The sequence below is a fragment of the Spinacia oleracea genome, chromosome 3 (genome assembly GCF_020520425.1).
Source record: "Spinacia oleracea cultivar Varoflay chromosome 3, BTI_SOV_V1, whole genome shotgun sequence".
Taxonomy (NCBI): domain Eukaryota; kingdom Viridiplantae; phylum Streptophyta; class Magnoliopsida; order Caryophyllales; family Amaranthaceae; genus Spinacia; species Spinacia oleracea.
The window spans coordinates 5,503,474-5,646,917 of record NC_079489.1 but is presented as its reverse complement, the minus strand read 5'-3'; the positions used below and the strand labels follow the sequence as shown (position 1 = coordinate 5,646,917).

General features: G+C 36.3%; 11 protein-coding genes across 26 annotated transcripts in view; 5 read left to right on the top strand and 6 right to left on the bottom strand.

The window, feature by feature from the left end:
- The window catches only part of LOC110783113 (CLP protease regulatory subunit CLPX1, mitochondrial), a 10,486-nt gene extending 6,800 nt beyond the window's left edge, over positions 1–3,686 (bottom strand). The window contains exons 1-3 of the mRNA XM_021987412.2: positions 2,692–3,686; positions 2,193–2,251; positions 1,419–1,516 (exon numbers count right to left, since the gene is read on the bottom strand). Coding sequence (XP_021843104.1) covers positions 1,419–1,516; positions 2,193–2,251; positions 2,692–3,237 — 703 coding nt within the window. The 5' untranslated portion in view covers positions 3,238–3,686. The remainder of the gene's footprint in view (positions 1–1,418; positions 1,517–2,192; positions 2,252–2,691) is intronic.
- Positions 3,687–13,821: 10,135 nt separating this feature from the next.
- On the top strand, positions 13,822–16,072 carry LOC110783112 (ribosomal protein S14, mitochondrial). Its single transcript, XM_021987411.2, has 2 exons — positions 13,822–14,053; positions 15,565–16,072. Exons 1-2 carry the CDS (start codon positions 13,948–13,950, stop codon positions 15,891–15,893), a joined length of 435 nt encoding a protein of 144 aa, XP_021843103.1. The 5' UTR covers positions 13,822–13,947; the 3' UTR covers positions 15,894–16,072.
- A 16,664-nt stretch (positions 16,073–32,736) lies between these two features.
- LOC110783111 (uncharacterized) lies at positions 32,737–42,343 on the bottom strand. Of its 2 annotated transcripts, XM_021987410.2 has the most exons (12): positions 39,838–42,319; positions 38,883–39,007; positions 38,581–38,680; positions 38,366–38,498; positions 38,124–38,187; positions 36,460–37,210; positions 35,534–35,863; positions 34,579–35,379; positions 34,378–34,450; positions 34,211–34,296; positions 33,817–33,936; positions 32,737–33,098 (listed from the first exon to the last, which is right to left on the bottom strand). In XM_021987410.2, the coding sequence occupies exons 1-12, from the start codon at positions 42,094–42,096 to the stop codon at positions 33,027–33,029; spliced, it is 4,914 nt and encodes a 1,637-aa protein (XP_021843102.1). In that variant the 5' UTR covers positions 42,097–42,319; the 3' UTR covers positions 32,737–33,026. The 2 variants fall into 2 exon arrangements, 1 of the variants encoding a protein (XP_021843102.1); XR_002532022.2 differs by lacking the exons at positions 32,737–33,098; positions 33,817–33,936 and having other exon boundaries at positions 34,575–35,379; positions 39,838–42,343.
- A 2,664-nt stretch (positions 42,344–45,007) lies between these two features.
- On the bottom strand, positions 45,008–51,693 carry LOC110783109 (protein DEFECTIVE IN MERISTEM SILENCING 3). Its single transcript, XM_021987407.2, has 8 exons — positions 51,535–51,693; positions 49,545–49,688; positions 49,263–49,377; positions 48,342–48,579; positions 47,936–48,127; positions 47,542–47,862; positions 45,672–45,897; positions 45,008–45,578 (listed from the first exon to the last, which is right to left on the bottom strand). The coding sequence occupies exons 1-8, from the start codon at positions 51,553–51,555 to the stop codon at positions 45,294–45,296; spliced, it is 1,542 nt and encodes a 513-aa protein (XP_021843099.1). The 5' UTR covers positions 51,556–51,693; the 3' UTR covers positions 45,008–45,293.
- Positions 51,694–52,693: 1,000 nt separating this feature from the next.
- LOC110783057 (structural maintenance of chromosomes flexible hinge domain-containing protein GMI1) lies at positions 52,694–66,409 on the bottom strand. 4 transcript variants are annotated; one of them, XM_056838440.1, is made up of 39 exons: positions 65,949–66,409; positions 64,987–65,019; positions 64,793–64,879; positions 64,608–64,663; positions 64,032–64,115; positions 63,802–63,874; positions 63,351–63,406; positions 63,160–63,259; positions 62,976–63,044; positions 62,180–62,263; positions 61,817–61,867; positions 61,315–61,450; positions 61,059–61,120; positions 60,857–60,985; positions 60,395–60,485; positions 60,256–60,290; positions 60,087–60,162; positions 59,827–60,006; positions 59,545–59,703; positions 59,437–59,458; positions 59,254–59,368; positions 59,036–59,152; positions 58,373–58,681; positions 58,179–58,291; positions 57,790–57,967; positions 57,613–57,721; positions 57,410–57,507; positions 56,670–56,768; positions 56,126–56,192; positions 55,785–55,867; positions 55,417–55,701; positions 55,076–55,336; positions 54,879–54,998; positions 54,645–54,767; positions 54,343–54,457; positions 54,043–54,262; positions 53,789–53,956; positions 53,233–53,559; positions 52,694–53,134 (listed from the first exon to the last, which is right to left on the bottom strand). In XM_056838440.1, exons 1-39 carry the CDS (start codon positions 66,297–66,299, stop codon positions 52,852–52,854), a joined length of 5,124 nt encoding a protein of 1,707 aa, XP_056694418.1. In that variant the 5' UTR covers positions 66,300–66,409; the 3' UTR covers positions 52,694–52,851. The 4 variants fall into 4 exon arrangements, with proteins under 4 accessions (XP_056694418.1, XP_056694419.1, XP_056694420.1 ...); XM_056838441.1 differs by having other exon boundaries at positions 53,239–53,559; XM_056838442.1 differs by having other exon boundaries at positions 54,645–54,752.
- Positions 66,410–74,236: 7,827 nt separating this feature from the next.
- LOC130470645 (F-box/kelch-repeat protein At3g23880-like) lies at positions 74,237–76,788 on the top strand. The gene is made up of 2 exons (XM_056841149.1): positions 74,237–75,709; positions 76,505–76,788. Exon 1 carries the CDS (start codon positions 74,307–74,309, stop codon positions 75,027–75,029), a length of 723 nt encoding a protein of 240 aa, XP_056697127.1. The 5' UTR covers positions 74,237–74,306; the 3' UTR covers positions 75,030–75,709; positions 76,505–76,788.
- A 3,585-nt stretch (positions 76,789–80,373) lies between these two features.
- Positions 80,374–82,212, top strand: LOC110783056 (F-box/kelch-repeat protein At3g23880-like). The gene is made up of 2 exons (XM_021987351.2): positions 80,374–81,592; positions 81,811–82,212. Exons 1-2 carry the CDS (start codon positions 80,507–80,509, stop codon positions 81,847–81,849), a joined length of 1,125 nt encoding a protein of 374 aa, XP_021843043.2. The 5' UTR covers positions 80,374–80,506; the 3' UTR covers positions 81,850–82,212.
- A 2,204-nt stretch (positions 82,213–84,416) lies between these two features.
- Positions 84,417–90,367, bottom strand: LOC110783027 (uncharacterized). 6 transcript variants are annotated; one of them, XM_056838438.1, is made up of 10 exons: positions 90,182–90,367; positions 89,957–90,016; positions 88,791–88,975; positions 88,598–88,706; positions 88,378–88,476; positions 87,787–87,870; positions 87,004–87,089; positions 86,751–86,888; positions 86,476–86,640; positions 84,417–86,373 (listed from the first exon to the last, which is right to left on the bottom strand). In XM_056838438.1, the coding sequence occupies exon 10, from the start codon at positions 85,654–85,656 to the stop codon at positions 84,601–84,603; it is 1,056 nt and encodes a 351-aa protein (XP_056694416.1). In that variant the 5' UTR covers positions 85,657–86,373; positions 86,476–86,640; positions 86,751–86,888; positions 87,004–87,089; positions 87,787–87,870; positions 88,378–88,476; positions 88,598–88,706; positions 88,791–88,975; positions 89,957–90,016; positions 90,182–90,367; the 3' UTR covers positions 84,417–84,600. The 6 variants fall into 6 exon arrangements, with proteins under 6 accessions (XP_056694416.1, XP_056694417.1, XP_056694415.1 ...); XM_056838439.1 differs by having other exon boundaries at positions 84,417–85,637; positions 86,079–86,373; positions 86,476–86,792; XM_056838437.1 differs by having other exon boundaries at positions 86,751–86,792.
- Positions 90,368–102,273: 11,906 nt separating this feature from the next.
- Positions 102,274–111,679, top strand: LOC110783108 (uncharacterized). Of its 2 annotated transcripts, XM_021987406.2 has the most exons (6): positions 103,062–103,154; positions 105,639–105,691; positions 106,236–106,430; positions 106,939–106,968; positions 108,275–109,372; positions 110,766–111,679. In XM_021987406.2, exons 2-6 carry the CDS (start codon positions 105,653–105,655, stop codon positions 111,315–111,317), a joined length of 1,914 nt encoding a protein of 637 aa, XP_021843098.1. In that variant the 5' UTR covers positions 103,062–103,154; positions 105,639–105,652; the 3' UTR covers positions 111,318–111,679. The 2 variants fall into 2 exon arrangements, with proteins under 2 accessions (XP_021843097.1, XP_021843098.1); XM_021987405.2 differs by lacking the exon at positions 105,639–105,691 and having other exon boundaries at positions 102,274–103,154.
- A 6,099-nt stretch (positions 111,680–117,778) lies between these two features.
- Positions 117,779–121,634, top strand: LOC110783106 (phosphatidylinositol 4-kinase gamma 3). Of its 2 annotated transcripts, none has more exons than XM_021987404.2 (3): positions 117,779–118,039; positions 118,783–120,206; positions 120,925–121,634. In XM_021987404.2, exons 2-3 carry the CDS (start codon positions 118,824–118,826, stop codon positions 121,309–121,311), a joined length of 1,770 nt encoding a protein of 589 aa, XP_021843096.2. In that variant the 5' UTR covers positions 117,779–118,039; positions 118,783–118,823; the 3' UTR covers positions 121,312–121,634. The 2 variants fall into 2 exon arrangements, with proteins under 2 accessions (XP_021843096.2, XP_056694405.1); XM_056838427.1 differs by having other exon boundaries at positions 118,613–120,206.
- Positions 121,635–122,099: 465 nt separating this feature from the next.
- Positions 122,100–126,210, bottom strand: LOC110783055 (MADS-box protein FBP24). Of its 5 annotated transcripts, none has more exons than XM_056838430.1 (8): positions 126,009–126,210; positions 125,247–125,457; positions 123,488–123,554; positions 123,204–123,368; positions 122,953–122,994; positions 122,779–122,820; positions 122,452–122,668; positions 122,100–122,362 (listed from the first exon to the last, which is right to left on the bottom strand). In XM_056838430.1, exons 2-8 carry the CDS (start codon positions 125,429–125,431, stop codon positions 122,340–122,342), a joined length of 741 nt encoding a protein of 246 aa, XP_056694408.1. In that variant the 5' UTR covers positions 125,432–125,457; positions 126,009–126,210; the 3' UTR covers positions 122,100–122,339. The 5 variants fall into 5 exon arrangements, with proteins under 5 accessions (XP_056694408.1, XP_056694406.1, XP_056694407.1 ...); XM_056838428.1 differs by lacking the exon at positions 126,009–126,210 and adding an exon at positions 125,877–125,993; XM_056838429.1 differs by lacking the exon at positions 126,009–126,210 and adding an exon at positions 125,877–125,993 and having other exon boundaries at positions 122,100–122,344.
- Positions 126,211–143,444: the final 17,234 nt, after the last annotated feature.

Sequence of the window (143,444 nt, the reverse complement as noted above, 5' to 3'; positions counted from 1 at the left end):
AAATTATCCCTGACCTGATCACTTCATTCTCAATCCTGTCCTGTTTGGTCACACATCAAATGAGACACTCTAATTGATAAAAAAATCTAATAGACTGGAAAATCAGACTTGCAGAAATGAGGAAGCATAAGAGAATTGGGGTAAATTGACTGCTGATTGTAATTAAATGCAATTATATATCAAACTGAGCATACAATCCCAATCCTTGAAGTGACTGGGCACTCCCAAAGTAAAATATAAAAAAATGACTCTTAAGTGTCAACAATTTTCTACATGGTTTCTCTCTCAGTGATCTCCTCTTTACATAGCATTTAATAAGTCTAACAACTGACTTCCTTCTTCTTCCAGCTTATTCTAACAACAAATTATGCATTGCCTACACTGCCTAAGTTAGTTTATAACACTCATCACAATCATCGTTGTTTAAAATATTAATGGGTCAACAGCCTTGATGGCTTGATAGCCATTGTGTAGAATTATTCCTTCAATAGAAATTTTCTTATCCCTCAAAAAGCTTTGAGGCACGTAGGAACTCTATTAAAGTTTGAACTGTTCCGCATTTACCCTAGGAAAAAGAAACAATATCTCATCAACCTCTCTTCCTTCAATAATCAACCCTAGGTATTATCTTTGGTATATCATCAATGTACAGATCAAGGTTTCCCTAATACCACGTTCCAAGTACTATTGTAGACTTTCAGTTATACTCAATTTGAAACCATTTGACTATCGCATGGTATCTCTCCAAAGTTCAAAGTTCCAACTAGTTATTCCCATAATGTATCTACACCTGACATAATTAAGACAGCTTGACTCCCTCATATGCAGATAACCAAAAATATACGTAAAAGTAATTTTCCATATGCAACATAACACCTCTACTTTCCAGGTCAACTAAAACATGGTTGACGTCTACATAATACACTTCTAAACTTCTTGGAAAATGTAGCATACAACATAGGCCTCTGGGCATAAAACCTAAAAGTTACTCAGAGCAATATATATTTTCTCATTCTCTTCTCAAATATTCTCTAAATGTACTGGGCATGAGTGAATTTATACCCCAATAGCTACTGCAACTCTAAATGTCCAACTGAATAGAGGATTACATAAACTGGAGTATGGCAATGGAGCAATCACCACACATTTAACCTAGGAAACAAAACGCTGCACAAGAATTTATTCTATACCAGGATGTGAAAGAGGCTATAATAGTTCTATCAACATATACAGCTTGTTGCCAGCATGCACAGCCCAAAGCATATGCAACAACGAAAGATTAAAGTAACCATTTGACCATAGGAGTTTAACCAACCAACCAACCATAAAAAGGGGGAGGGGTGTATTTCATCTTAAGTATCAATACAAATAATTGAGAACATGCTGAAGAATAGTCATCAAGTGTGATAACAGATTACCTGACCCTGTAGGACCCATTACAAGAATGTTGCTTTTTTCGAGCTCCACAACTTCTTCATTGGGATCTGATTTTCCATTAGCTGACTCCCCTGATTGCCTAGCTTTCCACATTCATCAAGAAGTTAGCTAAATTTTCAGCAAGCTATTCACACATACAATAAACTGTATCGTATATTGATGTCCGGACATCATATTACATTTTGATATATATACTCCATAAATATATTCACATTGCAACAAAATGTAACAACTACAACTTTACCCAACAAAATTTATCAAACTGATAACCTAGTGAAAGCGTGGGACAGTAATAACTTGAATGCTTTGTCTAACTCAAAACATCAGGGTTTGTGACCACAGTTAATGCAGATTTCCACATCCCCAGTAGAAAATCAGAAAAACTTTCTGTGTGGTAGAATTGAATAAAGCTTCAAAACAACCAAAATTTTATTAGCATTGATCTAACTTTTCTTGTGATGGGATTCAAAAAGAAAAAAAACTATACAACAGCCATAACCATTTGTCTACAACTTGTTGAGTATGAGAAACCTCTAGCAATATCTGCAAGTCCGAACCTTATAATCAATTTATTGTCTTATTAGAGGAATAGAAGCCATATAAAAGTTTGATCCGAGTGCATACTTAAAAATAAACATAACATGATTCATATCATACAGTTAAGCTCGCAAGATGAATCCTTCTGATTGCATCCTAATTAGTAAATGCTCCATTTTCCATCAAAGAAACAGATAATTGTAATAGAAATCACCAACCTTTGCAAGACTTCGTAATATATTCTCTTATAGTGATTGTAAACAGCAACGGAGAGCACCTGCGCGAACAAGATGATGGTATATTCAGTTAAAGTTCGCACATGACATGAAACCATTAGTCAGTAACAAAAGTACCGCAGTGACAATATATCCTCTTTGTGTATGATATTACGAAGTATGAATAAATCTGAAAAAGTATCCACATATCAGCAGCTATTATTACTTCTTAGCTCAATAAGAACTGAGAATGACCATATTGATCTTAACTATCCAAAAACTGATTAATTGAATACAAACACAACCGTCATCCCAAGAGATCACCCATGATCTTAATCATTCAAACTCAATTAGCAACAAATACCAGTAATTTGAACACACTACCATAGTCATAATTAGCAATCTTCAAATTTCAACACAAAGCACATACATATATAACATTGATTGTAATCTAATTGAAGCAAATTTGTATTGAAATTGGCCTAAAAAGAGAAGGAAATACCTTCTTAGCTTTCTCTTGCCCAATCACAAACTTATCAAGCCCTTTGCAAATCTCCTTTGGAGTAGGAAACCCACTACCCAAATTTGATCCACCCCAACACTCATCCTTTGAATTGGATCCAAACCCATCACCCCCACCTGCACCTGCATTCGACCCACCACCATTTCCACCCCCTCTTCCACCTCCACCACCACCTCCACCGCCACGAGCCCGAACAACAACCCCATCGGAAGGAGGCTGCCACACCTCCGGGGGATCCCCAGAACACCTCAAAGCACTAGAATCATAATTCAATTTCCTCTTATGATGATTAAAACCCACAAATTTACTTCCTCTATCAATGAATTCACCACGAAGTGAAACAGGTGACATGAAATGAAAAGGTGTGTTTATGAAGCTATCTTCGTGTCTGCTACCTTTATGACCAGTATAAGAGCTTGACGTACGACCCACTTGCATCTTATTCTTCACAAAGTATCTGAATTGGTAAGCGGTTAAGATTGCTGTTTCTCTGGTTGATTTCGATCTTAGGGCTGCAGCTGCCATGTCGGGATTTTATTGGGAAAAAAAAATCAAAGAACAGGGGAAATGAAATTGAGAGATGAGGGAAATTCGAGAAATTAAGACATGGGTTTTGAAGATTTGAGGATGAATCGAAATGGGTTTGTCTTAATTTCCGCAGAAATGGATGAAAAACACAGATTGTTCAGGAGAAAAAGATAAATAGAGAGATAAAATAAGGAGAAACTGAGACTGTGTAAATAGATGTGAAATTAAAATGAGTAATTATTAGATTTTTTATTTTATTTTATTTTCTGGGGAAAATCAAAATACTGTAATTTATGATGAAAATGATGATGTGAATGTGATAGAGTAGATGTATACATGCACACAAAGAAGATGAAGACAGGGAACAAACAAGCTAAAATAGAGATGATACGGTGTCGTTTTTGGTGGGATTTGGAGAATTCAAGAATCTTGCCTTTGCTTCATGGATTGTAAACGAATTCTTTCATCATTTTACCATATTTAGTTATTGGACAGAGTTTTTGTGGAATGGAAAGTTCTGAAATTTTTATTTTCCTATGCAAAACAAAGCGCAAAAACTGTCAAAAAGTTTGTCATTTCTTTTGGTACTAGTATTTCTCTATGGAGGGCGTCAAAATCGCAGTCAGGCATGTATTATGAAATACATGCCATGGGCTTGTTTGTAATTTCCCAGCCATTTTGAAATGGTTGAATAGTCAACCCCGTTTGCCAACTTAGATCTCGTTACTGCCAATTTTGTAATATGAATACCATTTTAAAATATTTAGCACCATTTTTGTAATATTAATACCACTTTATAAAATTTAGTACAAAACGAGTACCATTTAAGGAAAATGAATTTCATTTAGAAAAAGTTTAGTACCATTTTTGTAATACCAATACCATTTTTCTAATGAATTGCCAACTCAGCAATGCCAAGTCAGCACCCCGTTTTACAAGTGTACAATACCGTTTTACATTTCCCCCCAAAAATATTTACCATTTAGATTTACCTTTTTATTTGGAGTTGGCATGTTTTTGCAAATACATGCCTGGCATGTATTTGGACTTCCTCTTCTCTATGTAGGTTACAAAATTGGTAATTCAATCTACAAATATTGTTTCTAACACTTGTTTCTATTACCATATTGATATGGGATTTTCATAATGATATTAGTTAATATTACTAATCAATCTTGTGACATGTTAAAGATTCTCAGGGATTTCAATAAGGTTTTAATTGGCAACCTATTTCAAGCACCAGCGTTATAAATAGAATTCAAGGTCATATAGTTGACTAAAATTGAGTGCTACTTTGAGTACCATAAAAAGTTTTAAAATTCCATTAAAAATATATCTTTAAATTATTTAAAAATTTATTTATAAGATTCAACTCCTATGGTTAAAAAATGGTGACCATAATACAACCTTTTTCCAACTAAGTACTATTGTTCGTCAATGGCGCAACAAAATCGTGGCAATCAAAGGCGATGACGGAAATTGGATACATGACAAGGAAGCTGTAAAAGAGCACATGGTGAGTTACTTCTCGAAACTTTTCAGTGAGGAAGAAGATGATGGGCGCTACAACATTCCTGTGGATGTATTTCCGGAATTACTCCAGAAAGATTGGAATGCATTAAGTCTCCCTTTTACAAAAGCTGAAATTGACTATGTTGTTAAGAACATGGGATCACTGAGAGCACCAGGCCCAGATGGTTTTCAAGCCATTTTCTTCCAAAAAAATTGGGAATTAATAAAAAACAATGTGTACCAAACAGTGCTCCAAGCTCTCGAAGGTAAAGGGATTCCAGCTAAACTTAACGAAACCCACATTGTTTTATTACCCAAAACTGTTCATCCAGAAGAAGCACACCAATTCAGACCCATTGGCCTCTGTAACGTTGTTTACAAGATAATCACCAAGGCTGTGGTGAATCGTCTAAAACCCCACCTGCCGTTACTCATCTCCAACACTCAAGGAAGCTTTGTTCCTGGTAGACAGATCACGGACAATATCGTAATTGTCCAGGAAGTCATTCACACTATGAAACGCAAACAAGGTACGAAAGGTCTCATGGCTTTGAAAATAGACTTTGAAAAGGCATACGACCGTCTTAGGTGGTCGTTCATCAGAGACACATTACTTCAAATGAACCTCAATCTACTGTTAATTAATGTCATTATGCATTGTGTGAGTACGGCCTCTCTCAAAGTTTTGTGGAATGGTGAACCGTCATCGAGCTTCAAGCCTAGTAGGGGGGTACGTCAAGGCGATCCATTATCTCCATACCTTTTTGTCATGTGTATGGAGAGGTTGTATCAAACTATTGAGCATGCCATAGCTATGAAACGCTGGAAACCGATTCGTGCGAGTCGGGATGGTCCTCTCTTGTCTAACTTATTTTTTGCAGACGATATAATTTTATTCTCTGAAGCGAGTGTTGACCAAGCCACGGTCATCCAAGATTGTTTGAGCAGATTCTGTAAAGCTTCGGGCCAAAAAATAAGTTTACTAAAATCAAGAGTATATTTTTCTAAAAATGTCTCCCCTGACATGCAGTTAGAAATCTGTAACACCTTGAACATGGAAGCTACGGATGATTTGGGACTATATTTAGGTATGCCAACTTTGACAAGTCGGGTTACAAGGCAAACTTTCAGTCATCTTTGCGAGAAGTTGGATCGTAGACTTGCGGGGTGGAAATCTAAATACTTATCTCTAGCAGGAAGGATCACTTTGGCCAACTCCACAGCCTCTACTTTAGCTTGTTACTCGATGCAGTCCGCTAAAATACCCAAAACTATTTGTGATGATCTTGACAAAAAGGTGAGAAGATTCATTTGGGGTGGCAACGAAGATAAGAGGGCAATCCATCTCATATCATGGGATAAATTGCAGCAACCCAAACAACAGGGAGGTATAGGCGTACGTTTTGCAAGGCAATCAAATGCAGCTTTTCTCACAAAACTTGGTTGGAGAGTTCTTACGGATCCGGATGCATTGTGGTCTCGTGTGCTTCGATACAAGTATTGTAAGGGGCGATGTGACGTGGACATGTTTGAACCCAAGACCGGGATGTCAAATGTGTGGAGTGGGATAACGGAAAATGCTCGATTTCTTTGCGAAGGAATGCGTGTTGCAGTTGGCAATGGTGCAAAAACTCTGTTTTGGGACCATAAATGGGTCTCTCAGGTACCATTACGTGACTTAATTACTGACCCTATACCAATGGAACTTACGGGGGCCACGGTAGAGGAGATGTGGGAAGTTGGGCATGGTTGGAAATGGGACATATTCAGCCCATATCTTCAACAAGACACACTAAAGCTTATCCAAGCTCATGAGCTTACTTGTGACCCAGAATTAGGTGGCTTACTCTACTGGAATGACTCACCAAAGGGGAAGTTTACGATAAAATCAGTCATGAGAATCATTCGTAATGAAAGCAATGAACTTAATGATCACATTTGGGATCTCATTTGGAAAGCTCCAGTGCAACATCGTACACGAGCCTTCATGTGGCTAGCTTGCCACGACAGATTAATGAGCAACGACAACCGGCACAAAAGACACCTTACAGACTCGCCACAATGTTACATATGTGGGGAGGAGATTGAGAATACGCTGCATATACTTAGAGATTGCGCGGCTGCGCGTAGCATATGGCGTAAGATTGAAGGCCCTGCAGCCACCCCCAGTTTCTTTCAAGGCGACATTAGGCACTGGTTTATCAGCAATTTGGAATACAATGATCAATCTGGGAACAATATTTGGAACACATACTTTTGTGTAACAATCTGGTGGATATGGCGTTGGCGGAATTGTTACATGTTTGGTCGTCATGATGATATACCCTTAGATATTGGAGCATACCTCCAAGTTCGGTTTGATGAAACGCGACGAAGCATATACGAAGACCATGAAGTAGATAGCAATAGTAATGGCAGGAAGAGAGAGGTGTTTTTCACATGGAAGGCTCCTCCTAATGGATGGTATGCATTGAACTCAGACGGAGCTGCAAAGGGTTCACCTGGTTTGGCCGATGGAGGTGCGATCATTAGGGATCATAGAGGATTATTGGTTTCTGCTGTCCTAGCAAACTTTGGCAGCTGCAACTCTTTCTGGGCTGAAGTTATGGCACTGACTGCAGGACTTGAACTAGCAAGAGACCTCGAAATTCGCAAGATCTTAATCCAACTTGACAATCTAGCATGTGTACAAGCCATCAAAAGTGTGGAAGCAGGAAGCGGTGAGTGTGCTCACCTAATCAATTTTTGTCGCTCTATGATCAACTTGGAGGATTGGGAAGTGTCTGTGATTCATGTATTTCGGGAAGGGAACCGCGCAGCGGACTGGCTCGCCAACCAAGGAGTGACTCAACCTCGCAGGACCGTCATCTTGGAGGAAATCCCCATAGCTCTCAGTAGGATCCTAGAGGAGGACATTAGGGGTGTGGCAATGCCTCGTCTCATTCCTCCATAATTAGCTTAGTTTGTTTCTGGTAGATGTAGTTTTATTTCTGTAATTTTCTTCTTTTTCGGAATTTTTTCCTCCAAAGCATCAAAAAAAAAAAAAAAAAAAAACTCCTAAACAATTAATTCTACCAAACAACTCATTCAATATCATTTCAGTTTCAACACCTTATCAGTTCCATGTACTATCTTCATGTTAGCTAACTTGTCATTTTCATAGTTATTTTAGTTATTAATATTAATTATCGAACACAACCTAACTTTAATATCGAAAATATTCTACAATCTTATTGTTTTCGTACTTCCATATTATATGATTCGATTACCAACACAAATTGGAGAAGTGGTAGATTCACGAGAACTTTAAGTTGTTTTTAGATAGCATAATAAGAATTATGAAATCCGATTTTAAGCTTTTAGAATAGTTCGGATGAAGAAGCTCTTGAACAATCTTCAAATATTGATCGTTTGTTGTTACTTCGAATACTTAACTAGTTAACTCTAACAACCCTAAAATTGAAAATAAAATACCTCTTACATGACCGTAAATAAATCATTTTTCAATATTGTATCATTAACTTGATTATGTGGTAATGGTAGTTTTTGATAGTGAAGGTAATCAATTGGTACAAGTTAGTATATCAATATAGTGACACTTAGGGTGAGTGTGGGCCTTGTGGCTTGGTGATGACACTTATTTTGTAGTGGCATGGTAACTGATTTAGTGATATCCATGGTAATTAGGTGATGCAAAGTCAAGTATCTTATCGCAAGTCATTTATTATTGTTTGTTGGTATTTTCTTTTACCGTAGGTATTTTTCTTTAAATGGCCACATTATGTAGTTCTTTTCCTTCAAGCACAAAATATATATTTTTTTTTAGCATATTCGACTTATTTTTAATATATTTATAATTATATTGATCTCAGTCGAATATTTTTAAAATTTCCCAAAATGTGTATGTGTCACTTGGGAATTGCAAATCTTTTTGGCCTAACGACCCAAAAATGACATTGTCGATCAATTCAGATATGGGATAGAGAAGTACAACAACAACAATAATAATAATAATCTAACACCAAAAAATATTAAGCTTATGTCAAAAAAAAAAAAAAAAAAAAAAAAAAAACACCAAAAAATATAAATAAATAAATAATAATAATATAAAAAATATACTAGAAAGTAAATAATGCACCGGTATTATACCAAGACCAGATCCAACATAATGATTAACAAATAACAAAGCATGGATATAGTATTTTAATAGACGTATTAAACTAAAATTAACTACTCCATAATTTTGTTTGATTATATATTGGATTCATTGCGTGAGAAGAACGTATAGGTTTTAAAGAAATGAAGATAAATAAATTGACCCGACTAAATTCATGTGCAGCTGTGCTTTGTCCATTAATCCATTATAGAATAAGTAGTTTATAAGGTATTACCTCCGTTGCAGAAAGATCTTTACAGTTTCTATTTTACCAATACTCCGTATAAGACAAAAATAAGAAAGTTGGTTGAATATAATAAAATATGGATAAAGTAAAAGAAATGTGTAAAAATGTGGGTGGATGTAAGAAAAAAATGAATAAAGTAAGTGAGTAGAAAATGGTAAATATTATGGGGTAAGAAGGATAAGGTAGTAAATTTTCATGTCCAAAAATAGAATAAAGCAAAGTATAAAGAACATTATGAAATAGAGTAAAACGGAAAGCGTAAAGATCTTTTTGAAACGGGTGTAGGAGTAATTTACAATGTTTTTCTAAATGTAGTAACTAGTAAGTGTTAAAGTGCCTAATTTGCTCTTATTTTAAGTCCATTTGTTTGTCTCATGTGAAAATGGATGGCAATACTATAGCCCATCATCTTGCTAAGCTAATTCCTTTTAGTTTAGAATAATTTTGGATGAATCATTGCCCCGTGAAAGTCATAGACACTTTATCCCTCGATTAATAAACTAGCTTAAATTCCCCCTTAAAAAAAATCCCTAATTTGCTAAATAATTAGTCACAAATTTTCCATATCTATACTAATTTAATTTACTAATATATGAAAAAAAGTGTTCTCAATCTAACTCACCTGCCATAATGGCGCGCTTCCTAACCCATTCAATGAGCACAACATATTATTTAAACGTTTGCAAACATGACCATTATAAAACTCAACATACAACCTCCATTATTTTACATTTTTACACAATGAGGATTTATTTAGTACATATTTCACATATAAGGTCACAATTACTTTTACATACTATACGGAGCTTTGTCCGATGCTAAAAACTAATTCTAATCTCTATTATATAAGTCAACTCATGAAGACTGGGGTTGGCATGAGTGGTTAAGGAGCTCTTATTCATTAATTAAAGTCTCGGATTTGAGTCTTGGGTATGGAAAAAACCTCAACTGGAAGAGATGTTGCCTATGGACGTACCTATACAAACTCCCACTAGAGATTAATTCACCCGTCGAAGGCGGTGGAAACTCGTCGTAGTAGAACAAAAAAAAATGAAGACTTTAATGCCTACATAAAATGTAAATAATACCGTTATTTAAATTTTAAATTGTTAGAAAACATTTATAAAGTGTTGTAACATTCCTTGTATGGTATATAAAACCAAAACTTTGAAAAATTCACACAAATCGTAAACATATAGTTCTAGTTAGACCTGGTAAATGGGTCGTTTGGATCGGATTCGGGTCGGGTCCATTCGGGTTGGGTCATTTCGGGTTATTTTTCCTTGGGTCGGTTACGGGTATGGGTCTGGTCTTGCTAGTGCCAATGGGATATCCGGTAAGGTAGGTATCGGAACTGAAGGGTGCTTTGCTTGCAAATCAGCAAGAGTAGCATCATTGTAAGAGGCATCTTTGTAGCTTGTTAAGCTTGTATCTCGGCTCCCCTCCAACTTCTTGTAGTTCACTTGATCTTTGTAGCTTGTTAAGCTTGTAACGTTTTGGTGTTTTCCCATAATAATAATAATAATAATAAATAATAATAACATGAAAAGCTAAAAAAAAACTTGTAGTTTATACTAATTGGTAAATTTGAGTTGCTCTTCGGATCGGATCGGTTTCAGATTTTCGGTTCGGATCGGTTCGGGTTGATTTAGATTTTACAGTTATTTTCGGTTCGGGTTAATTCGGTTTCGGGTGAAGATCGGTTCAGGTCGTTCGGATATCGGGTCATTTCGGGTTAAATCGCTTATGGGTCGGTTTCGGTTTTGGGCCGGGTCTATTCGGTTTTCGGGTTAATTTCGGGTCGTCGATTCTGATCAATTTCGGGTTACAGATCGGATCAATCGGGTCGGTTTTTCGGCTCCGGGTCAGTTTTGCCAGGATTTTTGGCTGCATACCTATGCATGCAGAGCTGGGTGCATATGAACTTTTATCGACATCGTGAAATAGTTAAAATTGAACATGATGAAAAAATAAATGAACATGAAAAAAATATCTTTCTTCATACTTCTCTTTAGAGAAATAATAATTTAGATTAATTTAGTAATATTAATTAACATATCAGAAAATTTAGTACGTCCGCACAAGTTTAATCACTATACGGTACATTTCGATAGAAAATTATCATTCGAAAAATAAATAAAAAATATAAACATTGATGAATCTTTTTCTTCTTCTATGTTCCTCTTTCCTCTATGCTTCTTTATCTCTCCCCTGCAACTTTTTCTCCATCTTAATAGTTCTTATTTGTCCCTTCTCGTCGATAAATTTTCTACCACCAATTGCAAACGGATTGAGTTCACCAACTTCTCCTCCACTTCTTCTTCGACTCTGTCTTTTTTCCTCCTTGTTAAATTCTGAAAATTGAACATTGAACCTTTTTTTAATTTAAAAAGAAATTGACAGGATATCAAACATAGTATGAACATTAAATTTCTAAAACTGAATATTGAGTTTTAAAAATTGAACATAACAAAGAATAATAGGTGAATTTTTTTAGAAACTAAAAAAAATCACCTATTATTGATTTAAACACATTTACTCCAAAAATCGAGTATTAAATATTTTAACAGTAATTTAAATTTACAAACCCATAAATTGAACATATTATTTATGAACACGAGACATAAGAAACTGAACATCACACAAAATTATTGAACATATATTAGTTTTATAAGTTGAGTTTAGTTGAACATGATTTTATATAAGTTGAACATAAGACTTTAGAAACTGAACATCACACAAAAGTATTAAACATATATTAGTTTTATAAGTTAAATTTAGTTGAACATGATTTTGTTTAGTTGAACATGATTTTATATAAGTTGAACATAAGACTTTAGAAACTGAACATCACACAAAAGTATTAAACATATATTAGTTTTATAAGTTAAATTTAGTTGAACATGATTTTGTTTATTTGAACATGATTTTATATAAGTTGAACATAAGACTTTAGAAACTGAACATCACACAAAAGTATTAAACATATATTAGTTTTATAAGTTAAATTTAGTTGAACATGATTTTGTATAAGTTGAACATAAGACTTGAGAAACCGAACATCACAAAAAAGTCTTGAACATATATTAGTTTAATAAGTTAAACGTGATTCTTTATAGGTTGAACAAGAGAGTTGAAAAACTGAACATCACTCAAAATCAAGACGAACAAAGTAGAAAATTATCATTTTTAAGAGAAGAAAATATATGTTCAACAATATTATCAGTGTAAAATAGATGAAGCTAATAATAATTACTATGCTTAAAATTAATCCATATCACAGCCAAAAATTTAGCAATGCAACTTAAGTTAACATTTCACAATTACACAAATTATATAATTAGATAGATGTTTTTAGTGCAAAACATAATTGATAGATAATCACATCATATATTGTACTAGTAAACTGATTTCAATTAACAAAAACTACAACATAAGCAAATTTCTCTCAATCAAAAAACAAATATCGTTCAAAAAATAAAACTAATTAACATCACACAAAAGTGTTAAATTTAGTTGAACATGATTTTGTGTAAATTGAACATGATTCTTTATAAGTTGAACACGAGAGTTGAGAAACTGAACACCACAGAAAAGTATTGAACATATATTAGTTTTATAAGTTAAATTTAGTTGAATATGATTTTGTGTAAAGTTGAACATGATTCTTTATAAGTTGAACACGGGAGTTGAAAAACTGAACATCACAAAAACATGTTATTATTTGAGAACATCACTTTTATAAGTTGAATGTGATAAATTATAAACTGAACATAACAAATTCAGAATTAATATTTAACAATAATTATCACAAGTATAACCACAAAAAATACAGAAATCAATCAACAAAAATAAAAGGAAATGAAAGAGAACAATAGAAATTCCATACCACACCAATCAATAGCTTTCTTCAAAACATTATTGGCACCATGAGCACACTCACCTCGTTCAGAATCGAAGTATTAGGGCCACCTCTCTTCGTCTTCGCGCAATACGTCCCTGCTTCATCCTCAACTCCTCTTATCTCTATCTTGCTGAAGAAGCTTGATCAATCTCTAGTTGACCTAAATTCCGACTCACAGTTCGAATATCAACAAGCAAATCCCCAAATTTCTTGTTCTCTTTCTTCTCAACGTAAACCCTAACTGCCGGAATATGCTATTCCAGCATTTGTTTCAAGTCGAAGACCGCGCAATCTTCATCAATCTTCGCTCGATTTGACGAAGAACAGTAATAGATCGGCGAAGAAAGACGTACATTATTTTCCGACGGCATATCAAGGCAGCGGTGGCAGAGAAATCGGAGGAGTTAGCGATGGAAGCAAAGAATGAGCGCAGCATATCGACGACGGCGAAAGGTGGAGGGGAGAGAGAAGGAGTGACATCAATGGAGGAAAGAGAGTGGGAGGTTTTGATGATAGATAAAATGGTTAGAGAATATGGGCAGAGGTTAGAGGAGAGAGAAAATGGGTATGTGATATAAAATAGGGGCGTGGTTTCTTATTGTTGAAACACAGTCGTTTAATTGCATATGCATATATAGATAGGTGCATACCTATCTATATATTAATAATTAGGTCTAGTTCTAGTACAAATTTTAGAGGTCCCGCTCAAAGACATAGAACGAACGAGGCCAAAAAAGTTAGCCCAAATTCCATTTCCATACCTTTACGAATAAAGCCCAAATAAACAAACAAACAAACCTCTTTGAAGTTCCTCTTTCCCAAAAGAATTTCAAGAATTTCACTAGAAATTCAGATCCCAACCCCCCCGGAAATTTAAACTGATAGAAAATGTTCAAGCTGATCGGAAATTTTCTGGGCAAAGTTCCACTTACGCAATCAGCTCCGCAATCTAATTTTATCTCCCCACTTGTTCATGAATTCCAATGCACTAGAGGTAACTTTATTATGTATTTTGATGAAAGTTGTTGATTTTCCCTCTTCTTTCTTGTCATTTGGGCACTTCATTACATTACGTTTCGTCAATTTCCGATAACAATGGTAAATTCCGAGAATTAATTTGAATGAGGGTTTATTGGATTGTGGGTTTGCATCACTTCTTTTGTGTTGCCCACCAACTGTTTGTTAAAATGCAGATATAAGTTAGTATACAGTAAATGAGAACCTAGCGCAAAAAGATTTGCTGAAGTGCTCACAATATGATTCTGTAGCTAGGTAGTTTAATTTGTTTGTGTTTAATCATTGATTTGTATTTGGGGTGCTTTTGTACTATGTTAATTCCCCTCTTTTTCATCTGATTTGTTTAGCTTTGAATAGTGTCTGATTATGAATGGAAAACTTATTTGATTACCCATGAGAGCTATTAGAATTTGTATGCTGACGAATTGGTGAAAGGCGCATACTTTTTTTGGGGTGGGGGTGTTTTGTTGTGAAGTGTGTGTGTTCAAAGAACTTGGTAGGATGTCTTGAATGATTTTAGGGTTTTTGTATGGATGTTTGATTGGGAAATGGGATAATTGTGGTTCACTGTTCTGTTCTTTATTGCGTATTGGAGTACAATATTGCCAGTTGATTGAGATGGGGGTGAGGACAATATGCTCTGTGAAGTTTAGTGTTTGAAGATTTGGAGCTTGTGTTCTAGTCTAGGGCTAGATTTTTGGGCGAGGTGGCAGCTCAGTGAATGTGTAAGCAAGATAAACTTGGCATTTTAGGTGGGGTGGGGGGAGGGGGGTTGAAAGGATTTCGGGATAGCCAGTCGCATATTGTTCCTTGTTTTTGTTTATAGTTGTTCTTATTGAAGAAGAGAATTTAGTCCATGGGTGGCTTCACATAATTGTTTTCTAAAATATGTTTGCTGAAATGCTTGAAATAGAAGCGGATGGAAGAATGTCAAGTATTGATTCAAAAACGATTTGTAGCTGTTCGCCTGGTCATTGCTTTTGTGGATAGCGTGCTGTGTCTTACTGTTTGGATCATATAGCAAGTGCTAAAACCAAAATGTCTGCAGTACCTATGTATGATTCTTTGCTGAAATTCAGCTTCTTTGGTGATTTCTGAATGCTTACCACTACCCTATCCACTTCCTTTAAAAAAACTGAGTATATTGGAAGAAGTTCCTCTTTAGTGTCAATTATAATTTTTAATCGGAGTTAAGAGTTCAGACTTCAGAGTTCAGTTTTGGAACAACATTTTGTTATTGGCTATTTAATTGATTGTTGAATGATAATTATCAGTCTCCCTAGTACTCTTTAATATTACAACTTCTAAGCAGAGTTCAGAATTCGGCTTTGGTGTTTTGCTTGGAGAAAGAGACACTTTGTTTAAATATTCCATTCAATACCTTGTTTAATGGTTTGCTTATTACTGAACATGATCGATGATGTTGATTTAAGGGGAAGATGTCCTCTTGATAATTGGTATGTACTAAGAATAACTTTTTTGTTGTAGGGTTTTCTACTGGAATAGGCGCTTATGTTGGAGATAAACGAAACATACTAGACTACCAGCGTAGGCAGCTAGCATCCAAATACGAGCTGAGGCGAAAGTTATACAAAGCACTGTGCAGAGATCCCGAACTTCCTCCAAACATGAAAGAGAAGTTCCGGTACAAGCTGTCAAAACTGCCAAGAAACAGTGCCTTCAACCGACTGAGGAACCGCTGTATCTTCACAGGTCGTTCTCGTGCTGTGTATGAGAAATTCAGGATGTCCCGTATTGTGTTCCGTGAGTTGGCATCTCAGGGCCAATTGCAGGGTGTTAAGAAATCATCCTGGTAATCACCATATGTTCTGATCAAACAGTTACTGGGAAAATTCTGCTTTGAAATTTCTATAATCAGCAGAGTACAATTGCTCATGTCTTCTTTTTTCTTCTTTTCATCTTCATTACGATAGCTTTGTGCTTCGGGTAAATGGTTTATTTTGTTGCTCAGTTGATTAGTTAAACTTATACTTCATGTTTCGTTGTCCTAGTGAAACAAACAGGATCTTGGACAACGACCTTCGATTTCAATTGATGTAATGCGAAATGCACGATTCTTTATGATGAAAACAGTAAAAATTACGGCAACATTATCAAACGTTGACACCTTCGAAAGATGGCGCACCCCAAAACCAATGTTTCCGTGAGTTCAACCATAGCACAAAATGGAAACTGGGCAATGGAAACTGGGCAATGGGAAAAGGATAAACATAGTTCAGGATAAGTGGCTCCCATACAACTCTATTGGGTTTAAGCACTCAACCTCGCAGGAAAATCAAAGTACTCTTCAAAAGGTTGAGCACTTACTGGACATCACCAAAAGAAACTGGAATCAGTCACTAGTTTGGAGACACTTTCCCAGTGAGGATGCCTTTAAAATTCTGCAAACTTATATCCCTGAGGTACTAGTGGATGATGAACAAGTCCGGAGCTTTACCACTATTAGGTTAGGTTATGAACAATTTAATTTATGCGGAAAAATCACAAATCGCCAGAATTCAAATTAATTATCACGTAATTAATTAGCATAATTTAGTATACATATTATGTGATGCGCGCCTTCCCTACCTGTTTCAACCAACTAGGATATCTATACACTCGGGAACTCACTTCATGTGATAGGCAAGAATATTGATTCTATTAATTTGAAGTTTTGTGTAATGTATAAATTTATGATCATGGATCATATATTTATAGGGGAATAGGTGGTTGTATCCTAATAGGATTGGATTTACCGAAACCTTAGAATTAGGATTCTAGTTAATCTCAAATAATCAGTCTTTAGGAAAATCCAAACACTTAAGTATAATGGTCCTAAACCTCTAAGTTACGTAGGGTAAGGAAAACAAATAATGTATGGCCTAAGTTACTTAGCAAGTAAACTTGGCGTCCAAGTTGTTAGAGCTGCCATGCGGGTTGCAGCCTTGGCGCGCAAGACTGGCCTTGCTGCCATGCTGCCACGCAGGCTGCTGCCTTGGCACGCAAGGTTGGCCTTGCTGCCATGCTGCCTTGCCTTGCCGCCCACGCTGCCATGGTTGGCTGGCCACGCTGGGCGCTGGGACTGGCGCTGGGCCTCGTGCCTAGCGCTGGCTTGCCGTGCCTCGTGGCTTGCTTGTCGATCGATGGGCTGGCTCGCTTGCCGACCTGTAACTCGCCGTGCTTCCGAATCGTTTTCCGATTCCGGAATTTATTTCCGATTCGTGCAATATTTACTTTTCCGATAATATTTCAGATTTCGACAATATTTCCGTTTCCGGCAATATTTCCGATTCCGACAATATTTTTATTTTTGTTAATATTTTTCGAAACGAACCATATTTCCGTTTTCGACAATATCTTCATTTCCGACAAATATTGTCTTTTGATGGTTTTAGCTCCCACTGGAACCAAGATCCATCATTTCTGAATATTATAATTAGAGTATTTACTGAATATTATATTCACCTAAATACTTGATCCATTCACGTACTATCTGTGTGACCCTACGGGTTTAGTCAAGATTAAGCTGTGGTATTAATATTATTAATTCCACTTGAACTGAAGTGACCTCTAGCTAGGCATTCAGATCACTTGATCTCACTGAATTATTAACTTGTTTAATTAATACTGAACCACATTTATTAGAGTTAGCACTAAATGCAAACTTGGACCAAGTACATTATTTCTTTCAACCACATCAGGAAAACACTCGGTTAAATCTGGGTATGCTTTCCTTGTTAGCAACAACAATGATCATTTGGCCATTAAGGACGACTCTAGGTGAAGGAAATAATGCCCTTGGTCCAAGTATGCATTCTATGTTAAGTCTAATAAATGCGGTTCAGTATTAATTAACAAGTTAATAAATTCAGTGAGATCAAGTGAGCTGAATGCCTAGCTAGAGGCCGCTTCAGTTCAAGTGGAATTAATGATATTAATCCACAACTTACTCTTGACTGAACCCGTAGGGTCACACAAATAGTACGTAAACGGATCAAGTATTTAATGGCATTAAATACTCCATCTATGAATATTCGGAACCGACGGATCTTGGTTTCAGTGGGAGCTAAGATCGTCACAGGCAAGGAATGAATACTCCGGAAACGATGATATTGCCGGAAACGGAAATATGGATCGTATCGGAAATATAAATATTATCCAAGTCGTAGATGTTGCCGGAAACGGAAACATGGTACGTGTCGGAAAATATTATCGGAAATGGAAATATTGCCAGAATCGGAAATATTGCCGGAAACGGAAATATTGTCAGAATCGGAAATATTACCGGAATCGGAAAATAATTCCGGAAACGGAAATATTAAATATTTGTTCGAAACGGAAATTAATTCCGGAATCGGAAATATTAAATATTGTTCGTATCGGAAATAAATTCCGGAATCGGAAAATTTAATCGGAAGCGCATCGTACGAATAAGCATCGGACGAGGCCTGCCGGACGAGGCCCAGCACGAAGCCAGGCCATCGCCCAGCAAGCCAAGCGCGCCGCACAAACAGCCACGCCAGGCCCAGCGCAAGGCCAGGCCCAGCAGGCTGCGCGCAGCGCGCACAGCGCGCACAGCGCGCAGCGCGCACAGCGCGCACAGCACGCGCAGCGCGCAGCGCGCGCGGGCGCTGAGTGGGCTGCTGCTCGCGCGCACGCATGGGGGCCATCGTGGCTGCCGTGCGTGTGTGTGCAAGTGTTTGTGTTCGTGCACGTTTCCTAAAACATGCAGAGTTCGGTTAATGATTAAATTCCTAATTCTATTTGATAAATTAATTAAATTAGAGTTCTTGTAGGATTCTAGGTTTGATTAATTTGTATCTGAATAGGATTTCGATTCCCTTTCCATACCGCTATAAATATGAGGCTAGGGCTCACAATTTATAACATAAGTTTAAAAGTATTCAAAAGTGAGTTTTTTGAGAGAAAATTAAAACACACATCTTGCTCCAAAAGTGCCGAAATTTTCTAGTACCTTAAGGGCGATTCTAGTTGGTCAATCTTAAGGCGGATCCGGACGTGCTGTGGACTATCTACGGAGGGACGACACTTGGAGTCCTAAAGACTTGTTCTTGTTCGGTTCGGGCGCAGCTAGGGAAGGCACGCAACAAAGAGTATGCATCTAATCTATGCTAAATGATTATGTGTAAATAATATGTTTTCCTGGGTTTATGGTTTTTCCGCATGATTTATGAATTGTCATATGTATCATAACCTAACAGTGGTATCACGAGCCCCTTATTATTTTCATAATCTAAATTGCATGAACATGGTTAAATATTACAAATTTGCAAGAATTAAAAGGGGTGATTAATTTTCGTAATTGTTAATTAATTGCAAATTGCGTTTATTTAATTATACGTACGCAGTTTTTCGGCAGTTTCTTCGTTACTCATCCGAATTGAGTGATTTTTGTGTCAATTCCGCATGTAAAAGGCATTCTAAAATTTTGACAAAAATAGTATTTTTCTGCCGAACCCAGAATTCTCAAATTCGAAGCCTAACTATGACTTTTCGAAGGTTTTAGTTTTTCGAATGCAAAATTTCGTAAATTTAAGATGTTAAATTAAATATTTGCGATTCTTGTTGATAAATCTTGAATTTTTGATTGACCTACTGCATATGTTTAACAAGTTTGAATGCCTAGTCTTGTTAATTATGCAATCTAATTTGTAATTATGATTAATTTGTTGAAAATTAGAATAATTTAGAATTAATTTGATTTTCATAATTAATTGTAATTTAATTAGAAACCTATGATTAAAAACCACCATAAAAATTGTAAATTTACGATAAATTTTAAATTTTTATGACCTAGACTTGAATCCATAACAATCGGAAATCAATTGGATAATAAATTTTCGATTTTTTCGCCCTAAAATTATGAAATTAATATTATTTATTAATTTGTCATTAATTTTAAATATAAATTTTAAATTTTTATGCGATTCGTTCATAAAACTTGCACGCACGAAGCAATGGACGCTTCGTGTTACCCTTAAGGGGTGTTGTATAATGCGGGCATGCGACGACGAGCAAGGGAGCTCGTCGCCCGTGCGGCACGAATGCAATGAGCAAGGGCGTAGTGCACGAGCACAAGGCAGCAGCCCTGCCTTGTGTCGTGTGCCACGAGCAATGGACGAATGGGCATGGGCGAAGGGCGAGCCAAGGCAGTCGCGTGTGGGCAGCAAGCGAGCTGCGCCACAACGCGCGCTGCCTCGCACAAGAGCGCGCAGCCTCGCGCGCAGCGAGCGCAAGCTCGCGTGCCACGAGCGCTGCGCCCAGCATTACTCGCGCGCACAGCGAGCGATGTCGCCCGCCCAGCGAGCGATGTCGCGCGCCCAGCGAGCGATGGCTCGCGCGCCCAGCGAGCGATGGCTCGCGCGCCCAGCGAGCGATGTCGCGCGCCCAGCGAGCGATGTCGCGCGCGCACTGCGAGCAATAGCTCGCGTGCGATGAGCGCTGGCGCGCGCAGCGAGCACCAATGCGTGCGGAGGCTTGCGATAGGGATGCAGCAGCTATGCGACGAGCGCATGGGCTGTGCGCACATGGCCAGCAATGGCTGTGTGCGTGCGGCCCATGGGCGTGCAATGCGTAGGTTGTTTGCGTTACGATTAGATCGTTTTGAATGTTTAATTTGAAAATTTCAGTTCACGTAATTTTAATTAATTTTAAAATTAATAATTTAAATTATTTTCTTGGATTTTAATTTTGAATATTATAATTATAATAAATGTTATTTATTCTAATTATTTTACTAAAATTAATATCATGAATTAATTTAAATGCGACTGAAATTAAATTAAACTTTTTGGATTCAACTATAAATTTATATGAGCTTTAAATTTTAATTAAATTTGTATGTTTCCGGTTAGACTAGAAATACATTTTTATGTTTAAAATTGGTAAAGCATATGAATTTATTGGTTTAAGTGGGAGCGCTTTTTAGTCATAAACTCTTGATTAGGTCTACAAATCCTTAAGGTTAAAACAACTTGATTAGAATTAATAAGGACTGAATAATTGGTAGATTATTGGTGCCCTTGATTAATTGCTGCAAATGTTTACGTGATGCATAATGTGTTTTACTAACCAGCTATGTGGGCCATTCATGATAATGAATGGGTGAATGGTATATATTGTATATGTACTGTTTTGCAGGTTATGAAGTGACTAGTATGGCCCAAATAGGATAGATAATATGGTCTGCGTACCATTAATTTGAATGTAATTGGTCTAAAGTACCAAAGTTATTTTTCAATTCAAATATGGTCTGCGAACCATCAAATAGTTGTAATTAGTTATAGCTTATCCTATTTGAAGAAAATGGTGCCTCCCACGGAGATTTTCAAGACGGACTTTGAAGTCAAAGCTTCAAGATGAAGTCGGGCCATACTAGATCACAAATATCTTATGCATGTTTTAAGTTATTTATTGTTTTAAATATGTCTTAAAATGCATGAGATCAAAAGCTTGATTATGTTGCATGATTAAGGATTTTAGTTCACTTAAAATCTAACCAACATAGTAAGAGCCTTAAGTTCCAAACTTAAAAATTGAGTTAAAAGGTGCCATGCCAAAATATACACTTGCTTGGATATCCTTTACATCAATCTAGTAATAGTTTTCGCTCAGCGAGGTGTTACTTATTGGTCCTAAAGGGGCAAGGTACACAAATAATTGTGAGTACATGTTAGTTTTGGTGAAACTCAACGATATAAGTAAGGAGTCCTTTTATGTCGTGGCAAATTCGATAGGTTTACCTAATAAGTTCTTAGACGTACCTATCAACCAAGAATAGTTTCTAGACTATTAGCAAAAGGTTTTTGCTTACCTAAGATGTTCTAGGATTAAGTCGACAAACTGTGCTTAGTTCTTCAATGATTTTAGGATCTTGGAATCATTTTATTCACACCTGCCGGAACACATAAATTGAATAAAATGCTTAATAAACATTGAATTATGCATGTATGCTAGAATTTAAGTTTATTAAGAGAAACTGTGAATGGTTATTTATTTGTTTATTCTTTTCAATTGTAGTTTTAATATGGCAAACAACAATCAAAACATCATCATGGGTTCTGAGCTTATGGTCAAGCTGAACCTGACAAATTTTCTTGAATGGGAAGCTAAGCTAGTTGAAATAGTCAAACTCAATGGACTTGAGTATGTACTGTCACATCCCATGCCAAGCTACTATGCCAGAGACATGACCCCTGAGAGATTTTACGCCTGGGATGCGGATCTCAAAAAGGTTATGAGTCTCATGCTGAACAATATCCCTGATAATTGGGCTAAAAGGTTTGTAGCCTATGAACCTTTTACGCTCATCAAGAATCTGAGGGATATCTGTCGTGGAAGTACGGAGGACAGGGACCTGAACGTCTATGAGTTGATTGAATCAATGTCTGGTCTAAAGGTTAGTTCTCCCAACAGGTGTTATAGGATGGAGGTCCAAGAAACACATGTTCAGCTCCTTCGCACTAAACAGAGGGTAGGCGTCCCACTGAGGTTCCATGTGGATCTTATGTGTTCATATTTTGATCGCCTAAGTCTACTAGGAACACCAATAAGCGAAAGGATGGCAGTCTCTGTCTTGCTCAATTCACTACACAGTGGGTTTGGTCGCTTCAAGCAACTATACCTAAGTGAACCAAGAGAAGAAACAGTTGCAGAATTTATTCACCTTGTCAGAAAGGCTGAAATAGTACTGGACTGTGAAGCCAAAGATTTACTCAAGGCTAGAAAGAGACCATTCAAGAAAGGTGGAAAGTCCAAGGGCAATGCTAAATCAAAGCAGGACAAGTCCACATCAAGCTGTCTTTATTGTGATGGAATAGGCCATTACAAAAGAGAATGTCCAAAGCTAAAGGAAGATAAGAAGAACGGAACAGTCGTTCCATCTTCAGGTATTTTCGTTATAGACTGTATACTTGCTAATTCAACTTCTTGGGTATTAGATACAGGTTGTGGCTCACACTTATGTTCCAATCCACAGGGACTAAGAAGAAGTAGAAAGTTAAGCAAGGGTGAAGTCGACCTACGAGTGGGAAATGGAGCACGGATTGCTGCATTAGCTGTAGGAACTTACTATTTGTCGTTGCCCTCCGGGCTAGTTTTGGAACTGGAAGAATGTTTCCATGTTCCAAGTCTTACTAAAAACATCATTTCAGTTTCTTGCTTAGATGCTAAGGGATTTTCCTTTATAATAAAAGACAATAGTTGTTCGTTTTATTTTAAAGAGATGTTTTATGGATCTGCTAGATTAGTCAATGGACTTTATTTATTAGATCACGACAAACAAGTATATAACATAAATACCAAAAAGGCCAAAAAGGATGATTCAGATCTCACCTATCTGTGGCATTGTCGATTAGGCCATATAAACTTGAAACGCTTAGAAAGACTTCAAAGGGAAGGAATTCTAGAACCATTTGACTTAGAGGATTATGGTAAGTGCGAATCATGTTTACTTGGCAAAATGACAAAGCAACCTTTCTCTAAAGTTGGAGAAAGAGCAAATGAACTATTGGGTTTAATCCATACAGATGTATGTGGACCAATGAGTACAAATGCTAGAGGTGGTTTCAACTACTTTATCACTTTCACTGATGACTTCAGTAGGTATGGTTATATCTACCTAATGAAGCATAAGTCTGAATCCTTTGACAAATTCAAGGAATTTCAGAGTGAAGTAGAGAATCAATTAGGCAAGAAGATTAAGGCACTGCGGTCTGATAGAGGCGGTGAATATCTGAGCTATGAATTTGATGACCATCTGAAAGAATGTGGAATTCTATCAGAATTGACTCCTCCTGGAACACCACAATGGAACGGTGTGTCAGAACGGAGGAACAGAACCTTGCTAGACATGGTCAGGTCAATGATGGGTCAGGCCGAACTTCCATTAGAATTTTGGGGACATGCACTAAATACAGCTGCACTCACTATAAATAGAGCTCCGTCTAAAGCTGTCGAAAAGACTCCATACGAATTATGGTTTGGAAAGCCTCCAAATGTGTCTTTTCTTAAGATTTGGGGATGTGAAGTATACGTCAAACGATTAATTTCAGACAAACTTCATCCAAAATCTGACAAATGTATCCTTGTGGGCTATCCAAAGGAAACAAAGGGGTATTACTTCTACAATACATCTGAGAACAAAGTGTTTGTTGCTCGAGATGGTGTCTTTTTGGAGAAGGATCACATTTCCAAAATGACAAGTGGGAGAAAAGTAGACCTCGAAGAAATTCGAGTCGAACAACAAACTCTAGAGAATGCTCAAGATGACATTCAGGATGAAACTCAGAGATCTTTAGAAGAATCTGGTGAGAATCATGGTCAATCTAGAAATGTTACCCCGCGTAGATCGCAAAGATATAGATCTCAACCGGAAAGGTACTTAGGTATTTTGACGAACGAGAGCTATGACGTTCTATTACTTGAAAGTGATGAACCTGCGACTTACAAGCAAGCTATGACGAGCCCTAGCTCCAAGCAATGGCAAGAAGCCATGCAATCTGAATTAGACTCCATGTCTGAAAACCAAGTATGGGATTTGGTCGATTTGCCAGATGGCTACCAAGCCATTGGAAGCAAATGGGTTTTCAAACTGAAAAAGGACAAGGATGGGAAACTTGAAGTTTTCAAAGCTAGATTGGTTGCAAAAGGTTACAGGCAAGTCCACGGTGTGGATTACGATGAAACCTTTTCACCAGTTGCAATGCTAAAGTCTATTCGAATAATGTTAGCAATCGCTGCATATTACGATTACGAAATATGGCAGATGGATGTCAAAACTGCTTTCTTAAACGGCGTTTTAACAGAAACTGTGTTTATGACACAACCTGAAGGTTTTGAGGATCCAAAGAATGCTAAAAAGGTATGCAAGCTAAAGAAGTCAATCTACGGATTGAAGCAGGCATCCAGGAGCTGGAATATACGTTTTGATGAAGCAGTCAGTGACTTTGGTTTCATCAAGAACGCGGACGAATCTTGTGTATACAAGAAGGTCAGTGGGAGCAAAATTGCTTTCCTAGTATTATATGTCGACGACATATTGCTTATCGGAAATGACATTCCTATGTGATTTGGCTTGGGAAATGTTTTTCGATGAAGGATCTAGGGGAAGCACAGTACATATTGGGCATCAAGATTTACAGAGATAGATCTAAAAAGATGATTGGACTTAGTCAAAGCACTTATATCAATAAGGTGCTTGATAGGTTCAAGATGGCGGACTCCAAGCGAGGCTACCTACCCATGTCTCATGGAATGACTCTAAGCAAGACTCAGTGCCCAAAAACACTTGATGAGCGTAGACGAATGAATGGGATTCCATATGCATCATTGATTGGTTCAATAATGTATGCTATGATATGTACACGCCCGGATGTTGCGTACGCACTCAGTGCTACGAGCAGATACCAGTCAGACCCAGGAGAGGCGCATTGGACTGCTGCCAAGAATATTCTGAAGTACCTGAAAAGGCACAAAGATGACTTCCTGGTCTATGGTGGAGATGATGAATTAATTGTTAAAGGCTATACGGACGCAAGTTTCCAAACCGACAAAGATGATTTCAGATCACAGTCTGGGTTTGTCTTCTGCCTCAACGGAGGAGCAGTAAGCTGGAAAAGTGCTAAGCAAAGCACCATTGCGGATTCTACAACTGAAGCGGAGTACATTGCTGCACATGAAGCAGCAAAGGAAGCTATATGGCTAAGGAAGTTCATAGGAGAACTTGGTGTAGTCCCCTCCATTAAAGGACCAATAGCCCTGTATTGTGATAATAACGGAGCTATTGCACAGGCAAAAGAGCCTAGACACCACCAGAGAGTCAAGCATGTACTTCGTAGATTTCACCTTCTACGAGAGTTCGTTGAAAGAAAAGAAGTCGAGATAAGCAAAATTGGAACTGATGACAACATATCAGATCCATTAACTAAACCTCTGCCGCAGGCGAAGCACAACTCGCACACTGCAGCTATGGGAATCAAGCATATTGGAGAATGGCTTTGATGTCTCTGTTTAATGTTTTAAAGTTTTAGAGTTTAAATCTTTGTAAAACATTATTGGTTAATCATTCACAATAAATGAAAAGAATTCATTTTTCCATTTAATTTGTGGTTTATTAAATGATGAGTCCCTTCAATTTGACGATATATTCAAGATAGACTGTCAGGACCAGTCCTGTGACTAAGAAATGTCTATCAAGTGAACTTGAATGTCAAAGGTTGAAAATGGTCCCTAATCGGAGTTTTCTATAAAATTGGACGCATAGAAAATGTTAGACGATTAGAATGCAAGATGACTAGTAGTTCTGTTTCTTGAACTATGTGGACATGGCAATGTCATAATCATTTGCATAGATACTTACTTTGGGAAGACTAGTATCGGACGAGACCTATGAAACTTTACTGTAAGAGATGAAAGTCTGTCATAAGTAAATTTCATTAAATTATTAGACACTAAATCCTCAATACCTGAGTGATTTGAGATTACTTGTTTGAGAACTGGTTGCTTTGACGTTGACCAACCGTCGCACCGTAAAAGGAGGCTATAAAGGCAACGCTCAGGTAATCACCTATCAAACGAAGTCTAATCTCAAGATCGCAAGATTGGGATTGTCCTCCCATAAATCGGGATGAGATGCTTAAAAGTTGTACAAGGCCACTCGGAGAGCTAGAAACTGTGAAATGCATGGCCGTGCTCGGATGAATCATAGGCTATGATTATCTGTTTATTTGATCAGTTGAACTCTGAAACCGAGGAACACCTCTGGACATAATAAGGATGACAACTCTTACCTTATGTTCAAGAGCAAGCATCGAGCGACAAAGGAATTAGGAAATGCACACTTGTCCCTAAGGACAAGTGGGAGACTGAAGGAAATAATGCCCTTGGTCCAAGTATGCATTCTATGTTAAGTCTAATAAATGCGGTTCAGTATTAATTAACAAGTTAATAAATTCAGTGAGATCAAGTGAGCTGAATGCCTAGCTAGAGGCCGCTTCAGTTCAAGTGGAATTAATGATATTAATCCACAGCTTACTCTTGACTGAACCCGTAGGGTCACACAAATAGTACGTAAACGGATCAAGTATTTAATGGCATTAAATACTCCATCTATGAATATTCGGAACCGACGGATCTTGGTTTCAGTGGGAGCTAAGATCGTCACAGGCAAGGAATGAATACTCCGGAAACGATGATATTGCCGGAAACGGAAATATGGATCGTATCGGAAATATAAATATTATCCAAGTCGTAGATGTTGCCGGAAACGGAAACATGGTACGTGTCGGAAAATATTATCGGAAATGGAAATATTGCCAGAATCGGAAATATTGCCGGAAACGGAAATATTGTCAGAATCGGAAATATTACCGGAATCGGAAAATAATTCCGGAAACGGAAATATTAAATATTTGTTCGAAACGGAAATTAATTCCGGAATCGGAAATATTAAATATTGTTCGTATCGGAAATAAATTCCGGAATCGGAAAATTTAATCGGAAGCGCATCGTACGAATAAGCATCGGACGAGGCCTGCCGGACGAGGCCCAGCACGAAGCCAGGCCATCGCCCAGCAAGCCAAGCGCGCCGCACAAACAGCCACGCCAGGCCCAGCGCAAGGCCAGGCCCAGCAGGCTGCGCGCAGCGCGCAGCGCGCACAGCGCGCACAGCACGCGCAGCGCGCAGCGCGCACAGCGCGCACAGCACGCGCAGCGCGCAGCGCGCACAGCGCGCACAGCACGCGCAGCGCGCAGCGCGCACAGCACGCGCAGCGCGCAGCGCGCGCGGGCGCTGAGTGGGCTGCTGCTCGCGCGCACGCATGGGGCCCATCGTGGCTGCCGTGCGTGTGTGTGCAAGTGTTTGTGTTCGTGCACGTTTCCTAAAACATGCAGAGTTCGGTTAATGATTAAATTCCTAATTCTATTTGATAAATTAATTAAATTAGAGTTCTTGTAGGATTCTAGGTTTGATTAATTTGTATCTGAATAGGATTTCGATTCCCTTTCCATACCGCTATAAATATGAGGCTAGGGCTCACAATTTATAACATAAGTTTAAAAGTATTCAAAAGTGAGTTTTTTGAGAGAAAATTAAAACACACATCTTGCTCCAAAAGTGCCGAAATTTTCTAGTACCTTAAGGGCGATTCTAGTTGGTCAATCTTAAGGCGGATCCGGACGTGCTGTGGACTATCTACGGAGGGACGACACTTGGAGTCCTAAAGACTTGTTCTTGTTCGGTTCGGGCGCAGCTAGGGAAGGCACGCAACAAAGAGTATGCATCTAATCTATGCTAAATGATTATGTGTAAATAATATGTTTTCCTGGGTTTATGGTTTTTCCGCATGATTTATGAATTGTCATATGTATCATAACCTAACACTAGGGTGTGGAAAAGTTTTTGGGTCATTAACACCCTCCACAAATGGAAGGTGTTTGTCTGGAAACTATGCAACAATGCCCTGGCAACCAAAACTAATATCAATCGCAGAGAGATCTTCGTAGATCCCATTTGTGATTTCTGTAAGAACGAGGAGGAATCAGCAGGACGCCTCTTTAGGGACTGTGAATGGGCCATAAGAATGTGGCAAACGAGTCCATTGGGAATTAATATAAGAGCAGGAAGCTTAGTGCCCTAGGGAACAATTTTCAGTTTTATAAAATTATGTATGTCCCAACCCAGGTTGCTAGGCTAGACATTTGGGACTAAGGCTAAAGGATAAAACACAAGCGTTCTATGCATATTAGATGAACAAGAGGAAATTCGTTCAAAAGCCTTCTAACTGGCAAGGAAGTTTTTCTTTCTGATAAAATACACAAACAGTTACAATATCTATTGTTTAGGTCTTGTTTGGCAATAAGTTGTTAGTTGTAAGCGGCTTGACTGTTGTTAGTTGTTACATGTTTGTATTACTAAGTTTAACTAGCTAATTAACTTAGTTGTTTGTGTAAAGTGTTTAGTAATTAGTTGCTACTTAATGTGTGAAATCTATCTATCTATTAAAATACACTAAAAAAACACATCAGAAATGACACGTGTTACGTCCGGATGAGCTCTTAGTATATTATTTTTCCTTAATTTTTTTCTGCTGAAAGATTTCACCACATTTGAAAGAATCTATCATTCCATTTTTTTGGATAGAAAATCTTTCCTTATATAATTGATATATTTTATCTAATTTTTATTTGCAATACATGTTATATAATATCCTTATATTTTTATTCTTTTCAACATATAGCAACGTACATCTTTTGTACTACGTAATTTTTTACAATTTCAATTTTGAACAATCAATCAATAATTACACTACTTTATTTTAAAATAATACCAAGAATAATACATTCTTTGCCAGAATTTTTCTGGCACATTTTTAACTACCAAAATCAATAGCTATAACTATCAATCAATAAATTATTATATACGTAAAGACACGTAAAACGATACATGCCATCTCCTGGTGCGTCCTCCTATATTTCTTTTAATTAAAAATACATGATATGCTAATTTATATGGAAAGAACAAAAAAAAAAAAAAAAAAAAACTACATTAGGAAATGATTACTCCCTCCGTCCCGGAATACTCGACCCGGTTTGACCGGCACAGAGTTTAAGGAACTTGATTTACTTATTTAATTTAATAGGTAGTAGTTGATAGTGCGGTATTATTTTAATGTAGTTAGTGGGAGGTGGGTTAAGAGGTGGGGTTGGGGGAGAGTAGGGGTTGAATTTTTAATTATTTTTTGTATGGAGTAGGGGATAGGTGGGTTAATAGGGGTGGAGTGAGAAATAATATAATATTGTTAGAATATTTTCATTTTTAGAAACAGGTCAAGGATTAAGGGACGGCCCGATAAGAAAAACAGGTCAAGTATTTCGGGACGGAGGGAGTACATAGAAGTCTATTAATGTCTAAAATTTTGCTATAATTAAGCCTCAATAATCTAACTAAAAGACACATGTGCCTTTCGTAAGAGAATCAAATAAATTACTAAATATTACGAAGTATGAGCTTTTTAATCATACATATATTTTATTGGTTACCCGTTAATTTGTATAGAAAACTATTTAGAAGATAAAAACTCTTGTAGACTAACAATGGTCCATAGTGGATCTGTAATAACTCATTCTAATGAAAGGGGAAATGATCAACCTGATACTGTTTTATATAATTAATTAAGAAATCTTTTATTGCAAAAATAAAAAAATTTGCAGGATGGATAATTGTAATCTGAATTATGTAGGTGATTTCATACCGTGTGGTCATAAGTCGGATGATATGAACTCCCCTCATTATTGGAACGTAGGCTGTGCACCACGATAATAGGTTCCTTTCAGACATTTTCTATTGTCATGAAAGAAAATTTGATGCGTCTTCCATAATGTGACGCTAAAAATAAACTTCGGCACATTGGTAGCTCACCTCCCATGAAACACACAAGGATTACTACACCGTAAACATTTTAATGTAGTACTTTTAATAATCTAATAATTTTTTTACAAATAAGTTAATAAATTAAAATATATTTCGTAAATAAGTTCATCATACACCAATTGACTAATTTTCCTTAAATAAATAATAAAAAAAAGTAAGTTAAATTATACCATTGAACTGCAATTCAAAGATATACATTATAATATTTGATTTATTATATTGCATTATTTTAATTTTCCATAAAATTAATATTATATACAAAACTTTTCCAAAAAATTATTATAATATTTTAATCAAATAAAAATATAATGATGAACAAATCTAGTATTAATAAAAAAAACATTTAAATGGTATAATTACAATAGTTATCATCAAAAAACGATATATATCAAATTCATATCATCTCGTATGTTCAAAAAAAAAATGTAGCATCAATATTTTTTTAATGTCATAAGTTTAGGAACAATACAACGTACAATGATTAATACCCGTAAATATCATTAATACTTTTAATAATTTGACAATTATTTACATAAAAGTTAATAAAATAAAATATATTTGTAAATTTTTCATATACCATTTGAGTTGATTTTCAATTAGAATTATTACTATGTAGGCCGAACGTAATTTTCAAAAATTGAATTAAACTATTGATTTTCAAAAATTTCTAATACTCTTATCCTATTTACTGGATTTTAAAAATACATATGTGTTACTATACGTCCGTACCCAAACAAGATTTTTTTTATTGTCTTTTTATAATGTTTTTTATTGTATGAAAAAATTTGAGATATTTCATATTGTGTTTATTACATTTTATGCATTTAAACAAGGGTTAAAAGTGGGTTCAACAAAATTTCTAAAAATCTGAAACTCGATCATACATGTGGTCTACAAATCAAAGTATTCGTACATCGAGTATCGGATCAGATGTTGATGTCGATCCTGATAATCTTTTTTCCTTCTTTATTTCCATCTTAAATGTTTTTATCGAAATCCTATACTTCTAAAATAACACTTCTTAGTTCTTACTCATCACTTTATAATTCTAATAAATGTAAGTTTTCTCTTATTGTTCCATAACAATTGACAAAATCTATTTTAATTTCATTAATGAAACAATTCTATTTAATACTCCCTCCGTCCCGGAATACTTGAAACCGTTTGACCGGCACGGAGTTTAATTCATTATAATTGACTTCTTATTTAATTGAAAGGTAGTTAGTAGTGGGTTATTATTTTAATATAGATAGTGGGCTGTAGTGGGGGATCATGAATTTTTTAATGTTTATTTTGGGTAGTAGGGTTGTTGGTGGGCCCTTAGGTAAGGTGAGAAAATAATAAAATATTATGTAAACTTTCCATTTTTAGAAGCGTTTCAAGTATTCCGGGACGGAGGGAGTATATCAGTAGGAAGAAAAAAAATAAAAAAATTACTTATTAACAGTCGTGCGTTGCACAGAACCTAACCTAGTTACCATTAATTACAAAGTTGTCCATTTGCACTTATTTCTTCAAACTTCTAATGTAAGAATCTCACATATTTGATTTTTTTTTTTTTTTGCAAAATTAGCTTTTTTTTATCCTAAAACTTTCTTCCAAACCAAATGCTCCAATTAGCTTTTTAAAATGTTCCAACCACTAATTCACTCAAAAAGCTTTTTTTCTTCAAACTTCTCATAACCAACCAACCCCTCAATAAGAAAACACCATTTCTTCCATCAAAGAAGTTTTTGACGAAGATAAAATAGAAGGCTTAACCATCGAAAAGTTTTATTAATTAGCTTGAATAATTTTTTTATAATACTAATTAGCTTGAATAATTTCTTTATAATACTAATTAGCTTCATCATTTATGCAAAATATGAAAACCACAAAAAGTAGTTTCCAGTTTTTTGTTGTCAGTTTTCAAAATCAACATGTAATACTATTAGTATGACTATCTTTTAGTTCATGATTCAATTAAAATCATATGACTTTTAAAACCAAAAACCAAAAAACATGAAATTGACAGTGATACCGAACGAACTCGTTCCAGTTTCAAAAATAGGCAGTTAGGCACTTTAACTTCTATGATAGGAAATCGGAGTTGGAGATGAATAATCCAGAGACAGGTTCACTAAAACGTGGAGATAAGTAAGATAACAGAAGTAAACTTGATCCATTCTGCAAAAAAAACGGTATGAAGTAAACGATAAACCATTCTGCAATTTTGAAACAACTACCTACCTTTTGATTTCAATGGTAAAATCAGCAATTTCAGTGTTATCAATGGTGTTGAATCAACAATGGCTCAATAAAAGCATCCGCAAAAGACCTACTTTTTAGGAGGAATACACAAATTTGCACCTATGTTGAAACCTATTCCTCATTCTGCTAAAACCGAAACAAATGCTTATCTCCAAATCAATGCAAGAACAAAATTATACAATGAGATGAATTGTTGAATTGGTTGAATAAGCAATAGCTCAGTTTGCTCAAAAAATCCCCCATGAAAATCTCATTCAGAATCTGCCGATTTCCTGAATTCGCTGAGAGCAGAACTTGCTGCATACAGCGCCATCTTTTTCACCTAAAATGTAAACAAATGCGTACAGAATCAAGGAAAGAAATGAAAACTACAATCTCCAACAGACGTGACAGAACAAGTAATCACAGATTCACAAATGAAAATAAGAAGCAAGATGACAAAAATAGGGTTAGAGATTTGAGCAAACAACTACCCTTAAATGTCCCCAGGTATCTTGAGAGAACCAAGCATGTGGAGTTTGACCATTGAAACAAACCAAACCAAGATAAAAGCAGTCAACAAACTAAAAATTAACTTCTGGAAAATATGCATATTGCGTTTGGTGATCATGGCGATCAATTGGCAAGAATTGCATGTTTGCATACTACCATCAGTCTATTTTACCAACGTTGTCTGATATTTCAAAATTGAAGAATGCATATGATGCGCCAACTCGTCAAGGCAAATTTTGGCCTATACCAGTGTCAGCAAGATGAAAGCCCAATTCATTACTCCCTCCATCCCTAAAAGTTGCCCCATTGTAACTTTTTGGGTCAAACTTTAAAAACTTTGACCATGAATTCTCATTAGCATATAAGAAATAAAATAGTCATGTGGGTCTTGTTAGATTCGCTTCAATTATATATTTTCGGAATATCAAATTTTTATTACTTTTACACATGTAAAATTATAGATATTTACGTTTTAAGTCGTATCTTGGAGACCGCAAAAAGTCAAATGGGGCAATCTTTTAGATGATTGAGAGAACCAATTCACAAACCTCCAATTTGTCTTCTTTAGATCTGTGGTTCTTAGGGAGCAAGCGAAACTCTTCTGTCAATCGAATGCATTCCTGAATGTTCTCGGGAGATACAAAGTCGAGTGCCACTTTGATGCAAGACTGGAAAAAAGAGATAACGTTTTTGTCAAGGTAACTGTTATTGACATAGAAATGAAGCGTAAAGTGCACCCAAGTGAATTTAGCCAGTCTTGATAGAAAATTTATTACAATGTCATGTGTCAGTCCAACAAATATGATTATATAAACCCAAAAGTTCATGCTGAAATTCGGAATCATCACATGAGACCAAACAGCTTGTGAAGACATGGAAACAGTAAAAGTAAAGTGAAAAAAGTAGTTTCTTACAACCAAATTTTTTTCAAGAGAAACTTACTAGTTTATTTCTCACTTGATGTGGGCACCCAGCAGGTATGAAAACAGCCTCACCCAGGTGTTGTTCAAATGTCCAAGGTTCAACATCTGCAACATATTCTGTGTAAAATTGCTGGGAATTTGATAAAAATGTTTGTACATACAGAAAAATAACAAAGCAGTTCTTACCGAACTCTTCCTTCAGCTGTTTCTTATGGATCTCAGTCAGATAGAAAGTCTGGTCATGAATAGGATGGAAAACCTAAGTAATGAAGTCAATCAAAATTGAAGGGGTTAAATGTTAATCGCATTTCCTGTTGATTTTTAAAAAGATCAAACCAAAGGGTATAATCAAACAGTTATATAGCCATATGCATCAGTATGACCTACTGATTTCACAGGAAGATTGTTGATATGATAAAATTCTTGAGGATGCTTTTTCAGATATTCAACAAGTTTCGGGACATCTTCTCGTCTAAATATATCCCAGATAGCACCTTCACTTGCTTTATTTTCATCTAAATCAGGGTTTTCAGACGTTAAATCATGCTCTCCACCAAAGCATGAAACCTCCGAAGAATGACCACTACATCTTACAGCACCAGCCCCGTCAGCAAAGTGGAACTCTTTAGCAGCAGAACAGTTCAGGCCAGCATCAGAGTTTTCTTTTGCTTCATCGTCACATCTATCTGCAGAAACTGGTGTTTCTGAAAAATGGAAGATGGTGCTTACAGCACTGGCTCCATCAGCAAAAGGAATCTCTTTAGCAGCAGAATAATTCAGGCCAGCATCAGAGTTTTCTTTAGTTTCATTGTCACATCTATTTGCAGAAAGTGGTGTTTCTGAAAAATGACCGACAGCGCTTAAAACACTCGCTCCATCAGCACAGGGAATTTCTTTGGCACAGTTCAGGCCCGCACCAGAGTTTTCTTTTTTATTGTCATTTCTATCTGGAGAAACTGATGTTTCTGAAAAATGGCCGACAATGCTTGTAGCAGCAGTTTCATCACAAGGGAACTGTTCAGAAGCAGAACAGTTGAGGGCAACGTCGCAGTTTTCTTTAGTTTCATTGTCACATCTATCCGCAGAAACTGATACTTTTTCAACTTCACAAGTCTTTTGCAACTTTTGTACACCTAGCTGCTGATATGAGCCAACATCGACCTTTGTTGTGTGCATTAACACATTGACCTAAAGCAGAAGCAATTAGCCAAGACCATAGAGCACGCTTATTTATCAATATATCCTAACAGAATATCAGCATAAATAAGATATTAAAGTAAGACATGAAATTCGGCGCATTCTTTATTTTCTTTGAGGGAGGGTTCAGAAACAAAATTCATACCGCATCAGATATATCACAGTGCAGCTTTGTCACAGAATCACCCCTGCCAAGCTCTTCTTCAAAACCATAAGCAATGTATGTTTTTGGTCCCAAATCTGGCTTTGGAACACCATTTGGAAGTTTGGTAGCAAGATTGAGAATACCACATTCAGGGTGAGTGTAGTCTCCATATGGAAGCATCATAATAAACTCAGCAAAATGCCTTGGCAAGCATTCTTCGAATAAATTTGAAGCAGGCCAATCCTTTAGTTTTAAGATTTCTGGGCAACCAGTATTATGAGTCCGACCATGCAAGTAACCCTTAAAGAAATTATAAATATCAATCTCTACCTGCAAAAGAAGAATGACTTTTATAGGTGATTCTGTGCCTTCTGACTTGAAGAAACATGTAACGTTATCTCGGATCAGGTCTGCTAAACAACATATTCAGCAGCAATCCAAACAACAATATATTGTTAATTCTTAGGCAAATAAATAAACTACATTCACCCTGAAACGATTATATAACATCCAGTACATCAGTACATGCATGGTAGACTGGTAGCAATGAAGAACTTCAAGAAATAAGAGAATAATGATTCTAGTATTCTACTATGTAATAACCAAACTGAAGTGAAAACTCTGAAAACACAGTTATTTTATCAAGCAAACAAAATTTGATACCAATTTCCCCTGAAGGACACAGGAGGGGAGTCAACTTATTTCTAGATACATACTCTTTTAGTTTAGGACATGTTTCAAAAAAAGATCAAGTATGTTTCCATCACCAAGTATGGTTCGCTTAAAGGGTAGACACAAGGGATAGCATATAGTGGTAAAAAAAAAAGATGAAACATTTAACATATTCAAATCTGAAATAATTTGAAAAGCCAATCACATAGCAGGTTCAGAAATCCAACAGCATACCTTGAAAGCCTAGCACGTACCTCACACCAGTCCAAACAATCAATGGCCTTTACATTAAGTGTATCCTGCTTCAGTATCTTGTTGGCTCCTCTGAAGGCCCTCCACATCACCATTGGCTCCCAACTCAGTCCAGATCCCTTTTTAAACACATCTCTGACAATCACAGGTTCACCTTGAGTCCAATGCATTTGAAAGTGGTCAACTTGAAGATCATCAATATTGGTAGCACTCGGACAGTAAAGAAAATTATCACGCATCTTTTCCCGTGAAGCTGCCTTTCTTGTTTCAGAGCCACTTCTTTGAGAGCCTGAAGTAGTGGGAAGGCAGATCTGACATTCCTGACTAGAATCTGTCTCTGGCAAATGATAATCAATAGTGATCTTATCAATGCTTTCAATCAGCGTTTTCACCCAATTAGGTTCGAAAATGCGTTTTAGTTCGAGTATGTGAAGTCCACAACCACCACATTCGTTGGGAGGACAAAGAATGCTATTCTCCAAATTCGAGTTCCCGCAAACTGTAGAGGGTAGGATATTGCTACCAGTAGGCACTTTGCTGTCCCCCATTTTACCAGCATCACTATTCTGGTTATTTTCCGTTATACCATGAGATAACGAACCTCCTGTAGATTGACATGAAGATCCAGCTTCAAGACCATCAGACCTCAAACCTGATCTCAATTCTTGACAACAGGATAGACAGAGATCATAAGAGCAGAGAGAACTGGGGCAACTTCTGTGGAAATTTACAATGGACGTGTTGCATTTATCACTGTTAAATAAGAATATCGTTAAGTTCCGAACGCTTGTCATAACTCTGTTACCTGACACTGGGAGAAACTTCTTGGGGGAAGAAAACCAATGTCGAGATAATTCAGACATATTAGACAAATTTAAAACTGCTGTTGTTCTGTATAGACATACTAGAGTTTAACATGATGACAAAGTTATGCCAGTTACTTTAGGCAGAAAACATGCATGTTAGGTAGGGAAGAAGAATCACAAATTATAGTGATACCTGCTTGAGAAAATATTTTCATGAGAAAGTTCCCTACAAAACGAAATATTCTCCGCACCTGTATAAGCTTAAATATTGTCACTAATTGTCAAACAATAAGGTGTGAACTACAAATGCCACTTAAACTCATTCATCCTTTTCATGTAGGCCCATCTTCTTGCACACATAGATTCATATGCCGCCAGCTTTTTCCTTTTATTTTCCAATTGATCTATCTGACCACATATATTTGCTAAATGCTTCCTATTTGGTTTTCAACAAGCGTTTCCAATTCCCTAATAAGCTTTGAGGTTAACACTTCCCAGTTAAAGCAATAAGAACACCACGTATAAATGTCAACCTGATCTCTTCTGAATTATATTTTCACTAAGAACATCAGCAAAGAGTAACTAATACCACTTTTCAGGCTCAAACTCAAAGCACTAATACATCGTATTGAATAGTGGATAGACTGGAAACAATCAAAAAACAGTTAACATGCCTCACAAATCTTGGGAAATTATTTCAACAACCAAACTTTGCAGTAAAAGATGCATTCTTGTGAAAAAAATAAAGATGCATTCTTATACAATTATACTCCAGTCACCTGCTCCGGACGTCCAACTTACAAGTTGAAAACAATAGATTGTAAGTTTTAGTTCTGACAGGCAGAAGCATGGGCACATACCAGTATATGCGATCATCTTGATCGATACTAGTCTTCATTACATCCTCTTCTTTCATTGTTTTGCCTACATATAAAAGTAAACTACATGGTCAAAACATTACCTACTTTATAAACAGTTTATGATGTCAAATTTGACATAATGGCATCAAAACGCTTCCTTCATGTTTTTTATTTCATTTAACAACCATGTGTTTATCATTTAACTTTCATAATATACACCAAATAATAGCTATAATGCGCACCAAGTGTTCTAGCTTCCACTTCCAGCTCAGATCTCTGCTCCTCTTGTATGCGCTTCAGAATGGGACTTATTTTGCACATCAAGTACATAAGCCTTTCTGACTTGACCTTTCTATCTATGTCTTTCTGTCTGTCCTGAAAACATCAAATTTATCAAGCATCCGATTCCAAAGCATCAAGAGGGAAAAGATTGTACAAAAGAATCAGGCACCAGCACCTTCATAACTAGCTTCTCCTGTAGGCATGCTTTGCAATTGCAATTCCCACGACAGAAAGGACACGCCTCCTGCACTTCCTTCCTTGTTCTTTCAGGATACCTGATCCATTTTGCTTATTTTAAGACCAAAACATATGTAACTTGGTGATGCATGAGATTAAAGAACAAATCTTTGAGATGAAAATGATCATACAGAGTAATATCACATCTAAACAGGATAACATAAATACCCCCAACTTTAAGAAGTAGAAGAAAGAACACGGCTGTAATTTCACTTGTAGAAACGCAGTTTAGTAAATTACCACTTCAAAAGGCATGGGGAACAATAACGTTTCTTTTTGCAACATGAGCAAGTAATAACAGCATTTTTCTCACATCTGCAATGGTGACACCTTGAACTCTTCTTTCTCTTCGAAACTTTGGTACCCTGAACAACAATTTGATGAAAACGGCATAAATAGCGTGAGTGTGATAGTACAAAAGGCATTGTGCTGCTGATGTACAATTCAGCATGCACACCCATTTTTCATTCTCTTTCTTTTGGAAGATAACAAAGAAAACAAAAAATACATATCATCTTATTTTTCTTGTGACTTCTACATGTTTGTACATACTCTAAAATCTTTCCCCGAGAAATAGGCAAGCCCATAAATGGAAAATTTGGACTTCACTAGAAAACAGGACACTTTATCAGACATGAAATTAGAACCAAGAATTCATAGCAATGACTGATTTATATGGGGTACTACAAGCACAGGCTTTTCAGAAATTGAGAATGAGCCACCAATCAAACTTACAGTAGCAATATGAATTACCACAGAGAACACTGAATTTATATAATACGAAGAACGTCAAATTAGTAACAAAAATGTATGAGTATCCTAAATTTGAAGAACGACAGGAGTAATAAGGAATACATACAGATAAAATTTGAATCTTGAATGCAAGCACTCAAACCATTTTAGGACCAAGAATAAATGTATCTGGTGAGTAAATGACAAGAGCAAGGCCAGGTCTACTATACATGAGCAGAATTTCATAGCAAGTTCAGGTATTAATCATGTTGGGCTAAAAACTGCTAAACACAAAGCATAAATATCATATTCAACAGTTAACCCAGCTTCTTCCAAACTATGAAGAGCAATTCTAATCATGTTTGAATTACAATAAAGTTTTGCCATTAAACAACAAATTTCTTGCTTTCAAATCTTATGAACACCATCAAAAAACTAACTGTCAATCTCAAGAAAGTTTTACCTGAGGCATATTTCTCACTCTCAACTGGTAGTTAGAGGCCTTTCTCAGAGGTCTCTTCTGTACAACTGCTGAACCTTTACCATCATCCACCTTTTCATTTCCACATCGCCGCAGAAACTCCATAGGTCTCGCATCCTTTTGGACAACCAAGCCTCCTCCTCCATGTTGTGAGCTAATAACTTTATGAAGAATTCCATCAACAAGAACCACCCTTTTATTTTTCAAACCTCTAGGCCGCCCTCGCTTCTTTTTTCTCAGGCGTGAACCAACCCTAACAGTTGCCTTTGAAGCATCATGATTAGCCTCATTCTTCACTACTTCACTACCTGCCTCACTCACCTGTTGTGGACCTTCTTCTCCACAAACCCTTTCCCTCTTCGGCCGCCCTCGCCCTCGCCCACTCTTCTCCACCTCTTCCCCCACTTCAGCAACCGGAACCGAAACCACATCCTCCTCTTTGTTTTTCAACCCTTTAGGGCACTCACTCTGTACCTTCTTCTCCAAAACCTCTTCTTGCACCTTAGCAGCTAGGCCAACCACAATCACATTCTGCCTTTTCGCCTTCAAACCATTACACCGGCCTCGCTTCTCCACCTTCTTCACCACCTTCTTCTCCGCTTCTCCTCTACCGCCTTCCACCAGAGTCGCATCCTTCTTTCGCCTTTTCTTACCTTTAACACCCACCAATACACTACCATTAACTCCAGCACCATCTTTCCCAGCCACCAATACACCACCATTAACTCCAGCACCATCTTTCCCAGCCACCAATACACCACCATTAACTCCAGCACCATCTTTCCCAACCACCAATACACCACCATTAACTCCAGCACCATCTTTTCCAGCCACCAATACACCACCATTAACTCCAGCACCATCTTTCCCAACCGCCAACACACTACCATTAACTCCAACACCATCTTTCCCAACATTCACACTACCCCCATTATCAAACCCTTCAACACTAGCACTAACTACTCCTTCACCATTTTTCCCCATTTTCGGCTTATTCTTCACACCTTTAGGCCGCCCTCGCTTCTTTTTCGGCATAACCATCTCACTTCCACCACCATCTGCAACACTGGGAATTTCCCCATTTCCCAAACCCTGAATTCTATCTTGACCTTCAAAACCCTCATCATTTTTCGCCTCAGAACAACCATCTTGTTCATCATCGGACTCAAACAATTCCCTAACCCTCTTCCTAATTTCATCATTTCTATCCAAAATCTCATTTTGGCACTCCTTATTACCATCAATTCCATCAAAAACCTTATTCTCAAACTTCTGATTATCGCCACCTCCTAATTCTCCTCCATTTTCAACACCTTTTTTCTCTTTCTTGTTTGAATTCTTGTTTTTTGACCCTTTGGGGCGACCCCTTTTCTTCTTTTGTCCAAGACCCTCCATTTCTTGACTACTTATAGCTTGAATTCCCCCCAAATTCCCTACCATTTCTGGCATATTCAGCTGCAATTCCATCTTAATTCTCCCGTTTTTTTCACTTTCTCTCTCTTCAAACACTTCACTAATAAATTGCGGTTCACTACTTTTCTCAACTCCAATACCTCCTTCAAGGATATTATAGTCATTTTGTACTTCCAGTTCCACTCCACCCGCACCCGGTTCACCAAGGACAATATGGTCATTTGCATCATTAACTTCACTCACCCAACCCAATCTTTCTGCCGGAATACCACCAAAACCCAGCATTTCAACCTCAGTTGCCAAAAGACCGTCACTTCCGCCTCCGATAGTGGTTCCGTGTTCTGAAACAATGCACGGTTCACCACCGGTCCAAACCGGATTAGACCGAGGCTCATAACCAAGAATCATTCCCTTAAAATCCACACCCAATTCACCAAGGGTAATACCGTCATTCCCACCACCCTCTAGTTCACTAAGGAGTATTCCGTCATTTTTCCCGAAACCCGATTCAATTCCGGTCCCACCCGGATTTTCCTGAAAATCAAAGTCAATCACCGGCCGATACGGCTCAACAGCAGAGGAGGGGAGAGACTCGCCGTCACCATCGCCGTCTCCGGTGCCTGATCTTTTTCTCCGGCGATCTCTGGCGCCAGATTTTTTCTTTCTCTCTTCAATGGGTATGCTTTTCAGGCGATTTTGACGGGAAACGTAGAGAGAATGATGTTTCTGACAATGAGGTCTTCCAGGAAGAGCTCTTTCAGGGCATCTCCAATTCGGCGTTCCCGTTCTCTTGCATCTCTCGCCGTATTCCGGCACCGGAATCTCCATTTCGTCTCTCCTCGAAATCGGTAGGAAGAAAGTGAAATCTGTAGGGAAAAAAAAGTGAAATCTTTCTTATAGGAGCAAGTAAATGTGTAAAAATATTAATGTGATTGTAATACGGAATAATTATTTGGAAATCTTTAGATTTTATTGGTCAAAATTGAGTGTCATTTTGATTGTCCTTGATTGTAGAGTTCTGTTTTCTTCATCTGACAATTGATGATTCTACTGTCTTAAATTTGATGACCTCATCCTCGAATATGGAAAGTTTAAAGGAAAACGATTCTTCTTCTTGTAGGTTTATGCCACTTTTGTGTTTAAGGCTTTTACGGGCGTTTGGTACGTGAAAAAAAACCGAGTGTAAGTTTCAATTTTTGGAAAATGGTATTGTGGATTTTTTTTTTTTTTTTTTTTGAGGGGTGGTAGTGTGGATTTGGAACTGATGGAACAGTTAGTTAGGCCTCATCTATCCTAGGCCTCCTAGTGGTGTGTAGTTAGAAAAAATCAATTTGGCCGATTTGATCTAGAAAGGTAAGATCCGATTCATTTTTTACATTTGGATATTTTGGATTGGATATTAAGATTTTTCGGATTGGATTCATATTGTCTTTTAAATTTAAAACTAAATATACCGAAAAAATAAAATTGTCGCTTATATTAAAAACAAAACCCTAAACAATCTATTATAACGTTTTTGGATAGTAAAAATGTTGAAAGTCGTATATCTGATTCGAAGTAAAAGCATCTGATTGGAATCAGTTTAAGTTATATTTAATTCAGATTTTCAAAATATTTAATATTCCTAATCGGATATTGATCTGATTAGTCATATCCTGGCTACTAGTATAAATCTTTTAGTGCGCACGGATGATTAATCGGAATTGATGCAAAATTTGACCCCGGTTTGTGTCTAATCCGTTGTCATTTTGCACAACTCCATGTGTGTGAAACTAATTCGAATGACACTAACATTATTTAACTAATTAGATATGAAAATCTATTACCAATTGTCGTGAAAAAGCACTTGAATTTATTACAGAACAAAAACGATACCTGATATATCTAGGTGGACGATGATTGTTTGGCTCTTGAATATAAAATTGAATTTTAGGGGATGGTTACAATATGAACTCTAAGTCTGGGGATAGTCGATGCCCACAACACAGAAATTCCAAAGCTCGAATCAATACTCAAACAACAGTGTTGGTTTGGATAGAATAAGGGAGTGTTATATTTATAGGATGTTGCATTCACCTTGGCACCGTATAGGGGTTCGTGTAGTGATATACTCGTGATTCGCTTTTGGGAAATCGTGTAATATTCGTCATTTCTTACCTTGTTAGAAATATTTCCTCCAGTCTTATTTACCTGACACAATTGTACTTTCGACACTATTCACACATGTTCCTTTGACTTACTTTTGTGATTTATATATAAGAAAAAACATAGTCGTGTGGGATCTTATTAGATTCGTCTCAATAAATATTTTTTAAATATCAACTTTTTATAATTTTTTCTTATCCATAATAAAAAATATTAACGTTTGAAATTGTGCATTGGCAAACGTGCCTAAATAATTGTGTCATTTAAAAAAGAATAGAGGAAGTATGTTACTTTGTAAGAATAATTATTATTATAGTAGCCCATTACTTATATTTAATTTCCGAATGCTTTTTGTTCAACTTATTTTAACTTATACGAAATATAGGAAAAATAAGTGTATGAGAAAAATAATGTGTCGTGTCGTGTCGCGTTGACCGTTTAATTAATCGTGTTGGAAGCTCTTGACATCAGCCCGTTCTTTTTCGTGTCTGATGCGTGTCGTGTTGTCATGTCTGTTCAATAAAGTTGGCCCCACTATAAAGGTTTATCACCAAATACATCAATTACTGGTTGTTTTTTCGTAGGCGATTTAAGTCATGTCAGTTTCGTGTTAATAATGTCAACATTAACCCAACCCATTTAATTAAACATGCCATGTCGTGTATTGACTTGTTTAATTAAACGAGTCATAAAGCCTTGACACTAACCCGCTATTTCCGTGTCCGGTTTTTATGGTGTTGTCATGTCAAATTCTGTCAGCTCTAGTTTTGATCCTAATTTAAATTTAATTTGTTAGATTACAATATATTTTGGTTTGAGTATGATTTAGTAAATTTTATCATGTGAGGTCTAGTGGTTTTCGAACTCTGAATCCTAGTTCTATGGTCTAGTGGTTTCACACTCTGAATCGTGGTTCTATGATCTAGTGTGGCGAGATATATGTCAATCCTTACCTTGGAGTTTTAATAAAAACATAAATTGGGGTAATTGAAATTAGTTATTGTAATATGTTCCATTTAATTTTCACATTCATCAAATATCTAACTACATGTGGCAAGATGGCACTATATATACACTTTTAATCCAAGATAAAGGATGAAAATCGGTTTTACGGTCTAATGGTTTTCGAACTCTGAATCCTGATACTATGGTCTCGTGGTTTTCGGACTCTGAATCATGGTTCTATGATCTATTGGTTTTCGTACTCGGGATCGATGAATGCTCGCGCTCAAGTCTCAGTAGGACCTTTAAGGCTTCTTCTTCTTTGTTTTCTTTTCATTTCATTTCCTACCCTACAAGTTTTTAGTTGCACTTTTCTTGATGTACGTATGATACACTTGTATTGATTATACTGTTCAATTAGGTAAATTGTCCATTTTCATGGTTGGAAATTTACTAATCAAACTGTCAGCAATGTACAGCTCTTGAAAAAGAACTCTTAATATGTAGATGATTGTAATCTCACTTCACAACATATCAACTCATATTGGTGTATTTTTGTAACCTACGTAAAGATAGTTTCGGGGGAAAAATGTATTCTACTCCGTATTAGGTAGCTTGTGACAAATTTCCCGAAGTGTTGAGCAAATTAGTATTCAGAAAATGATGGGGGCAAGCTTTTAGGAAGCCCCCAAAATAACCTTTTTAACACGATTCAAAAATACAAGTTAGAATAGTTCAAAGTCAAAACTTCACATCCCTGCCAAAGGGAAAGATAGAGATGGAAGGAATTCATTTGCTACTGCACATTACTGTTCCAAACTACCAACTACAAAGAACCTACAAACTAATAACCTAATCTGCCACCATATGGAGCCCCAGAAGTTTAAGTGGTATACTTCATTAGCTCCGAACCAAACCTCTCATGTTCTTCAACGAGGTTATTGTGGCAGTCTTATTCCTCCAACGGGAAACATATCAGGACCTTGTCGGTTTTGTACTGCAGGTGCCTGCATTTGATTGAACATATCAGGACCTTGTCGGTTTTGTACTGCAGTTGCCTGCATTTGATTGAACATATCAGGACCTTGTCGGTTTTGTACCGGAGTTGCCTGCATTTGATGCAACATATCAGAACCTTGTCGGTTTTGAACTCCAGTTGCCTGCATTTGATTCATCATATCAGGACCTTGTCGGTTTTGTACTGCAGTTGCCTGCAATTGATGCTGCCAACAAAAACATACCATATGAGTATTCAGTAATTTGACTAATTTCAATTACATCAACAACAGAAGCGGGCATGCAGAGAAGAGAACTACCTGTGCCATGAAAGTCGAGCTGTCGGCTAGAAACTTCAGAAAATCTTGTTTTTTCAAGGAGAAAGTGTACTTCTCTTGTTCTAACATTGCCTGTTCTCTCCGGATATCATCTTGAATTCTCTTCTTTTCCAATTTCTTCTGCTTTATCTGATTTTCAAGTTCATAATACTTCTCAGGGAGACCTTCCCTTATGGAGCATTTAGGGAACCTCACATCTACATCTTCCCTTGTTTCAGTAACATTGAGAAAAACAACAGTAAAACAGCAGAAAAAAGAAGTTAGGTTAATTAAATATCTAAAAATATCAGAGGAAGAAACAACAAAAAGGACATATAGAATGTAAAGAAAGTAGTAAGTGTTTCTGAAGACGAAAGTAGAATGCAGTGAAAACTTTCTGCGCCAAAAACTAAATTTTTACACTAAAATAACTTACTTCCTGGAAGTACTAGAATGAAGCAAGACAAACTTTGGATCATGGATGGATAGAGATATCTGGAACATGGCTATACCAGCTGATGTTTCGTGGGTGATGAAGAAATTCTGGAAAGTAGGGATTGTATTCAAGGTGCTGGTGGTTTTCAGTCCCTCTTATCTGGTAAAAAATTCTCCATTCGAAAAATTTATCTACAAATGCAGGGGAGTTATGTGAAAGTTCGGTGGAAACGGTTACTATGTAACAACAAAGCTAGCCCTAAAGTGTGTTTATCACTTGGTTCTTCACAGGCTAGCGACAAAGGATGGATTAGCTTTGTGGAATATTCCAACTGATGGTGTTTGTGTTCTTTGTGACAGTGCATAGAAACTGTAGCACACTTGTTTTTCGAGTGTTATTTTTCTGCTAGTATTTGGAGCAAGCTTCTTTCTATTCTTCAGATCCACAGAAATGCTCTTCCCTTTGATGCAGAGATAACAGAAGCTGCTAAAGCTTGTAGGAAAACTAGTATTACAGGTCAGCTTCATGCTATGTGCTTTACTGAAGCTATTTATGTGTTTTGGATTTAGAGAAATCGAAGAATTTTTCAAGTGAGTTCAAGATGATCACCATAGTATTTTGCATAATACTGTTTATAGGGTTGCTTGTAGAAGCACTGATGCAATGAGATTTTCTCGTTGTTTGAGTTGTAAAACAGATGATATGTTTCTCTTCAACCCTTCCTAGAAGGTGGGGAGAGTTAAACCTTGATGTTTTTTTTAAGTTTTTTGTTGGAGTTGGTGTTGTAGTTTTTTGGGCTTTTGCCTACCTTTTGGTCAGTAATAAAATATCTTTTACTTGCCAAAAAAAAATACTAGAATGAAGATAGTATTCCTATTGTACTACAAATTCAAGGATTGTGTTTTGGGCAATGGTACAATGCTATAGATTATGCCACTGGAGTATCAAACAAAGCAGCAAGCTTGATAAAAACCTAACTTCAGCAAATCTCTCCTATCTAAAAGACTGGCAGTAAAGTATGTGGAATATTGAGCAACATCAGGGACTACCATGCCACCATAACAGCCCCTTCCAAGAGACGAATCCAGTGATTCACAACACCCAGGAAAGAAGGATTGATAGCAGGACTGCACCTGTTGCCCAAATGGCGAAGAATTGACCAGAAGGCAAGAACACAAATACATTGCCTAGGTGTTTGACAAGAGGGAAGAACCGCATCACGGAACAACCTCATTGACTCGTATATATTCACATGCCAGTAATACTGAGCAATACTAACGTCATATAGGAACAGAACTTGATAATTAAATGATAGCACCATACACATCAATAAACCACAAAGCTTATGCCAAATAGGAGTATGGTAATAATAATTTCTGAAAGATCAGATAAACTATCCATGTGTTAAGAAAATTTTAAGAATATGTGTAGAGGTACCTGTTACCAAGGGAGAACACACCAGTAGACTTGATAATTCCACCATCCAAAGAGATGGCTCCATCACTGATGCATGGAAGAGCAAGAAGCATCTCAGCTCTCGTTCTATAAACTTGAAGACGTGAGAATAGATTGTACAACAATGTCTCCCTGAGGCCACACCCATTTGAAGTCAAACAAAAGATATGAGGCCTATCCACATGAACCATATTTACAGCAAAGCCAAGAAAGCCAGCTGGAATTTCACCAGTAGGCAGTCTTGGCTTCGGAATATCAAGTCTCCTCTGAGGGTCGTTGGACAAAAACTCACCAACATATGGTCTGCAGAAAGGAAGGTGTTAAAATTGAATAACATAGAAGCTTAGCTGACATCATAGAGTTTCAGAAATCGTGCCTTAAGTTTTCAAGACACATCACCGAAAAACGACCCTCCAAAGCCCGTCCAATAGAAGCTCCGACGCCGTGTATACCAGAACCTTTATTCACAAGTCCTTCACCATCATATATTTCCAAGGCTTTGATACCTTCATACGTCTTACAGACAACTGCGAGCATAGTCTGCAAGCCCAAATACTCAGAAAAAAGCCTGAGCTTGCAAACCCCAGACACACGCAAAAGAGAAAAGTCAGTTTTTTTTAAAAAAAAATTGAAAGACAGAATTCTGTAAGCAAGTTTTCAACAACATGGTCTATGATCCTATCAGAGACAATAGAATTGATATTCTAGTTTTCAATAGTTTAAGTGTAGTTTGTGATGGGGCATTCAGTCAGAATTATTGAACCAGTTTGACTTCAAGTTACCTGCTGAGGTTATCATCTTCTACTTTGCCTAAAGAGGCAACAACACCAAGAATATCTTCGCACATAGATGGATTTGAAACTTGAGAACCATGACGAAGTTTGAGTTGGCAATAAATACCAGCAGCAGAATTTTCATGCTTTAAGATTTGAGCGATTGTTTCATCCTCATTTCGAACTTGAGAAGGAACCCCGTCTTCAGTCTTGTGTGCACTTGAGGAAATATACTTACCAAGGCTAACTGCAGAAGAGACGACATAAGTTGCATAACTGCATTAGACATTAGTAATAAGTACCAAGGGGGAATACTAACAGGGTAAAAGTAGAATGCTCTGTGTCAAGAGGGCTGGCGTCCCATATGTTGATATCTCGAAATATAGGAAGAAGCAAACTACTTCGTATATAACAATTCTAAACTCTAAACGAATAACTTTCGACTCAAAAGTCAAAACAGACCAAACCAGGAACGTGGACACTGGACAGTACATCTAGTTAAAAGCAAGTCAGGAATGTACGCCTAACAATCAATCTTTAAAACTCAACATGCGGTGCTTCAGATAAAATGACTATAGCCTCAAGCCAGTAACCAAGTATTTACCTTTTTTCAAATAATCACGGAAAAGTCAAATAACATAGAAAGATTTTTATCCCACTGCCATTAACCAAGTATTTAATTTAACATAATCACTGAAAAACTCAAATAACAAGTGAACAATCCCACGGCAAAATATATTTTCTATATAACTTCTCTCCCCAGCCAACTTAGACTTTCTTTATATTTTTAATTTCCAGGATCATATACAATTATACATTCCCAAAAAATAAGAAACTTCATTTCCACAAAATCTCCTGCATCCAAATACAAACAAGTACAAAACTTCTCCCATGATAGAAGAGACAATGACAAGAAATCATTATATATACCTTGCACATCAAGAATGGCATCATCCAGCTGATTTTTCTGAGCCTTCAGAAATTTTATATTGTCTTCGTGCTGCTTCATTTTACTCCCAGATTTTTCAATTTCATCTTGCAATTTCTGCAAACCATACATAATCAGAAATATTGGATAATGGACATCATGTTCTCCTTGGCCCTACAGTTTGCATTTCTATCTTCTCACTCATAAGAAAACTATCAAAGGCAGAATTTAAGGAGTGGTGTACTGAAAATTGGACAGCAGTCAAAATCATCCAATGCACCAACCTTAGAATTAGACATTATGGAATTTGCATAAGGAAGTGCCCCATTTGATCCTTCATTTGCAGAATTTCCAGAAGAGTTAAACGAATCTACACGATTTAGAGCTGCAATATCTTGGACAACCAGCGACTGGGTATTTATTGGGATCTGTCAGTAGAAAAACACGAGAATGATCAATTACTAATACAAGCATGAATGACTAACAACTACCCATAAACTTAGAAAAAGAAACTCACCTTTTATCAAACCCTGTGACTTCATAATATTTACTTCAAATACTCAGAGAAACTCATCCAAGAATTAGCTAGCAAGACACATACCTCCCATTTCAATAACTAACAGAACCTCTTGGTTCTTAAGTAAACTATTCGTCCCACCCCCAAAAGCATGGAGTAAAAAGTTGGAGAACTCTGTCTTTCTACTATGACTTGAACAAAGAAAACAACTAAAAAACAAGTGTCATTTCTTTTTTATTATTTTAAAAAGCATCTATGTCACTGCAAGATTTTACCCATCTCTTGCATCTGATCAGAGATTCAGATAATTGTCTCTTAGAAGTCAGAACTCATCAAAAAGCATTCCACCAACCCGCATAAGTAAGCTATACATCAATATAAACCAAATGGTAAGTGAGAGAAATAAGCATTCAACAAATGAACCCCGTACAAGGAACAAAACACTGCTGTCTCTGTGACAAACAGCAACCTGACTGTCATAGCCTATACGACTACCGCACCCCTCCTGTTCCCGCAATCCTAAGACGAGACAACCTTCTACTAACCACTTCATTTTTGTCCTAAAATAAATCCTCTTGCACACAGAAAAAAAAAGTCACAGCTCATAAATCATTAATCAATTAGCACTTAACATCTCAAAGCTCAAGATCAAGCTCTATAATATTGCATTACACGAGTAACACGACTCCTCCAACTGAAACTGTTCCATAATCTCGCATTACATAAATCTCAAGTATCATGATCACATTACACAATCATTATGTTAAAAACAACCAATTAAGAACAATGTGGCAAAGTGCATTATAAAGCTAAAACTAGGACTAGATCCAAATAAATTCGGGCCTTTCTAAACTTCAATGATGTTCAGAAACACTAGCCAAAGGTTGACAGTAATGTCTGTAAATCACCCCCAATCTCCCCGAAAGAGGGAGATAAAGAATTTTAAAATAGAAATGATACCACAAAAATGGAATCCAGGGGGTGTGGGGGAAATTTACAAAAACAGAATCATATCCACCAAAAAGATTGAGAAAGAGCTGATGTCCGAGGAAAATGGCAACAAGAAAGAGAGTTCCAACACTTCAACTAACCTAAATTGAATTTTGTTAACAGCATAATTATTGCCCCCCTCCTCCATCTGAGAGTCACCTAATCATTTGTTGATTTTGGAACAATCACTGAACACTCGGTCGCAATTAGAATAGCGATTACTATACCACGGTTCCGTGGTCAGTGGCATTTACAAAAATCAAAAATCTAAACTTGCTACCATCAAGCATAGCAAATGCAGCTTACACTAACAGCAACTAATAAACTAACTTTCAAACGAACACAATGCGGAACTTTTCCGCTTTCCCTAATCCTATTCCTCACCAATGTCACAAAAGTAATCAAAATGACAATTAATACGCCGTGCCAGAGCACACACACTTAGCATCACATAACCAGCATAAATTGTTGAATCTAGACAAAATGAAATCAACAAATTAACAATTGAACAAAAAAGAATTCAAACGCAAAAGAATTTTAAATTAATCAGCATAAAAGATGCAAATTTAAACCAATTGAAGTAAGTATTGCACATCAAGTGTCGATCATAAACACTACAAGCTCCAATTACATTGCATAAATTAGAATTGAAGCAACACAATTTGCAAATTAAAAAACTCCACAGTGAAAATTGCATGCATGTGAGAGAAAGAAACCCTAGAATTGAAGCAAGAGAGAAAGAAAAAGAAGAAGCAAAGAATACTTGCCGGAGAACTCGTCGGAAACATGGTTAGCTGCCGAAGTCCCACCGTCGCTTTCTCTCTCTAGTTTCTACGGGCTGTTCGGTATTTGAAACAAGATCTTACAAAATGACGAAGCTCCGTGTGGCGTAATTTTCCAATTGGCCCAGGCCCTGGTCAATAATAAGTAAAGTACTTCTTCGGTGTACTTTTTTTTAATCGCATATATGTTACAAATTGTTTGGTTGAAATCTAAAAATAAAAAAAAGTAGTAATTCATGTAAATTTATAAATTGACTAGGTGTTTAGTTGGTGTATAAAAAAAACAGTAAAAATGGAGAAAGTTGAAATTCATGACAAGTTTAAATTCCTACAAAATATGAGAAGTAAATTATCTAACCTTCCTTGGTCAATCAAAGTTCACTATGTTGTCAACCAAACAAGTTAGAAATTCTCATGAGCTTAACAAGGGAACTAATTTTTCTTGAATAACAACTTCCTATAAAAATGATTTTCTAATTAGATAAAGAATGATTTTCTGTAAGACCGCCTTACCTAACAGTTTGTAATTAGATAAAGAATGATTTTCTAAAATAAAAATGATGAAATTTTTTCGTAAAATAAGGAAAAAATACGAAGGACTCACCAGGACATTACATGTGTCATTCCTGGTGTGTCTTTTAGTATATAGTAAAATCATTTTATCTTATGAAAAATGAATATGTCGTATCTTCAAAAAAATACGTAATGAAATTGATTTTAAAAAGGGGGAAATGTTGTGAAAGAGTAAATACGAGAAACTTTTTATAAAAAATTAAAGATTTTTTTTTTGGCAAATTGTTACCTTATACTGAAAATAAATACGAGTACACTTATTTCAATGAATATAAGTTTAGACAAATTGTTTTTTTGGGCTTTTACCTACCTTTTTTATCAGTAATAACATACTTCGTATTAATTAGGCAATAGCCATAGAGTTCGTTACAAATCCAGATACAGATAGCAAAGATAATGCATAACAACTCTCAAAACCCCCCAAAACTAACATCTAAATGATATCTACACTTCCAAAAGACATTGAAGCAAAAACAAGGCTCCTCATTAAACTAGTTGTTGGAAATTTAACCATCTTCAACTTCAACAGGTGCCGCGAACTCAGCACTTGTTGAACTGCCAACAAGAAAAGGGACAAAGTCTCGTTTACTCCACCTGACCACGACAAGCTTAGACACCTATGCCTTCGCGTACCAATACCAATTTACATACCAGTACAAAACAAACTTCTTTCTGCTGTTGATCATTTGTAGCTCATCAAAAAACTAAACTGAAATTCCGATACTAAAACTAATGACAAGGACTTTGTGTAGGCGCGGGCGCTCCAGGAGTTGTCTGCAAGGACTGCTGTGAGAAAATATGTTCATGAGTCACTTCCTTATCATCAATAAACTTCAGCAACTGAGTTTCTTTTTCTTGAACTATTCTCAAACTTTCTTCCTTTTCTTCATTAGTGTTGACTATGGCTTCCTCCACCATGCTCAATTCCGATTTTAATTTTTTAATCTCCTTGTTAATCTTCTCTCTAGATTCTTGCTCCTCAGCAACAACGGGGAAATGCACGTTCACAACCCTGAACAAAATACTTAGTCATCTCAGTTGCATGCATGTTAAATATTTCAAAAAGCACAAAGCTTAATTATTTCTTCTGTAATTAAGGTGGAGTCATACATGGACCCTAACGAGACTGTCGGCGTGTCCTTCTTGTTGATGATGCCTCCATCTAGAGATATTGCAGAATTCGGTATATACCCAAATGCACGTTTCATGTGCTCCTTTGTTTCGTACACTTGGAGATCCCGAAAGAGGTAATAAAATAGGGTCTCACGGAGGCCACGCCCTGCAACTGTCTTGACATGAATGTGATCAACACTAATGTCAATCATATTGACAGCATAACCTAAGAAACCCGGTGGAGTTGTTCCATCAGGTAAAGTAGGGTCCCGTACATCAAACCTTCTTTGGTGATCATGTTCTAATACTTCCCCAGGAAATGCACTGCAAATCATGCTCCACATCAATCAGTGTCAAACTGTCAATGCAATGATTTTTTTTTTTAAAATGTGAAATATTTAGGCTCTGTTTGGTTTGGTGTAAAACGTTAAAATGATTTTCCGTGGAAAAGGGAAAACACAATTCCAAACTAGTTTTCCTTTGTTTGGTTCCATGGAAACGTTTTATACCCTACCAAACGGAGCCTAATTACTGATACATTTATAAGACTTGCCTGATATCTTCAAGACATATAATTAGTTGACGGCCTTCAAAGCTTCTTCCCAGCTCTCCAGCTAGGGACTTCAGAACAGTTTCATAATTCTCCGGTGTTGTTATAGCATCACTAGATAGACAGACAATGGCCATCATTTTATCTTCTCCCAAATACTCGGCCAAACAACTGCACATGAACACAAGTCGATCAACATAGATAAACTATTTCTTGGTGAAGGAAAAGTCTAAAATAAAAAGAAGCGGATATTTTACCGACTAAGCATAGGTGAAGGGGCTGTTGAAAGAAGGGCAACAACGCCAACCACATCAGCCATGAAGTCTGGGTACCGATCTTTCAGATACATGTTTTGGGAAGCAATGTTGTAAGTTGCAGCTGCTGAATCAACCTTATTTTCTATTATTTCCAGCACCGACTCTTTCAAAAACTTGCTATCTATTAGTGATGACGGCTGTGGCAGCAGTTCCAATTCGTCTGAAATGATTAAATAGGCACAACCACAGTGAATAACTTATAATTTCTATCATTTTCATGGAAAATAAAACAATTCTAACCTTGTAAATCTCCCAAGTTTTCCATAAGTTCATTCCTGCGCGCCTCAGGCCAAATTAAAGACTCTTCATGGTCTTTAATACATAACTTATGATGGCGAATTTCTTGTTGAACGGTCTGAAGATGAGAAAAACAGGATGACAACAAATTTTAGCTCAATATCAACACGAAAAAATGACAAAATAGACTGAAAATTATACACCGGACTAAGTGTTGCTATTAAGTTGTAGACTATAATATAAAAACTGTTGATGCTTAAGATTCTAATTTAACACGAAGCTAACATTCTTGCTGTGATCTGTACCTCAATCTCCTGTGAATCAGGTCCCAGCAGAGTTACAGCATGCTCAGGCGTATAAGAATCAGCACAATTTGAACCAGACTTCTTGTTTGATGTTTGTGCAAGGGGAGCCTGAACAAAAGAAAACTAAATATATAAACCTCTTAGTTTCATTTTAAGCACACAAGACACTTTGGCCCGGCCCATGCCCAACCCGGCCCATTGAACAGGTCTACTTATCATGTTTCCTCACTCTACCTGCTGTTTGCGCAACTTTGATTCAGGAAATAATGCAGGTGTGGTATTTCTGTGCTCCGCCTTTGGAGTTTGGAGGGAAGATAATGTATCATACTCTTCCAAACATAGTGGAACAGTTACCTACAAATACAACACCTCAGTTAACTTTGCATGGGGAACAAGGCTATGTACCATTTTCATGTCAATCATCATTATACCTCTGAACTCTGAAACTCAGACCCCTTCTTGGTTTTCGAATGCTTTGCAGCATCAGAAACTGAAACGGGTGTGGACTTTTCTTTCTGAAACTCAAACCCCTTCTTGGTTTTCGAATGATATTCAGCATCAGACACTGAAACGGATGTGGACCTCTCATCCGAAGATTGTGGTACAACACAATCAAGCTCTTCTGTAGCTCGGAGATCAGAAGAGCTATCAGACTCTGTATGTGTAGGCGGTGTAGATCTTGATAGCTTAACCTGTAAAGCAAGTTAGGATAACATTAAAAAAAATGCAAAAAGCAAATAAAATAAGACATTGTAATGCAAATTTGAATGACCTCAAATTTGACACGCAGCTCCGTGTGGACAGAATGAAAAGCCTCAATGAAGAAACTTCCTTCTGTCTGAGGAAGAGTAAACGATTTAACAACGCATCGCCCCTGCTGAAAAGGATATCTTGCAGAATGGTCGTCTGGTAGATCTGCCAATAATCTTAGACTTAGAGTGTGATGTTTTCCGTGCTTTACTTCATCGTCGATGGTTAGGTCTAATTCACCTTCAGCATTCACAACTTCAAAAGCAATGTCTTTTAACTTTGAACCCACAGGACAAACCTCAGGTACCTTAGACCAGGAAAAATAATTCTTAGGCATCAAAAGCAGAAAAAGATGAGAGAAAATTATAGGAAAAAGAAAGCAGAGCTAACCACTGTCACCATCCTCAGCTCCCGCTTTACAACTTCAAACTTTTTGGCAACACTGAAAGTACTGAACTTGAATGTCAGAGAAACTGTAAGAAAAACACACGAAATTAGCAAATGGAATCACGTAAGCAGGCAGAATTTCACAGTTTCAGCAACGATTTAAAGTATTTCCAAAACTCTCAATCACGATTCACAAGTACAATACAATCAATTCACCATAACTGAGGAATGTTTTCAAAACAGAATCACTCATTACTTGGACCTAAAGGTTATGATCATTGATCAATAAGATCTTATATGAAAACCAACCACATTTGGAAAAAGCCTGAAGGAGGGTACTCTACCTGGTTTACCATAGCCTTCTGTGACTTTTAAGAGGCCACTAAGATCAACAAAACCCGCATTATCAACCTGCACCAAATGAAACGGAAAAGGAAGACTGCTATTAAACCTGGTTCCAAGCAGGCCCCTTTACAAAAGCTACATAGCAATTCGGTTCATGATGAATCAAAAAAACTAAACTCGAACTCATCACACCTCTCGTCAGTTTCTTTTTGTCCAATAACGATAAAATGTAAAAAGATTATAGTCCAAAAAAACACTCATCTTCACATAAATTTGGTAAAGGTATAAGACGCATTTGAAATTGTATAAAACGATGCTGAACATGTGTCTTCTCCACAGAATATTCCAACACAAACTTCCTTATCTATCCTTTGCTTACCCATATCTATCACTTGTTATTTGTAAAATAGTGTCACAAATCATGCAAACACCAACCAATAAGCATTTTTATCAAGGAAAAAAAGTCCTAAGAAGGATTAACATCTCTTCTTGCTGGAAATAGTGAGCAAATTAATATAAAAACTGAGTAAGAGATTACATTACCGTGCGCTTTAGACCAAAGTTATCAAGTAAAGAGAATCCATGAACGACCAACTCTACTTCAACGCCTTGTTTGACATGATTCTTTTGTTTATCAAACATCTGAAAGCAACAAATATATTCACCCAAATTAACAACAGCCCTGAAAATATTAACCTTCTTCTGGTGGCAAGATACTGAATTAGTGTTACGGAAGTTATGTTAGGGAAGTTAATAGCAATTAGGGAAGTTGTAACCATAGAAAAAAAACGCGGATGCGGTCGCGTTCGCGATAACGGTCACGTTGTCGCGGAAACCGCTTGTAACGGAAGAATAGAACGGATCGCGGCTAACGCGGTGTGAATTTTTTGAAAAAAACCACGTTAGCATGTCTAAGCCTTATTATTACATTTTTAGTCTAAAAAGTATTATATCAAGACAATATAACCAAATCTATCCTAAAATGAGTGACTATTATATTCTGTGAACAAATAAGCGTTAGAAATATCATGTTTCATAAACTACATAACTAATAACAAAAATATTTTTGGTCAATTTAGGCAAAAGAACGGTGTAACGGAGAAAAAAACGTCTAACGCGGCGAGTCACCGTTACGTAACGGACGACGCGGGGAGAAAGACGTGATTTTTGTCAAACCGTAACGTAACGGGTTTTCGTGTAACGGCAAATCCAAAATAGGTTACAGAACGGCCGTTACGTAACGGAACGGCCGAGTTTTAATTCCATGGTTGTAACTAAAATACCTCCAATTTAAAATCTGCAATAACTTGCTGCGGAAGTAGTAACCCTTTGTCTGGTACTGATGAAAAAATTTTAACAGTTGCTGGAGGTCCAGGAAAAACTGACAAAAATAAAGCAGGGTAGTAAAATCAGACCCCGTGTAAATAGAGAACATGGTAACTTTTCTTTAACTTTTCTTTAATACACTACTACCATGCCAAAATACCTTGGCAAGGAATGTTGAAGAAGGGCTGATAACCAGGCTGAGACAAAGCCAACGTAGCATCATAACTTGGGCGAATCTTGTCTAAAGTATCAGCTATAACCCTCACATTCTGCAAAATAAATCAATATGAAAAAGGAACTAAAACTTTACAAAACCAGAAGATTCTACAGTTCATACCGTAACAATGATACAATCCGTATCTGATGACAGTTCCACTTTCGCTTTCTTTTTGGAGGATATGATAGTATCATTTGACATTAACTGATATTCTACATGTTGGATACCCTTGAATGGAATGATGTTGTCATATTCATCATAACGGCAAAATGAGAGTGGTGGGAAACAAGAACCTGCACTGCAGTAGATTGCCAGTTCTGTATTAGCTGCTGTTATTGTTGTTATAGATGCCAATGACTAGATTTAACCAAGTAAGTACACCTACATCTTTAAATGGCATATACCAATGTGATTTATAGTCGAAAGTATGAACTTAATACCTACTTAACTTTGCGATTAAATATGTTCATTAACAAATAGACATACAGAAGAGATATATAATTATATACCTAACACTCAATGGAAGATCCCTATCATCATCCTTCAAGAGTTCCCAACGTTTGACCTCAGCTGATGCTTTGACCCTCACAATCTTTTCACAACTTACAGTGGTTGAATTTTTCTGTAGCAAGTAGGCAAATACTAGTTACAATCTTAGCAAATATAGGATGGAGGATAACTGGAGAATTCATGTATTACTTACAAGGGAGAATGAAAACGAATATGTCCCAGCTTTTTGAAATAAACTTGGAATGGAAGCCACTGGAAATACATACAAACCATGATATTCTTTACGTGTTGTATTTTTCGCAGAAATTGGGTCAAACTTGACGGATTGTCCAGCTCCAGCTTTGAACTCTATGTCCAGACACATCTCAAAATTTTCTCTTACAATATATTTTTGGTCCAACTCGTCTGTACTTCCTGGATTGAAGTTTGATGGCCGAAGTATAGCTACAACTTCTTTAGGAGGCAATGATCCAGCAGAAACTGTAGCTTCTGTAGGTAAAGCCTGAAGTGTAATATAATACAACATCATCAAACACAAAATGTGGTATAAAAGAAATAAAAAGTTGATATTTATGACATTCATATTCTGAAGAACCAAACAGAACAAAGGAAATTGCATAGATGAACGATAATGTAAAACTTAGCCATTTTGAGCAAAAAACTTTACAAGATACTGATATAACAGGTGACACCATATCCAGCATAATTCAGTTTACTTTTAAAAAACTAGAACCACCATAATTCGACTTTTTGGATAATAAAACCCCTTTGTTTATGTGGGAAATCTACTCAGAAATACTTTTCAATGATTTATTTTTCTCCAACAGTTACTTAAAAGTTATGAATATGGACTGACCCCGTAAATATCTAATGCTTTGCATTGCTTTGGTCCCAAAACTTCAACTGTTGAAGGCATTTTTAGAATTAGCTTGTCAGCTTGGAAATTCCATTCATTGTCATCAACAGGGTTACACTGCAAAGAAGAGCACCCCCATTGAGATATGCTTTGTAGACAATAACAAACAAGCAACACGAACGAAAAAGATATTTTTATATACAGGAAACTTTCCTAACCTTTCCTGAGTCTATCGCAATGATAGGCAGAGATATAGAGTTGCGAAGTTCCAAGTTCGTGCCACTAGCATCAACTGTAAGCACACTACCGTCTTTATCCTCAACACCTAACGGCCTTTACAAACAAAAATATCAGGAGACAAAAGTCGGTATTAAAATGTAGCAAAGAGTAATTTGGCATACCTGCATATAATACGCGCCTCTCCTGTTTATTATGAATTATTTACTGTCAGACAGAAGCAAAAGAGAAATAAAAAGTGATTGGAATACTTAGGGAAATCTTTCACTTACCACCTACTTCCTTTTCAAGGCCTTCAAGTAGAAAATACTCCAATATTGCAAACATGTTGTTCTTATGACAACCAGTACAAGCCCCTTTGAGAATCTTGACTTTTTGTCCCCTACTCCAAGATATACCCTTCCGAGTTATAGCTTGATGAACCCTCACAACTACATCAAATGGCAAAAATAAAGGTCACTGGAACTATAACAAAACATCATTCAAATACTCTTACAGTTAAGATAGAGAAAAGAAACCACAAAATGAGAACAAAGATAATTCACGACTGTTACCATCAGCTGTGATTCCAAGCGCCTCTTTGTCAGCAGTTACAAGCAGAACAGCTTCATCATCACCAGTATTGCATTCATCATCATATTGACTGTGCATCTGGAAAATCCATGCTTGGTATTCTCTTTCCAATTGTTGCAAACTCAATTGTTTTCCACCTCTAGTAATGCTCACTTGTACCACTACAAACGTAACTTAATTCAGATGTGTATACCACTATACCTAGAACAATTTTGCCACCAAAAGAAGTTCACAAAGTCACCTTTTTCTTTATGAAGAGTGTCACCTCCTAGATCTTTCAATGCTTTGGTGAAAGAATGATGCGGTGCTAGATCAGTCTGAAACAACAAACAGAAAACTTGGTTGTCAGAAATCTCAGAATCACCAGAAAAGACAACAATGAATCAAACGTAGTAATAGCAATTCAATACCTTCGAAGGTACTGGATTAAATCCAGCATCTGTGTCTGCAAAATCAAGAGTTCCATCATAAATAAAAAAGGAAAAAACACAGAGGATACCAAAAACTTATACCACTTAGAAGAGAGTTATACAAAGCAAGTAGTCTTACCAACAAAGCACTTAACTCTTGAGCAACATCTCTTTAAAATTTGAACTTTAGCACCCCTTTTCTGTTTAGGCTTCATGAAAGGTAAGAGCTCCTATGGTAAAATTATAACCATTAGAAAAGTTCTTTCTGCACAAATACTATTATTTCACAGCGATGATGAATCAAGGACATAGAAGCTACACTTAACCATTACAACTATGGAACTTAAGTTTTCAGCCAAGCTACATGACCTTCTTGACATCAAACCTAGTAGTCATGTTCACTTGCTATTTCATGTAAGCACCTTGAGGAAAATATAGACAAAAAACTTAAATATAAACTGTGATTATGAGAAAGAAGACAATAAGAACATAAGGAAAGAGAAAAAGGTCCACAAACATAGTAACATGTCTCCATTATCGACTACCATAAACAAGAAGCATACACAAAGCAAGAACTAGTTCATTTACAAGACTAACTAACCCATCGAGCTTCAGGAAGCAAACGGCCCAACCGCCTGATGGATATACGACTAAAAGTGTCATAGTCTTCATTTATGGCATAACCATCAGCATTCAGTTTTTCCAATATTCTCTCTATACTCTCCTTTCCCTGCAAGGAAAATTAAACCATCAAAAGACATGGAACCCATAAAACAAAAAAATCCTAAACAAAGTTCTTGTACCTCAGTAAAGGGAAAGTAAACACACTTCAAACGCGCGTTTCCTTCACGAACTGGTTTTACACCTGAAAGCATGTCCAGAAGATCTAATTTAGTGAACAGCAAGAATTAGGTGAAAGACCTGCAAATACAGTACATACCACCAGAACGGGAGGAAACTCAACTACCCAACCAAGGTAAACTCAACAATCGGTGAAGTTTTTTTTTTTTTTTCTTTGTAAATACAATATCAGACACTAAAATAGGGTTTTGGTCTCACTTGGAGATGTAGATGCAGCCTTGTCCTCTTCAATGTAAAAATGAAGGTCTACAATAAAGTCTGGGCCATTACAAGAATGCATATGTGTTATTGCAACTTCCCCGCCTTCAATTTCAGCTAAACTGATCCCATTGATCTGAAAATTTCATGTAAGCAAAGTGAACACCAGTAAGCACCTCAATAGTCAAAGCCCCTTATTTGTCACTGAAATTTAAACTCATTATGACCACCATGAAACACCGTCACCATATGCCAACGCACTCTAAAAACTCATTTTCTGCTACCGTGAAGCAATAACTGAGGACTATAGCTTCATATGCCAGCAGATGGATTACCATCTAATTTAATGATATATATATAATGTACAAAAAAAAATATATAAGGAAGATCTTAACGAAAGATTTACATAAACGAATTTCAAATAAGAAATACAAAACTCCCATGAAATCCTAAATAGGAGTACACAAAATATCAATGAGATGAACAACATCTTGAACAGCACCTGAAAATCCACCAATGTTGTAGTCCTCCCTGCCGTTGATATCTCATCACACTGCACAACAGTGTACCACAATATAAATCCAGCATATCTCGGAAAATACAAGCAACAAGCAACTAATAACAAGGCACACTGGACAGTAATTGTGACAATGCAGTCCTTAATTCTACAGAATGCATCATGTGTAGGACTCTTGGGACTCTTGGATGATGCACACCTAGAATAGCATAGAATAGAAAAGCTGCATATTTGACTTCATGAATCGAAATCTCAGCTTATGTGATAGCTTCTAAAATTCTTCTGCCTTTTTTACTTCATGAAAATTACATGATTCGTGAATCGAAATTACATGATTCGTGATCATACTTGAATGTAAGGAAAATAGATATCCTTGAGCTTGCATTGCAGTTGAAATATATCAGGGAGCTTCAACTTGGGCTTCATAACAATCTGTGGTGCATTGAAGGAGTTCACGGTCAGAACTCTAAAAAGCATCAAGTATCAAACTATAAAAATACACCATATCTAAAAACGTTAAGCATAAATCCTACTCCATGGAGTAGAAATCAGTGACCAAAGGGACTCGGGGAAACATGCCAATAAATGTACCTCTGTACCAGAAGAACATTCTAGAAAATATGTAACATTTCAAGCAAATGTAATGAAACAAGGTAGCAGTAGACCATGGCAGCTTGAGTAATCATAATGTTTATTTCTTCATATCAAAGGAGTCAATGCAGAACACAATAAAAATCATCTAGATTTTTAGGAATCGTTAGACCTGAAGAAACAAACATTAACTAGGGACTTCACAACAATGCTTTATAAACTATCGAGCTTAGAAATCATAAACTAGGATAATTCCAGTGTAAAGTAAAACAAATTTGCTGATTGCTTCTTCAATCTAATATCATGTCTTCTGAAGGTAACACCAGAGAATGTTACTCGATAAAAAATCACATGAGGGAACTAGTTGTTCTTGAACTGCAAATACACTATCTATGCAGACAAGAGGTAATTCAAACAGAGAAGAAACTCGAATTCTTTACAGAAAAAGAAGCAAGAAGTACTTTTAGTACATTATATAGGAAAAACATTTACACATAAATTTACTAGTAGTACTCATAAAAATTCTAAGGGGATAAACATGCACAAAATGTACCTTAGTGAAACTTCCATGAGGTGACATTTCAATCTCGCTGTCTGATGGATCTCGCAGACCACCAGGAGCCTGAAAATTAATTAATGATTTCAATGTGTTAACTGTAGATAACTTCTGGTGCCAGTGAAGGTTTTATCTAGAGAAAGCAGACTTGAAAAAACTCATCTAAAAGAACACCTGATACCTTCCAATTTGAACTAGATCGCTTTACCAAAGCTTCTCTATCTAAACAAAGCCAGAAAACTTTCTTTGACTGTTTGGTTTTCGCGGAAACTACAGCTTGCCTAGCAAAGGGAACAGTATTCAGAGAAAATGCCAACAAACATGTTGCATAATCGAAAGATGTAATTAGGAGAAGTTCATTATAATACGTACCTTCCTAAATGCATAGATGCCAGGGTTCCGCCATAGCCAAACATTCCAAAGAAAGGCTACAAAAATATATAATGCAAACCATTCATCAAGATAAGTCCATTACAATAGTAAATGCTACAATGTTTCAAGCAAAACTAAATCTGGAAGTAGTAAATCCAACTTCAAGGTAGACAGTTACACTAGATTAGATGTTCCATTTTAGGCCTTAACTTAATAGTCAATCAAACTTCCTCATGAAAGTATTAAGTCCATGTAATTTGAACACCATGGAAACTGTTTTTATGGAAATTAATTTCCAAGATGATAATTTTGTTTCCTTACAAGTAAATGCCAAAAGAGTAAAAGGCAGTAATCAGAATATAACTACTCTCATAGATATCTTTGCTTATAGCAAAACTTGTAAATCCCGGAATATGAATGCTACTGAACTAGACATAAATTTGGACATTACCGTAAGAAACGGAGGTTTTCCACCAATAGCAAGTTTTTTCGAAGATCTGTGAACTGAAGCACCCATTTTGCCCCTATTAAATGAAAGTGAATGAAAATCCAAGAAAACTAGCAGAAGAGATGTGAAACATGTAGAAGAAGAAAGAAACAAGAAAGAAGCAAGTTCGGTATTCACAGCCAGTAAATAAATCCATGTAAACCAGAAATCTCGAAAGTACAGAGTGAATGTACCATTTCACGATTGATTTTTCATCGCTTCCATCCATTCCAGGGCCGGTATCAAATAAAGAAATTCTCTTCTCATCAATGTCAACACTGCAAAACAAATAATTTTGAGTAAATGACGATAATTCACATCATGAAATTCTAATTCAGATACGTAGCAAGCACCTCTTCAAAGTTAGGCCTAAACCCAAGGGTGTAAAGGGTTGATGAAATAGACTTGCAAACTGATTCATGAACTTGAATATAATGGATATGCAGGACACATTTGGAATTTCAGTACATAAAATTGAAAGAACACATAAGCTTAAAAGTTACAAGCACAACTGCATAAGGATAAAGCATCAATGAAGTAATCGATACCATACACTTTCATAAAACCAAGACCATAAGCATATAGAATCCATATAAAGGATAAAAGTTATGATTAAAACATTGACAATAACATGAGCCTAGCTCGTCCCATATATAACACCTTGTTGCAAATTCAACCATTAGTTTTATAATGTTCATTTTCCAGGACAACTTAAAGCGGCAAATCACTTGTAATTAAAAACAGTTTTGATGCTGATCAACAATATTTACCTAATAAGTTTCCTTTCACCTTTACCATTTGACCAAACTGCCTGCAATGAATTATCCTGCAAATAGAAGATCAGTAATTCACATATGCAAATGCAACTTATAGTCTTATTACTCTTATACACAAAAACTCAAAGCTTAACCACAGAACTGAATTGTGTTATCTGATTCAAACCCAGAAAACTTACAATCAAGTCCGCTAAAGCCGTCTCAAAAGTATAGTCGTCTGGGAGCTCTGTCAACAAATCTGTGTCCGGTGTCAAGTCCCACATATTCTGTCAACAAATTTACAATTGAAAATTAAAAGGAATAAAAAAAAGGGAAATGGATCAGCCAGTTAATCCAATGTATTAAAAATGTCCAAATAACAAAATCTACAAACCTCAAAGGTCTCAACAGTTTGATCAGCTCCATCCTGACAAAGAAACATCAACAACCAAGTCAAAATCTTCCTAGTTTCACTTAAACTATGTTCTGGCAAATTAATCACATCATATGATAACTGACTCATAGTGGAAATGTAATCAAAATATACCATCTAGTTTTACCATTTGGTTTCTGGGAACTGAGGTGAATACATTGCTAAAAAACCAAGCACACTAGACCTATATAGTCATTCAAACACTTCAACGCTTCATTTTGGGTTAAATTAAAGAAATCCAAAAGAAAATTTTATCTTAGTGGAAATAAACCAAGATATACAGTAGCATCTAGGGATTTTCCCTTTCGTTTCACAAATCAACTTAGCTAAGCAACAACCATATCATAATCAAATACATGGTGCCACACACCAGGAGTCCAGGACATCTAATAAACTTCTTCAGTCACACAATTATAAACACATGTTAATACAACATCATCAATGTAGGGAGTAGTACTTTTGTACAACATGATATTTCTATACTATTATAATTCTGGTTCATCCAAAAATTAAACCCATTTTTTGTACTCCACTTAAAATTTCCGGCTTCCAATAGACATCATACCAAGGTAAAGTCATCATCATAAATATATTGAAAAAACTTAAGTAAAATGTGCCTCATTCTTTGTCAATTAAAAGAAAAACCTTTTAAGTTAAACAACTAAACAAAATTTCTGAGATTCACCAAAAACCCCAGCAAATAAATAAAATTTAAAAAAAATCGAGAACATTTTTATTTATTTTTTGATTAGGGAAGAAAACAAATTTTACCATCCATGCAAAAAAAAAAAAAAAAAAAAAAAAAAAAAAAATGAAACAGAAAACACCAATGTATTAGTATCACATTGCACTAACAAGTACCAAAAATCAAAAAATTAACAAAAAAAATGAAAAGTTCGTAAGAAAAAGTAAAGGGTACTCACAAAAAGCGTCAAAAGATGAACTTTATTGGGCTTAAAAACATCAAAACGAATTTCAGACTTGAATTTGTTGCCTCCACCATCTTCCAAATACAATTCATTACTATCCCATAAAATTTTTCTCTTGGGTTTCTTGGAAGACTCTGTTTGCTCCAAAATAACAGAGCATTTATCCCTCAATTTTTGAACAAAAACACCCAGAGAAATACTCTCCCTTTCTGGGTTTTTTTTAACAAATGGTACCTTTATGCCATTCGGCAAAAGAATATTAAACCTGTAAAATTTATCCACTTCGTCGTCATTTTGATTGTTGATTTTTTTAACACTCTGAAATTTCCTCTTTTTTTCGTTCATTTTTCCGTAGAAATTCAGCTAATTAAGAATGAAGATCCAGAAATTTGCTTTTGAAAAAAATGAAAAGGGGATTAACTTTTTTGGGAAAAAATCAGGAGTTGAAAATTGGAACAAAAATGGAAGCTTGGGGAAGTGTAAAAGGCACTGTATATTATAGCTGCATTTTGGTGACGATTGTACATTTGTACTACCTATTAAGCGTAGGTTAGTGTTGGGAGGTTTTGTGTGACTAAATTGCGCTTGGTTGTCCTTTCTGAATTTATGTACACGTGGAGGGGAAATTTGGAATTTGGGTCCCACGGCATGGGTGCTGACGTAGAGGTTTTCCTTTGAGTTGATTGATTGATTACTCACCAAGAAACATTTTTTCCCTGCACTCCTACACAATTTTCTTCTTTTGACTATTACACAATTTTGAGTCAGATAAATAGTTAGATTATCCTACACTAATCGTTTTAGGTCTGTAAGAGCGTGCATCTCTAATGATAAGCTAATTTGATAATCAGCTTATTATGTCACATAAGATTTCAAGCTATTTTATTGTCTAGCAAATTTGTGCTCCAATGGCTAGCAACTAGCTTGTTATTTAAATTTGTCTCACTTTTCCATTTGTCAATTAATTATTTGGCAATTTTGAGAGCTAGTTGTCAAGCAAATTAACTTGTTTAAACTAATTTGCTTGGCCAATCTACTTTGTTATTTTCACTCCAATGGTCTAGTTATTAGCTTGAAACTTTTATAAATTTCAAGCTAGTCCCTAGCTACAACCACTGGAGATGCTCTAATAATCCCAACATGTGCGTGTGTTATATATGATGACTGACGAGGAGGCCAGATAAAATACACCACGGTCGACCAATTGCTTAAACAGTTCTCACGAAAAATTAGTTACACTATCGCCTGAACTTCAAACCATTATTAACTAGTGTGTGGCCTGGGCGTTGCTCCGGATTTTACTTTTAGTAGGGTTTACTTTTTGTAAAAATGTGCCCTTTTTAAAAGATTGTATTTTACATTTATATTGGAAAATATAACATTCATTGTAGCTAGTTAAGATGGTAAGAAGTGAAACTTTAGTGCATGAGGTTTGATGTTTGATCCTTGCTACATGATTTTTTTGGTTGACAACATGCCATTATGCTTATTAGCGATGATGTGGCGTAATAAGGATGGGTATACGTGACACATATACGTTTTCATAATTTTAATATATTAGTATAGATTTTAACAAAACTGTACTAAGGTACTCCAATGTTTTTCAAGTGTAATTAGTTAAAGAAGTTCGAAATTTTTTATTGCATCAAACTTAAAATTGGGATGGTAATTTAATTGCAGATGAACTACCACGTATAATACAAATATCAATTCTACAATTTTATAAGATCGTTTATGACAAATTTGCAATTTCTAAAAACGGCTAAAATAAAACGTACGTACTTAGTACAAGAAACACAAGCTAGGTCTAAGCTAAACGTAGTGTAACATATTATGCTTCTTCGAGACACTCATCAGGACACGGAAGCATCATCTCCTTTAGAAGGTCACAGTTGTGATCAACATTAAACTTTTTAATGGAGTTTTTGTCTAGACCTTCATTAAACCTGAAACTGAACTTTAAAGTAGGTAACATCACCCTCATTCTTGGTTTTCTACAACACCTTGTTGGTTTAGGCTCCGTTTGGTAGGGCGTAAAACGTTTTCATGGAAAATGGTTTTCCTCTTTTCAATCATTTTACGTTGTTTGGTTGGTTAAGGGGTGAAAACCAATTTTCCGTAACTCCCTCAAAGGTGGAAAACACTTTTCCATTTGAAAGGGAGGGAAACCACTTTTCCTTCTTTCCTCCTTACCTACCTCTCATTTCTTCCCCTCAATCTTTACAAAAGGTCTTGCGCGCACAAGGTGTACAATATATTTATTGTACACCAAGATAACTTTAACCCCTTTTTTGTAACTTTAACCTAGTTTTGATTAACTTTTATTTTAATAAAATAAAATTGATGGATAAATATTTTAAAGAGTGAAATGATTAATTTTATACATTATTAGTGATTTTGAAGAAATAAGTTATATTAAAATGAAAAAATTTATCACTTAAAAATAGATAACTTTTACATATATAAGCTTAACTTTTAAGCATTTTGAGTTAACTTTTACTCTGGTGTACAAAATTTATTGTACACCCATTGTAAATAAGAATTTGTGCAATCTTTACCATCTTATCCCATTTTCCTTTAAGGTAACAAACAAAGGAAAACTAGTTTGGATATGTGTTTTCCCTTGAAAAATGTTTTCCATGAAAAATCATTTTACAATGAAAACGTTTTACGCCCTACTAAACGGAGCCTTAACCTCTTCGATCAGTTCATCTTCATGTTCATGTTCCCTTTTCCTCTGTCTCCACTTCTCCTCTGCCATTTCCAGAACACGCTCTGTAACTCCGGAAACAGACACAGACATATTAATTTGTATGAAACAAATTAGTAGTAATCGGCTACTTAATTGAAAATTCAAAATATATTGATTAAGGTTGCAGAATAATGGTTTAGGGAATAGGGAGATCGATTATATTTATAGGCACCAATATATATAGAAAAAGGATAACAAGACTTGGGAGGAAAGTAACACCTGATCTGAGTAGGGAAATAGCAATACACGACTAGTATTAGGATTTAGGAATGTCTGCGCACTTAATTTCCAAATGCTTTTGTGTAAGACCGTCTAACGGTTAGACCAAATTTTTGGTACTAACTAAACTAGTGTAAAATATAACTAAACATAATAAAATCATAACTAAACGAATAACAAAATAATTAAGGTATAAAGACAAATAGTTAAATTTATGAGTCGAATAGTTATTATTTTCGAACAAACTTATTAATAACTAAAACTCATAAAATCTTAACTAATTGATCTCATTGCGTAACTAATCAGTTTCATCGTTTAACTAATTGGTTCAGTGCTTAACTAATAGGTTTGGTTGCATAACTAACTGGTTTCGTTGGTTAACTAATTGAATTTCAAACTTAACTAATTGGTTTCAGCGTTAATTGCATACGTAAAAGTGGTCTAACCGTTAGACCGTCTTTCCTAAAAGTTTGTACTTAATTTCCTAAAATCCTAACTCAAATCTTATCTACTACTCCGTATTCATACTAGTTTCCTAATTATATACTCCTATATCAACACTTTCCTAAAATCCCAACTCGATCTTATTTACTATTCGTACTAGTTTCCTAATATCAACATATTACTTCAATTTTTACAATTTAGTCAATTTTATCCTTATCCCACCCTCTTACCATTAAAATCAACGTGGTGAAATTTACCTTAACTTTTAAGACACTAGAATAAGATAGTCTAGTGTTACGAACTTGATTTATACAATATTCATAGCAATTAGATAATCTAGTGTTAATTACGAGTGTGATTCATCCAATATTCATAGCATTACGTATTTCCGTCTGATTTCTAATGCTAGCTCTATATGCAAGGTACAGTATAACATAATTTTTTTTTGTTGTATGTATGAGGCCGGGCAGTACGTGCTTCTAATTTGTTGAATCTTTAACTTTTGCATCTTTGTGACCAACTTTCTTCTACCAAGATGAGTTCATGCCACCTTAATTATCAAGCTGCTTAAGCTTCACATTTGTGCTTCCATCGCTTGCTTAGTTGCCAAGATTGATACAAACACCAGCATCGAGGTCTATAACTTGGTCATGGGGGGATTCAACTCATTGATAAACGGGCCAATTAAGGTTATGTTTGGCAAACTAACTGTAAGAGCATCTCCAATAGTAAGCTAATTTGACAATTAGCTTGTTATGCTACATAAGAATTCAAGTTATTCCATTGCATGTCTAGCTAATTTGTGCTCCAATAGATAGCAATTAACTTGTTATTTAAATTAGTCCCACTTGTCCCACTTAATTGTCTATTAATTATAAATTAGCTCAAACAAGCTAATTTGCTTGGCTAAGTCAATTTATTATTTTCACTCAAATGCTCTAGCTATTAGCTTGAAACTTTTATAATTTCAAGCTAGTCTCTAGCTACAACCATTGGAGATGCTCTGAAACTGATAGGTTAGCTGAACTGGAAATGTTATAACTGAAGTTTTGAAGCTAATAAGGTACTCCACCTGATTAGATGAGTTGTTGGCACGATAAATGGTTTAAAGAGGCGAAATATATAAAATAATTGTTTTAAATAAAAAATTTAAAGGTAAAATACATGAAAATTTAAGAACCTTAAATTGAAACGTTACTCGAAGTAATATCAATCCAACTTGGTAATATTAATCCAACTAATAAAAGTCGTTGGGTAGTAAAGGTGGGATTATTAAAAAATATGTCGTAGGTGGGATTAATAAAAGAAAACCGGCCAAAAGTTGGATTAATATTACCAAATTTTCCTAAAATATATGATGACATATCACACCCTATTTTAGTTGTTGAGAAGGTATTTTTTAGAAAATTGTGACTATGGTGTGTCGTTTCAGAAAGTTGTTTATGTTTCACTTTTTTACAGTTTATCGTGCACACATTACGCATAATATATTTAGTTACGTATTATAAATATTTTGAAATTACACATTCCGAGAATCAATTGAAAATATAAACATTTACTACACATGAAATATTACGGATAGGAGTCAAAGTGTAATGTGGATTGATCCTCAAAGAACAGAGATATTAGTAGGCCGGGTAAAATTACGATATTATGTTTCACGTTATACTTAAGCAAAAATAAGATCAAGCATAAAATTTAATTTCCCACTACATCATTGTTGAATTTTCCTAATACGTAAAATAGTTAATTTTAACTAAAGAACTTATATATTACCTCTCATTTAATTATTTAGTTCTATTAAAAAGTACTAATTATGTATAAGTAGATTTTAAATTGTTCTAAATTTAATATTTCAAATTATTAAACCGTGCAATTACACGAATACTATACTAGTTAACACTTAATTATGATGTTATAGTAAACTAATTTAGGTAGTACTCCAGGAGCAATCCTTATAACCTAGGTAGAGATTGGCCGATTGACACAAAAAGTTAAAAATATTGTGGAAACTTACTGAAAAAGATAATGGAATATTCTGTAGCAAACAATAAAATGGAAGTTGAAATTGAGCCTTTTTTCCAAAAACAATCCAAGTCTTTTATCTGTACAAACTTTTATATAAGGTGGTCTTATATAAAAGACCACATTGATGTCATATAAGTTAAGTAATTAAATCAATTAGTTAAGCACTGGAACTAATTAGTCAAGCACTGAAACTAATTAGTTAAACAATGAAACTAATTAGTAAAGCACTAGAACTAATTAGTTAAACAATGAAGCCAATTAGTTAAACAATCAAAGTGGTCTTTCCAGTAAGGCGGTCTTATCCAAAAATTACCGTATTATCTCACGTACCATAGTGACAAAGTTCATACTAGAGTCTGCAAATATCAAATTGGTTACTTGAGTCAGATACAAATCGGATCATCTCAGGTCGTGTTCAGGTAGAGTCATGGCGAGTCACTTTATCTTATAGATTTGGTTTAGTAGGTCAAGTTTGGTTTGAACCATCTCAGATCGTTTGCCATTTTCGTACACTAGTCAGTTTGGGATCAAGTAAAATTTCGATTGGGTTTAATTTTAGGTTTGGGTCATGACGAGTCACTTTATCCTCTGGGTTTGGTTCGAGTAGGGTCAAGTTTGGTTTTGAGTCCTCTCGGGTAATTTACCATTTCAGGTACATGTCGGTTTGGTTCGAGTAACATTAGGGTCAAGTTCGATTCCGGTTTAGGGTATGACGAGTCACTTTATCCTCCGGGTTTGATTCGGGTATAGTAAAGTTTGGTTTGGTAATCTCGAGTCATTTACCATTTTGGTTTGGATACCAATCGATTTTATCCGAGTCATATTTAGTTTGAGTTTAATTTTAGTTCAGATCTTACCAAGTCGGGATTTGAGACGGGTTTGGTTCGGATCATATTCAACTTCCATTTCTAACCCTTTTCTATTTGATTTATTGTGAAGACGTACTTCGTAACATTTTCCAACTTAATTGTAAATTTACAAAAGATATATACTGTATTATACGGAGTAACTTTTTCTACTTCCCCCGTTTTTTAATACTCGTAATGTTTGGACTTTTGCCACTATTCATATAATCTACTTTGACTATTCGTAGTGTTTTTTATATAAGATAAAATATAGTCATGTGTGATCTTGTTAGATTCGTCTCAATGTGTATTTTCAAAACATCAACTTTTTATAATTTTTGCATAAAGAGAATTTAAGATATAAATTATCAAAGTTGTGCATTGGCATGCGTGAAACTAACCAACGTTGCGAGTATTAAAAGACAGAGGAAATATTTTTTTAAGAATGTAAATGAAGTGTTCTATAGACCGAAATTTCACACGGGTCAATCTAACCTAAGTTAATAAGATAGGTACTTTAAAAGTGGTAAAGAAAACTCTCCCTCGAAATACTCGTAGTAGAGATTGAACTCTTTCTATCCCTCCTCACCTTTTCAATAACTTACCCAAAGAGGTTAAGGAATATAGATAAAGGGAATAAAAAAAATAAAGTCTAAAGCCTTGGAAGTTGTAATTCTTTTCCCAAAGTATATAATCTAAGAGCATCAATACTAAGGGACTCTTAGCCCACTTTTAAGGAGAGAGAAATTTTTAGAGCTAGCTCTTAATAAAATTGGGGTAGCTCTTAGCACACTCTTATTTAGAGGTTGATGGTGACATCCTCTAAATAAGAGGTAGCTCTTAGAAATTAAGAGAGGGTGAGGTGGAATGTTGATTGGTATTGTATTTGCCTTTTGGCATTTTTATTACAAAAATAAAATTAAAAATATAATAAAGTTATCTAAGAGTTAATGTATAAGAGTTAGTGTATTTCTTGTATTTTTTGGTACCTAACTCTTATTAAGAGTGATAATAAGGTGGACTAGGAGAGAGACTAAGAGGAGGGAAAGAAGAGTTATCACTACAATTGATGCTCTAAGCTTTTATCTCACCACAGCTATAGAGATACGTGATCTGTAGGTAATTATAGGCTTTATAGCTAGCCTTGTGCTTTAAGCCTATATGAGTACTACTTGGCTATTTGCGTTTTGTAATAGGAAAACTTTGATATTTGACACTATTTATAAATTTTTCAATTTAATTAACATTTGTGATTTATGGGTAAGAAAATTTTAGTCGTGTGATGTCTTTATTTGATTCGTTTCTATAATTACTTTCGGAATATCAAATTTTTGTAAATTTACAAATACAAAATTAGTGATATTAATGTCCATACATTTAAATTGCCAATAGTGAAAATGTAAATTGATCCCATTATTTCAAAATATAAGAATTATACGTGATGGCGTATCATAAAAGCCCACCCCCTACTTTACGATGAGGAAATAAGGTGAACAAAATAAGATCGTATATTGTGTTTGATTTTTTGAAAAGATTACTCTGTATAAGTCTAGGCGACGTTTGGTTACATGTAAATGGAGGGGAAAATGTGAGTTTCTAGAAAGTGCATATATATCAATTGTTTGATCGGCATGAAATAAGTGTAATGACAGAATTGGAATTCCCTTGAATATGGAATTGTAATTACGGTGGAACCTGGAAAGGGACTTACCTACTCTTCCCTTAGTAAATCACAATTCCCATGCCAATTTATTTTCAAAGGTCAACTAAAAATTAACCTCCCATAAAATGAAACTCCCCATAAGAAGTTACTACCCAAAAGAACGAAACAAGCAACTATACAATGAAAATTACGGCTGTAGATTGTGTTGGATTCATGTTCACCCAAATCGATTGAATTTTTTTAATCAAATCACGCATCTCAATTTCCAATACAAAACTTTATCAATAACCTAAAACAGTAAAAAAGTGTTTGGACTACTTTATAAGAAGTGATCATCACTCTTCACTCCATCAGTTGAGAGTTGAGACTGGAGAGCAAAGTGAAGAATCAAAATCAGAAAAATGGAAAACGATGAAAATGAAAGGCAAATCCCTAAAGATCTGATGATTCAACCCATCCTTCCACGGCTACCCGTCAAACATTTGGCTCGATCAAAGCTCGTTCGCAAGAAATGTAATTCTTCTATCTCTTCTACCAATTTCACTCTTCATTACACCAAACAACCCCTTATTTCTCACCCCTCTTTCCCCGTTCAATCCCTCTTTGTTCAAGATGATAAAACTTTTTATCTTTATTCTTGTGAAAATGATGATAATGTTGGTCAAAAAAATCTGGTTAAGTTAGATGTTGATTTTAGTGTTAATTCTGGGGAAGTTATTGAGCTGATTGGATGTTCGAATGGGTTAGTTTGTTTAGCTGAAATTTATGGAAAATTCTTTTTTCTTTATAATCCAGCTACAAGTCAATCCCATAAATTTTACCCTGGAGATTTTGAAATATGGGATCCAAGTTATACTAATTGGGGTTTTGGGTATGATTCTATTAACGATGACTTTAAAGTTGTTAGAATTATGACGAATGGAGTAACTCAAACCGTTCATGTTTATTCGCTTAAAATGAATGTGTGGAGAAAGGTCGATTTCGGGGTTGAGCGATCAAGGGGTTTTCTCTTTGAAAAAGCTGTGTTTGTTAATGATACTTTGTATTGGACTATGATGGTTACAGCTGGTAGTACACTTACGGCCCGTTTGGTAGCCGGTCATAAATGGTGTCAATTGGAATGAATTTGTATGTAAATTTGTACGGAAAATCAATATTCATTCTCATGGTAATGCTAATTCACTCAAAATTATCTCTTATTCTTTATAAAATTCCATTACCATCCATTACCATTTGGGGAGTAGTATTAGATGTGAATGCAAATCTATGAAGAAAAACACCAAGCTTGAGACAAATTTTCATTACCATGGACATCATGATGTTAATTTCTTGCCAAATAACACTAGGATTTATTCCCATTTCCACCGTTTATTACCGGCTACCAAACGGGCCGTTAAGGTTGTTGCATTTAATTTGACAAGGGAGACGTTTGAGGTTTGCTCCTCGTCCGAATGGTGTGGCTGCAGATGGTGTTTTGTGTGTGATGGGAGGATGTTTGACTAAGTGTACTTCCAACGCTCGAAATGATGTTGTGTTTGAGATTGTCAAGAATTCTGGAGAAATTGTTTCCGTTTGTTTTGAATGTGATATGAAGATTGATGTAGATTATGAGTTGGTTGGGTTTACTAAGACGGGTAAGGTTTTGTTCGCTCATACTCGGCGCGGACTGATAGGGTTGCTCGATCGAGGGTCGAAGCAACCACTTATGTTGTTTGGACTTTATACAAAAACTAGTATTGATAAGTATGTTCCGAGTCAGATTTCACCTATTCTATCAGCTGATTTACCCAAATCACCAGCAGAGGTACTAGTTGTTTCTTTTATGTTCTGTTTGAATTTTATTACATATTCTTATGTTATTTTTCATTGTGAATGTGTGATTTTCCTACATTATAATTACTCCCTCCGTCCCGGAATAATCGATCCGGTTTGACCGGCACGGAGTTTAAGGGACTTGAATTGACTTATTTAATTTAATAGGTAGTAGTTGATAGTGGGGTATTATTTTAAAGTAGTTAGTGGGAGGTGGGTTAAGAGGTGGGGTTGGGGGAGAGTAGGGGTTGAATTTTTAATTATTTTTTGTATGGAGTAGGGGGTATGTGGGTTAATATGGGTGGAGTGAGAAATAGTATAATATTGTTAGAATATTTCCATTTTTAGAAACAGGTCAAGTATTAAGGGACGGCCCAATAAGGAAAACAGGTCAAGTATTCCGGGACGGAGGGAGTATTCATTATTATGTTAAACATGTTGGTTTCGTATTAACATATTGTAAAGAATCATATTAATTTCGAATTTGTTAACAAAATTGATATGTTTTGAATTGGTTTATATGAATCATGTTTGTTTGAAAATATACAAACTTTTATATAAGGCGGTCTTACATAAAAGACCACCTTGATGTTTTTATGTAAGCAATGAAATCATTTAGTTAAACACTTGAACTACTTAGTTAAGCACTGGAACCAATTAGTTAAACAATGAAAATAATTAGTTAAGCACTAGAATCAATTAGTTAACCAATATAACCATTTAGTTAAACCATCAAAGTGGTCTTTCCGGTAAGGCGGTCTTACACAAAAGTTATCGTTGAAAATAGGGGACTTGGGCGGCTAATCAGGAACCTTTTCCGTTGAAAGAGAGACGGTCGAAAAGAAAGGAGGCTGGACGTACCTTTTGTTGAAGCATCAATAAGCATGATGATTGATGAAGGACTTAAAGATTCATTTTATTGACATGTATGTCACTTTACTTTTGCTATAGACTCCTTAATTTTAATTTTGTATCTCATGTACTGATACATGAAGCCTGCTGATGTACTGATGCTTGAAGTCCTCTTAACTTGATGTAGAACCTCTGTATTTTGGTCTTTGGCTTTTGATATGTGGGTTGACCTTTGAAACTCTTTAATTTGGTATGTTATCAATCAAGGTATGTGCTTGTGTGATTTACTAATGGTTTACAGCCCCTTCTAATTTCAATGTTATATCATGTGTTATGTTATTATCTAGAGTCAGTTCTCACTCCTAATATTACATAACCAAAAATTTCCTTACTATACAACGATTCAGCTTGAGAATTGACATCTCTCACAATACTGTCTTCGGTTATAACTCGTGGGTTATTAACGTTTTGGGTTCATAATGATCAGACCAACCCAGCGGGTTCAACGGTTCATCTTGAGAATTGACATCTCTCACAATAAACTTACATGAACTGGCCTGCTAAAAAAACGTAACCATAAATGAACCTAAATGGAAAAAAAATAAGTATAGTTTAGTTTCATAAGGAAATTATTAAAATGTATAATTATGGTAGGCATTAAAGTTTTAATACAAGATATTAATAAACATAACTTATATGTTTTGAATTGCTTAAATACAATAAGTTGTATTATTTGATTAGTGGTTAAAGTTCTAACTTATAAACATGAGGTCACGGGCTCAAATATTGATGTTTTGCATTTTTTCATCTTTTGTAGGAAAATAATATATGTCAATGTGGATATGCCATGTCACCTGCCATTTAATGGGGGCGACATGTGGCGAGACGACATGAAATGCCATTGAGATTTATAATAGTATAGATAGATTGTTTTAAACAAAAAATTAGAGGTAAAATACATGAAAATTTAAGGACATTCAATTAAAACGTCAATCAAAGTAACTTCTCAACGCAAGTCAATTTCAAGACCTTATACGAAAGTATTCTACTTATAGTGATTGACAAACCGCTCTAATTATTTAAGTTGACTTGAAATTTCAGCATCTTATCATTTAAGACGTCAAAAATAAGGTGCTGAAAAGGCGTGTCAAACAGAGCCTAAGTCTCTTAATTTTGGATAATTTCGCCTAATTTTGAAATTTGATTTTGGTATTATTTTTTGGGTTTTAATTTTTATTAATTATTTAAAATGATTAAATTATAATTACCACTTAATTATGATGTTATAGAACACTAATTTAGGTAGTACTCCATTAGCAATCCTCAGCTCCTAATAACCTCGGTAGCGATTGGCCGATTGACACAAAAAATTAAAAATATTGTGGAAGTTACTGAAAAAATAATGGAATATATGGTAGCAAACAAAAAAAATGGAAGTTGAAATTAGACCTTTTTCCAAAAATAATCTAAGCCTTTTATCTCACGTAGTCACGTACCATAGTGACATAGTCCATCACTAGAGTCTACAAATGTCAAATTGGTTATTTGAGTCGAATACAGATCGGGTTATCTCAGGTCGTGTTAAGATTGAGTCATGACGAGTCACTCTATTCTATAGATTTGGTTCGGGTAGGGTCAAGTTTGGTTTGAACCATCTCAGGTCGTTTACCATTTCGCACACAAGTCAATTTAGGATCAAGTAAAAATTCGGCCGGGTTTAATTTTAGGCTTGGGTCATGACGAGTCACTTTATCCTTCGGGTTTGGTTCGGGTAGGGTCAAGTTTGGTTTGGGCCTCTCGGATAATTTACCATTTCAGATACAGGTCAGTTTGATTCGAGACTTCGAGTAACATTAGGGTCAAGTTCAATTCCGGTTTGGGTTATGACGATTGACGAGTCACTTCATCCTCCGAGTGTTCAATTCTGGTAAAGTTTAGTTTGGTAATCTAAAGTCATTTACCATTTTGGTTTGGACACCAATCGATTTGGTCCAAGTCATTCAATTTGGATTTAATTTAAATCCAGATCTTATCAAGTCGGATTTGAGATGAGATTGGTTCGAGTCATATTCAACTTCCATTTCTAACCCTTTTCTGTTCGTTTTTTTGTGAAATGTACTTAGTAACATTTTCTAACTGAATTGTAATTTTGCAAAGATATAAACTGTATTATAACTCTTTCTATCTTTAAAAAAAATGTAATGAAATATCCTATTAGATCAAAATTTTACACATGTCAATCTAACCCAGGTTAACGAACTAGCTAGTTACTTTGAAAGTGGCCCTAATGGAGCTTGAACTCTTTCTATCCCTCCCGACCTTTTTTAATAACTTTACCTAAAGTCCAAAGTGGTTGAGGAATATATATAAAGGGAATAAAAAAATTAATTCTAAAGCGTTGGAAGTTGTAAATAAGTCTTTTCCCAAAGTAAGCCTTTATCTCACCACAGCTATAGAGATACGTGATCCGTAGGTAATTATAGGCTATATATATATGAGTACTCCCTGCGTTCGAAATACTAGGTAGAGTTTTGAGTCTTTTGACAATATTTACAAATTTTTCAATTCAGCGTTTGTGTTTTATGGGTAAGAAAAAGTACATGTGGGATCTTGTTTGATTCGTCTTTATATGTACTTTCGTAATATTAACTTTTTATAATTTTTAATAATATAAAATTAGAGATATTAATGTCCAAACATTTACATAAGTAATGGTGAAAGGTAAATTGTCCTCATTATTTCGAAATGGAGGGAGTATACGTGATGACGTATCATAAAAACCTAACCCCTACTTTCTGATGAGGAAATTAGGTGAACAAAATAAGGTCGTATATTGTGTTTGGTTTTTGGAAAAGATTACTCCGTATAAGTCTAGACGATGTTTGATGCAAGTAAATAGAGGGAAAACGTGAGTTCATAGGAAACGCATATATATCACACTGTTTGGTTGGCATGAAATGAGTGTAATGGAGGAATTGGAATTCCCTTAAAAAGATGCAATTCTTATAGAAAATGAGAAATGACTTACCTACCATCCCCTTGGCAAGTCACAATTCCCAAGTCAATTTCCATAAATTTCAAATGCACAAGTTCAAACCAAACATCATCAAGATATTTACTAGAAGAATAAGGAATTAACTTCCCATAACATAAAACTTTTCATGGAAAATTACTGAAGTGAATCAAACAAGCCACTATACAATGAAATGAACATGGTTTTAGGTTGTGTTGGATTCACACGAATCTAATTGAAATTAAATTATTAAACTTTACAAAACTTATACTCCGTACTTTATAAATATGTTTTGGGAAATATCGCACCATTTATTTTTTACACTTTTCACATTACGACTTTGACCATTTTTTTGTGATTCGTACGAATGAATTCTTTAGTCATGTGGGGGTAATGTTAGATTCGTATTGATATATATATATATATATATATATTAAATTTCTTTATAATTTTTAATTGCACGCGAGAGTCAAAGTAATGATTAGAAAAGTAAAAATCAACTATGGTGTGATATTTCTGGAACGGAGGAAGTATCATTTTCTTATAATAAAAAATTGATTATATCTGTGTATTACGGAGTATGTTACAAAATTTAACTCAAAACTTTGAACTATATTTTTGGTCAAATTGTAACATGAACTTACATATCGTAGCCTTCAATAGTTCAATGTCCATCCTTTGTAGCCGAAGCTAAAAGGGTCACATGTGTGCTATGTCAAAGGGCAGAGTCTTAAAAAAAATGATAAAATATTGAGTTGTAATGATACATCAAATCAATTGAATAAAATTTAATCAGATCACGCATCTCGATCAATTATAAGAAGTGTTCATCTCATCACTCTTCACTCCACCGGTTGAGACTGGAGAGGAAAGTTGAAGAACAAAAAAAGAGTGAGATTCAAAAGCAACATCAAAATCAAAAAAATGGAAAACAATGAAAATGAAAGACAGATCCCTGAAGATCTGATAATTCAACACATCCTTCCACGGCTACCCGTCAAACAGTTGGTTCAATCAAAGCTCGTTTGCAAGGAATGTAATTCTTCTATCTCTTCTTCTAATTTCACTCTTCATTACACCAAACAACCCCTTATTTCTCACCCATCTTTCCCCGTTCAATCCCTCTTTGTCCAATATGATAATACTTTTTACCTCTACTCTTGTGAAAATGATGATAATGCTCAAAATAATCTGGTTAAGTTAGATGTTGATTTTAGTCTTAATTCTGGGGAAAATATTGAGCTGGTTGGATGCTCAAATGGGTTAGTTTGTTTAGCGGAAATGTATGGGAAGTTCTTTTTTCTTTATAATCCTGCTACAAGTGAATCCCATAAATTTTACTCTGGAGATTTTCAAATTTTGGGTACAAATCATACGAATTGGGGTTTTGGGTATGATTCTATTAACGATGACTTTAAAGTTGTTAGAATTATGAGTAATGGAGAAACTCATACCGTTGATGTTTATTCGCTTAAATCGAATGTGTGGCGAAAGGTCGATTTCGGAGTCGAGAGAGGTGTTTTGTTCGGGGAACCATCCTTAGTTAGTGATACCTTGTATTGGACTATGTTTAATATGTTTAACATGGGTGATAGAACTAAGGTTGTTGCATTTGATTTGGTAAGAGAAACGTTTGAGATGTATCCACATTTGGTGTTTTGTTCGCCTGGGCATGGTGTTTTGTGTGTGATGGGAGGGTGTTTGGCCAAATGTAGTTCTAACCCTCGAAATGAGGCTGTGTTTGAGATTGTGACAAATCCTGGAAAAGTTGTTTCTGTTTGTTTCGAATGTGATTTGAAGATCAATCCACGTGATAAGTTGGTTGGGTTCACTAAGACGGGTAAGGTTTTGATCGCTCATACTCATCGCGGGATGATAGGGTTGCTCGATCGAGGGTCGAAGCAAACGCTTATGAAGTTTGGAGGTCAGATGAGGACTAGTATTGAAAAGTATGTTCCGAGTCAGATTTCACCTCTTCCGTTATCTGAGTTTCCCAATATACCAGCAGAGGTAATAACTTCATAGTTGTTTCTTTTATGTTCTGTTTGAGTTTTTTACATGTTTTCAAGTTGTTTTTCATTGTGAATGTGTGATATTCCTGCATCAAAACGAGTCTATGGAACAATGATGAAATTGTCCTGCATCATAAACTAAAATAGTAAAATGTTATGATCGATCTGAATTGGTTTGTATGTATGAATGTATGATGTTTGTTTGAAAATATATAGGGGACTTGGGCGGATTTACCTTTGCCAAGGGGTCTATGAATTGGTGGAACTGGAACCTCCTCCATTGGACCAAGTCATGATAATCTATTAACAGAGACGATGGCTGAAAAGAAAGGTTGCCCGTGGTTAGACCTTTGTCAAGTATGGTGGTATATGTTTTTGGTCAAGCAACAACATTAGATGATCCATATATTGTTATCAACTTATTTATGTCAGTTTTTGGTATGATGTGCTGCTGATGCTTCAAGTGTTGTAACTTGGTTGGTTTAGAACCTCGATCTGTATTTTCATCTTTCTAACCTTTGGTTTTTGCTATGTATGTGGCTGTTGGCCTTTGAAACTCGGTTTCATTTGCTTGTGTGATATGCTAATGGTTTACCAACACTTGAGATTTCAATGTTATGTCATGTGTCATGTGTCATGTGTCATGTGTATTTATTCACACTCCTAGTACTTCATGTGTGACTTATAATTAATTTCATCAACTCTCTTACCAAAGTAGGGTGGTTTTGAAGCCATTTTGGTGTACTGCTACTGTCTTTTACTATCATCTCAATGTTTTTATTTTATTTTGGTAGAGACGTCTCCAAGTTATCTGTTGGCTCGTATAATATGACTAAATGTATGCAGCCTAAAACTGGGATTCATTGTTGAAAAGAATCCTTGAAAGTGAGACTGAAACGTACAAAAATAATCCTTTAAGCTGTCCTGTTAAGGAATAGGTTTATAGTGATGCAGTTAGTTAGCGAACTTAATGGTTAATTAGTTGTTTGTATTGAGCTAGTAGAACACTGAGGTAGATGAGTTAGCACAGAACAATAACCAGAACTAACAAACTGTATAGAAAGTTGAATTAAACAATTAATTAATGGGATCAATTAAGAAGCTTACATTAATGATTCTTGTATTGAGTGAGAGCAAGTTAAGTTAAGTTGGACGGAGCATGCTACTGCAAAGTGTACAAAACAAAAGGCAGTAGCTAGCAGTAGTTCTGTCTTCAATATTCTCTAGCTTTAACTCAGGTACCATAGTGACTGTCTGACTAGAGTCTACAAATGTCAAATTGGTTACTTGAGTCGGATACGGATCAGGTCATCTCAGGTCGTGTTCAGAGAGAGTCATGACGAGTCACTTTAGCTATAGATTTGATTCAGGTAGGGTCAAGATTAGTTTGAACGATCTCAGGTTGTTTACCATTTCGTACACAAGTCAGTTTGAGATCAAGTAAAATTTCGGTCAGGTTTAATTTCAGGTTTGGGTCATATAAGATAATTCTTTAATCTGACAATGCCCGCTACATATCAACAGGAACCAGAACATATTTAATGGACACAAAATAACTGTAAAGATCAAGTATAACCAAATTAAGCTTCCAACTTTTAATTGAATTTTAATGTACTTAATGTGATGTATTTGATTCACTGGACACATTTGCTCTTTCAATCTATTAGCAGAATAAGAAGAAGCTGGTATAGCCATTATGACAAAATGTTCTTCATTACACTCCTTTTTCTGATTAGTAAACAAGAAATATTATAGCTCCAAAGAAACAGTCATACATACACAATGGTGAAAAGTGATTAAGTTGCTCCTATTCTCAATTTTACTAACCAATCAATCTCCCTCTTAATTCCTAGGCAAAATAGAAAAAGCTCTATACAAAAAAGACAATGACAGCAATTACCAAATTAAGAGGATTCATCTAACAGATATGTAAAATGTAATGTAACATGAGTACATAATGTCAATTACTCCCTCCGTCCCTTAATACTCGCATCGGTTTGACCGGTGCGGAGTTTAAGACATTTGAATTGACTTATTAATTTAATGGATGTTAGTTGATAGTGGGGTATTTTTTTAATATTGTTAGTGGGAAATGTGTAAGGGGTGGAGAGTGGTGAGTGAGAGGTGTTGATTTTTAAATGATTTTTTGTAGGGAGTAGGGGTGTAGGTGGGGTAGTAAGTAAGTGTGAGAAATGATATAATATTGGTAAAGATTTCCATTTATAGAAGCGGTGCAAGTATTAAGGGACGGCCCGAAAAAGAAAGCGGTGAGAGTATTAAGGGACGGAGGGAGTACAAAAAATGACTTTCACCCACCATTGGCCATTGCTCTTCTGAGAGCAAACATGCATGCTACTGCAAAGCATAGCAGTAGCAGCACTTTAATGACAGTAGCTAGCAGTAGAGCTTGCTGTGGGTTGTGGTAGGGATCATCAATCATCTCGATCTTTAACTGATCTGAATAATTCAAACTATCTTTCCTGATCATAACTTCTAATTCAGTCTTATTATACTTAATTGTATTTACAGACCCTTAGTTTGTTCATGAAATCCTATGCATCAAAGCAGCATCCAGTTAAAGATACTCATATAATTAATGGCCACCCTTTTCAGTAGCTGAATCATCCTATACTGCAACAGCAAAGATATGATAACAGCTCCACTACTGCAGGAACGAGATCGAGGCAGGACATACTACATCTTACTACGACATGGACATGCTTACCTATTACACTAATAACTGTAACCATCATAAATGATAGAGATTAGTGATAGTCAATTTGTTTCAAAACACCAACATATATAATGGACACAAAAATAAGTGTAACTAAATTAAGCTTCCAACTTTTTATTGAATTTGAATGTACGTTATGTAATGTACAAACACAGAACCAAGTGCTTAAAGCTTAAACCCTAATGCCTCAAACAAGAAAAACCCTTCCAAGTGGAAGGTAAAAACCTGTAGGCCAAATCTAATTTATATTGTAGACAAATCCAAAAGGCTCATCAAAATCCAAGAGAATTCAGCAGGATCCGATCTTCCAAAGTCAGATAAAAGTCATTGCCGCCAACTGAAAAATCCTCGAAATTGACTTGTTCAGCATTCACCGTATTATTAGTTTCTTGTTCTTGAACCATACCCAAAACACCACATTCTTGAGGTTGATCAACTTGGACAGCAACACATTGATCTTTGTTTCCTTGGACACCATCATCAGCAACAATAGTAGAAGCAGAAGTAGTAGTGGGAGTTGTTGAACACAAATCCAAAAGGCCATCAATATTATCATCCGAATTCAAATCATCGCCAACTGACAAATCCTCTTCCAATCCTTTACAAAATAATGCCATATCATCATCATCCTCCATCCCTTGATGTTCTTCTTCTCCAAGATTCACCGTATTATTAGTTTCTTGTTCTTGAACCACACCCGAAACACCATATTCTTGAGGTTGATAAACTTGGACAGAAACACATTGACGTTTGTTTCCTTGGACACCATCATTATCCACAGTAGTAGTACTAATAATACTACTGGAAGTTGTTTGCAGTTGCCTTTTCTGGGAGAATTGTTTAGGGATCTTCTTGGTGATTTTACATAGAACCACATTACTATCATATGTTGAAATCTCAATCATGCTCCATTCAACATGATCATCAACAATACCCTTTCCTCTTTTGAAAGTAAGAGTCGTTTTTGATCCAACCTCAACATGTTCACCTTGGTTATTCTTTACCATAATAGACTCGGTTCTCGCGTTGTTCCAATGGCCATAACCACCCACAGTTCGAATAACATTCTTGCTGTTAACCCCATTCTTCTTTGAAACATGCTGTAATTTAGTGAAGAAATACCTGACAGTATCTTCTTCTTCAAGGTCTGATTTTCCAAAAGAATCGAAAACTTGAGATGGATGATCACCTTTATCACCATATATGTTAGCATCAAGCATTCGAGGGATTACTGGAAGTGGTTCATCATTAATCTTTGGTAAAAGATAGAAGTTAAGTAATTGAAACTCGGTTGGTTTGAAATGAAACCCTGGAAGTAGATTCGACATCGCTAGTAAGATAGCAAGATCGATTGATTAATGGAGTTTAAGAAAGATGGAAGTATAAACTGAATTGTATGAAGTATGATCGAAGTGATGGAAGTATAAACTGAAGTGTATGAAGTATGAGTATTTAACAGTTTTGCTGTCCTAATGATTGTGGGGGACTAAAACAATCGTAGATTAAACAAACTCTAGTAATAAGGAAATTTTATCACTTGTTAATTTGTTGGAGATAAGATACCAAAATAAATACAGAAATTACCAGGAAATACAGAGAAATCTGATAAACAAGCAGACTTATTATTAGACTAAAACTCTATTCATGATAAACAAGCAGACTTATTATTAGAGTAAAACTCTGGTTATTGTATCTTGTAACATTTAATTTTATATTAGAGTAAAACTATGTTGTCTTATAAAAAACTAACCTGATGTTCCTAAAACAACTGACCAGAACTCTGTGTATGCAAAGGCGCCATTGGAGTTGTTTGCTGTGACAAAATAAGTTTGTTAATTTCTTCCTTATCTTCAATTAATTTCAAGAACCCAGCTTCTCTTTCACGAAAGTTGTTCAAAGAGCTTTCCCTCTGTTCATTAGTATAAGCAATGGCTTCCTCCACAATGTTCAATTCCAATTTCTTGTTTTCAATCTCCTTCATCATCTCATCTCTGCTTAAATACTCTTGCTCCTCTGCAACAACACGGAAATGCAAGTCCGCATGCCTGAAACAAAAATATCCAGTATATATATATATATTCCAGTAATTTCTCAGTTGTATAATTAGTACTAATTTCCTCAGTATTTAATTAAAGGGAGAGTCATACATAGATCCTAGTGAAACTCTGCCCTTTCTGTGCATGATGCCTCCATCTAGAGATATTGCAGCATTCATTATACATCCAAGAGCATGTTTCATGTGCTCCTTTGTTTCGTACACTTGAAGATCCCCCAAAAGATCATAGAATAGGGTCTCGCGCCACGCCCTGCAACTGTCTTGACTTGAATGTTATTAACATCTATGTCAATCATATTGACAGCATACCCTAAGAAACCTGGTGGAGTTGTTCCATCAAGTAAAGTAGGGTTTGTTATGTCCAACCTTCTTTGGTGATCATTTTCTATTACATTCCCATCATATTCCCTGCAAATCATGCTCCACATAAGTTGGTGTCAATGTAATGAAGAAGTCCTAAGCAATGTCTTTAAACTTTGAGCCCGCAGGACAAACCTCAGGTACCTTAGACCAGAAAATTTTACTTAGGCATCAATACCAACAAAAAAATATGAGAGAATGAAGAAGTCCTAAGCAATGTCTTTCGTTATACAAGTAAGAAAAGAAAATCAGAGCTAACCTCTATCACCATCCTCAGCTCCCGCTTTTCAACTAGAAACTTTTTGTTTGCAATTACATTCTTATTATATTTGGCTGACAGAGACACTGTATAAAAACAACACTTATGAAATTAGCAAAATACTTGTGCAGATATGAACTATATTAGCAAATGGAGTCATTTAAACAGAGAAAGTGATGTTCAATAGCGATTAAACCTTGGTTCCAAGCAGGCCATGTGCCAAAACTACAGAATAATTTGATTCAAAATGCATCACATAAACCAAACTCAACTCAATACTATCAGTTTGTCGAAGAATGAAAATTAGTAAGAAAATCGCAGTGTAAAAGTAAAACATCTTCACTGAAATTTGTAGAGGCATTGTTATAACACAAGGCACGTTATGAAATTGGATTGAAGGTTGCATAGAGTCTTCCCCACGGAATATTTTAACATAGAACAGTCTACTCATAAACTTCCGTTTGCGTTCACAGAATCATAAATTCCAATGCTGCATAATATGTCACAAAATCATGCAATATTAAGCATTTAGGCCAATACAATGCTTGTTACAATTTAATTGGCAGTATATTTACTTGTCAACTAAGAGTTTGAATACTGAAACCATTAAGCAAGAAGTTCCTATGAAGGATTAGAGAGGGTAAGGGCTAAGGAGCAATTTCATCTCTTCTTGTATGTGTAATTATTATTGTTTACAGAAATTGAGCAAATTAAATACTTCAAATATGATTTTACATAAACATGATTTCATGTTGTAAACTGTAGAGCAAGAGATAACATTACCTTGCGCTCCAGGAAAGGGAATCCATGAACGACCAGCTCTACTTCAACGCCTTGTTTGACATGATTCTTATGTCTATCGAACATCTGAAAGCAATGATTTCACAGAAATGATCAAAAACCAAGAATATGTTAATCAATACCTTCTTTTCAGGCATGGTCCTGAATTAAATAAGTCAGCAAGGATGCTAGCAGAATCTTAAAAATCAAATAAACACCTGATTATATTACCAGTACCATAGACATTGACATAAATCCTAACAAAAAATACTTGGAGCTGACTACATGACAAGTCCAAGAAAGATCTAATTGTTTCATCAACTTCAAAATGTTCCACTACGATAGATGACTGATGTCAACTTCAACGATATGAACCACATATATTCCTCTCAATACTGATATAATGATTCATAAAATGATACCATATGGTACAATACTACAAAAGGTTCACGATTCTTACATTTGACATCTTAAATATAAGGAAAATCAATTCAAGAGTTGTTCTGTCTTTACATTCAAGTCAGGTACCAAAAACAGTAGATTCCATATTCTTAGAAATAATGGGTTCAGAACAACTACTCAGTAACTCATTACCTCCAATTTAAAATCTTCAACCACCTGCTGTGGAATGAAGTAAACATTTGCCTGATTCTGATGATGAAAAATGAACAGCCTGAAGAAGTCCAGGAAAAACTGACACAAAAATAAACCAGAGTAGTAAAATCAGAGGCCAAATTAAAAAAAGAGAACATGGAAACTTCTCTTTATTGTGAAAAAGATGAAGACACAATTCACTACTAAAATGTCAAAACACCTTGACAAGGAATGTTGAGGAAGGGCTGCATATCAGGCTGAGACAAAGCCAATGTAGTTTCATAACTTGGGAGAATTTTGTCTAAATTAGAAGCTGTAATCCTCGTATTCTGCAAAAATAAATCTATATGACAACTAAACAAAGCAAGTCCAACACAAAAATAAAAAAAACCAGAAGACCTTACAGTTCTTACCATAACAATCATATGGTCCATATCTGATGATAGTTCCACCTTCACGTTCTTTAGGTGGGATAACATAGTACCATTTGACATTAACTGACATTCTATATGTTGCGTACACTTGAATGGAATAATGTTCTCAATTCATCATAATGGCAAAATGAGCGTGGCGGAAAACAAGAGCCTGCAGTCCTGCACTGCAGTATGAATACTACCATATCAGCTGGTGTTATTGTTGTTGTAGATAATAATGTCTAGATTTAACCAAAGTAAACCTGAGATCTTTCAAACGCATAACCTCTGTGATTTATGTTAACTATCCAATAAGTCAAATGTACCTACTTTTACTTGATAGTGATACTACTTAAAAGATTAAATACAGTTCAGGTGGCATAAGATATTCGAATTCAAGGCAAAATTTTCTGGACACAAAGAGGGAACATCAATGACTGGTTGCATACCTCGCACTCAATTGAACATCAAAAAAGAAACAAGAAGAACCCGGCAAGGGTTACCTTCTCAATTTTACTAACCAATCAATCTCCCTAGAAGACACCTTCCTAGGCAAAACAGAAAAAGCTCTATACAAAAAAGACAATGACAGTGATGACCAAAGAGGAGTCATGAACGTACACTCCATCTAACAGATACATTATCATCCAATCTCAGGCGATTTCTTCTAAAATTAACCTCTATTTAATCAGGAAAATCACAATGACTAAAGAGGACCGATTTTCCTAGAAATGCCTAACACCAAAATTTATTCCCAATTTGCGTTGGTCTAAAAACTAATTCCAGTGAGCTTTATACTGCCAACATCATAAGAGTAACAGAAAGAATATCTATGAATCATAGCCAAGCCCCAAAAAAGTAATAGCCAAACCCCATTTCAACGTTTTGGCAAATTTCAACATATTTTCAATCAATTGGAATCAAAGAATATTTATCAAATTGAATGTCTACTGGAATAGTAGCTTAATAAGTCAAAATTAAGAGTCGTGGAGGGTGCTCAGGATCCAATTCCGTCTACATAATTTCCCTTGGTGGAGCTCAATAAATCAAGAATACCTCTCTGCAGCTCAAACAGCTAGCCTTCTCATCACTTGACTTGGCAATAAAACATTAATTTGAAAAAGAAAAAAAAAACGATAAATTTGAATAAAACATCATAAACTCACCTCCTTTTCTGCAATGTCAATAAGACTAAGCTCAAGCTTCTCCCCTCTCAAATTCAACACCTGGAAATAAGGGGGTAAATTTATTAATAGTTAAAATAAAGAAAACCCAGAAAACAAAAACTGAAATTAATTCGCAGAAAACAGAAAAAATGGAGAATTAGAGTTAAGGGACGAAAAGAGAAGGCTTTGCTATTGGAAAGACCGGTATGAGACACAGTGCCACACCTCCATAGTGGGTCTTCTTTCCTACGAAGAGCATTTGGTGGAATTTCATTTTGATAAGGGCACTGAACTTCTTACTCTTGCTCCATTGATGAAATTATGGGAATTACGGGGTATTTTCAGACAAGTTATGGAGAAATTGGTGAATGTAGTTTGAAAATTAAAGGAATTTGATGGAAATGGGGGAAACTGGTACTAGAATTGGAATTGGAGGGAAGGTTGGAGTTTGAACTTTGTAGGGTCATGGATGGATGGTGGTTGAAGTGATAGTAGTACCAGAGGGGTGATATAATCCAAAGAAAATTTTACTTTTTTTCACAATTTTTTTAAAAGTTGATTTTTGCGGAAGATTTTTTTTTTTTTTTAATTTATCATTTGTCGTTCTAGAGCGGTTAAAATGGTCGAATGGGGTCTGGTAACCTCGGATCTCGGTTCATGATCCGATATGGTCATGTCTGGTCACTTTATCACCCGGTTCAACTCGTGTTCGGTCAAGTTGATTTTTAGTCGGGTTATATCGGGTTATTTTCTCATTTCGGATTTAGGTCGTGTTCGGGTCGGGTCTTATTCCAATCGGGTATAATTTCGGGTTGGGGTCTTATCGAGACGGGTTTGAGTCGGGTTTCTATAATTTCGAGTACGGGTCAAGTTTGGATCGGATAATTATCGGATCGGTTAAAATTCATGTAGGATTCACTCTCGGCAACAGGTTAAGATCAGATCCGAACGATAACTATCAGGTCTAGTTAAGTTTTTAGCTTACAATTATTTTTTTCTTATATAATGTAAAAATTAATGATTCATTTATTTGAAATTTGGGTTTTAATTAAACCAGATCATCGTGTATTTTTGTCAAGTCAATACATATATAAAGTTAATATGGGATTACGAGTAAATAATCGATTTGGTCATCTCGATCAACATTTTAAAGCGCAAAATGTAAACTGTACAATATCAATTTATTACATTATACTAAAACAGACACCGGATTTGACACATGTCATTTCCTGATGCAAAATTTTTCCGCCAAAAACTCTTTCCTAAAAAACATACTCCGTATCTACTTTATTCTTTTTTATTTTCTCTCATTTTGTATAAATTTTTAGGAAAAAATAATAGGATTATGGAATATGACATTATTAGACAATTTTGATAGTATTTTAGTTAAATCATCACATCAATAATAGAAAATATTTTGTTTCAACATTTTGTTCAAATTAGCATATTAAGCTTATCAAATATTTTGGTCAAATCATAATATTAAACATATAAATATATCATACGCGTTACGGTGAAAATAGTATATTACATGATAAAAAGAGTACGTTGGAGATTTATTAATTACGGAGTACACAACAAATTTAAGGGATAAATATTTCAGTTAAATCTATCTATTAATAAATATATATACTAAAAGAGACACCAGGAATGACACGTGCCAATTCCTGGTGCGATTTTTTTCCGCCAAAAACCACTTTCCCATAAAAGTGTATATGTTTTATTTTATTTTTATTCTCTACTTATTTTTATAAACTATTTATGTATGGACCATGAAAACAAAATTTAATTTACAAATTATGGAAATAATAGATACGGCGTAATAATAATTATTCTAAATTGGTAATATTTTAGTCGAATCGCTATTAATAATGGAAAATGTATCACTCAATATTTTAGTTAAATTACCATATTAGCATTTTAAATATGCATATTAGATTAATAAATTTAAACGAGTATGTTAAAAATGTTATAAATATGCAGTAGTTTAGGAGATATTCATTTAATTTTTTTTATAAACATCCGTGTGTGCACGGGATCTAATCTAGTATTTTATAAAAAGAATACGGAGTTCTAATAATCCAACATTTGGGATTATCATCGTAAAATATCCTCTATTTGTTACGTTTGTATTTCAGGAAGAAATTAGCAAAATATGAAGGAAAAATTACGTACTTGTGATTTTTTTTAGGAAATCGCAAGAATTATATGAAGGGTTTATTATGTATGGTTATGTTGGTATTTAAAGTCGTGCTTCTTCTTTTAGGTTATACTAGTCTTTTTTTCACGCGATACATTTTAGGGTGCATGCAAACCAACATAATAAATCAATGTTTATTATCGTAGAATGAGTATCTCTCCTTTTTTTTTCCTTCGATCATAACATATTTTAACCAATTGTTTAATACTCAGCTCGTTGCAAGATTTCATCACAAATGCCTAATTGGACATAATTGTTAAAAAAAATCTAAACAAACCAATCTGTATGTGATTTTTATTGTCAAGTCAAAGTTTTAACAATTACTTGAGGTATAGTGGTATATATTATTCATCATGATTTTGGTTTAGAAAATAATTTATTAATTAAAAGCCTAATTTATTTTAGGAAAGTTTTATCAAAATTTAGTTGGGTTATTTTTTAGGAAAGTTTTATCAAAATTTAGTTGGGTTATTTTTTAGGAAAGTTTTATCAATAATTAGTTGGTTTATTTTTTAGGAAAGTTTTATCAAAATTTAGTTGGGCTAGTTTATACGAAAGTTTTATCATAATTTGTTTGGTTTTTTTTAGGAAAGTTTTATCAAATTTATTTGGGTTTTTTAAGGAAAGTTTTAACAATATTGCACTCACGTAGTCATTGATAGGCGGTGATTAATTTCCTAATTCTAAACATATTAGGTTTTGTTCAACGATTATAAATAGCTAGCTAATACAATTAAATCACCCATTACACTTCAATTTGCACAAAAAAGTTACAATCTCTCAAATAGTTTAAGAATGACGGAAGAGAATAATATAGTAGGAGAAACTTATCTTAAGAACGTGAGATTATTCAAGTGCGACGAAGAAGATGATCTGTTCTTGTTAAAAGTACAGAGCACCTTGCATTCGGGTCAACCTGGAACCCTAACCGAGTCAATCGCACAATTCAACTTTAGTTCTGTTAAAGTTGACTTTGAGCCGTCGCTTGTCTTTTACGCCGACGGCATGGAGAATTATATGGCTTCCAAAATTGTGGAGGCAATGGAATTTTCATTGGAGGTTGCTCAAGATTTAGCCCGAGAAATATGCAGTTATTTGAGGAGTGTTTACCGTTATGATCAAATTACATCGACAAAGGTATGTTCTTTGGTACTTGTTGCTGACGTATGCGTGACGGCTGCTACTTCTACTTATGCCAAAGCCAAGGAAAATCAGATGATGTTAACTAAAGAAGAAGATCAACAACATAATTGTGATGATGATGATGTTTGTTGTCATCATGTACATGATGACGATCCTGATTCTATGAAGGTTGATACAGCTTCGGATGATGTCATTGAGGATGATAGTGTAATGATGCCAATGGATGATGATGATGATGATGATGATGCTGATGTTTTTTATGCTGATGATGCTGTTGATGTTGATGATGATGATTATGAATTTGATGAAGAGGAGGATGATGATGAGGACGAGAAAGAATTGTCCAAAATGAAGGGATTAGTAGAAGTGAAACCTTCGTTCGAAATCGAGAATTGTGTACTGGAGAAGATGGGGGAAGGTGTTTATAGACCTTTAATAATTGATGGTAATGGTACACCTTTTTTAAAAGATAAAGAGTGTGCTATTTGTTTAGCAGATTTCTATGGAAAGGTAGCCAACAACAAGGTATTCCCTTGGCTTCCCGAGGTTAATTCCGACTGTGTTGTTCGATTGTGTTGCGGTCATGTTTTTCATCACGGGTGTATTTTCAAGTGGCTTCCCAAGATGTCTTCTTGCCCTTTGTGCCGTTCAAGTTGTGTAGTTGATGTCGACAAAGTATAAGATCAAACTAGCACGTTCAAGTGGAAATCTAGATGCATTAGTTATTGTAATTAATTACTATCGATCATCAATTGTTTAGAATTCTTATATTAACATCATTGTAATTTGATTTGTTCTCAAATTCGTAATAAAGGTGATGATAAAGGTCGCAAGTTGCGACAACATTTAGTTGTCGCAATCTTACGTGTCACAGTATAATTGGTACATATAAACGTCACGTAGGTTATGAGTCATCATAATATTTTTACTGTCAATGCAATATTTTTACTGTAAAAATATGTCGATAATATAATCGATATAAATGAGGAAACAAATTAGAATATTAAGATTTTCCTACCTTTTTAAAAACATGTAAAATAGATTATATAAGTTAAATATTTTAGTTTCCGATTTAAATCATAACACATAAGCATGCCATGTCATCATTGTGACACGGCTTATAGGTCGCATGTTGCGACCTTTATCATTTTCGCGTAATAAAATGTTAGATTTACAAAAGTTTGATTTCTTATAACATCCTATTCAAGCAATACCCAGGTTTGAAACATCTTCTACCATTACACAGGTTTGGTTTTGAATTCTTAAGTTATTGAACTATCTAATTTGTCTCTTGGCTCAACTGTTGAAGATTGATAATTCTGTCTAAACAGAAATTACTGCAAAATAAAGTCTCCTCATTACATAGTTCTGTTCTGTGGATATCCTGGATTGCATTGTGGCATGTTCTGTCCATAACCAGCATTGTTTGGTGGCATGTTCTGCTGATATCCGGCATTGTAGGGTGGCATGTTCTGCTGATATCCCACATTGTTGGGTGGCGCGCCACCAGGGTAGTGGGGGGCGCACCACCAGAGTTGGGTGGACTAACCATGTTGCCTCCCATATTAGCTTCTGGACCGTTCATTCCTCATTGTCTTCTGTCAAAGTTCCTAGAACGATCAGCATTCCATGGTCTGTCAGACACCAAAAACAATTTTCTTTAATCCCCTGGGAAGTTCAGACTATCTGTTTTGGACAAATTCTACCTAGGGTTGAATTCGTCGGAGGAAGGGGGTGCTAACAATCCGAATAAGCAAGACAATATAAAGATGGAGAGAATAAGGATGTGAAACTCTCACAGAAAAAGGGGGAGGGAGTAGTTTATTATTATGAATCGTGGTAGTGTGTGAATCCGTGTCTATAAACTAACATAGCTAAGCCATTTTATAGGCTTTTCGTAATAAGAGTGTAACGTTCACACTTAATTGTACATAATTAGGCATTAAATGAGTAATGATGGCTTGCTTATCAATGGTTCGTAACAGCTGCATTTAATCAAGGAGTAATTGGATGTAACTCCCATATCATTCAATCACTTGTAACCGTTCATTTACTTCAGCCGTTTCCCTTGGCCAACGCCCATAGCCTTTATTACTGTCTTGATGGTTGTCATATGACCCTTTGAATGGTCCACCTTGCCACGTCATGGGGACGTTATTTTACCGCCCAAACACTATCTATGTAGCTATGTCAACAAAAAGAATGAAATGGTAGTTTAAGTCTTTAAGTGGTCATACGCATGAATGAATCCTCACACTTGAAAGTTGAAACATCTATTGTTAAGCATGAAGCTCCCTCTTTTCAACTTAACCATAACAAGTCACAGCCCTCATAAACCCTAACATCATAGCTGTAACTCCTGTAACCCAAATTAATCTTTGTAGTAAGGCTAAATTTTTCTAACAGAAACTTGTCCTCGTCATAAAACTAAAAATCAGGATAAAGGTGCCACAAATTCTTGTTTACAAGGGTTGTACAATAAATATTGTACACCAGAGTAAAAGTTAACTCAAAATGTTTAAAAGTTAAGCTTATATATGTAAAAGTTATCCATTTTTCAGTGATAATTTTTTTCATTTTAATAAAACTTATTTCTTCAAAATCATTAATAATGTATAAAATTAATCATTTAACTATTTAAAATGTTTATCTATCAACGTTTTTTTTACTAATATAAAAGTTAATCAAAACTAGGTTAAAGTTACAAAAAAATGGATAAAAGTTATTTTGGTGTACAATAAATTTATTGTGCACCTAGTGCGCACAAGACCTTTTGTAAAAGTGCACCTACATTGCAGTATTTTAGAGCAGTAGGCAATAATGAAAGGCCCAGTAATATTTACATCACTTCCCTTTATGCTGTCAGTTTGCATAGTTCAGTTCAAATTGCCTCCTACAGCATCAAATTTTTAATAATTTTAATTAATATTGATGAAAACAACAGTAAATTAAGCAGGCATAATTCATAGGCCCATAATTCTTTATTACTTCCAATATATCATCAAAATATTCTAATTTGACACAAATTATTTAGTGCCATGATCATGAAATAGATTGACCCTGATTGCCCATTTGCCCCTATTTCAACAGCAAAGATATTGATAGAGGATTGAGGAAAAGTAGAGGTTTGACCAATTAATCATCTAATTTAAGTGTTTGGTTGTTAGCGGATTGGAATAGTGGATTTGCAAGAATCCGCTAATTTAGAAAACGTAGGTAAGAGCAGCGTTTTCAATTAGAGGATCCATTTTGTCATGTTAAATTACAATCATGTCCTCAAGTTAATACCAACAAACTTCCTTTCTATTGCTTCCACATACCTCTCACGGTCTCACCCTTCACTTTCACCTCCATTGTAGATCCAAGAAGGAAGAATCCTTGTAATATTTTTTAATTTTTGCCTTTCCCATTTATTTTTCTTGTTTATTGTTTTTACTGCTCTTTTGATTTCTTATGGTTTTTTTCTTGAATTTTTTTTTAAAAAATTTCTGTTTTTTGTTACTGCGTTTTTTTTGGGGGGATGGAAGATCTGTTTTTTTATCTTGTTAATTTGTTTCCTTTTACTCTTTAATTTAATTTCTTGATTTATTTTATCTCTTTTTTTTACTCTCCTGCCTTTTCTTTACAATGATTTTGTATTTATTTTTTTGTTTAATTTTTTCTGCTCCTCTTTTAACTCATTTCACTCTTCATCAGATTTTTTTTTCTTGTTTTGTTCTTCTCTTTTTTCACTCTCCTGCATTTTTTAAATAATTCATGGTATTTTTTTTTTTTTTGTTAAATTTTTCTAGTCCTTTTTTAACTCCTCCTTTTACTGCTCATCAGATTTTTGTTTTCTTTTTTTCTTTAAACTCTCCTGCGTGCTTTTTTGGGGGGGATTCGGCATTTTTTGTTTGATTTTTTTATTTTATTTTTCTTGATTTTTTTGTTTTTTTTTACTATCTCCCTTTTTCCATTTTAAAAGTGTTTTTTTTTTCATTTTTTCTGCAAGTTTTTATTCTTCTTCTATTTTATTTTTATTCTGCTACTTTTTTTTAATCTTCTTTGTTTTTTTCTTCACAAATGTAATATTTTTATTTTTTTTCTTGTCAAATAATCCATATATAGGTAATTTTGTGCATGTTTGTGATTTTCCTTCCAAGTTGTAATGATAGTACATTTTATTCCACAAAAACATACTAATATATACTCCGTACAATATTACAGTACATGTATATTTATCATATTAACAATTACTAATTTAAAAGTAAACAATACAATATGAAAATGTCCTCACTTGTCATTTTACATACTCAAAGAGCTAACAACTAACAGCTATTTACCAAACACTTTTATACAAACAGTTAATCTAATCAGCTAGTCAAAACTGTTAATTCAATCAGCTAGTCAAAACTGCTAATTCAATCCGCTACAGCTATCCGCTAACCGCTAATCACCAAACAGGGCCATATATAATGGCCCTGCACCGCTGCTGGGATTTGCCCCTCCAGCTGAATCATCCTACACTGCAACAACAAAGATATTCATATATGCTTCTTACACTAATAATTAAATGCAAACAAACATTAATTCATTATTTAGAAATATTGCATAGGTAAGTTTAATTAAATAAAATCGGGCAAAGGTTGGATTAATAATTACAAATTTTCCTATAAATTAACCATGCATAGCACGGCTACTATACTACTCCCTCCGTCCCTTAATACTCGCACCGGTTTGACCGGTGCGGAGTTTAAGACATTTGAATTGACTTATTAATTTAATGGTGTTAGTTGATAGTGGGGTATTTTTTTTAATATTATTAGTGGTAAATGTGTAATAGGTGGTGAGTGGTGAGTGGAGGATGTGAATTTTTTAAATAATTTTTTGTAAAGAATAGGGGTGTAGGTGGGGTAGTAGGTAAGTGTGAGAAATAATATAATATTGATAAAAAATTTCATTTATAGAAGCGGTGCAAGTATTAAGGGACGACCCGAAAAATAAAACGGTACGAGTATTAAGGGACAGAGGGAGTAGTTACTCGTACCAACTTCTCCGTACAACTCATCATGGATCGCTAATATTTCTATAATATCTCTATAACTTTTGATTAATTCATATTAAGTTTTATGTGTTGTGTGTTAAAGATTTTCGTCAAAATATATAATCAAACTCATTACCCACTATTACTTGAAGATTTTCGTCAAAATATATAATCAAAATTATGTAATGCTAGGTTGTGTGTTGTTGAGGGCCCATTGGCTATAGTTGTGTTGCAGTGTGTGTTACTACGTACTCCCTCCGTCCCTTAATACTTGCACCGTTTTTTTTTCGGGCCGTCCCTTAATACGAGGTTGTTTTTTCGCATATCTGATATGTGTGGAAACACACATATCAACTATAAGACAAATAGCTAAAAGACAAAAAAGGAAGTATCATTCATGAAAAAAAATGTACCATTCTGTATAAACAAAAGTACCATTCTGTAAAAAAAAAAGTATCATTTATGTTTTAAAAAGTACCATTTAATTTCTTTTTTGTCATTTTTCCTATTTTGTCTTTTATTTTGATATGTATTTGCCCATACATATCTGATATGTATTTGTACTTCCTCCCCTTAATACTTGCACCGCTTCTATAAATGGAAGTTTTTATCAATATTATATTATTTCTCACACTTACCTACTACCCCACCTACACCCCTATTATTTACAAAAAGTTATTTAAAAATTCACATCCTCCACTCACTACTCCCCACCTCTTACACATTTCCCACTAACAATATTAAAAAAATACCTTACTATCAACTAACACCATTAAATTAATAAATCAATTCAAATGTTTTAAACTCCGCACCGGTCAAACCGGTGCAAATATTAAGGGACGGAGGGAGTATATAATTAAAATACTACTCCACTTCGTATAATATTTGCCACTTTCCAAGGGAATCACAGTTTCTTAGGACAATATTGAACACCAAGAGATTATCGCCTTCAATACATATGTTATTAATTATAAGTAATTGCTAACTATTCTCTATAACTTAGTGTAACTGCTAGTTATCTTAGCGGGTTAAAGTCATGAGAGTTTAGTTCTTGCGACTTAAAATTAAATCACGTCTGTATCATTATTTTTTATGACTCTCTCTACAACCAGAAAAATAAATAATACTCCCTCCGTCCTAAATTAGTTGTTACATTTACATTTGCACAAAGTTTTAGGTGATAAGTGGTTGTTTGGTTATCAATTGTTATTTTATTGAAAAAGTAGATGTGATAAGAGTTGGTGGGTATTTTTTAAATTGAATGAGAGAGGGTGTGGGGACAAAAAAAATTAGTGGGAAGAGAGAGACAATATAAAATTGTGAGGTCATTCCTAATTTAGAAGTGTAACAACTAATCTGTGACGGACGAAAAAGGAAAGTGTAACAACTAATCTGGGACGGAGGGAGTATTCCGTATTAAAGTAAATGAATTTTACTCGTTGTAAATAGAACTTAATCAGGTCATGATATTAAAACTTAACATAAATTTGTTGAAACTTATTGGTGGAAAATACTAACACAACTCGTTATAATTGTAGATCATGATCGATTTTAAATCATAAGATTAGAACTTAATATGAATTAATTAAAAATTACTCGTTTTTTTTCAAAATAATGTATTTTAAGATGAAAAGAATGCAACCTTAAATTAAAACATCAATAACAAGGAGAAGAGTAAACTCAAAGGCCCTGTTTAGTTCACTTTATTTCAGGACTTTATTACTTATTTTAGATTTAATCAGATCAGACCATACTAGATCATATCAGAGCAGATCAGAAAAAATAAGTTCATATCAGATTAGATTATAAAAAATAAGTTCAGATCAGATCAGATCAGACCTGATTATTATTATTATTATTAATATAATTAATATTTTATTAATATTATTATTATTTGTATATGTTTATATCATTGTTATTATATTTAATATTTTTTTTACTATTATTGCTTTAATAAAAAAATAATGTTGTTGTCGGTGCAATTAAAATCTATTATGTAAGGCATAAAAAAACATTAACAAAACATTCAAATTGATCATGTCCAAATTAAAACCATTAAGTCCAGATCAGGAACGATATGATCAGGACATGTCCATATCAGAACTAATGTTTATAGATCAGAACCATTATATATCCAGACTAGAACTGATAGGATCAGATAATATCCAAATCATAACTGATCTGTACAGATCACTCCAGATCATGTTCAAATCTGCAAAGATCTTGTCTACATCAGAACCGATCCTTACAGAACCAATATGTTCAGATCAAAACCGATTTTTATATATCATGTCCAGATCAGAATCAATATGTCCAAATTATAACTAGTCTAGATATCGACTCTGTACAGATTATGTTCAGATCAGAATTGATCTGCAAAGATCATGTCCATATCATAATTGATTTGTACAAATTATGATCAGATCAGAACTGGTTTGTACAGATCATGACCAGATCAGAACTGATCTGTACAAATCATAGCTGATCTTTATAGATCATGTCCAGATCAGAACTAATCTGTACAGATCATGTACGTCCAGATCAGAATTGAACTGTACATATCATGTCCAGATCATAATTGAACTGTACAGATCATGTCCTGATCAGAATTGATCTGTACAGATCATGTTCAGATCAGAACTGATCTGTACAGATCATGTTCAGATCAGAACTGATCATGTCAAGATCAGTATTGATCATGTCCAGATCAGAACTGATCATGTCCAGATCAGAACTGATCATGTCCAGATCAGAACTGATCATGTCCATATCAGAACCGATCTTTACAAATCATGTCTAGATCATAACCGATCTGTAAATATCATATCCAAATCAGAACTTATATGTCTAGATCATAACCGATCTATCTAGATCATGTATAGGTCTATCTAATACTCCCTCCGTCCCGGAATACTCGACCCGGTTTGACCGACACGGAGTTTAAGGGACTTGAATTGACTTATTTAATTTAATAGGTAGTAGTTGATAGTGGGGTATTATTTTAATGTAATTAGTGGGAAATGTGTAAAGGGGTGAGGTTGGGGGAGAGTAGGGGTTGAATTTTTAATTATTTTTTGTATGGAGTAGGGGGTAGGTGGGTTAATAGGGGTGGAGTGAGAAATAATATAATATTATTAGAATATTTCCATTTTTAGAAACAGGTCAAGTATTAAGGGACGACCCGATAAGGAAAACATGTCAAGTATTCCGGGACGGAGGGTATAAGGAATAGTTAAATCATGAGCAAAGTCAAATAAATAATAACAATATAATAAATTTGTGTAACATTTATTTTACACGTAAGTCGTTTAACATTAATAAATGTAGATTTTTGTTTAAACTTAATTCTGAAGAATCAGATCAGATTAGATCAGACCAGACCAGAACAGACCAGACCAGACCGGACCAGACCAGATCAGATCAGAAAAAATAAGTTCAGATCGGATTAAAAAACATAAGTTCAGATCAGATCAGATCAGACCAGATCAAACGTCCAAATCGATCAAGAATATCAGAATTTGATAAATCGATCCAGACTGACTTACATCAGACCAGATCAGATCAGCAGAAATAAGGTAAACTAAATAGAGCCTAAATCTTATTATTCGACTTTTTTTTCTCCAACAAGAAATTGACAACTCTTTTAAACCCTTTTTTGACTACACTCTTTTTCACTTTCTCCTTTTATTTTATTTTTTCTCAATTGATAACAATTAACAACACAAATTTTTTCCATTGTCCACATATCCATTCCACAACCTTGGAATTTGGATTTTCTTTTTTTCTTTTTTGAAGAACTATCAAAATAAAAAATAAAAAAAATGTTGACACTTTTTTTTTGTTTCTCTCTCCAAATTTTAGCCCCAATTGACAATTATCCATCTTCCTTTTTAATTTTAATTATTTTAATTATATTTTATTATTTATTTATTTATATTCAAAAAGCAAATTTTCCCAATAATTCTTCAATCTCTCCTTCACACCCCTCTCTCTCTCTCGCCTCCTGAATCTATATCTTTCTCAGGAAGCAATTACAACCCTTTTGCACTTCAAATCAACTTTCGAAAAAGTCGATACTTTCAATTGGGAATTCTCTAATCTCAATCAAATTCAATTCAATTTTTCAATCAAATGCCCCCAAACCCAATCTTCCTGCAACAAAACCCTTAGAATATCACCTTTCAATACCATTTTTCTGCAAATTTTCACAATTTCAATTAATACCAATCATAAATAATCCCCAATTCTTTCAATTCCTATTGATTTTTCAAAAACCCATTTGTTAAATCATTCAAAAAATCATCCTTTTTATTCTTTCTGGGGTTAATCACTGTTCAAATGTGTCTGTAATGCACCCAGTTGGAACTAAGGCTGGGAGAAAGAATACCCTCAAACGTTCTAGATCATTGTCATTAGATATGCCTGCAACTGTTACAACTGATAATTCCATGGTTTCCCAGAAATTTGCTGTTGATGATGACGATAGTGGCGAAATCCCTTTATTTTCTGTTGAGGAAATTGTGCAATACCCATTGCCTGGTTATGTCGCACCTACATCACTTAGTTTTAGCCCAGATGATAATTTAATCACTTATTTATTTAGTCCTGATCATAGTTTGAGCAGGAAAGTTTTCAGCTTTAATCTGGAAACTGGTAAGCATGAGTTGGTGTTTAGCCCTGTTGATGGTGGGCTTGATGAGAGTAACATCTCAGAGGAGGAGAAATTGAGGAGAGAAAGAGCTAGGGAGAGGGGTTTAGGCGTGACGCGGTACGAATGGGTTAAGATGTTATCATCAAAGAAGAAGATTATCATGGTGCCTTTGCCTGATGGGGTTTGTTTCTGATTGCTTCTCTTTTCAAGTTTTAGCTTTATTGTTGTGTTTTGATCAATGTGTTTGGTGTTTTCTCTTGAATTTTGTGTTGGTTGATTTTTAAATTTATGCTGTGTTGAGTAAAGCGCAATGATGTAGACGGGATTCTTTGGAGGTACTGAGTAACCACTGGCCAAGAATTTACCTAACTTAGCTATCTAGCACCACATTTTGTGATGTTTGTGACTTGTCAGCTGCGAGTTGTGAATGTTTTTGCTCTGAGTTTCAATGTGAAGTAGTAATAAATTTATTGCTTACAAGCTTGAGTTTTGAGTTATGTGACTTACTGTGGCTTGTTGTTCCTTGGAGTATCTATATCAAGTGCTTAACTTTTTTGGAACTCATGATGGTTGGTAGTTAGTATCTTTTGAAGTTAAGCATTTTACATGTGTAACTTGTCACAATCATGCAATTTACAGATTGTGGCAAAGCAGTTGGTAGGAAACATGCTTTTTTGTTATGGTTTACAACAACTGCTTGCGTTCTCATCTCAGTAATTCTCTTCATGACTCTTGTATAGTGCCTTCACTAGGTCTGAGGTCTTTGCTCAAGAAGGAATGAAGGATACATTGCCTTAAAATAGGTGCTTCACTGTTATTTGCTGAATCCATGTTGTGGTTATGAGTTTCTATTCTCAGTTACACTTTCAAACCATCAGTTCAAACTGACTGTCATTATGTTTATGTATGGTGCCTTGTTGTCTGCAAGGGTAAAAGATATAAAAGGTCGGGATTACATTTGTTTTTTTTTATCATTATTATATGGAGGGGATATTGAGGAATTATTGGTCAAACAGAACAATATGTGATGTATCTGCATCATACTCCGTAGCATTTACAAGGTTTGTTATTTTGTCCAAATGTGTCATAGGAATTCTTTTCTCCAGAAAGTCTATATAAATACCACGCTGCAGTGCTAAGTGCTAACTGATGCCTTGGGTGGCTGGATGGGATTAGGCGTGGTCATTTGCGGTGATAGGGGTAGGGTACTAGGGTGGGTGGGGGGGGTGTCAATGTATTTTTTTCATTGGGTGATGGACGTGTCCAAAAGCTGCGGCTTATTTGTTTGGAATCAAAAGTTCAAAATGTAGATCACTTCAATTACTTATCAGTTGTGTGGAACAGTACCTTGAACCTCTCAGACAAGGTGAAGTTTGCGAAATGAAATCAACTCTCCCGTGGCTGTAGGTCTCTTGTTAGAACACATAACAGTAACTAGTCCTTGTTTATCTCTTAGTTGCTTCTCATGTTAAGCTGGTGGAGAACTTAATTGCCTAGAAATGTGGAATCTCGGCTTGGGTGATGGACGTGCCCAAACGCCGCAGCTGCACTTTTTTAGAATCAAAATCGTAGATCACTTCAATTATTTATGAGTTGTGTGGAGTATTGCCTCAGACAAGTTGAAGTTGCGGAGTGCAATCTACTCTTCTGTGACTGTGGGTCTCTTGTTAGAACACATAAAAGTAGCTAGTTGTTATTCATCTCTTAGTTGCCTCTTAAGCTGGTGGAGAACTCAATGAGCTTGTATTGATGGAATATTTTTGTTGTTTTGTTGGACCATGGGTGCCTTAGAGCTTGATATTCTTGATTTTTCCTTGGATTCATACTGGATTTCAATCGTTCTGTTTCACTGGAAAGTATGCCATAGGACTTATTGGCTTCAAAAAGTATAAAGATCTTGAAGGATTACCCTTTATTACAGGATATTGATAAAATCAAAAGTTTTCCCAAAATGTTGACACCAAAGGTTTTGTTTTCCAGTACACATTCATACGATTGTTTAAGTTCTAGGCTCTAGCTCTTCTTCTGTAGTAACTTGTCCAGATACTTTTCCTCGTTCCGAAGCTTACACCACCCTGCTGTTAAGTGGTTAAATAGAGACCTTATTTCCTGTTGTACATAGTTTCATTCTTACCATACCATACACAATCCGTTTTTTTATTTTTTATTTTTATTTTATCAGTCCAGTGGCTGCACATTTCACTTGTCAATATCTTCATAATTGTAGCTCATTCTTGTTGCTTCTTACCAGTTAGTTGTGCATGATCTATGCCCTATGATGAGTTTCTGATGGGAGTATGGACAAGGGGGTATTGAGCTTCTGCTACTGTAATATAAATTCTTTATAATATGAGGGGTGGGAGGTGGAGTTCTTAACCTTCTTTAAGATGCCTCTCTCTCAAAAAGACCCAGGTTATGGTAGTTATAGGGAGTATTTGTGCCAGAAGTTAGCAACAGTATGCAGAATGTTGTAAACAAGCATTATATTTGTTACTGCCTTTGGCTATTTTGAACTTCATATGGAATAGAGATTCCTTGAACTCTTGAAGACTTTTCAACTCTATTGGATATTGATTTAGTTTAGTTAGCAGTTCTGGTAGATTCATATATGCTTATGGAAATCCTTTCACATGTTTTAACCCGGTCCTCCATTGGATCCCTACAGGGAGCTGCTCTTTTATGGAAATGGAAAGAGGATCCTACGTTCCCTTAAGAAAGGTATAGTTATGTAGGGAAGGAGAAGAATCTGGTTTAGAGGGACTTTTTGTCATGTTTTACATTAGCCATAGGTATTTTCCACTCCAAGTGTTTAAGACGTTGGCTAAAGTTGCTGAGGCCTGTGGAACATACCTATTTTGCTGTTTCTGGGTTCAATATTTGGTTGCAACTATTCCTATTTACTCTGAACTCAGTTTCTCAGCCTGTTCTACATCAGATTCGTCTCACTCTTTTTGGTTTTGGTATTGAATCATTGGCTTTTCTGATAAGTCACAAACTCACAATGCCACACTGTTAATGAAGAACTAACTCTTGCTCGTATCTGAAGGTTTTTGTTGTTTGTCCTGGTTACCGAAATGTTAATTTTTCCCATGTTCGTGGGAGCAAGCTACCACTTTGAGCTTTCATCTTTTAAACATTGTCTTTTTATCTTTGTTGCTCTGCTGTAGGCATGTTATATCATTTTTACATTGTAATATCGTTATTGATCCCTGTATATAATTTTCATTTGATTTCCCCTCACATTCTTCTTTGACATCCACAGGTCTATTTGTATGATCTCTCTTCTTCAAAAGTTGATCTAAAGCTTCAAAAAACACCTAGTTCTCCTATTATTGATCCACATCTTTCTCCAGATGGTAATATGCTCGCTTTTATAAGAGGCTATGAGCTCCATGTTTTCGATATCCTGTACAACAAAGAGAAGCAATTAACATTTGGTGCGAAAGGAAGTATTTTAGTAAGTTGTTAACTTATCCTGTCAATTGATGGACTAAAAAACAATATGCTCTATTCTAGTGGTTGGTTTTCGATGGGTTTTTGCACTTTTGCTGGTTTTGGTAAGGAGTCAAGGTATATAGGTAACCTTGTATACAGCTGTAACTAAAATGATTCATCTCACTCGGTTGTTTTTAATAATCTTTTACTTTTGAGGAAGTTCGTAACTTATACTATGGTCTTTACTTTCGACTGCTTTCAAAGTTGAGATATTTGATGTTTTACGGAATATTCTTTATATGTACTCTGTGATGGATTTTCAAGCAAAGGCACCAAGACTGAATCATCAGTAATTAAGTATATCATTGTTTGGGAAAGAGCTGCTGCATGATTTATCTCCTCGGGATCAATGAATTTCATTATCTATAGCATGTTGATCAATTGTGAACAAATTTATGTAGCTTACAATTTTTATTTTTATTTTCTATTTTTTGTTTCATGGACATAACATTCTTGTTTGTTTATTTCAGACTCACGGTCTTGCAGAATACATCGCTCAGGTAATACTTCTATGCGTGCTTTAACCCTGCTTCATCAGCCTTACAAGCTTGTTGTGATCAATCTTCTGGTGACGCTATTTCATTCCCCTTTTTTTTTTATTTAAACTCCCTCAAAGTACATTTACCTCCCCCTCCCTCCTCTACCCTTCGGTGTAAGGGGCAATCTCATTTTGTTTATTTTGAATGACTATAAGGCTATTCCATAAATTCCTTAACATATTAGTGAAATTACAGGTCACCTTTCAAAATTATTATATATGATGATTTTTATCGTATTACTCTGGAATCTTGAAATTTAAAACTGAGCCTATGAGATGACAACGAGACACTTAAACTCAATTAAATAATTGCTAACCACGACTTTCTTGTCTTTAAAACAACAATATAATACTCCCTCTGTCTCTTTTTGTTCTTTACGTTTGGTTTTTTGCACGCGTTTTAACGACTAATTAATGTGCATTGAGATTCCTTTATTTTTTCATTTAAACAAGGAAAATCACGTTTATTTATAATGTTTTCACTTTTATCAAAATTCTGATATTGGAAAAATGGGAAAAATTTAATATCCCAATGGAAAAGTGTGAGATTAAATGACCCAATGAATTTAATTGGTTAAAATAGTCATTGGACACAAATTTTGATAGAATGTTAAGGCATTTATGTGATAATATAAAAGGAAATGTAAACAACATTTTGGGACACCCAAAAAGGAAAACGTAAAGAACAAAAAGAGATGGAGGGAGTACTATATGTCTATATAGTGGGACTCTCTTTCAGCTTCCTCATAGGACTAGTTGTGAAAGCTTTGGCAGCATGAAATGCCGTGCTGGCTGGAATGAGAAACATGGTTCTCTCAGTCATTACCATATGCAGGTCACCTGTATTTTTTGACAATGTAGGAGAATGGTGATGGTCCTGATGGAGATGTCAGTGGACTTCTCCTGTTTGTCATCTTTGCGGTGTTCCCACCCTCTTAACACCACCGAAACGCACTCGCGGTCGCTGTTGCCATAAACTCACCCTCTCAGTTCAACTGCCAGCATTTTTTATTTTCTGCCATAAACGTGCACTTTGCTGTTTCATTACATGAATAAATTTAGGTTGTCCATTTGGTATCTATCTCACAATGATGTTAAAATAGCCGGTTTTATTTCCAAATCCTTTTGTTAGATAGTCCAATGCTATGAAAGCTATATTCTAGAACAAGCGGAAAGAGCTTCGCATATAAATATATTTTTACTTGTACTTTATCCTTGAGTTTTAGTTTTTTTACCTTCCCCTCAAGTTTTCTATTTTGCAATTGTAGGAGGAAATGGATCGCAAGAATGGTTACTGGTGGTCAGCGGACAGCAAGTTTATTGCATTTACACAAGTTGATTCTTCTGAGATTCCGCTGTATAGAATCATGCATCAAGGTAAAAGTTCAGTTGGTCCTGATGCACAAGAAGATCACGCTTATCCGTTCGCCGGAGCTTCAAATGTAAAAGTTAGACTTGGTGTAGTGTCTATTGCCGGAGGTCCTATCACATGGATGGATCTTCATTGTGGTGGAAATGACGACGAAGAATATTTGGCTAGAATTAACTGGATGCCAGGAAACATTCTCATTGCTCAGGTTTTAAACAGAGCTCAAACAAGGTTAAAAGTTCTCAAATTTGATATTAGGACAGGTCAAAGGAAAGTTCTGATGGTTGAGGAGCACGATAAGTGGGTGAATTTGCATGATTGTTTTACACCACTTGACAAATCAGTAAGTGGTGGTTCGGGTGGATTTCTTTGGGCCAGTGAAAAGACAGGGTTCCGTCATCTTTACTTACACGACGTTGATGGACATTGTCTCGGGCCTATAACAGAAGGTGATTGGATGGTTGAACAAATTGCCGGAGTTAACGAGGCAACAGGTGTTCTGTATTTTACCGGAACTGTAGATGGACCTTTGGAGTCTAACCTTTACTCTGTTAAATTGGTACCCAATAGGTCCGGCCCGCTACAGGCCCCTGTTAGATTGACACATGGCAACGGTAAACACATTGTTGTACTTGATCATCAGATGCAGAGATTTATTGATATTCATGATTCTTTAACTTCTCCGCCGAAAGTTGTCTTGTGCTCTTTACGTGATGGAAGCTTAATCACAACACTGTATGACCAACCATCTGGAGTTCCAAGATTCAAGAGGCTCAAACTTGAACCCCCGGAAATCGTCCAGATTAAAGCAGATGATGGGACTGTATTATATGCTTCGATGTATAAACCTGATGAAACAAGATTTGGTCCACCACCTTATAAAACTATGATAAGTGTTTATGGTGGTCCAAGTGTGCAGCTTGTGTCTGACTCATGGATTAATGCCGTTGACATGAGAGCTCAGTACCTTAGGAGTAAGGGCGTCTTGGTTTGGAAGGTCAGTGATTTTTAATCAACTCTTCTTTTGAAGCCTTTCTGATATTTGCTGATTTTTTTCATAGGATAAGGTTCTAATATTGGAGCTTTGCGCAGCCCCTCCATCCAAAGATATAGGAGGGAATGTGGTTATCTTTTGGTAGTCTCATTTGTCCCTTCTGCATGATTGATGAAGTAATTGCAAATTTTACGTTCATATTGGCTTTACACTGCTATTAATAGAAACATGATTATAACGTCAGAATCTTTTCATCTAATTCAATTAGGCTTTGTTTGGTACAACATTAGTAAGGCTTTGTTTTGTAGAAAGGAATCGGATGGAAAAGAAGAGAAAGGAAAAGAAAAGAAAATTATGGGTTCCTGTGTTTGGTTGCAAAAATTAACTTGGATTTGATGGGAAAGGAAGGGAAATGGAAGGAAAACATCATTAATAAATTTTCCCTTTCCTTGGGGAATTCGGAAGGAAAGAGAAACTTAAAATCTGTCAAATGATTTTCCTTTCTTTTCCCCTTACTTCCTTCTATCAAACCAAATAACGGAAAATAAATTAAGTTTCCATTCTCTTCCTGTACTATTGTTTTACCAAACACGAGAACACATATTTTTCAAACCCTGTCATGCAAGTAAAGGTTTGGAAGGCCAAAATATGTGTTTCCGTGTTTGGTACAACATTAGGAAAGAAGGGAAGGGAAGGGAAGGGAAGGGAAGGGAACGGAAAATAAGGGAAGAGAGAGGAAAAAAAGGGAAAGGAAACTTAATTTATTTTCCGTTGTTTGGTTTGATGGAAGGAAGTGAGGGAAAAGAAAGGAAAATCATTTGACCGCTTTTAATTTTCTCTTTCCATCTGAATTCCTCCACTTTTGGGAGGAAAGGAAAATGAAGATTTATTAATGTTGTTTTCCTTCCATTTCTCTTCCTTTCCCATCAAATCCAATTTAATTTTTGGAACCAAAAACACGGTAACACATATTTTTCTTTTCCATTCTCTTCTTTTCCTTCCGATTCCTTTCTACCAAACAAAGCCTAAGGGAAGGGAAGGGAAGGGAAGGGAAGGGAAGGGAAGAGAAAGGAAAAGAGGGGAAAGGAAATTTAATTTATTTTTCATTGTTTGGTTTGATGAAAGGAAGTGAGGGGAAAAGAAAGGAAAATCATTTGACAACTTCTAATTCATGATAAAATCAGAATCTTTTCCTCAGTGCTGCTGTAATTTCTGTTCTTAAAATTTAAAGATATATGACAATTTTAAAGTTCTACATCTCATTTTCTGATGTGTGTATTGTAGTTTCATACCAACATTTCTCCTAATACGTAGTATATCCATTCCATATATTTTTAAATATTAAATCTTTCAAAGTTTCAAGAGTGACCTTGCTGATTCCTTTCCATGATCACAGCTAGACAACCGAGGATCAGCTCGCCGTGGACTAGACTTTGAAGCAGCCGTAAAGCACAGATTCGGCCGCCTCGATGCCGAGGACCAACTAGCCGGTGCTCAATGGCTAATCAACAAGGGACTAGCAAAACAGGGCAGCATCGGCCTCTACGGGTGGAGTTACGGTGGGTATCTTTCAGCCATGACATTAGCCAGATTCCCCGAGGTCTTTACCTGTGCTGTTGCGGGGGCCCCAGTTACTTCTTGGGACGGTTACGACAGTTTCTACACTGAAAAGTACATGGGATTACCCTCGGAAAACTTAGCAGGCTATGAGTTTGGCTCGGTAATGCACCATGTTCGTAATGTCAAAGGGAAGTTGCTATTAGTTCACGGTATGATTGATGAAAATGTTCACTTCAGGCATACTGCTAGGCTTGTGAATGCATTTGTGTCTGCAGGTAAACCTTACGAGCTTCTTATTTTCCCGGATGAGAGGCATATGCCTCGCCGTTTGAGGGATCGGATTTATATGGAGGAGAGGATCTGGGAATTCATACAGAGGAACCTCTGAAATTCCTGGATTCTTATTTTGTGGAAAAACCCTATTTATTTGGATGATAATTACCCTCCCTCCCCACATTTCCCCTCCTTGTTCATTCATAGTTTTTCTGTTTCTTTCCTGGAGTTAGTTTCCCGTTTCTTTTTTCTTTTATGATGGGAAGGCGGTATAGAGAACGAGTTTTTTCCCCGTTTGTTTTAGGGGAAATAGTAAATTTCTTGTGGTAATAAACCCTTAATTTAGTGTTTTCCCCATCGATTTTTCGTTTGTAGAATAGTTTGGTAAACTAGAGGTTACTACTTTTCTTCCCTGTAATATTGTAAAAATATTGCCTTCAAGTTTTGGCCTTGTGTTTTGCTGGGTTTTTACAAGCATTTTGCTTCCCTTCCAAGTTGGACCGAGGTTTCGTAGGTAGCCATTTTTCACAAGTGAATCAGATTGCTGTGGGCTGGACTGGCCTGAGGCCTGACCCACCTGTCACAAAAAAGCCCGGCCCAGTGCGGACACAAAAAAAAAGCACGGCCTGGCATGACATGAAGTTGTGGGCCGGACCTGAGCCACAACGCCCAGCCGGCCCGGAACGTTGACCCGTGGGCCTTGTCCACCTTTCAAGTATCTTATTTTGTGAAAATTTGTGAGCAAGATGTTTATGAATTGCATAACCATGAATCTTCAAGTACTGTCTCAAGTGGGTTAAGACTTAAGGCCCATAAGGGTTGGACTTGAACAACCCACTTACTTTAGAAGCTTAATCGCGGAAGTCAATTATCAAAGGAAAACACACACAAAATGCAAAGCGAATCTAACCCAATCAATAAGTCTTTTTTTTCTTTTGAGGGAACACAATCAATAAGTCTTGGGTGCACCCCAAAATACAATAAATTTATTGTCTTAAGGGTTACCTTTACACAGTAATTTTAATGTGTTTTGACTACCTTTTTTATATTATAAATTACTTTTTGACGGATAACTTTTTTAAGGTTATCTGGTTACCTTTATACATTGTGTAATTTTGAATGGTTAATTTTAAAATATAAATTTATCAACAAAAAAATAAATAACTTTTACATTATATAGGGGTCATTTTTAAACATTTTGGGTATTTTACATCCGCCTTACAATAGTTATTGTACCTCAGCTGTAAATAAGAGTTATTTGTGTAACTTTTAAGCAATTTTGAGGTAAATTTACATCCACCTTACAGTATTTATTACACCGATTGTATTAAGAGCTTGTGCTTAACTTACAAGCATAACATTATATTCGATTTACAATATTTATCCTACACCAGTTGTAAATAAGAGTTTGTATGTAACTTTCAAACATTTTAATACGTTCACTTTACCTCCACCTTACAATATTTATTTGGACACGGTGTGTAATTTTACATCAACGTCCAACACGTGTCATCGAAGTTGCAAAATGAAATACTTCAACTATAATACACACTAATGTATGCATCAAGAATTACAATACTTGTTCCAATAATATTTGGGATTGAGAGCGAAGTTTGGATGGACATTCTGCAGCCTCAATGATAAAAGTATGAATCTGGGCATTGAAATAATGAATAGTATTCCAGATACATTTGAAATGAATGTAGATAACAGTTTATGAGTGATCCAAGAGGGGACCAAAGGGATGTGCACCCTCTATCCTCAACCCCATGAATCTCCTGTTTTTATCTCCATGATTTTTTCTCATTATATATACTTTTATGGCTGCCCTTTTATTTTCTTACCCTTTTGTCTATTCCAATCAGTCTTTCTCTTTTTGTTCAATTTTGAAATAATGTTTACCAAGATGATTGTATTTTTTGATGCTTTTCATGGGAGTATGGTGAGGGTTCAGATGTGGGTACACATACCTCCTTGCTTTTTAACACCTTCCTACCCAAATAATACCTCCGTTTTTTTATTTTACTTGCACAATTAAAATTGCCCATATTAACAAAGAAAAAAAAAAGTTTAGGTAATAATGGTAAATTGCGTAAATCAATTTGTGGACTATGAGGAATGATGCACAATAAGTATGGTGCACCGGAAAAATATATGTGTAAAAACAAAAAATATGACCTTGCTATATAAGAACATGCGATATATTAGTTCACTTTTTTGTTAATTATAATTTTACTTTTTATTAAAAGTGTATATAATAAATATATTCATGTTCATTTTACTTAAGGTAATGTTCTTTTAGCTGTGTATTTGTGTTCTTACGGTGCAAATCATGCTCATTGTGCACCATGGTTCACATTTTGAATGGCGTATATGTGAGCAAGGGTAAAGTGGATGTTTAGCGTGTAAAACACCAATAAATATGTGAAAACATATCATAAAAAGAAATAGTGCAACTAATATGCAACGTACTTCCATAAAAGGTAAATGATTTATGATGCAAGTAAAAAAAAAAGACGGAGAAAGTAATCATACTTTGTTCGAGCTTGTTTGGTGGGGTTGGTGGAGTACTCATTTTGTTACTTGGAGGTCACAAGTGTGATCTCCATTAACTGTATTATGCTCGAGAGTTGGATTTCCTTACCAGTTACTGCCCCCTGCTCTGAAGCGTTGACCTGTATAATTGGACGTACTATTCAGTAGGGTCTTTCATCTTACCAATCAAAAAAAATATACTGCCTATGCCCCTTTGAGTTTTTTACACTACTATTTGCACGAACTTCAATGCAACATATAAGCGCTAATATATCTAATTCCATATGTACGTGAAAGAATAAAAGTTGATATTTTGAAATTAAATACCGAGACGAATCTAACAACATTCCACATGATATTGTTTTGATGTATAGTAGTGAGAACTTAGGATCAAATTTTTTATATTTTGAACACAGATTCCAAAGCGTAAAGAACTTTCAGGACAAAAGGTAGTATTTATTAACGAGTTAAATTTATTTATTTTTAAAAAAAACGGGAGAGACGTATAAGTGTAGATATTATAGAAGGATATTTGTGGTATTTCCATTAATTTTTATAAACGACTTGTAATAAAATGTATAATTAGTGGCAATAGATGATTATTAGGTACAAAGTACAATCATTTTGCACTAAATCATTATTGGCTAATGCCCATAATGAAAAAGAAACACACTTTTGTTTGGGAAAATAATTAAATTATATCAAAGGAAAAGGAAACAACATGATGGCTTATTATTGAGAATTCAATAATGTAGTTTCTAATAACTTTATGTATTTTCTTTGTCATATCGTATTTATACGATTATACATGTGTAGAAGTACTACTATAATTGGGAATACATCTCAATTCTCTCAATGTAACCAAGGATGAAGGCAATGGAAATGTCACATTTGAAAGCCTAAATGTAAGCCTATGAGTTTTCTTTTCAATAAAAAAAGTTTATTGTGGGTTTGTTTAACACCTCTCATGATGTTATACATGTTAATAAACAAATCATCACGTATTCCATACTTATTAGAATTTGGGTTTTATGTACCATTTCATGAAGACACGACTCAATGCCATCTTTATGTATACTTATATCGTATAGTTGTGCACATACAAATATCAAATAAGTGTACCTCGAGCACATGTCAGCGCGCACACATTTCTCATTTCTATAAGAGCACGTAACTAACCCTAAAAATATACATGTCCGTCGTACGAGAGACTAGAAAATGCACATCATATTTCAAATGACTAGTCGATCTATAGGTAAGTTATATATGCATTCTTACAAAATTTTAATTATTAATCAATGAGATTGTCAAAACAGATCGAGCATCTGTGCATTATTAAACATCTCCTATGCCATTTGTAATTTGTGATCGACGTATCCTTTCTGACTCATTATCAACAACAAAAAAGAAGATTTAAAGTATCAATGACTTATTCTTTTGACAATATTAAAAGGGGAGTTAATTAAGTATTAACTCAAATGGATATGTTCAAATTACCTCATGTGTCGATGATTATGCAGTTAATCAAAGCCAAAAACGTACTTGCTAGCATTAATTAGCACATGCTCCTTTCGTACTTTAATGATAAATTATAGAAGTAACGTTTGGCTAATGTAAGCTAGGTACCAAGAAGGTTTAGGTTAGGGATCTTTTTGTACAAATATCTACCATACCATACATACACACTAAATGGACAAGCTTGCATTTGATTGCCTAATTCAAATTATTTAGCCTCTTTTTTTTTTTACAAACTTTTAGGAAAGACAGTCTAACGGATAGACCACTTTTATGCACTGGAACCAATTAGTAATGCACTTTAACTAATTAGTTAACCACTGAAACCAATTAGTTAAGTCTGAAATTCAATTAGTTAAGCAACGAAACCAATTAGCTATGCAACCGAACCAATTAGTTAAGCACTTAACCAATTAGTTAAAAAATGAAACTGATTAGTTAAGCAATGAGATCAATTAGTTAAGATTTTATGAGTTTTAGTTAATAATAAGTTTGTTCAAAGATAATAAATATTTGACTCATAAATTTAACTATTTGTCTTTATACCTTAACTATTTTGTTATTCGATTAGTTATGATTTTATTACTTTTAGTTATGTTTTACACTAGTTAAGTTAGTACCAAAAAAATGGTCTAACCGATAGACAGTTTTACACAATTCTCACTATTATATCTATCAAAAATTATCATGAGATATCTTGTTAGATTCGTCTCAAAATGTATTTTATAAATATCAAATTTTTATAATTCTTTTATCATACAGAGTTGGATATATTAACGGTCAAACATTGCACCTGAATCCGTACAAATAGTAAGTGTAAAGATTTTTTTTGAAACGGAGGTAGTACTATATTTCAGTTTTCAAAGGTAGTGAAAGTAATTGAGTACGCCCTTGCATTGAAATTTTTCTTTATTAGAGAATTTGCGCCTAATAATCCAAAATTTCAATTTTTTTTAAAGAAACTAGTAGGAACAGAGAGAGTAATTAACTAATGTACTCTGTATGTGGTACAAGTACATATAACTACTCACCTTTCTTCCATATGCAAATTCTCCTTTCTCATATGGTCGCTCTGGAAAGAAAGGAACAATTGTATCTTCAAAAACACTTCCTTTAACCCCTATAGAGTGTTCCACCAAGCCAGCTCGGCTTACCATGAATGGCAATGTCGTCTCCTTCTAGACCATCACCAGCTCAAGGGCACTCCTTTCACCCCTCATTCCTCCATTTCTCCCTCTCCTCCTTCCCCCCTGATTTTGGTTCGCTGGCACCCCCCTCCACCAGGTTACTTCAAACTCAATTTTGACGGCTCCAGTAAAACTACTTCAGCAGCAACAGGTATTATCATCCGCAACAGTGCAGGCAACCCGGTCTCGGCCTGTACTTTTAATCTTGGTCACACTCAGGCGTTCATGGCTGAAGCTATCGCCCTCCACAAGGGTCTCCAAGAAGCTCGTCGGCTCAACATTTCTCACATTCAGATCGAAGGTGATAATCTTCTTGTCATCAATTCTATCAAGGGAAAGTACACTCCTCCGTGGAAAATTCATAACATCATTCAGGATATTAAGCATCTCCTCGCCTTCTTCGACACTTGGGAAATTAATCATGTTTTCAGAGAAGCCAACTCAGCAGCAGATTGGATAGCAAATGTCGGTCACATCATTGTAGGGAAAATGTATTTAGATCCTAAAGCTAGTCCTCGTTTATCTTCCATTATTTGTAATGACTACTCAGGAGTGACTCTCGTGCGGAGAGGCTCCTAAGTATATTCTCCTTATCTTTCAAAAAAAAAAATATCATTTTGGTTATGGGTTTAGTATTCATGTACAATTGATGAACAAATTTACTTCTCCGTACAAGCCAACATTTTATAAGTATATTAAATTATTTCGAAATTATTACATAATTAAAAAAATTAGTGATTATCCAAATTAAACTATATTTGACTGGACCGGCAAGAAAATCCAAAGTTTCCACACTCGTTCCTTAAATAGTGTAACGGAAAAAAAATCAATTAAGATGCGAATGACAAATGAAAATTCTAGAATACACATCCTGGCCCACCAAGATATATTTCTTTATATAAATTAGGATACATTGTTGTAAAAAAATTATCCTAATTTTGGTTTACAATTCCTTAAAAAATTGAAAATTCTAGAATAATAATTCCTTAAAAGAAAGTGTAACTAAAAAGGGGAAAAAAAACAATTAAGATGCTAATAACAAATGAAAATTCTAGAACACATATTCTGGCCCACCAAAGATATAGTTTTTTTTACGAAATATATAAATTAGGATATTTCCTAATTTCGATTTACTGTTCTTTTAAAAATAATAATTACTGTTCTTTAAAATTTAAAAAAAAAAATCTAGAACAGAAAAAACAGACAAAAAAAAAGTTTCTGAACAAAATAAAGACGTTAGTAGAGATAGTAACGCCGTTAAAACAGCTTCGTGAAAAATTCCGTTCAAAGCTGGGTGGGTCCAACCTTATAAATACCCCCCACATCATCAGCTCCATTTCCTCTCTTCTTTCTTCAGAGCTTTCATAAATTCTTCGCTCTCTAAATTTCTCTCTCTTCCATTTTCTCTCTCAATAATTATCCTGCAAAAGTTCAATTAGGTTTTAAAGAGAGAAAATAAACTTCAGTCGGAAGTTCTAGAAGACAAATATGATGATGAAGAGATTAATTTTCTGGAATTGATGATCGTGTTTTTGAGCGAGCTTCGTCTGGATTCTAGAAGTTTCGGCTTTGAGCTTCATCTTGCTACCTTTTCTTCTTTGTAAGCTCTTTAATCTCCTGCATTTTCATTTTTAAGCTTTAACTTTTTTTGAATTTTTTTATATTTCTTTCAATTTTTTAATTTGAGCTGTTGTGTGATGATCGGACTGGAGAATTAGTTTATGTTTAAGAGATTATTTTGAAATGAAGATTTTGGTGAATGGTTGATACTTTTTTCTGCATTTTCGGCGCTTTTGATTGATATTTACTGTTTCTTCAATTTTTAATTTTTAAGTAAATGATAGATTAGCAAAGAAAAATATGATTAGATTTTGTGTAGAAATTAAATAACCTTTTTTTGGTGATAATGCTTGATTTTTTGTTGATCTGGTCAACATAGACGTGTAGTTCAATCTGCAGAATAAAATAATCCAAGCAGAGAAATAATCTGTATTCTAAAGGTTTCTAGGACCTTCTAAACAAGGTGAACTTGATGAACATTTGTTTAATGTAAATTTGAAATGATTTGTGCCTTTTTTATCTATTTATGTTAGGTGAAACAACTAGAAATTGAACAACAGGTGAAGTATGTGATTGGAGGTTTGAGGATGTTGTTTTTTTTTTTTTTTGACAGAGAGGATGTTGTTGTTAAGAATGAGAATTTGATGAGTAATTGATATGTGGACTGGCTAGATTAAGGTTGTGTTAAATTGAATGGTATGAGTACTATTTTAGATGTTGAGAAGTTCGAATATTGTTGGTGGATGCTGGAAACTGAATGTGTGCTTGTTGTGTGGGATGTAGGGTTGAAGGATTTTGAATCTGTGATCAACTAAGTTTTAGCAATGTCAATGGCAAGCGTTGCTCTTAGTCCTGTTCAAAAGGATTCCTTGACCATTCCGAGCTTTCTGTCCGGACAGCATGGATACAGGACAGATGAATCGATTTTAGTATACTTAACTGTGGGAGGATCGGTGATTCCAATCCGTGTGTTGGAGTCGGATTCAGTTGCTTCTGTAAAGCTTAGAATTCAGAATCACAAAGGCTTCTTTGTGAAGAATCAAAAGCTGGTTTTTGATGGAAGAGAGCTGGCCCGAAATGATTCCAGTGTTAAGGACTATGGGGTGGCTAATGAGACTGTCCTGCACTTGGTCCTTAGTCTCACGAACCTTCAGGCTATTACTGTTAGGACTGTGTGTGGGAAGGAGTTTGAGTTTCACGTTGAGAGGAATAGAAATGTAGGGTACTTGAAACAACAGATTGCCGAAAAGGGAGTTGGTATTATTGATCTGGAAGATCAAAAGTTGATTTTCGATGGCGAGGAGCTTGAGGACCAGTGTCAAATTCAAGAATATTGTAAGAACAATGACGCAGTTATTCATTTGCTTGTTCAAAAATCTGCCAAAGTGAGAGCTAAACCTGTTGAGAAGGACTTTGAAGTTATGATTATGGCTTCTGATCCGAACGAGAAAGGAGCTGATGTAGTAGTCAGAGATGAGTGCAAATGGGGGGTTGAACCTGTTCACCCTCTGGTTACACTCAAGAAACAGTTTTGTAGGGATATAATTTTGGAACATCTGATCATTAACCCTAAGATCATGCTTCCTTTAGTGGTTAGGCAACTTATCAATTCTACATTTAGTGGGTTGGATAAAGGAAACCAACCTGTTAGGTCTTCCGAGGGCTGTGGAGGAGCATATTTCATGCTTGATCCATCTGGTCAAGAATACATCTCCGTGTTTAAGCCAATTGATGAAGAGCCAATGGCCGTGAACAACCCTAACGGGCTCCCTGAATCAAAAGATGGCGAGGGGCTGAAAAAGGGTACTCAAGTGGGTTCAGGGGCTATTCGTGAAGTTGCAGCATATATTTTGGATCATCCTAGGACTGGTCCTCATTCTATTTACCATTCAGAGATTGGATTTTCTGGTGTTCCACCTACAACTTTGGTTAGGTGTTTACACGAGGGCTTTCATCATCCGAATGGATACGAGGGCGCATCTAAAAATATGAAGATTGGTTCTCTCCAGATGTTTATGAAGAATTTTGGGAACTGTGAAGACATGGGACCTGGTGCTTTTCCAGTTGAAGAGGTTCACAAGATCTCTGTTTTGGATATCAGATTGGCCAATGCAGATAGGCATGCCGGGAACATTCTGGTTTCCCGAGACCATGATGGTCAAATCAAGCTCATTCCGATTGATCACGGGTACTGTTTGCCAAGCAAGGTAGAGTTCTTTCCTCTCTTTTGCCTTATTTTGGATGCCTTTTCCCATCTAACTAGACACAATGACTATCTAATAAGAAGTTGCCTTTTTTTAAAGTCAATTTCCTTGTTTATATGTGTTCAAGTTAGAAATTTGATGTTCATTGTGAGTTAATGACCCCAAGTTCAACCGAATGAGTTTGCATATGGTAGGAAAACTAAGCACTTTTCCCATACATTTCATGTAAAGCCTTATAGCATGTTTGGTATAGAGTTTTTAAGTGATGGAAATGGAATCAATTAACTATTTCCACTACCTAATGTTTGGTATGAGAGGACTCGAGGAGTGGTAACACAATCCATTTCCTAAGGGTAACCATTACTACCATATGTTACTTCTCCCAACCTTATGGTAACGACATTGTTACCCTCCTCAATCCCCAATTTGTTACAAGTGAGTCCTTTTCCGAGGTATACTAAACAACTAATATTGGTAATAGCTAACACTACCCTTTCCCCTTCTTATTTATTTCCTTTCCATTTCCTTTCCTAAGTTTATGCAAAACATGCCCTTAATGTTTTTTTAATATGGTAGGAAACTTTCGTGGCTACTAAATCCCGATAATGTATCCCGAACTTGTAGATGTCTGTCATTACTTGAACAGTTCTAGGCCTCTAGTGATGTTACTATAAAAAAATATCAGATGTTCTGATTTCTTACCCCTTATTACATTACACAGTTTGAGGATTGTACATTCGACTGGCTCTATTGGCCTCAAGCACGTCAACCATACTCCCCTGAAACCATTAAGTACATAGAATCCCTCGATGCCGAAGAAGATATCAGACTACTGAAACTTCACGGATGGGACATGCCACACGAATGTGCCCGTTTATTCCGAGTTTCCACCATGCTCTTAAAGAAAGGCGTCTCCAGGGGGTTAACTCCGTTTACCATCGGAAACATCATGTGTCGGGAAACCTTGAAGAAGGAATCTATGATCGAGCTGATAGTCCAAGAAGCAGAGGGAGCTTTGTTCCCTGAATCGAGTGAAACTGCATTTCTGGAAACAATCTCCTCAATCATGGATCGCTTCCTTGATGGACTCTCTTCTTCATTCCCATGACATGAGTAGATATGTGAGTATAGTAATTAGGTAACCTTGAATATGTAATAGTGTGACAAATGGAAATGTACCACTTGGCTCTTTATCCTATATTTTGATGGCTGTGGAGTCTATGTAATGTAAACTGTTTGTGTAGGATTTGCTGGAACTTGAAAAACTCCTGTTGAGCTGGTTGTTCCGCTTGTTTGTACTGTTAGAATCTCAATCTCTTGTTGAATTCCAACCCAGCTATGGATTTGGATTCTTCGAGTTTGAGAACGGTGTGAAAATGTTGTGAAACGCAAGTATCAGTAAATTCAATAATGTTGTGGAGTAAAAAAAAACCTGTCTGTTTATTCTGTTGCTGCTTTGTTAGTTAACTGTATTAAAATAATGTATGGAATCGGTTAAGTCCCGTAAACCCACTTTATGTTATCTGTTCTTTGGGAAGGCTTATCTATTTGAGCTTATTTTCTGGGGTTTACCGCGTGTGTCTAGATAGTACTTCCATATATAAACTATTAAACTATTTAGGTCATAAGTAACCTCGGTGTATTATGTAATTTGTACTCCTCAAGATTAATAAAACGATGTAAGTAGTACATTGTTGGTGAACCACGTTAAATTTCCGTGTTCTTAATTTGCGTTCTTAATTATCTTTATTGCTTCCGATATAACAAACTGCATTTTCGTTCTCTCCGTCTTTGATGCCTGCAAGACATTGCTTGCTTTCATTTGCTTCAGGTTATCTGTTTTACGCTGTTTATCATTTTTACTTGGTAACAGATTTATGTCTTTATATGAACAAATGGAAGAAACTGATAAGTGGTTCAAGTTATTGAAATCACACTGTGCTTACAAATCAAATGATAAAAGAGTCAAACACAACAATCAGAAAAATCATACATCTGAGATACATATATTTCTGAAACAACTAAATAGCAACCTTCTGTAATAGTAGTAAGTTCTACAACTATGAAACCACAACCATCTCCATCTTCTGAAAGCCTGCACCCAGTCACCCACACGCTTAGCTTCTCTGAAACAACTTACTCTGCAAAATTAACATGACCTAATAAAGATCAGAATACACTTTTTTTGAACTTCTGATGAAACCATTGATAAATACGGGGTAGACGACTATGATTATCGAAGATTTACCATAGTCTTGAAGGTTAGGATGAGTAGGTTGAAGACGGTAAGGATAAAACTGGTGAGGTGAAGAAGATGAAGTAGCAAGCTGAAGTACAGTACTACTACTCGGCTGCTGGTCTTCTCCTCCATAGATAAACGGCATCTGCCCCATTAGTTGCTGGTGCTGTTGCTGATGTTGCTGTTGCTGTTGCTGCTGCTCATGAAGTTGTCCACCTCCCATCAACTATTTATTTACACAATAATGGTAATAAATCCTTCCATGAGAATCAGTTTATATACTTTTTCTAATCAAGATTAACGCGATATGATCCAATTATTGAAAGTTTTGCTTACCCAGCGATACATGCTTCCATTATCAGTCTGCAGCATTTGTTCCTGATGAAAATTAACCAAAATCAGTATTAACATGATGTAATTATTATCAAATTAATTGTTACAAGAATTAATATTATTTACTAGCAAAAAAGGATGGATGAAAAAAAAAATCGTTTTTTTAGTTTTGTTAACCTTTCTGCGAAGATTTTCCAGTTGCTGTTGCGTGAGCTGGTTCTGGAAGACCAGAAATTAAACAGTATTTCAGAATTTTCAGATCATTTTTCTACACAATAATAAATAAATACATTTTTCCTTGTTTAATTTAAACAAAATTATCAAGAAATTGTCCTAATTTGTTCCAGTACATCAAAAAAATTATGTTCAATGAAGATTCAAGAAACTGAATCAGACTAAAATGTCAGAGACTGGTATATATAGTTTACCTTTCGTGCTCGAATTATGTTCAAGGAAGATTCAAGCTGTTGTTCATGTTTATGCAACTCTTCAAGAGGGAGAGGACCTAAATCCTCACCCAAGTAGTTCCTTATGCTTTGTTCGGCGTTGAGAATCGCTTCCCTTAAGGCTTGCAGCTCTGAATATAGTTCTTCCTGTACAATGTTTACTGTAATTATTAGCAATATTTATTGATAATTAGACTTTTTAATTAGTTATTATCATAATGTAATACATGATGAATTTGTATTTAGCTTGTAATTTAGTTAATTACCCGATTATCTTGTACCGGGAGCTGAATTCCTTGAACATTTAGATACCTTTGTATGACTTGTTCTAGGCTGCTTCCATGGATACATCATAAAGGCCTTAATTAGCTTACACTATGCCATTTATGTCAAAATCAATAACAAGTTTACAAGACAAAGTTTACACCTAGAAACATTCGGACCGTGACACTGAGTCGTAAAGTCAATATCAAGTGTACACTTAAATTGTAGCCAATATCAAGTGTACACTTATAAACACCCGGACCTTGACACCAATGTCAGGCCATAAGTTTACACTAAACATGCAGCAAATTTCAAGTTTACACTAAACATGCAGCAAATTTCAAGTTTACACTAAACATGCAGCAAATTTCAAGTTTACACTAAACATGCAGCAAATTTCAAGTTTACACTAAACATGCAGCAAATTTCAAGTTCACACTAAAAACGCCGCCAATATCAAGTTTACACTTAAAAACACTCGGAACTTAACACTAATGCCATGTACTGATGTACGGAGTAGCCAATATCAAATTTACACTAAAAATACAGCGAACACCAGATTTACCCTTAAAAACACTCGAATCGTGGCACTAATGCATGCAGACAAATAGACAATATCAAGTTTACAAAACAAATGATTTGCCCCTCTACCAACTCACGAATTTTGTGAACATAAATGCATTTTTTAAAATATTTTTTTTATTAAATTAATAAGAGAACATAAAAATGCATTTTAATTTGCTATAATGACAAACTCGATGTTGTGAACATCTATGCTTTTGAACTTAAAACGCATTACAATTTACCCGCCTAGCTACTAAAAGATGGGTAGCAGTTTCATCTCCAGTTTCATGATTTATCGGAAAATGGATTACAATTTACAAAACATGACATCCTTGCACTTGCTTAATTATGTAGTATAGGGGTAGTGATATTTGTCATCTTCATAAAATGACTACTCCATGAGCGAGAAATAACAAATTTCAGCAAGATATACCGAGATGGAACCGAAAATGAAGATACAAAAAGAAGACATGTATAGTAAAATGAGTCATAATTTGATCAATTCATAGAATTTTTGGACCGGATTGAGGAATAATGTGCGTATATGTTACATTAAAACATCAAGCACATAGCAAAATCAACAACAACAAAATTAATTTATAATAAAATTAATTTTATGCATTATTAAGAGTATTGATCTTCTTATCATCTAATAAAATTAATTTTAGAATTTAGTTCTAATAGTTCTAATAGAGGATTTCAGAAAAACAAAATTGGGTATGTAACATAAAATCAGTATTATTTTTTGAGGGAAAGGCCGGGTAGCCTTGTTAATTCGTTAAATCAAGCTCCGCCAAAGCATTGATGCCTTGAGGAAAATCAGATTGATTAAATCAACAACTTGTGTTAAACAAATACATGTTATTGCATCTACAAAAACTTAAAATTCTTTTTAAAATCAACATAAAATTGGTCAAAGATTGAGGTCCACAAATCTGCAGTTAAATAATAACAAAACTGAGAAAAGTAATCATTTCAAAACCACATGAAAAACATCAGAAAAAAATTGATGAGAAGAAAAATAAAACCCTAGCTAGCTACTACTGGGATCAGATGCACAAGAAATGCATGTCAATTTTCATCATAAATATTTAAAAACAAAAATAAAAAACTTAGATCTACACGAACATAAACACGAACAAGAACACTAATTACTAATTAAGAATCCACATTTTTTTAATTAATTAATTAATTAACCTGGTAGGGTTTGGGTAAGTATGGAGTTTCCCGGTTCCAGAAAAGATGATGAGACCAATTTGTGCATCACAAAGAACAGCAAGCTCATTAGTTTTCTTCAGTAGCCCTTGTCGTCGCTTCGAAAACGTCACCTGCCTATTAGTTCTGTTCTCTATTCTCTTCATCTCTATCTTTCCTCTTCCCATGGTTATGTTGATGAATTGCTCTTCCCCTACAATAAAATAAAATAAAAACAAAAAAAAGAAGTTAAAATCATATTCAATATTTTATGTTCATGAAGTTATAACAAGAACTAATAAAAATAAAATAAAGTTGATATTTTTTTAATTTTTGGATGTGATTTATAAAGAAAGAAATGAAGGTAAATAGAGGATTAAATAAATTAAATTTGCATGGTAGCTTTGAATTATTTAACCACAAAAAGAACATACAAAATTCCAAGGTTTAAGGCAAAACCCATGTTAAGTAAAATTTGTCAAAAATAACATCATCCTCCCCAAAATAATTCCCAAACAATTTAATTTGATGTAAAACAACCACATTTAATACTATATAACATATATGATCATAAGAGGTTGAAATTTAGAAACAAAAATGTGTAGGAGCTAATTAGACCGCGCGTTTTAGTACCGGTGAAGGGCATCAAATTCTGGAAAGAAAGAAAAAAATTTGAGGCAAAAATAATCACTACAATAATTAAAAAGCAGTTTCATCACCATTTGAGGAGAAGATCAAGGTAGCAGCAAAGTCTAAGAAGCTTACCCTTTTACTATTTTTTCTGAATTTACACAAAGTAACCCTAATTTGGATTATTTTTTTCCGCTATCTCTCTCTTACTTGTGAAAGAAATAAAGTTTGTAAGAATAAATGTTTTCTGCTTTGTAGGTATGTATATTTTGGGAGGGCAGTTGAAGCTCTTATGTAATAAGCTACGAAAAGGGTCACGGTCTTGACAGAAAACGTGATTAGCTTTAAAGTGTATCTTATTGAAATATTTTTTAAAAAAACAAGTTAGGAAAAGGATTATTAAAAATTTAAGGGAAAGAGTTATTTTTTTTTATTTTTTTTCAATTTCTTACAAAATTATTCTATGTATTATATATAGGTCATATTGTCTACTTAAAGCTAACCAACTTTAAGTTTCTGAATTGTAGCATTTCTATTATAGGAAAAAGTAGGGTTGAGTTTAAATAAACCTAAGTTAAATATCTAACCTAAGTTAAATGCCGTTGAGTTTGTTTTCACATTATGTGAGAATCAACATCCAACTGACTCCCCCATCTCATGACTAATTATGTTTAATTTGTATGATAACTATCCTATTTATAATTAACGCGTAGTTTTTATTTTATTTTGATGCAAAGCAGGAACGTAACCGCGTAGATTTAAGTCATTTAACTTTAAGTTTTAGACTATAATGTAGTGTAACACATGGTGTGATTTTATAAATGTTCCGGTGTTGTAAAGATGGAAACAATGGGCTTCGAATGAAGGCCCTTTTGTATGTGTTGAAGATCTTGCTTGTTTGAATGAGTAGAGTCCGAATTCACCTGCACAAGAGCAAAGTCACTGGCCTCGGGGGTGTTTCCGAGGAAAGCCCCTCCGATGCCTAAGTAAGAACGATGCTCGGATTCTAGAGAGAAGTTCTCTAGAAGAGTAGTCTTAAGGCGATAAATTGGACGTACCTTGAGGTGTGAGCCTTGGCGGCCTATTTATAGTGTTTGCATAGTAAATGCCCATAGGTCATTTATTGCTTTTGGGCCTTGGGCCTTGATAGATGGCTGACTAGCCATTGGTAGGTTTGATGCTGTTTGTTTAGAGCCATTGGGCTTTGGACTTAGTGGCCCAATTGAGAATCAATTGGGAGCCCAAACAACATGCCCCCCAGACCCGGTCCATTTAGAATTAAATGGGTGGGTTTCCAGCTGTCAGAAGTCCGAAAGTTCCCTCTCTTTTTCGAAAAGGGGTGATTTGCATTGATGACAAGTGTTGGGAGTTGTATTGTGTCGTGGAGATCGTGGGTTGAGGAAGTTGATGCGCCCCTTTTCTTTTCTATAAATATGGGGTGCGTTGCTCTTTTCGAACTTTTACTCCTTCTTTCAAACCCATTCTCTCTCTAAATTCCGGCGATCGCAGTGCAATTTGTTTCTTCAGATCTACGAAATTCGGCCAACTTTAGACTTCGGGAACTTGTGTTGTTCGTTTTATCGGCGAATTCCGCTTCGGAAAAAGGTAATTTGTTTTTGAATTCTCCTCTTTTTCTTCGTTTTTCCTTCTACCCCTCAATCTCAACCCTAGACCGAGAATTCGCGGCCATGGCAAAGAATAGGGGCAAAAGCAAGTTCGTCGTTGGCTCCTCTACTGAAAGGGAGAACGTGCCTTCGGGAAGGTTACCGAAAACTTCGAGGGGTCGGCCTTCGGAGAGGCCGGTGGAGAGGCGTTCGACTGGTTGGGATGCTTCCAAAGATGATGTTGTTGGCGGGTCTAGCGTGTCTGAACGCGCAACTTCTGGTAAGAAAGCTGGTTCTTCGGGTGTGCGCCGCTCTTACCCTGAGTTTCCAGTTCATTGGACTGAAGCTGATCCGCAGGGCAAGTATGCCCCAATTCTGCATGAGACCACTAAGATCGATGGTCCTTTGGAAAAATCGGTCAGTGGTGACTGGTTGGTGGAGGCGAAGCTGGGGAATTACCATCGGAGGGCCGAAGAGTTATACGGAATCCAGCACGCCTTGGGGTACTGGTGCGAGCTTCCCGACCAGGAGCGTCCTCGGGTGACTCATCCGCCGAGGGGGTTCATCTCTGTGTATACTCATCATTTGGAGAACGGTCTCCGCTTTCCTTTGGATCCCTTCATTTCCGAGCTCCTGGTGTCGTACAACATCAGTTTGGCCCAACTTACCCCCAAATCTATGAGGCACATCATCGGATTTAGATGGGTGTGCGATTTTATTAACTTTCCCTGTTCTGTTGCCGTGTTTCGGGATCTGCACGATCTGTCTTTCAACCACGCTTCCAAGGGGGATGGGTATGGTTGGTGGACCATCATCAACAAAAGGTCCCGAAGGAAGGGGGAGCCGAACTACATTACGGCCTACCCTTACCTCAGCTCTGATCATAATTGGAAGACAGAGTGGTTGTTCGTTCGTGTGCCGACAGATCCGAAGCATCCGCATTTCTACCGCCCTCCGAAGTGGTTTGTGACTCCTGATCCTGATATGCGAAGCGTGGCTGCTCCGGATCGGAACCATCACCACTACGTGGATCTCCTCCAGTGGTTTTTGGCTCGGGAGGACAACTACAAACTGCCGTCCAACTGGCTCCCGAACCTCAACTATATCTTGCGGGAGGACATTCTTGCTGTTGCCGGTCTCAGCAGGATTTTTGACAGGGGTAGGTGTCCTTCGGCTGGGACCGTGCTTTAGTAAGTTTGTCTTCCTCCTTTTTGTCTCGTTTTATTGACTTTGTTTTGTGCTTTGTTTCTGCAGAGTACGGCTTTAGCTGCGTTGATCCTGTGGTCTTGGGCATTTCTTTGGATATGAAGACCATTCACGACTCGGCTCCTGATTACAAGTTCGGAAAAGAGAATCCTCGTAATCCTCGCTTGAAGGATTACGTGTTGTCTCCGTCGGGTGTCGCTCGGATATCTGAAGTTCGAGCTGATCCGTGGGATTCTGCCTCTTCTCCCGAAGCTGTTCCAGTGAAGGTCGTGCTCCCTGATTTGAGGACAACCTCGGATCCGGTGAGTGTTTTTATATCTCGAAGTCTTTTGTTTGTCTTTCTTTCTGGTTGGCCGTCGGCTAACGTCTTGGTCCTGGACCATCTTTTTAGGGTCCTGGGACTGACGCTGTGCCGCGTGCCGTTCCTTCGGTTTCATCTCCGGCTCGGATAGATATCTCTTTATCTAGGAACCGGGTACTTCACGGTTTTATCTTTATTCCTTCCTTTGTCTTCTTTTACATTTATTGACCCTTGGTCTCCTCTGTTTAGGATCAGCGCAAAAGGAAGGGCAGCACTCTTTTGAGGCCTTCTGCGCATCCGAAGAAAGCGAAAGCTTCTCAGTCTTCGGAGAAGGTATTTGTTCTGACTTGGAGCTCTTTTTTTTTTTTTTTGTAGTCCGTTCTCTCCTTTTCTGAAACTGACCTTTGAGCGTTTGCCCTGTAGGAAGCGGTTTCGAAAGTCATGCCTCCTCCCAAGAATCTCCTTCACTTCATGCCCTTGCCAGGGCAGAAGTTGAAGAGTGTGGTGGTTGCGGAACTGCCGCCCGTGGACCAACCGTTGGCTGAGGAAGATACCATCCCCTCTCCGCTGAAGCCGGCTGCTGCTTTAGGGATCGAGATCCAGGATATAACCAAGGTGATGGAGGCGATTGAAGCCGACCTTGTTCCTGGCTCGGATGTCCCTACTGTGGCCGAGCAGAAGGAGGAATCTGCTGACGTTTCTCTCGAAAGGGAGAAAAGTCCAGATAAGGAGATGGTGGATCTCACCGAAGCTCACATGGAGGTTCCCGAAGCTGAGAAGGAGGTCCCTTCTGCTGAGGAGGAGCAACCCGAACAGGGTCTGACGAGGAAGAGGCGCCACTCGACCTTGGGCTCTACTTCGACCTCGGCCCTGGATAGACTGATCCATGCTGACCCTTGCTCGGATGTTCCGCTGAAAAGGATCCCCGAGGAGGTAAGGGAGGCGATGGCTCGCTATGCTAGAGCTCCGGTTTTGGGGGAGAACCCCATGGCTCATGTGGGATCTTTGGTGGGACCCGAAGCTGCACGGGAGAATCTTCTTCGGGCCAACCCGCAGTGGAGGGTTCCTGGAGCTGAGGAGAGGAACCCAGCTATGATGGCTCAATACTATCTGAATGAGGTAAGTGTTGGATTTTCAATTTTTTGAGTTTCGTTTGTTCTTTCTCATCTTTTTCTCATCTACTTTTCCTCATCTTTTTCTTCTTTCCCTAGGCTGTTTTCTGGTCCTCGTTCGCTTCCGAGTGTAGCTCGGTTGAGGAGAGACAACTGAGGAGATATCAGGAGGCTTATGCTCGTGATATCCCTATTTTGGACCAGAAGGCTGGGCAGCTCTTCGCCGAGCTGGTGGAGGTCAAGCAACTGTACCTTCAGTACAGTCGTGAGGCTAGGGAGTCGGCTGAGCAGATCGGGGCCGAAGTTGGGAAGCTCACTTTCCAAGTCGAGGAGGATGCTGAAAAGATAGCTTCCTTCGACAAGGAGAGGAAAGAAATGGCCGCCAAGTTTGCGAGCGAACTTGAAGAAAAAGACAGTCTTCTCAAGGAGATGACGTCTAAATTTGAGGCGGCCATTAAGCAGAGCCAGGAAGCGGAGGCGAGGCTTCAGCAGTTTATCAAGCATCGGGAGATTGTTCAGAATCAAGCTGACAAGGTGCCCGTTCTCCAGCTGAAGATCCGAGAGAAGGACGCGGCCATCCGGAAGTTGGAGCAAGAGAGAGTTGACCTCTACACTGCTGATCAGTGTAGAGAGCAATACTGGAATGGCATCCTGGGCGCTCGGCGCATGTTTGCGAAGCACATGCCTCATTTCCCTTGGAATGAGAAGGTTCCGCTCTGGATGAGGGCCCATGATCATTTGGTGGAGTGCCAGGCCGATCGAGACGAAGCTGAAGCTGAACGTCAAGCTGCTCTTGCAGAGGCTCGGGCCCAGAAGGCGTCTTCCGAAGGTGACACTACTGCTGGGGGTTCTTCGAAGGACGCTCCCCTAGGGGCTGCTCCCGAGACCCCCAAGAGTTAGGGATTCGGGCAGTCGTCTTCTTCAGAGTCGGTCGGTTCCAGTTGAGGACTTCCGAACATGTGCTTGCCTTTCCCCCCTTTTGCCTCGGCGCTGCGTTGTACTCATTTCTTTTTGTTTTCTTTAGTACTTCGGTAGACCGGTATTGTCTGTTGATGGCTGCCGATTTTAACTGTTTCATTTTGTTTTCAATTTTTGAGGTTTTCAATGTATTTGTACTCCCCCCGAATATTGAATAAAAAAATGAATGTTTGTTACTTGGCTGCTTCTTTTCAACTTGTACTTTCGCAATTTTAGGTCCTTAAATCCGTAGATTTCTCGAGCTCCTCTTTCTGTAGACTTGCTAAAAACCTTTTGATCTTGCGAGCTCTTTAAATCCGTAGATCTGTTAAGAGACTTTTTAACTTTGCGAGTTCTTCAAATCCGTAGATCTGCTAAGAGACTCTTTGATTTGGTGAGTTCTTCAAATCCGTAGATCTGCTAAGAGACTCTTTAGTTTTGCGAGTTCTTCAAATCCGTAGATCTGCTAAGAGACTCTTTAGTTTTGCGAGTTCTTCAAATCCGTAGATCTGCTAAGAGACTCTTTAGTTTCCAGACTCTTCAAATCCGTCGATCTGCTCAGAGGTTTGGATTGTTCTTCCGATCCCTTGTGGTTCGGAAACCTGGGCAAGGAGATCGCTAGTCTGCCTCTTAGTTATGCCTTCGGCGATCCGTGGATCTGAGCCGGAGTTTTATAACTTGATTCGAGCGACTGTTTGTTGCGAACAAATTTTATTAGGGTACCGCGAATCCGAGGATTCTGGACGATTCCCTGAAGTGTATGATTTGGTCATTTCTTGCATTTTATCAAGGAATGGGCAAAGTCAATCCTGTTTTTAGTCTCGGATTGATCAGATCCGAGGCTGCATGTATATATAAAGGGACAATAAATATAGAGATAAGTTTAATGAAACTCATGGTGCCAATGGCTTTCCTCTTCTCATTAAACAACTTACTTGGTTTACACACAGAGATCATACAAAATATTTCTTGAGAACATCGGTATTCCAATGGTTCTTCAAAATTGTTCCATCTAACTGTTTCAGCATAAACGTGCCTGGCCTTTTTTCGGAATGGATGATGTATGGTCCCTCCCAAGTGGCTGAGAGTTTGCCATGGATCCGTCCTTTCTGAACCGAGGCGGCGTTTCTGAGTACTAGATCACCGACTTTTAGGGGTCTGGCGTTGACTCTTCGGTTGTAATGCTTGTTGACCCTCTGCAAATAGGCTGCGTTGAGTGTCCTTGCATCGTTCCGAGCTTCGTCCAGTAGATCGAGAGCTTCGGATAGAAGTTGGTTGTTGCTTTCTCCTTGGAGCCCATCATACCTGTTGTATGCCTGGATCCTCAGGCTTTTTGTTCCGATTTCCACAGGGATTACAGCTTCGGATCCGTATACAAGGTGGAACGGTGTTTGCCCGGTAGCTTCTTTCTCAATGGCCCGAAGGGACCATAGCGTTCCGGGTAGCTCTTCTAACCATTTGTTTTTGTCATCCTCGACTCTTTTCTTGAGTGCATTGAGGATGAGTTTGTTAGCAGCTTCGGCTTGTCCGTTGCTTTGTGGGTGGCAGACTGCCGAGTAAGCTAGGTGTATGCCGAACTGTTTGCACCACTTTTGCAACGGGGTGTTGTCGAACTGTTTCCCGTGGTCGAAGACCATCAGTCTTGGTATGCCGAACCTTGTGATGATGTTCTGCCATATGAACTTGCGGACCTGAGGTTCGGTGATGGAGGAGACAGCTTCGGCTTCGATCCATTTGCTAAAATAGTCGACTCCTACAATCAACCACTTCTTCTGGTTCGTCGCTGAGGGGAAGGGACCAATGATGTCTAACCCCCACTGTGCGAATGGTAAGGGATACAGTGTTGATTGTAGGGTTTGAGCTGGTTGATGGATGGCTGGTGCGAACTTTTGGCATTTCTCGCATTTCCTTGCCATCTGCTTTGCCTCGGAAACCATAGTGGGCCACCAGTACCCAGCTCGAAGGGCTTTATGTGCCAATGTCCTGCCTCCGATGTGGTTCCGCATATCCCGAGGTGGATTTCTCTTAGGATGTAGTCGGCGTCTGTTGGACCCACACATTTTAGCAGCGGAGCGGAGAATGATTTCCTCATGAGCTCTCCTTCAGCGCTGATGATGAACCACTTATTGAATCTTTTCAGCTTTCTTGCCTGCAGCTTATCCTCGGGAAGTTCTCCCCTTTCTTTGTATGCAACTACTACGTCCATCCAGCTGGGTTCGGTACGTAAGCTGCATACTGTGGTGGGTAGCAAGTCAATGCTTCTCTCTTGGTGAACTTCCACGTGGACCGACCTGTTTAGGTCGATGAGTGTTGAGCTTGCGAGTTTTGACAGTGCATCTGCTTGCGTGTTTTGTCCTCGGGGGATGAGAATGACTTCAAAGGATCTTAACTTTGACGTTAAGAACTTAATTTTTGCTAAGTAAGCTGTCATGCTGGGCCATTTGGCCTCATACTCCCCTCGGATCTGGTTGGCTACAAGCTGGGAATCAGTTTTGAGGCGAACATGCTCGGCTTCCAGGGATAAGCAAAGTTCTATCCCTGCGATTGCGGCCTCATATTCGGCCTCGTTGTTAGTTGCTTTGAAGCCGAACTTCAATGCATACTCTATGCTTTTCCCCGTAGGGGGAATTAGTACAACTCCTGCTCCTGAGCCGTTTATTGTGGAAGATCCGTCAGTGAAGACCTCCCAAGTGCTTTTCGTGTCATCCAGCATTTCTTGGTATGAGCATTCGGCCAAGAAGTCGGCCAACGCTTGTGCTTTGATTGCTGTCCTCGGCTGATATTTGATGCCGAACTCCGATAGTTCGAAGGCCCAGGCAGCCAATCTTCCTGACCTCTCTATTTTGTCGAGTACTTTCTCGAGCGGTTGGTCAGTTAGCACTGTGATCTGGTGGGAGTCGAAGTATGGCCTCAGCTTTCGTGCAGCTACCACTACTGCATATGCGACTTTCTCGATGAGCGGGTACCGGGTTTCGGCCCCTGTGAGTGTTCGGCTGGTGAAGTAGATTGGCTGTTGCTTCTTTTCTTCTTCTCGAAGAAGCACTGCGCTGACGGTTCCAGGGCTAACTGCGACATATAGGTACAGGGTTTCCCCCTCCTTTGGTCTGGCCAGTGTCGGCAGTTGAGCTAGGTGGGCTCTGAGTTGCTGAAAAGCTTCTTTTTGCTCCTGTTCCCATATCAGTTCGGGATCCACTTTCCTCGGGACCCCCTTTTTCTTGACTGGTTCTGCTTCTCCCCCGGGGAGGTTCTTTGGTTTTAGTGCTTTGAAGAAGGGGGCTCCCTTGTCCGAGGCTTTTGATATGAACCTTGTCAGTGCGGCTAACCTGCCGGTTAGCCTCTGCACATCTCTCTTGGTCTTCGGCTCGGGTAAATCCAATGCCGCTTGGACTTTGTCTGGGTTCGCATCGATTCCTCTTTCGCTCACCATGAATCCGAGGAACTTCCCTGACTTCACCCCGAAGACGCACTTTTTTGGGTTCAGCTTCATGCTGTATTTCCGCAGATTTCCGAAGGTCTCTGCCAAATCTTTGACATGGTCTTCCTCCTTGATGCTTTTTACGATGGAGTCATCCACATAGACCTCCACATTCCTCCCTTTCTGGTCGGCGAAGACGTGATCAACTAGCCTCTGGTAGGTGGCTCCGGCATTTTTCAAGCCGAAAGGCATCATTTTGTAGTTGAACACTCCTGCGCTTGTGATGAACGCTGTCTTTGCCCTGTCATCGGGGTGCATGAATACTTGGTGGTAACCTGAAAAGGCATCCATGAAGCTGAGCAGTGCATGGCCGCTGGTGGAGTCAACCAATTGATCTATCCTTGGCAGGGGATAGCAGTCTTTGGGGCAGGCTCGGTTCAGGTCTGTGAAATCTACGCACATTCGCCATGAGCCGTTCGCTTTTTTGACCATCACCACGTTGGCCAGCCACTTCGGATACATGCATGGTTCGATGAATCCGGCCTCTTGCAACTTTTTTACCTCCTCGGCGATGGCTTTGTTTTTCTCCGAGGAGTAATTTCTCTTTTTTTGCTTTATTGGCCGAGCTTCAGCGTTGACATCCAGCTTGTGACAAATCAGCTTCGGATTTATCCCTGGCATATCTGCTGCTGACCATGCAAAGATGTCTTTGTGATCCCTGAGTAGTCGGATCAAATCGATTCGGAGCCCCGAGCTTAGGCCCTTGCCTATTCGGACGCTCCTGTCTGAATCCTCTTCGAGGAAGATATCCTCCATTTCTTGATCTGGTTCGGGAGACAGGGTTTCGGGGCGGGCATCAACTTCTGCGGGAGACAAGCTGCTCGTGCTTGCTCTTCTCCTTTTTGCCTCGCTTTCCTCTCCCGTAGCTCCTTTTTCTTCCTCGGGGCCGTCCCCTAGTTTGGGCTTTCGGACAGCCGTGTGGCAGGTTCTTCTCGCCACTTCTTGATCACCTCTGATTCGTTCGGCGAATCCTGCATCTGAGACGTATATCATCAGCTGATGGTATGTGGAGGGGACTGCTTGCATCTTGTGGATCATGGTTCTTCCCATGATCACGTTGTATACGGAGTCGCAGTCCATCACCAGAAATTCGTCCCGAAGGGTTTTTGCTGCTTGGCCTTCACCCACCGTGACTGGCAGGGTGATTTTTCCTCGAGGGATAGCTGCGGATCCGTTGAATCCGATCAGAGGATAACCGACTTTCGTCAGTGCTTCCTCTGGTTCTTCGAGGATCAGCTGCTCGAAGCAGTTTCGGAAGATGATATTGACGGCACTTCCTCCGTCGACTAACACTCGATGTACGTTGTGGTTATTGAGGTCCATGGAAATGACTAGTGGATCGTCATGTTTGTACTGGACTCCGAAGCAATCATCAGCAGTGAAGGTCATGTTCGGGGGATGTGGCTGGTTGTCTCCCACCGCGCTGAAGTTGACCCGATGGGAGAGGGCTCTTAGGTGTTTCTTGCTGGCCTGGCCAGACTTCTGTCCCCCGAACACCACTAGGATGTCGTTTTTCTTGTGTCCCGTTGCTTCGTAGACCCTCTTCTGGGGTTGCTCATGTTGTTTGCCACTGGCGGCTTTTTCTTTTTCCTCCCTTCGGTCTAACAAGTACTGTTTCAGGTAGCCTCGACGAACGAGGTCCTCAATGTTGTCTTTCAGCGAGTTGCATTCCTCGGTGTGGTGACCGAAGTCATCTTTCACCACTTGTTCTTGTTTCTCCGAGCTGGGTTGGACTTGAGCTTCCCCGGTAGTTTCCACTTTTCGTCATTTCTGTTGAGGCTAAAGATCTCTTTTCGGGGCAGAGCTAGTGGAGTGTAGTTAGTGTATTTGGGTTGAAGTTCACCCCTTCTCCCGTCTTTCTTCGGGCTCATCTCTCTAGCTCCTACTTTCTCCTTCCCCTTCCTTGAGCTGCCCTCGGGCTTGCTCTGGGTATTCTTTGTGTCTCTCGGATCCGACGATCCTTTCAATCTTGCAGCGGCCTTGTTGAACTCTTCGGTTCTGATGAACGCATCGGCCATTTGGAGCACGTCAGCTATTCTGGAGGGGTTCTTCATTGAGAGTTCGTCACGGAACTTCCCTTCCTGGAGCGCGTGCTTCAAAGCGAAGATGGCCACGTCTGGCTGCAAGTTTGGTATGTTTGTTGATTCCTTCATGAATCTGGCCATGAATTCTCTTAGACTTTCGTCTCTTTCTTGTTGGATTGAGGTCAGTTCTGTTGTGGTTCGCTCGGGGCGATTGTTGCTCACGAACTGTGTGCAGAATCTCTTTTTCAGCTTTTTCCAGCTATTGATCGATCCCTTCGGCAGCGATCTGAACCACTCTCCCGCCACTCCGGTTAGCGTGGTTGGGAAATATTTACACCAACATGCTTCGGAGTAGGGACTCAAGAACATTTGCTGCTCGTAGGAGATGACATGATCCCTCGGATCTGTGATTCCGCTGTAGGTTAGGTGCGCTGGCAGTCTTACCTTCGGTATTTCTTCCATGATCAGCTCGTCCGAGAAAGGGGATGACGTGGGAGTCATGATTCTTTTCCCGAGTCTATCCCTGATGCCTTCGTTTGCCGAGGTTCTGTGATTAGAACGTTCGGGCGTACGATGGGGGCTAGGGGTTCGATCATGCCTCCTGTCTCTTCTTCTTTCTCGGCTACTGACCTCGGGTCGTTCGCCAGATCTGCTCGACTCACCTACCCCGAGTCTCGTATGGATCGAAGGTCTTAACCTTGAGTGGACCGAGGGCCTCGACCTGCTGAGCACCGAGCTTCGGATCCGAGTGTTACGAGTAGTCGATTCGCTTTGGAGAGCTGTTGGAGTAGGCGATGGTCTCGCAAACCAATCTGGTTGCTGTTGTGCCCTTTTTTGGGTGTCCCACGTGCTTTCCATCCATCTCGACGTCAAGTGTGTACCTGTCAAGGGAAGGAGTTCTCGTTCGGGTCTGGACACTTCTACACTGGGTGGCTCGTTCAGCCTTCGCCTGGTCCTCCTCTCTTCTCTGCGGTCCTTTGCCAATCCTTGCTGCTTCTCATTGAAGAGGAAGTTTTGCATGATGGTCATGGCCGCAGTAAGCTCTTCCCTATTCGGAATCGGAGGTCCTGCGTTTGTGGCGGTCGTAGCTCTGCTTGGCTGTGACCTCGCCATCGATTGAGGGTGCTCCTCTTGGTCAGATTCTGAATCTGACCGCACCATCATATCGTCGTCATTGTTGTTAACAACATCATTAACCATTTTCGCGGAAAGAGGTGATTGATGTCTTTCAAAGGCTTTGAAGTGTTCTTCCCCACAGACGGCGCCAAATTGTTCCGGTGTTGTAAAGATGGAAACAATGGGCTTCGAATGAAGGCCCTTTTGTATGTGTTGAAGATCTTGCTTGTTTGAATGAGTAGAGTCCGAATTCACCTGCACAAGAGCAAAGTCACTGGCCTCGGGGGTGTTTCCGAGGAAAGCCCCTCCGATGCCTAAGTAAGAACGATGCTCGGATTCTAGAGAGAAGTTCTCTAGAAGAGTAGTCTTAAGGCGATAAATTGGACGTACCTTGAGGTGTGAGCCTTGGCGGCCTATTTATAGTGTTTGCATAGTAAATGCCCATAGGTCATTTATTGCTTTTGGGCCTTGGGCCTTGATAGATGGCTGACTAGCCATTGGTAGGTTTGATGCTGTTTGTTTAGAGCCATTGGGCTTTGGACTTAGTGGCCCAATTGAGAATCAATTGGGAGCCCAAACAATAAATATACTCTCTCTGATAATTAACTTTTTACTAAAAAGAAAAATATTCCAACGTATTATTATTCAATCATTCAACTCAATTACAGAGTACGTAGTTCGTTAGAATGTAAAGTATTAAATAACTCATTAATAAATCCTAATTATTTCCGTAAAGATGCGTGACAACTTTAACTTTTAATATATACTTCAGATAATATTTAATTAGGAAAATTTAACCTTTTTACCATGTAAGCAAACCTATATAATTGGAAAAATTAGTAAAAGTAATATAGCTTCATAAGCATATCAAATTTCCATTTGTTTAGGATGGTGTTGTATATATTTGTATATTTGTATATTTGATAATGGTATAGTCAATTAAATTATGTCCATTAATTGTTGAAATTTGTTACAATTGGGAACCCTAATTAAGCTAGTTACTCCAATATTGCATGTTAATTAGGAGAATCAATAATAGTAAAATGAGGTGACGTAATGGACGACCAACTGGTCCCCTTGAAGGCTTGCATGTCATTGTCAGCATCATACATTTCACACCTACTTATTCCCTTTATTATTGCATGTTGCTTTGCTAATTCACTATCCAACTCATCATTTTAATTTCCGATATTTTTACAACTCGATCACTATATCTCGATCTTTACCCTTGCATTGTGTTGGAACATGACTAGGGATGACAATGAGGCGAATCTGGGTATGACAACATTATTTTGTGTACTTCTTCAGTTTCATAATATATAATTGTAACAGTTTGACTAATATACTTGTCAATGCCTGTAAATACATGTATACAATTATATATTAGTAAAAAAAACTACCAAAAAAACCAATATTTGAATAATATGCATGAAGAATAATTTAACAACATATATTACACAATAATATTGGATTTTTATATATTAATAAGAAAATGTGGTCAAAGCACGTAATGTATGAATAGTATAAAAGTCAAAATATTGTAACCACTCAGAAACGAAGGAAGTATATAGTTCCTACGATGTTTCATAATAGTTAATTTGTTGCGCCATTTTAAATTATCTTGATTACAATATGTTCTAGATGAACTATCGATCTTGATTAGTTTTCACTTCCCCATTGTTCTTAATTTTCATCTAAAAGAACAATAAATATATTATAATTTAGAAAATATTGTATACTACATATATACTATCTCTGTTTAAAAATGATCTTTACGTTTTCTGTTTTAGTCCGTTTTATAATGTTCTTTACACTTTGCTTTATTCTATTTTAGATATGAAAATATACTACTTTACCATTCTTACCCTCACAATATTTACAATTTTCCACTCACTTTCTCTTAGTTTATTCATTTTTCTTACACCCATCCACTTTTTTTTATACATTTATCTTACTTTATCCATATTTTATTACATTCAACCAACTTTTCTATTTTTCTCTAAATATTTGTATAAATAGTAACTGTAAAGATCTTTATGAAATGGAGGTAGTATATAAGTACGAGAAATTCATTTATTAATTAGTGACCTATTTGAATCAAGATTACCATAAGAGAATACGGAAAATATTTGGTTGACCCTTAGGGTTGGCAACCCCTAAGATACATATAACATAAAATAATATATAATCATAATTAATTGAAGAGAGAGAGAGTGTTGTATGTAAAGTTTCAATGCATTTATAACCAATCAAAATTCATTATTGAAAGGGTTACCAACCCTTAGGGTCACTCTATCATTGTCCAGAGAATACGGTCGTTCATCGTGTGACCACCTAAATAACTAGCTAGGGAAACTAAATACTGGAAATACTCCCTCCGTCCCTTAATACTTGCACCGCTTTCCTTTTCGGGTCGTCCCTTAATACTTGCACCGCTTCTATAAATGGAAATCTTTACCAATATTATACTCCCTCCATTCCTAAATGATGTATCCATTTGGAAAAGGGTGGTGTTTTTAAGAAAATTGGAATCATAATTTGTATTGGTATAAGTGTAATGATTGGGTGTAAGAAAAATGATTGTATGTAAGAGATTATAATAAAAAAAAAAAAAAAGAGAAAATAATAAAGAAATAAGGTAAGAGAGAGGAGTGATAATGATGGGTGATAAAGGAGGTGAGAGAGTGGGTATGTGGGGAAGGGAAAATAATTAAATAATAGGGGTGAGGAAATTTAGGTGGGGAATCTTTAGATATTTTGGTAATTAGATAGAAATGTAAGGGTATTTTAGGAGAAAATGTATGTCCAAAAATAGAAACGGATACAACAAAAAGAAACGCTTAAAATGGAAACAGATACAACAAAAAGAAATGGAGGGAGTATTATTTCTCACACTTACTTACTACCCCACCTACACCCCTACTCCCTACAAAAAATCATTTAAAAATCAACACCTCTCACTCCCCACTCCCCACCCCTTACACATTTCCCACTAACTATATTAAAAAAATACCTCACTATCAACAAACACCCATTAAATTAATAAGTCAATTCAAATGTATTAAACTCCGCACCGGTCAAACCGGTGCGAGTATTAAGGGACGGAGGGAGTATTATATATATGCACGTGCACTTAATCATATGTATTATATATTTATACTGTACATATTCATGTACATGACGACAATATACCAAGTAGTACTACTCCCTCTGTCCCTTAATACTCGCATCGTTTTGACTTTTTGCACTATTCACATAATTTACTTTGACCCTATTTTATTACTAGTATATGAAAACAAATGTTGGTATATCATATATTGTTGGCTTCATTTTAATATATATTTTCAAAATATTAATATTTTTATAAATTTTTATAATATGCAGTTAAAGATATTGGTGGTCAAATGTGTGCATTGGCAAGCGTGTACAGTCGAAACAGTGCGAGTATTAAGGGACGGGGGGAGTATGTACTAGCACTACGGTACGTACGTATATGCCTCTGAGTTTTATGTGTATCGTTATTCGACGCCCATATACGCTAAAATCGCCCGCATTTTTTACATGAAAGTACACATATACCCTCCTCCATTTTTTTCACCACATCTCCCCTCCCTCTCTGGCAGACTACTGTCTTTGTCTGGCAACACGCATACATTCCGGCGAACTGCTTTTTTACAACTCCGTTGGCGTACCTCACTCAACAACCAATTCCCGCCGGAAAACTTAATTTCTTTCGTAAAAATAACAAAAACGACAAATTATTTAATAGAATTAATTCAATTTCATAATAATTACAAAACAACAAATTCAATTAATAATAATTACAAAAATTATAACAGAAATTGAATAATTAGTTACATAATACGGAGTATAAACAGAAAATTTAAAAAAAATTTAAAAAGAAAAATCAAACTACCTGTTGTTTGCTTGCCGCGCACAACCATTGCGTGGAAATCGTGGCCGCCACGCACAGGTTGTGCGCCGGCGACACGGAAGTCGTGCAAAGCCTGTGCGCGGTAGCCATGTGTTCCACGCAATAACTGTGCGCGGCGGTCATGTGTTCCACGCAATAGCTGTGCGCGGGCTAGAAAAAAAATTAAAAAAAAAATTGCTCGATCTTCCGGCTCTGTGCTCTCCGCCGGCGCTCCTTCTCAATTACTGATCGTGGATTATAGAGAGGGAAGGACGAAGGAGAGAGAAAAGAGGAAGGAGGAAGGCGAAAGACGAAGGAGGAAGGAGGGAAGGGAGATTGGGCGAATGACGAAGGAGGAAGGAGGGGAGGTCGGACTGATTTTGTGCCGGAACCGTTTGTGGGTGGCCGGCTGATTTAGGGCAGAGAAGCTGAGAATGGTTTGGTAGGAGAGATGAGGAAAAGGGCAAACTCGTACTTTCCTGTAAAAAATCAGGGCGTTTTTAACCAATAAGGGCGTCAAATAAAAACTCCCAGTTTTATACCATGAAAATACAGTATATCCTACCAGTGACGAATTCAGAATTTTAGAGATCTGAGTTAAAGTTTAGGTGAAATATAACAGCCAGCCATCAATATAATACACATGAGAACCAAGTGATAACATAGAGTATATCTGTATATGCATGGTAGGAAATTCAGATTTTTGAAGAAAAAAAAATGAAGATCGAAGAAATTTGAGAAAAGTTAGTGGAAAATAAAGATGTAAAAACATGGGACTTTCCAAATTAGGAAATTGCAAAAATAAAGGGTAAGGGTGGTCCTTGAATTCCAACTAAACATATAATTGCAGTGCAATTTTAGTAATGTACGTTCATCTCATCTGTCCCTCCCAAATACCTCTTCAGTTTTCACATGCAAACACCCTTCTTACTTCTTTTCTTTTTTAGGGTTACATCCTTTAAACCCTTTTATGGCCTACCAATGCTCAATTATATTGCTCGTATATTCATACAGCGCGCCAGCTAGGCTGATTTTAGGTTGCGTTTTATTCATCTGAAGTCTTGAACTTATATGGACTTAACTGAGTATATCTAAATTTATTTTTCTTAGCTTGAAATATTAAGTACTATGTAGAAATTAGGTGAACAGATTAGTTGAAACGTCTTTAAACTTGTGGGTTCCTAGCTAATCTTCGTTTCACCTTTGAGAGGATAGTGATATGAAGTGTCGTAGTAGTAGTCTTTCTACTTATTCTTGAGCTTACAAATGATATTTAGGGACATAATTATAAAGCTAAGACACCCAAAATCATTTTACCTAATTGTTATTTGGAAAAAGAAGGTGACTATAAGAGTTTGGAATATTTTTTAGTGGACCTGGACTACAATAATATTATTGTGGAACTAAAACCAACTCAGTTTAATTTAGCACCCCTTTTTACATACATAATGACCTCTATTGTACACATAGTGATTATAATAAATTAAACACCAAATTTTCTTAGATATAATAACCATATTTGAAATCAAAGTAACTATTTGTTTTTAAAAGAAAATCAGGACTTAAAATCACATTATTAAGCACAACATGCATTAACGACACCCAATTTGATATTTTTTTTTCATAATAATTCTAATAAACACGTCAAAATAAATTAAAATCAAGTTGAATTGCTAACCTTTTTTTTAGACATGGTCCACAATAATTTTAGTGTGGACTAAGTTCATTTAAGAATTAGTTTAGGAGTTTGTTGTTATAGATATCTAAACTAGCTAGTATTGATTGTGTGGTCGTGTTGTGCCATACTTCCCTGTACTGGACTATTATTACATACTTCATCAATTTCATACTCCGTAATAGATG

Coding starts and splice junctions, on each gene's coding strand:
- LOC110783056 (XM_021987351.2), top strand. CDS start 80,507: ATGGAAAACAATGAAAATGAAAGACAGATCCCTGAAGATCTGATAATT. Junction 81,593..81,810: donor TTCCCAATATACCAGCAGAG/GTAATAACTTCA, acceptor GAAAATATATAG/GGGACTTGGGCGGATTTACC.
- LOC110783057 (XM_056838440.1), bottom strand. CDS start 66,299: ATGAACGAAAAAAAGAGGAAATTTCAGAGTGTTAAAAAAATCAACAAT. Junction 56,193..56,669: donor ACTTTGGTCTAAAGCGCACG/GTAATGTAATCT, acceptor CATTTGGTGCAG/GTTGATAATGCGGGTTTTGT. Junction 54,999..55,075: donor CTGAGTTTCAGAGTTCAGAG/GTATAATGATGA, acceptor TTGTATTTGTAG/GTAACTGTTCCACTATGTTT.
- LOC110783111 (XM_021987410.2), bottom strand. CDS start 42,096: ATGGAGATTCCGGTGCCGGAATACGGCGAGAGATGCAAGAGAACGGGA. Junction 39,008..39,837: donor GAGTGAGAAATATGCCTCAG/GTAAAACTTTCT, acceptor ATTGTTGTTCAG/GGTACCAAAGTTTCGAAGAG. Junction 34,451..34,578: donor ACAATCTTCCTGTGAAATCA/GTAGGTCATACT, acceptor TTCATTACTTAG/GTTTTCCATCCTATTCATGA.
- LOC110783027 (XM_056838435.1), bottom strand. CDS start 85,656: ATGTCGAATCTACTTCCAGGGTTTCATTTCAAACCAACCGAGTTTCAA.
- LOC110783055 (XM_056838428.1), bottom strand. Junction 122,821..122,952: donor TGGAAAATCTTCGCAGAAAG/GTTAACAAAACT, acceptor AATTTTCATCAG/GAACAAATGCTGCAGACTGA. Junction 122,669..122,778: donor ATGGAAGCATGTATCGCTGG/GTAAGCAAAACT, acceptor GTAAATAAATAG/TTGATGGGAGGTGGACAACT.
- LOC110783112 (XM_021987411.2), top strand. CDS start 13,948: ATGTTCAAGCTGATCGGAAATTTTCTGGGCAAAGTTCCACTTACGCAA. Junction 14,054..15,564: donor TGAATTCCAATGCACTAGAG/GTAACTTTATTA, acceptor TTTTTGTTGTAG/GGTTTTCTACTGGAATAGGC.
- LOC110783108 (XM_021987405.2), top strand. CDS start 102,672: ATGCACCCAGTTGGAACTAAGGCTGGGAGAAAGAATACCCTCAAACGT. Junction 106,431..106,938: donor GTGCGAAAGGAAGTATTTTA/GTAAGTTGTTAA, acceptor TGTTTATTTCAG/ACTCACGGTCTTGCAGAATA. Junction 109,373..110,765: donor AGGGCGTCTTGGTTTGGAAG/GTCAGTGATTTT, acceptor CCATGATCACAG/CTAGACAACCGAGGATCAGC.
- LOC110783109 (XM_021987407.2), bottom strand. CDS start 51,555: ATGTTTCCGACGAGTTCTCCG. Junction 49,689..51,534: donor TGTTTCCGACGAGTTCTCCG/GCAAGTATTCTT, acceptor TTCTACTGACAG/ATCCCAATAAATACCCAGTC. Junction 49,378..49,544: donor CCATAATGTCTAATTCTAAG/GTTGGTGCATTG, acceptor TATGGTTTGCAG/AAATTGCAAGATGAAATTGA.
- LOC130470645 (XM_056841149.1), top strand. CDS start 74,307: ATGGAAAACGATGAAAATGAAAGGCAAATCCCTAAAGATCTGATGATT.
- LOC110783106 (XM_021987404.2), top strand. CDS start 118,824: ATGTCAATGGCAAGCGTTGCTCTTAGTCCTGTTCAAAAGGATTCCTTG. Junction 120,207..120,924: donor GGTACTGTTTGCCAAGCAAG/GTAGAGTTCTTT, acceptor TACATTACACAG/TTTGAGGATTGTACATTCGA.